At 41.9% G+C, this 144179-nt stretch overlaps 2 protein-coding genes across 6 annotated transcripts in view; one reads left to right on the top strand and one right to left on the bottom strand.

The window, feature by feature from the left end:
* The window catches only part of mtx2 (metaxin 2), a 22685-nt gene extending 8836 nt beyond the window's left edge, over window positions 1-13849 (top strand). The window contains exons 5-10 of one of the 4 annotated variants that reach the window (XM_014151203.2): window positions 1350-1426; window positions 2019-2111; window positions 2621-2659; window positions 6562-6687; window positions 7996-8072; window positions 13236-13849. In XM_014151203.2, coding sequence (XP_014006678.1) covers window positions 1350-1426; window positions 2019-2111; window positions 2621-2659; window positions 6562-6687; window positions 7996-8072; window positions 13236-13437 — 614 coding nt within the window. In that variant the 3' untranslated portion in view covers window positions 13438-13849. 4 annotated transcript variants of the gene reach the window in all.
* Window positions 13850-76137: 62288 nt separating this feature from the next.
* Window positions 76138-131615, bottom strand: LOC106575067 (nuclear factor erythroid 2-related factor 2). 2 transcript variants are annotated; one of them, XM_014151214.3, is made up of 5 exons: window positions 131335-131615; window positions 94878-95147; window positions 90006-90101; window positions 89675-89896; window positions 76138-79887 (listed from the first exon to the last, which is right to left on the bottom strand). In XM_014151214.3, the coding sequence occupies exons 1-5, from the start codon at window positions 131374-131376 to the stop codon at window positions 78682-78684; spliced, it is 1836 nt and encodes a 611-aa protein (XP_014006689.1). In that variant the 5' UTR covers window positions 131377-131615; the 3' UTR covers window positions 76138-78681. The 2 variants fall into 2 exon arrangements, with proteins under 2 accessions (XP_014006689.1, XP_014006690.1); XM_014151215.3 differs by having other exon boundaries at window positions 76138-79884.
* Window positions 131616-144179: the final 12564 nt, after the last annotated feature.

Below are 144179 nucleotides of genomic sequence, written 5' to 3'. Positions count from 1 at the left end.
GGGGACAGGTTGAAAAGCATTAAACATTCATGGCAATTTAGCTAGCTGGGATATAAGCATTGGGTTGTTATTTTACCTGAAATGCACTCCGACAATTAATCCACAGATAAAAGGGTTTGTTTCTAGTCATCTCGCCTCCTTCCGCCTACTTCTTCTTTGGACTTAAATGGCGGTTGGCAACCAACTTTAAGGTCCATTACCACCACCAACTGGACTGGAGTGTGGACCTCAGTTCATCTTTCAATTACCCACGTGGGCATATGCTCCTAAAAACCAATGAGGAGATGGGAGAGGTAGGATTTGCAGCGCATCAAGCGTTACAAATAGAACCAAGTTCTATTTTAGTGCCTGGCTACGCAGACGCTCATTGACGCAATGATTGAATAATATGTATGTGTAAGTTTATTTTGCAATACTCGTGCACGTAATGCGAGCGGTGTGGTCAGCATGTTGGGTATGTGTATATCTGTAGTGTAAATCTTTATCCCCTGGATGTGGACAGGCCTTTTGTCGGAGCATCACACATTACATTCAGACCGATAAAGGATGACTGTAAAACCATGACTAGGGTTGCTGCTCTCAGATAAATTTCAATCATGCTATAAATTATTCTCTCAATTACTGAATCTAGCATCTGAAAAATACCAGGAGAACTTCTAATGAATTTAGGAATCATACATTTTAGGCTGTTTTTAACTGAAGAACCTCAATGATTTTAATCACTGCATTTACATTGAATTATGCCAGTTGGAGATTATATTTATTTTATGGGAGTGTGAATCCTTAGTTTCCTTTTCCAGCCTCCTCTCATAACCGACCATCTTGCAGATAATGTTGCAAAAAAAATCTGTCAGATTCAATTAAAGGACAAAATTAATTTCCACACTGAATTATCATAGGAATTGTTGGCTCAAAATGAATGAACATAAATAACACCATAGCCTACCTGGGATTTGGAGGATCCAATACACTGTAATGTAGCCTGGTGTTTGACTTAGGATGTGATTTGCAAATGTAATTCAATATTACCACAATTTCTGTGTAATGTTTTCTTGTATGGGATTCAAGGTAAGCAAACAGGTTAGCTGAACTCTCAAAACCAACACATAAGAGACTCAAGCTTCATTATTGATTTTTGCCCAGTCAAACCCACTCAGACACTTTACTAAATGTTCTGGATTTGATTAGCTCTGTACTCAGTGCAGCCTACTGTGCAGTTTTGAGTAACGACATTGGAGACGATTCTTATTTACAGAGGAGAGGTTAAAATATGCATTCTATAATCTCTCTCTCTTCTTTCCCTTTGTCACTACATTTAACTTTTATATGGCTTATTCCTCTCCCTTCAGGTAAAGTCCCCTTTGTTCATGTGGGAAATCAGGTCGTGTCTGAGCTAGGGCCCATAGTCCAGTTTACCAAGGCAAAGGTAAGTGAGCCTTATGAATGAGAAGCAGGACCCTGTTCTCTTTAAGATCAGTCATCAATCACTCCCTACAACTCTCACATACATGCATTTTGTTGTGTTAGAGCCTGAATTTAAAATGGATCACGTTTACATTTTGTCGCTGGCCTAGACACAATAACCTATAAAAACAAATCCACTTTGGCATTAGACATTTTTTAAATGAATTTAATAAAAACCTGTAATCAAATGTCTTGAGTCAAGTATTCAACCCATTTGTGGTGATTCACACCCAGGGGTGTGAATACTTATGTAAATGAGATATCGACATATTTCATTTTTTGTAAATTTGCTGAAATTTCTAAACATGTTTTCACTGTCACTATGGGGTTATTGTGTGTAGATGGGTGAGAAATTATTTGATCCATTTTGAATTCAGGCTGTAACAACAAAATGTGGAGTAAGTCAAGGGGTGTGAATACTTTCTGAAAGCTTTACTGTTATGACTGCTTGCTTATCTAAGCATCCTGCTACGCTACACCCTCGTGTGCGCACACACATACACACACACTCGTATGTCACACACACTCATCACTGCTTATCTCTCTCTCTCCAGGGTCACTCCCTCAGTGATGGTCTGGATGACGTTCAGAGGGCTGAAATGAAAGCTTACATGGAGCTGGTCAACAACATGCTGCTCACCGCTGAGGTACAGTAGAGAAACCTCTCAACAGGAAGGAATAATCCATTACATACTGAATGTGTGGGTATTTATGCTGATAAAGCCCTCTATAATCCTGTCAGATAAAGGAAGTGCTTGGCAAGGGACTCGTGTGGTTACAACAAGAAGTTGTTTGAAATGTCATGAGCATATCCTTGACATGATTTTGTATATATTTGATTATCTACATGTGATTTTAGACTTTTTATAGTATTCATTGAAATCCTTTGCTCCTTAAGTATAATCAAGCAATGACACAATGTACTCTGTGAGAAATGTTCTTCCCCCTAGATCCTTTATCCTTCACTGCTCGCCACTACTTTTCCTCCCTTTGTTTATTTTCAAATTTTCCCCATCTCAAATCCCCCTGTATACCCCCCTTCTCTCAAATTTTCTTCTCTTTATACCTCTTGCCTTATATCCTTCCCTTTCCCTCCTTCCTTCCCCTCCATGTTCTCTCTGTGTTCATCCTTTATATCCCTCTTTCCTCTATGCAGTTGTATATCCAGTGGTGTGATGATACCACGGCGACCGAGGTGAGTGCTCTCCCTGAGCATTCATCTTCTTCATTAGGCTGCAGCCTCGGCCATGGCCCCCTCTCATAAATGAGCCATGCTTTACTGAGCTTCCGTTTAGTAGGCCCTCACACACACCGCTGGGTCCCCCTCATTGCCCTCTCCATAGCCCTTTTATTGCCGCCATCAGCTGTGACTTTTGTCTTAGTTTCTAAAATCGGTGTAAATTTTCTCCCCCGGTTGACATTCATTCATCTTCAATGTTAGGGATGGGCATTTGAAATGTTTTCATTACTCTAATATGTCATAAGTTTCTCTTTCATTCCTTGACTAATCAAACTGACAAATACAGAGGCAGACAGTGTTCAGTTGTTTTTAGGTTAGCCAAAACCTACCAGAGAATACTAACTGCAACAGTGAAAGAGAAGTTGGATGTTCGCCATGATAGAACTGATTCTGTTTTTTTTATTTTATGGTGAGTGTTTTTGCATTAATCTGTGAAAAGGTCTTGTGGAACCTCTGTTAGGTGCGCACCTATAATCGCTAATTGAAATGGGTAAAATAGCATAGGCTATTTTGTCAGGGCTGACTGGAGGGCTTAGTGCGCTTTGATAGTAAAATGCCTTTTCATGTAAAACGCAACATGAGAAAATGAACTTAAGACTTTCAATTGTCATGTAACAAGGATAAATTAATTTATACAAAGCTTTTTCATATTTGAATATGGGCCTGATTAATTTTTCTACAAAAATCTATACATGTTCAAATATTTCAGTTTTTGAATAAACGTGCCCATCGTTGTTTTGTGAACACTAAAATGCCATCATTTGTATTAGTGATGCGCGGGTTGACTCATAACCCACAGGCAGGTTCAGGGTCATTATTGTGTGAATGAAGGGTGGGTGGGTGGAGTGCAGGTTGAATAAGGAGAAAACAAAACCTTAAAAAAATGTATGTGTATCATTCTTTTGCAATTTATATCTATAGGCTACATTGAGGTTTTTCTTTCATAATTTTAGGCTATCTGGTGTGTAAGTGCGTAAGCTTTAGGGCCTAAATGTACGTACACCAGATAGCCTACACGCTAATCGGCAAATTAGGTTTACGATCAACGGAGGCAAAAAGGAATATCAGAGTTTAATTCAATAAGAGAAAAGCTGCGAAATGGAGAGTTGAAAAATAAAGAGGGAAGGGCCAGTAAAGTAAAGTTTAGGAAATATTTGGTGTAGTGGTAAGAGTATGATGGCAGTGCCAGCTATCTTATGTGTGATGATTGAGGCGCTATACAAATTAGACGGTCACAAGACGGGTACATCAAATAAGCCTATGGCACATCAGGGGAACTGTAGCCTACTGTTCACGTGTTAACTGGAAACTGAAATCAGGATCCAATCATCTCTTAAATAATTATGAATAGATCCACCATTGAGCACAAATACAACAGTTGTTACAGAATATTTTACATAGAAATAACATCTGTTAGACAAACCATGCCTGACAACATGATCCAATAAGACAGAAAAATAGAAGAACATTTAAAGGCTGTGAACATTGTGAACTGCAGTCAAGGGTGTGTGAAAGAATCGATGATTTGACGACAGGATCACGTAATCATTTCAAGGACAAAGTGATACATTTTTCATTTGGAAGAGTCAGCTTTTTAAACCAACATGGCTCAGTTTAAATTGTTTTTACATTTTAGTTAAACAATATCTCATTTGATATGCGTTTTGACAAAATTACTACATTCTGTAGCAATGAATGTTTTTTCCTATTAACCTCTCACATAGCCTTATATTAACTCCTGCAGAATTAAGCATTTCTTGCAGTAAAATGTTAAACCAAATGTAGTTAAAATTGACTCGAGAACAGGAGTGGAGAAATAGACACTTTTTTTCAGTATCTTATGCAAATGCCCCGTTAGGTACCGACTGTAGAGATGCTATCTTTATCAGCATCATAAAACCTGATAGTATTTCAACCACAAAATATGCATGCATCCAGCTGAAATCTTATCAGAAACATGTTGGGTTTTCACATCTTTTTATTTTTTATTTCTTTACAACTGGCCAAATTGATGCCATTTGGACATTTTGCACAGAAAATCTTTCCATTTTTGTTGTTGCATTTTCTCCCTGGTCCCTAAACGTCTTTGCTCCGCGGAAGAAGCCGAGATGACAGAACTTTATCGATGTAGATTAAAGTGGCTCAGTTCCCTGTGGCTCAGTTGGTAGAGCATGGTGTTTGCAACGCCAGCATGGTGTGTGCAATGCCAGGGTTGTGGGTTTGATTCCCACAGGGGGCCCAGTACAAAAAAAAAATGCATGAAATGAAAATGTATGAAATGTATGTATTCACTACTGTAAGTCGCTCTGGATAAGAGCGTCTGCTAAATGACTAAAATGTAAGCACTCTTTCTATAGACATTTACATTTTAGTCATTTAGCAGACGCTCTTATACAGAGCGACTTACAGTAGTGAATACATACATTTCATTTTCATTTCATGCATTTTTTAAATGTATTTATTTCTTTGTACTGGCCCCCCCGTGGGAATCGAACCCACAACCCTGGCATTGCACACACCGTGCTGGCGTTGCAAACACCATGCTCTACCAACTGAGCCACAGGGAAGGCGTAGATCTATAGATCTTACATTTTGGTGACCAAGGGTTTATTTAGCCTTCTAGGGAAACATATGACCGAAGAGAAGCTGCATGTATCTAATTAGTTGACTAACAAATAGCCTACCAAACTGTCGGAAATGTAATTTTAAGCAGGAACATATGTAAATCGGGCAAAAGAATGTCCTGCCTGTCAAAAAATCGTTCCGTGTCTTTGACTGTAGCCTACAGCGCATTTTCTATATTAAACAGGTTACGGTCGGGTGCAGGCCTCAGATTTTCACTATCACATAGTTGGGCAGTTGTGGATGGGTTATATTAGGAATTGCGGACGGGTGCGGGTGAACATAGCTGACCCATGGACCACTAATGTATACAGTGCATTTGGGAAGTATTCAGACCCCTTGACTTTTTACAAATTTTGTTGCGTTAGCCTTATTTGAAAATGGATGAAAAATAAATAAATATCCTCAATCTACACACAATACCCCATAATGACAAAGCGAACAGGTTTTTAGAAATGTTTGCAAATTTATAACAAATCTGATATTATTTGCATAAGTATGCAGACACTTTACTATGAGACTCAAAATTGAGCTTAGTTGCATCCTGTTTCCATTGATCATCCTTGATTTTTCAACAACTTGATTGGGGTCCACCTGTGGTAAATTAAATTGATTGGACATGATTTGGAAAGGCACACACCTGTCTAGATAAGGTCCCACGGTTGACCGTGCATGTCAGAGCAAAAACTAAGCCATGAGATCAAAGGAATTGTCTGTAGAGCTCAGAGAAAGGATTGTGTCGAGGCACAGATCTGGGGAAGGGTACCAAAAAATCTCTGCAGCATTGAAGGTCCCCAAGAACACCGTGGCTTCCATCTTTCTTAAATGGAAGAAGTTTGGAACCACCAAGACTCTTCCTAGAGCTGGCCACCAGGCCAAATTGAGCAATCGGGGGCGAAAGGCCTTGGTCAAGGATGTGACAAGAACCTGATGGTCAGTCTGACAGAGTTCCAGAGTTCTCCTCTGTGGAGATGGGAAAATCTTCCAGAAGGACAGCCATCTCTGCAGCACTCCACCAATCGGGAAATATAATAATATTTGAACCTGGGTCTGTCTATAAAGCTAATAAAATATTTATCTTTGGCAGTGGCGTAATTGCGTTTGAAGTATCTTTTAGTGTTTGTCTTTAATTACAAAAACAACCAAATTTTGTTTACAAGGACCACCAAACTTAAGCCAGACAAAGTTCAAAATGTGGAAACTTCTTTAATCTCACCTCAGCCTCATATCTGTAGATCTCCAGGCCGAGATACAGCAGCCCATACTCCTGGCCCCTCAACCAAATCCTGGCCTATCAGAAGCAGTGGGAGGTCCGTCGTAAGATGAATGCCATTGGCTGGGCAGGGAAGAGCCTGGAGCAGGTCAGTGCCCTGTCTCGGAAGCCCAGAACTAAAATCTTGTGTAATTTCGTCAGATACTCCATAAGGTTTTTGGGGGAGATGTATGAGAAAAGATACTAGAACAAGTAGTGGAAGTCTATGGGCCAAGTTTTCCCTCAACCATATTTATTTACAAAGCCATTTTTACATCAGCAGATGTCAAAGTGCTTATATGGAGTCCCAGCTTTAAACCCCAAAGAGAAAGCAATGCAGATGTAGAAGCATGGTGGCTAGGAAAAACTCCAGAGAAAGACGGGAACCTAGGAAGTAACCTAGAGAGGAACCAGGCTCTGCAGTCCTCTTCTGGCTGTGCCGGGTGGAGATTACCAGTACTTGGCCATTAAGGACAGATTGTTCTTCAAGATGTTCAAATGTTCATAAATGACCAGCAGGGTCAAATAATAATCACTTGTTTTAGAGGGTGCAACAGGTCAGCACCTCGGGAGTAAATGTGAGTGTGAGATATTACACCACATAGAACAGAGTGACCCCCCCCGACAGACTATTGCAGCATACTGGCGACTGAGACGGGGTGGGGGACTTACTACCTTAAGACAAGGCTGGGTATAGCCCATGATGATTTCCCCCACCTTACGAAGCCAAGGGGGCGCAAAACCAGACAGGAAGATCCCCGTCAGTGACTCAACCCACTGAACTCGAGTATAGCGAACTTCAAAATAAACGCTCACCCGCTAAATTCCGATTGGTTCAAATAATCAGTGACGAAACTGTTGCTTGTTAGTGTTGCATCCCACAGTCTTTTGACAGACATTAGGATACAATTTGTAACAGTCTGTCCACCAGAGATTAGCGCCCTGAGATGCCAACCTCAGCTGAAAAAGAACACCATAGTACCTGAACTACAATCAGTTCAGCTATTTTACAGATGTATTATTTGTTTCCTTGAAAGCAGTCTATAGACAAAGAATTACTGCAATCCACACTTGGGTTTTGTTTAGCTAGTCACTGCCAATTAATGCTAATGTCAGCATTTTCTGTTCAAAACCTCATGTAAATCAATGTCCCATGTTTAGCATGTTTTAAATGTCATGCCAAAATCTTCTCAATAGAATTGTAAACAAATGAATTGAGCAACACAATCCATTAGGCATGACATTTAAAACATGCTAAACATGGGAGATTGACTTGCAAGGGGTTTTGGTCTGAAAATGCTAATATTAGCATTTGCTGTCAGTGGCTAGTTTAACAAAAACAAAGTGTGGCTGGATTTCCCATCTCATGCAATGTTTCCACATAGTTGTAATAGTAACTGTTTCCACGCTTCTCCAGGTTTATGAAGATGTTAGCCAATGCTGTCAAGCTCTTTCCCAGAGGCTGGGCACACAGCCATACTTCTTCAATAAGCAGTAAGTTTATACAATTGTCTTTGCATACTTTTTTATTTATTCTGATAGACAAATAACAATATATCGGTTGATGCTGACATCTGTCCTATTTCACAAATGTAAATTAAATGAATTTTTTGCATATCTCACTCTTGAGACACCCTCGGAGAGTGGAGTAATGGCCAGGGATCTGCCATTATTGAGGGGGACCATGGAGCAATTTGGGTTAAGTGCCTTGCTCAAGGGCATATCAGATTTTTCACCTAATCGGCTCAGGGATTTGAACCAGCGACCTTTTGGTTACTGGCCCAACACTCCTAACCGCTATGCTACCTGCCGGCCCTTGAAAAGAAACCAAATGAGAGAAGTGATATTGGAATTGGAGACATACAAAGGAGCAGTGGGATTCATACTCACTGTAACACCATAATGAATGTGCTGCAGGTGGCGGCATTACCTGCTGGAGCCCACAAATGGTCAATATCAGGGGTGTCAAACAAGGATCCGGTCCACGACTAAAATGACTAAACCAAATGAAAACTGTGTAGAAATGATAATGGACCCATAAAGTTTTTTTGGGACTGTGTCTAGCTCGCTAAAAATCACCTAAATGAAAGCTACACAGTCAGGGAGCATTAACTTCTTATGGCTGAAATCCCGTTAACGGGATCGATTTGACAACATCCGGTGAAATGGCAGAGCGCCAAATACATTTTTTTTTTAAACTTTCATACAAGTGCAATACACCAAATTAAAGCTGAACTTCTTGTTATTCTAGCCACCGTGTCAGATTTCAACAAGGCTTTACGGCGAAAGCAAACCACGCTATAATCTGAGGACAGTACCCCATCAAACAAACACAGACAATCATATTTCATCCCGCCAGGCGCGACACAAAACTCGTAAATAACATATAATTCATGCCTTACCTTTGAAGAGCTTCTTCTGTTGGCACTCCAATATGTCCCATAAACATCACAAATGGTCCTTTTGTTCGATTAATTCCGTCGTTATATATCCAAAATGTCCATTTATTTGGCGCGTTTGATCCAGAAAATTAATCTGGTAATGACATCCTGGCCTTGTCAAATGCTAGAAGAGAGGACAATAACTTGCTGTAATAAAAATTAAGATTGCCAGTAAGGGTGAAATCTTAAACGCCATTACAAAGCTGCCAGAGTGTGATGTGGTATAATTGACTGACTGCCTGTGCTGACCTTGTCTAGAGCAGAGAAAGAGAGTAGTCAACATAATACATTGTTGTGCATAGAATAAATATGTAAGGTCTTTGTGAATCCATCAATGGTATGGCATGTTGCCTTTTAAATGGTAATGTCTCCCACACATGGACATGGTGACAAATGACAGCCTTATTTGCTGTATGATTTGGATCTAGAGCCATCAAAGTATTCATACCCCTTGACTTATTCCATATTTTGTTACAGGCTGAATTCAAAATTGATTACTTTTTTCCTAATCTATCTATCTACACACACTACCCCATAATGACAGTGAACATGATTTTGATTTAATATGAAATACAGAAATATATCTAATTTACCGTAAATTCCGGACTATAAGCCGCAACTTTTTTCCCACGCTTTGAACCTCGCGGCTTAAACAATGACGCAGCTAATATATGGATTTTTCCCGCTTTCACATTTTTTCTCTCCAAAAAAACACATTCTGTGACGTGCTTAGTTTTTTGGCGGCATGAAGCTTTCATTAGACCAATGAAATTGCCGAACGGGTTAAGGTCAAACAGTGACGAGAGCGACAATGAAAACGATCCAATATCGGATGAAGCAATTCAGAGGCTATTCAACTCCGACACCGAAGGAGATGACTTCAGTGGTTTCAGTGCACAGGAGGAGGAAGATAGTGACCAATGACTTTCTTGGTAGGCTACTGTTTACTGCTCATTTTTTATTTTTTGTTACAAGCCGTGTTTCGTTAAAGCCTATTTTATTTTTGTTACAAGCCGTGTTTCGTTAAAGCCTATTTATTTTTGTTACAAGCCGTGTTTCGTTAAAGCCTGTGTAAAGTTAATTTGTTTCAATGTACCGGTAGGCACCTGCGGCTTATAGACATGTGCGGCTTATTTATGTTCAAAATAATATATATTTTTTTAATTCAGTGGGTGCGGCTTATATTCAGGTGTGCTCAATAGTCCGGAAATTACGGTACATAAGTATTCACAACCTTGAGTGAATGCGTGTTAGAATCCCCTGTGGCAGCGATTACAGCTGTGAGTCTTTCTGGGTTAGTCTAAGAGCTTTGCACACTTGAATTGTACAATACCTGCCCATTTATTATTTTCAAAATTCTTCAAGCTCTGTCGAATTGGTTGTTGATCATTGCTAGACAACCATTTAAGTCAAAACTGTAACTACACCACTCAAGAACATTCACGGATAAGCAACTCCAGTGTATATTTGGACTTGTGTTTTACGTTATTATCGTGTTGAAAAGTTTATAAATCTCCCAGTGTCCCGTGTAAAGCAGACTGAACACCCTTTTCCTTTAGGATTTTGCCTGTGCTTAGCTCCATTTCTTTTTTATCCTGAAACTCCCCCATCCTTAATGATTACAAGCATGCCCATAACATGTTATGCTTGAAAATATGGAGTGGTACTCAGTAATGTGTTGTATTGGATTTGCCCCAAACATAACACTTTGTATTCAGGACAAAAAGTGAATTGCTTTGACACATTTTTTTGCAGTATTACTTTAGTGCCTTGTTGCAAACAGGATGTATGTTTGTGGAATATTTTTATATAGTTGATTTTATTAGGCTTGCCATAACAAAGGGGTTGAATCCTTGATGTGACATTTAACATTTTCCTTTCATTAATTGGTCAAAATTTAAAGAAACAGAATTCTACCACACTTTGGTTTTGTTTAACTAGGCAGTGCCAATTATTGTTAATGTCAGCATTTTCTGTAAAAAACCTCATGTAAATCAATGTCCCATGTTTAGCATGTTTTAAATGTCATGCCCAAATCTTCAAAAGAATTGTAAACAAATTAATTCAGCAACACAATCCATTTGGGCATGGCATTCAAAACATGCTAAACAGGGGAGATTGACTTACATGGGGTTTTGGTCCGAAATTATATTAGGATTTGTCAGACACTAGTTTAACAAAAACAAAGTGTGGCTGGATTTCTCTCATCTCTCAGGCCAGTGTTTCCACATAGTTGTAATAGTAACTGTTTCCACGCTTCTTCTCCAGGTTAACCTCTATGGGCTAGGTGGGACGCTAGCGTCCCCCCCGTGGTGCACTCCATCAACAGCAGGTGCATTTCAAGAGCGGCAAATTTGAATCCAAATAAATGTCAAAATTCAAATTTTTCAAACATACAACTATTTTACACCCTTTGAAAGATAAACATCTCCTTAATCTAACCACGTTTTACGATTTCAAAAAGGTTTTACGGCGAAAGCATAAATTTAGAGTATGTTAGGACAGTACATTTACAAGAGTTGTGTGTAATGTTTTGTCAATTCAAAGACAGGGTCACCAAAACCAGCTAAAATGATGCACTAACCTTTTACAATCTCCATCAGATGACACTCCTAGGACATTATGTTAGACAATGCATGCATTTTTAGTTCTATCAAGTTCATATTTATATCCAAAAACAGCGTTTTACTATGGCATTGATGTTGAGGAAATCGTTTCCCTCCAATAACCGGCAGTCAAGTCAACACCACAAATTAAATAATTAAAACTAGAAAACATTGGTAAAATATTATATTGTCATTTTAAAGAATTATAGATTTACATCTCTTGAACGCAATCAACTTGCCAGATTTAAAAATAACCTTACTGGGAAATCACACTTTGCAATAATCTGAGCACTGCGCCCAGAAAAATACGCGTTGCGATACAGACTAGACGTCATGTTGGGGAGATCTAAAATCGAAAATACTATGTAAATAATCCATTACCTTTGATTCTCTTCATCAGATGTCACTTCCAGGTATCACAGGTCCATAACGAATGTAGTTTTGTTCAAAAAAGCTCATCATTTATGTCCAAAAATCTCCGTCTTGTTAGCACATGATCTAAGCCAGCCGGACTTCTCGTCATGAACGAGGGGAAAAAATATATTTACGTTCGTTCAAACATGTCAAACGTTGTATAGCATAAATCATTAGGGCCTTTTTTAACCAGAACATGAATAATATTCAAGGTGGACGAATGCATACTCTTTTATAACGTATTGGAACGATGGTATCCAACATGAACTCGCGCGCCAGGTGTCTAATGGGCCATCATCGTTCCATGGCTCTTGTTCGGTCAGATCTCCCTCCAGAAGACTCAAAACACTTTGTAAAGGCTGGTGACATCTAGTGGAAGCAATAGGAAGTGCCAAAATATTCCTCAGCCCCTGTGTTTTTCAATGGGATAGGTTTAAAGGTAATACAACACATCAGGTATCCACTTCCTGTCAGAAAATGTCTCAGGGTTTTGCCTGCCAAATGAGTTCTGTTATACTCACAGACACCATTCAAACAGTTTTAGAAACTTTAGAGTGTTTTCTATCCATATATAATAAGTATATGCATATTCTAGTTACTGGGTAGGATTAGTAACCAGATTAAATCGGGTACATTTTTTTTATCCAGCCGTGCAAATACTGCCCCCTAGCCCTAACAGGTTAATGAAGATGTTAGCCAATGCTGTCAAGCTCTTTCCCAGAGGCTGGGCGTACAGCCATACTTCTTCAGTAATTGTGTGTAGGCCCATAACAGAAACTCAATCTATTTTAAATTTGAGCTGTAACACAAAATGTGGAAAAAATCTAGGGGTGTGAATACAGTACTTTCTGAAGGCACTGTAATAATATGCCATTTAGCAGACACTTTTATCATGCGCGCATACATTTTACATATGTGTGGTCCTAGAAAACTAACCTACAAGCCCACAAACTGAGCCATACAAGCCACAAATATTGGAACTAGGCCTTGACTACGGGACTTAAGCCCTGTCTCGGCCACTGTCTGTGCTTATATACCATCTACCCCCCTCTATGCTTTTCATATCTTGAAAATACAAATACGAAATTGGCTTGGTGAATCTGATCTCCTTTTTAAAAAAAAAGTATGTTTGTGTCAATCATGCTGAGCCCATGCTCAAACTTTTATGGGTTATAAAAGGTTCCCTTTGTCCTCAGACCCACTGAGCTGGATGCACTGGTGTTCGGCCACCTCTTCACCATCCTGACCACACGACTCACCAGCGACGAGCTGGGCGAGAAGATCAAGAGCTACAGCAACCTGCTGGCCTTCTGCCGCCGCATCGAGCAGAGCTACTTCGAGGACAGCCAAGCTGGCTCCTCGTCCAGAGGCTATTCGAAAGGCCCCTCCCTCTTTTGATGCCCAACAGTCCCATTCCATCTCCATCCCATCCTATCCTACCCCATTCCCAGTCCTCCTTTCTCCACTTGCTTGCCTGTGAATGCCATGAACTGGAAGTATGACTTTCTTGAAAATGTAGTGGTGATTCTTTGATGTAGAAACAAAATGAAAAGCAATTGTGATTTATTTTTTCCAGATTGTGCATTTTATTTTTATTTTTTTCCTGGTTTGATATTTGAATGGAAAGTGCCTACAAAAATACAATTCCATACACAACTCTTATTCTTCACAATTTATGGTTTCTATTTAGAAGTCTGAGCTTAGTATTTAAACAAGTTAAGTATGAAATTCACAGATGTACCATGTTATTATCATGCTTGTGGAAAACCTTGAAGCACGTTCAAGAATTACAAATAAAAAGTGAAATTAACATCTGTACCATTAATGTTGTTTGGGTAATATGCTGTAGGTTATACTAGTTTATTAACATTGACGGTCCGAGACCTGGGAGATAAGATGCATTAAACCAGTAATCCCAAAGTGGGTTAAGGTTTTCAGCTGGTGTATCCAGTTATAACACCCAACAAATCCCCTTGAAAGCAGTCACACATTCTGTAAATTGAGCTATTCAGTATATACAGTTGAAGTCTGAAGTTTACATACACTTAGGTTGGCGTCATTAAAACTTGTTTTTCAACCACCACAAATTTCTTGTTAACAAACTACAGTTTTGGCAAGTCGCTTAGGACGTCTACTCTGCATGACAAGTAATTTTCCCAATAATTGTTTACAGATTATTTCACTTATAATTCACTGTATTACAATTCCAGTGGGTCAGAAGTTTACATACATTAAGTTGACTGTGCCTTTAAACAGCTTGGAAAATTCCAGAAAATGATGTCATGGCCTTAGAAGCTTCTGATAGGCTAATTGACATCATTTGAGTCAATTGGAGGTGTACCTGTGGATGTATTTCAAGGCCTACCTTCAAACTCAGTGCCTCTTTGCTTGACATCATGGGAAAAATCAAAAGAAATCAGCCAAGACCTCAGGAAAAAAGATTGTCGACCTCCACAAGTCTGATTCATCCTTGGGAGCAATTTCCGAACGCCTGAAGGTACCACGTTCATCTGTACAAACAATAGTACGCAAGTATAAACACCATGGGACCACGCAGCCATCATACCGCTCAGGAAGGAGACGCGTTCTGTCTCCTAGAGATGAACGTACTTTGGTGCGAAAAGTGCAAATCAATCCCAGAACAACAGCAAAGGACCTTGTGAAGATGCTGGTGGAAACCGGTACAAAAGTATCTATATCTACAGTAAAACGGGTCCTATATCGACAACCTGAAAGGCTGCTCAGCAAGGAAGAAGCCACTGCTCCAAAACCGCCATTAGAAAGCCAGACTACAGTTCGCAACTGCACATGGGGACAAAGATCGTACTTTTTGCAGAAATGTCCTCCGGTCTGATGAAACAAAAATAAAACTATTTGGCCATAATGACCATTGTTATGTTTGGAGGAAAAAGAGGGATGCTTGCAAGCCGAAGAACACCATTCCAAAGTTGTGGCAAAATGGCTTAAGGACAACAAAGTCAATGAATTGGAGTGGCCATCACAAAGCCCTGAACTCAATCCTATAGAAAATTTGTGGGCAGAACTGAAAAAGAAATAAAAGCTGAAATAAATCATTCTAATATTATTCTGACATTTCACATTCTTAAAATAAAGTGGTGATCATAAGACAGGGAATTTTTACTAGGATTAAATGTCAGGAATTGTGTAAAACTGAGTTTAAATATATTTGGCTTAGGTGTATGTCAACTTCCGACTTCAACTGAATGTGTTGAATAATTAGCTACATAAACTTGTAGCGGTATTTATTAGAGAGGTAGATATAAAGAGTTTGTTCCGGTGCCAGGCAGGTATTAACCATGCCGAAAGGAAAAGAGTGAAATAGAGAGAATACGACTACCAGACCCACACACATCAGCAGAAGAGACTGCCTAGAGTGTAGCCTGTTTGCCAGATAGCCAGTGGAGAGAAAAGAGAAGACACACCATATAAACCCACGTCACAGCACAGGGGTAACCCCACCAATAATACCTCATACAATAATAATAATAGTAATAATAATGGCAGAGCAATTGAACAGCAACTTCATAGAAACAATTTACAAGAAAGAACCCAGTCATCAACAGAGGATTTGCGATAATCTGTATTACCTTCCAGTGGAGGAGTGCAGAGGGTATGAATGTGGGGGGTGTTCATAGACAAAACAAAGGCCTTAAAAATGTCCACAATCTTCTCAGCCACATGTCATTAGTACACCACACCTCAATACAGTTCAAATAACATACACAACTTGCAAGCAACCTCCCTTTTAACTAAAATGTCAACCCAAATACTTCTGGCAGGGCAATAATAGTCCAGCTCTAATGAACATCAATGGGAAGTGCATTTGAAAAATAGAAAGTCTGTTGCAGGGTAAAGCACTGGAACGATAGAGGGAAGAGAAAGAGAACAAGAGAGATCTTAGCTGTGGTCTTCAGGCTTGCCGGTGTACTGTCTGACCGTCTGATGGTTTGTGGGTTTGTATGTCAAAGCTTCGCAACAATGTTGCTACTAATCCATGCGATCCATAACCGGTGCGGTCCCAAACGATAACAACCACGACCTAGAGCGGTCACACCGATGATTGAGTTAAAAATACTTCATAAACTACACACGTTAAAAATAAACAAGGACATCTGCAGCATAGCACACACAATCAAGCTGTCGCGCCAACCAAGAGCTCCTCTCCCAGAGAGCTGAAAGAGCTATCTTTATTTCCTCCTTCCTTACTGCTGATGCGCTATTAAAGTGGAAGCGCAAGGTGAAGGCTCCATGCAGGATTTCACCACACTCCTCCCCCCATGAAAAAACAAAGCCTGAAGAAACAGAGAGGATGCAGGCTTTGACAGGTTCATGTTCCTGCTACACAAAACCAGGGAAGTCCTCATCAGAGTCCTCCACGAAGAGGTCCTGCCGGTGTTGCTTTTGCCTGCGATCCAGCTCTTCTGCCATAGGCTAGCAGGGCTTTAGGTCAACAATATGCACCGTCCTGACATCTTCCCCAGTGTCCTCCAAACAGACCAAATAGTTCACTGGTCCCAACTGCTGCACTACACGGTATGGACCTTTCCATCTCGAAGCTAGCTTGGCAGTGAACTTCTTAGATGCTTTTGACAGATGATGTGAACATACCCAGACATGAGACTTGGGTGGGAAACACACGTCTCGTCTATGTTTGTCATAGTTTCTGAGCTGTCGTTGTTTGGCTTTGATTTTGTTGGCCTCCACTCTGGCTAGCAAGGTGTGGTGGTGTTGGACGGCATCAAACGCTGGGCAGTCAGGTGAAACATGGGAACTTTGCAAGACTCTGTGCATCGGACCTTTTAGTGGTCTTCCCAGGTGGAGTTCGGCGGGAGTGACCCCAGAAGTCTCCTGCACCGCCGAGTTCAGTGCGAAGCGAAATTCAGGAAGATGCTGATCCCACCTTGTGTGCTGATCCCCCACGAATGAAGCAATCATCCCTTTAGGGTTCGGTTTACCCTCTCGATTAGGTTGGTCTGAGGATGGTAGGCTGTGGTCAGCTTGGCAACTACACCCCAGAGCTCTTTGTAGATTCCTGATATGAACTGCGGACCTCGGTCAGAGAGGATTTGGTCTGGAATCCCGAATCTGGTAAAGACCTCCCTTCGCAGAATTAGAGCAATGGCTGATGCAGTGGCTTTGTGGAGGGGAAACAAATCCACCCATGAGGTCAATTCCCAACATTTCATTTGGATGGTTCACCACGGTCTGCTGCATTTTCCCAGCAGGTCTGCCAATGTCTGGTTTGTATTTCTGGCAGACTTCACACTGCTGTACAAACTTCCGGGTATCAACCCACATGCCTGGCCAGTAAACCACCTCTTGTAGTCTTCGGTAAGTCTTACAAAGTCCAAGATGGCCACTCATGGGATTGGCATGATAAACTTGGATTATCTGGTCACTCAATGTAGAGGGAATGAAGACGCGGTAATGGGTGCTGTTTATTCCATCTCCTCTTGGAGTTTTTTGATACACTTTATCCTGAATTATGCTGAACTTATCATTGAAGCAACTCTTCGAGTCTTCTTCAGACAGACTCTTGTGGTCTGTGACAATGGTGAAGACCTTCGCCTCCAAGTAGTAGCTCCATTTCTCCAAAGCCCAGACCACAGCAAGGCACTCCCTTTCAGTCGTTGAATAATTCCTCCCGGATGAATTAAGGGTGCGACTTGCATAGGCAAGAATTTCTTCTGTTCCAAGTCCTGTTTGTTGAGCCAAGACTGCTCCAAGTCCTGTTTGACTTGCATCCATGTACACAATGAAATGAGCATTCAGGTTAGGATGTTCAAGCACTGGAGGAGTAATGAGACTGTTTTTGAGTGCTTCAAATGCACTTTGGCATGCAGGGGTCCATTGGAATTTCATTCCCTTCTTCTTAAGGTGGTTGAGGGGTTCGGCAACCTTTGAAAAGTCAGGCACAAACCTGTGGTACCATCCAGCCATATCCAGAAAACGCTGAACAGCCTTGAAGGATGTGGGAATTGGGAATTCCTGCACGGCTGCAACCTTGGCTGGATCTGCATGGATCCCTTCAGCATTAACCACATGACCAAGGAACTTGAGTTCTGGCAAACAGAAATGACACTTCATGTTCAAGGTCAAACCAGCAGCCTTTAGTCTGTCGAAGACGGACTGTATGTCTTGCAGATGATCCGCGACAGAGGAGGAGTAGATTATGATGTCATCCAGATACACAAGACAATTTCTACCCCTCAGATCTCCCAGGACAGTCTCCATCAACCTTTGGAAGGTTGCTGGAGCATTCTTCAAACCAAAAGGCATAACTTTGAAGGAGTACAAACCAGCAGGGGTGACAAAGGCAGTCTTGTCCTGACTAACAGGATCCATTGCCACCTGCCTATAGCCACTGTTCAGATCCAGATTACTAAAGATGGATGGTCCTGCCAGAGATTCCAGTATGTCATTTATGTTTGGTAGAGGGTAGGCATCGCTTTCTGTTATGGCATTCGGCTTCCTGTAGTCCACACAGAATCGATATCCACCATCTTTCTTTGGAATCAGGACCACCGGAGAAGCCCATCCGGAAAAAGAAGGTTCCACAATTCCATTCTCCAACATGCTTTTGAGCTGTTCATTGAGAATTGTCTGTTTCGCGGGGGACAGAGAGCTGAAAGAGCTGTCTTTATTTCCTCCTTCCTTACTGCTGATGCGCTATTAAAGTGGAAGCGCACGGTGAAGGCTCTGCGGGATTTCACCACAAACTTACATTTGTAAACGTTTGTTCTGGAGAATAAATAAATTAGTAATAGTGATTAAAGAAACAAGCAGGTAATGACTGTAAATGGAGTCTCCTGCACCGCATTTCCCTGCACCGCATGGTTTTACACACAGAAATACATGTACTAGAAGGGACAAAGTCCATCAGACCACAGCAATTTGACTTGACCACTTAGAGATGTTTTGGAACATTTTAGCCACAAGTTCTGAAATTAGCGTTGCGCTCACGAGCCAAAAGTGATCCCTGAAAATTGCGTTCTTCACATACACTACAAAAGTATGTGGACACGTGCTCGAACATCTCATTCCAAAGTCATAGGCGTTAATATGGAGTTGGTCCCCCTTTGCTATAACAGCCTTCATTCTTCTGGGAAGGCTTTCCACTAGATGTTGGGACTTGCTTCCATTCAGCCATGCATTCGGGCAGGTAGCGTTTTCCTGGCGTTCGTTGGACCGCCAGATGGTAAAGCGTGATTCATCACTCCAGAGAATGTGTTTCCAATGGCGGCGAGCTTTACATCACTCCACCCGACACTTGGCATTGCGCATGTGATCTTAGGCTTGTGTGCGACTGCTCGGCCATGGAAACCCATTTCATTAAGCTCCCAACGAACAGTTCTTGTGCTGACGTTGCTTCCAGAGGCAGTTTGAAACTCAATAGTGAGTGTTGCAAAGACTATTTTTACTCGCTATGCGCTTCAGCACTTGTTAGTCCCGTTCTGTAAGCTTGTGTGGTCTACCACTTTGCGTCTGAGCCGTTGTTGCTCCTAGACATTTCCACTTCACAATAACAACACTTACAGTTGACCGTGGCAGCTCTAGAAAGGCAGAAATTTGTTGGAAAGGTGGCATCCTATGACGGTTTCAACGCCACGTTGAAAGTCAATGAACTCTTCAGTAAGGACATTCAATTGCCAATGTTTGTGGCTGAAATAGCTGAATCCACTAATTTGAAGGCGTGTCCACATACTTCTGTACATATAGTGTATGTGATAATAGCACGTTTCTAAGTGTTTACAATGCATCAACCAATAAGCATGCAATGCCTACTCGTCATTGGAAACACTTATCTTCCTATCTTTTCCACAAAACCTAGAAACGTGCCATTTTCACATATGGATGTTAGGGTTTAGTTTATTAGGATCCCCATTAGCTACTGCACATGCAGAAGATACTCTTCCTGGGGTCCACATAAAACATACAAATACTGTACATGACAAAGTACAGAACAGTAATAGACAAGAACAAATTCAAAATAAAAATAAGAGTTATATATAGGAAAGACAGAAAACAAAAATACTATTTACACATTCATATTCATATATACAGTACAGTTGAAGTAGATCTTTAGAAAGAGGAGAGGCGCTGTGATGCAAGATGTTTTATCTTTTTTTTTTTAGCTAAACTTGCTTTTTGTCTGTGTAACCTATGGTGAGCGACAAAGTAAATCTGTTTTTGGTTTGGGTACCGTAAAAAAAACACATAGTGGCGTGTCTGCTGGTCTATGTATGTCTGTTTGAAGTGTATCATATAGATTATACATAGTTATGCATTTTCAACACACAAATGTTTCTTAAAGATGAGATGTAGTCAATTTCTCCACAACCATGAACGACTCAAGCATATTGTTACTTCAGTGTGTGCAGTTAAGGGCAAGGCGTGCTGCTTTGTTTTGAGCCAGCTGCAACTTTGCTAGGTCTTTCTTTGCTGCACCAGACCATATTACCGGTCAGTAATCAATATGGGACAAGAGCAAAGCCTGAACAACTAGTACAGTTTATCTTTGTGTCAAAAACATATATTTTATAACAGACCTACCTCTCCCCATCTTCACAACAACTTTGTCAATGTGACTTGACCATAACTGACTATCCAATGTTACTCCTAGGAGTTCAGTTTTTTAATTTCAACAACAAAGGTCACACCCTTTATGCACAACTGCAGTTTAGGTCTTGTTACGTTCCCCAGCAAGAAAACCAATAATGTTACTCAAACAGAAGGGGAAACTAACAAAGAGCCACTGACAACTAAAACAAAACAGGTTGGGTTTTAGAAGGGGTTTCGAAAGACACCATGGGGGTGTCCACTGAAAGTAGCATAACAACAACTGGGACCTAAAAGACACCCACCATGAGCACCCACTAAATTTACCCACTAAGAGGCAAACAAAATAAAAACCTACACCAAACTTAAAGACAAGAAGCAAACCAAAAAGTGTAGCAAAACAAAAACAGGGATGATCAGATAAAGGATTGTCTTTCTTGAAATCAAATAGGGAGAGCCAACTAAAGGAGTTTGTATTTTATTAGAGATACCCATTAGCGGCTGCCTTGACTCCTTTAGTTGGCCAAGGCAGCAGCTACTCTTCCTGGGGTCCAAACACATCAAGATGCTTACAGTATAACATTGCTACACCACTACATATCCACAATGTACATGTCTGTGTCCCTTCACAGTCCACACTGTTCCTTAAGGTGTTAACCCTCCACATCTCTCAAGACAACTGGAGCACTGGGCCAGCCACTCTTAAATATCACCTGGGCTAGCACAGGTGAAACAACTAGCGAGATGGACAAGCCAGCACAGATGCTGCACATACTGACTAACGAGGTGACCTCAGTCGGTGCACCCCACGTGCTAATGTCCAACCTCTAAATTATGAATGAAAAAAACAGCCTGTAACAGTCTAACAGAATGCTTTAAACCAAATACAATGCTTTTGGTTTTAGATGCATTTAACTTGTTATGGATAGGGGGCAGTATTTTCTCGGCCGGATAAAAAACGTACCCGATTTAATCTGGTTATTACTCCTGCCCAGAAACTAGAATATGCATATAATTAGTAGCTTTGGATAGAAAACACTCCAAAGTTTCTAAAACTGTTTGAATGGTGTCTGTGAGTATAACAGAACTCAAATGGCAGGCCAAAACCTGAGAAGATTCTGTACAGGAAGTACCCTGTCTGACCATTTCTTGGCCTTCTTTGTCATCTCTATCCATAACAGAGGATCTCTGCTGTAACGTGACACTTTCTAAGGCTCCCATAGGCTCTCAGAAGGCGCCAGAACGTTGAATTATGACTCTGCAGTTACTGGCTGAAAAACAGTAGCGCATTTGGTAAGTGGTCGATCTGAAAACAATGAGACGGGCGCGCGCGTGCACATGAAGAGTCCATTTTACTTTTTCAGTCTTTGAACGAAAACAACGACTTCCGGTCGGAATATTATCGCTATTTTACGAGAATTGATTTGAATGATTTTAAACAGCGTTTGACATGCTTCGAAGTACGGTAATGGAATATTTTGAAATTTTTTGTCACGATACGCGTCCGCGCGTCACCCTTCGTTACCCTTCGGATAGTGTCTTGAACGCACGAACAAAACGCCGCTATTTGGATATAACTATGGATTATTTGGAACCAAACCAACATTTGTTGTTGAAGTAGAAGTCCTGGGAGTGCATTCTGATGAAGAACAGCAAAGGTAATCCAATTTTTCTTATAGTAAATCTGAGTTTGGTGAGTGCTAAACTTGCTGGGTGTCACCGCGATTGCATAAAGGAGTTCTGTATCTATAATTCTTAAAATAATTGTTAGGTTTTTTTGTGAACGTTTATCGTGAGTAATTTAGTAAATTCACCAGAAGTGTTCGGTGGGAATGCTAGTTCTGAACGTCAGATGCTAATGTAAAAAGCTGGTTTTTGATATAAATATGTACTTGATTGAACAAAACATGCATGTATTGTATAACATAATGTCCTAACAGTGTCATCTGATGAAGATCATCAAAGGTTAGTGCTGCATGTAGCTGTGGTTTTGGTTTTTGTGACATTATATGCTAGCTTGAAAAATGGGTGTCTGATTATTTCTGGCTGGGTACTCTGCTGACATAATCTAATGTTTTGCTTTCGTTGTAAAGCCTTTTTGAAATCGGACAGTGTGGTTAGATAAAGGAGAGTCTTGTCTTTAAAATGGTGTAAAATAGTCATATGTTTGAAAAATTGAAGTTTTCGGATTTTCGAGGAGTTTGTATTTCGTGCCACGCCCTATCATTTATTGGAGTGGTGTTCCGCTAGCGGAACGTCTAGATGTAAGAGGTTTTAAGACCAGTTTATTGTTAATTAATTTCCCATTCTGTCACTGACTGTAATTCCGTGGTAAGTCTCAGTGAGCTCACTGACTGTAGTAGTCATTTTAGCTTCTTGTAAGACAAGTAACAAATCATTTCTAAAAATAGAGAAGAGTAACGGCCCATGTCAACTGCTCTCAGGGATACCTCACTGTGCATACTGTATCTCATGTTAAAGAAGCTCCATTGAAGAATACTCTGAGTTCTATTGGATACGTAACTCTCCAACCATGTGATGGCAGTTGATGTAAAGGCATAACAAGCCATTTTTTTTCAATAACAAATTATGATCAATAACATCAAAGGCTTAAATCTAACAATACAGCTCCAACTATCATCTTATTATCCTTTTATTTTAGCCAATCATCAGTCATCTGAGTCATTGCAGTACAAGTTGAGTGTCGTTCCCTATATGCATGCTGAAAGTCAGTAGTTAACTTGTCATTCAAAAATGTATATTTTCAATTCTCTCTGTCAGTTTACTACTGTAAGAACAGACAGCAAACTGATTGGGCGGTTAGAGCCAGCAAAGGGGGCTTTACTATTTTTAGGTAGTGGAATTACTTTAACTTCTCTAGGGCCAGTGGGACGATTTCGTCCCACCTACGTAACAGCCAGTGGAATCCCGTGGCGCGTTATTCAAATACCTTAGAAATGCTATTACTTCAATTTCTCAAACATATGACTATTTTACACCATTTTAAAGACAAGACTCTTGTTAATCTAACCACACTGTCCGATTTCAAAAAGGCTTTACAACGAAAGCAAAACATTAGATTATGTCAGCAGAGTACCCAGCCAGAAATAATCAGACACCCATTTTTCAAGCTAGCATATAATGTCACATAAACCCAAACCACAGCTAAATGCAGCACTAACCTTTGATGATCTTCATCAGATGACACTTCTAGGACATTATGTTATACAATACATGCATGTTTTGTTCAATCAAGTTCATATTTATATCAAAAACCAGCTTTTTACATTAGCATGTGACGTTCAGAACTAGCATACCCCCCGCAAACTTCCGGTGAATTTACTAAATTACTCACGATAAACGTTCACAAAAAGCATAACAATTATTTTCAGAATTATAGATACAGAACTCCTCTATGCACTCGCTATGTCCGATTTTAAAATAGCTTTTCGGTGAAAGCACATTTTGCAATATTCTAAGTAGATAGCCCGGCATCACAGGGCTAGCTATTTACACACCCACCAAGTTTAGCCCTCACCAAAGTCACATTTACTATAAGAAAAATGTTATTACCTTTGCTGTTCTCCGTCAGAATGCACAAAACAAGATTTTAAAAATAAACGTGGATTTTGGTAAAGCAGTGATGACCGTAACAACGGAACCTGGCCCCGGTTGAAACATGGAAAAAAGACCCAGTATAAAGCAACAATATACGATGCACCAAAAAAACGGTTTCTATGTGTGTGTAGAACCCAAGTACCGCCCGCAACTGCACTGAAAGATCAAGTGATGATGTCTAATGGACAGCACTGGGGGTATCAGTTTGATTACCCGGCCCGTAGAGTGAAACTCTATACCGTAGCCGAAGGTGGAGAATATACAGACCAGACTTTTGCAGTGGACTATGGGGCTGAAGACTGGTCGGTTTTTCGCAAGGTTTTGTGTCCCGAACTGAGAGTTATCACCAAGGGGTATAGCTTGTTCACGGGCTACGAGGCCCGTTGAGAAGGTACCCCAGACTCCTCAGGAAGAGTATTTCACAGGGTGAAAATACAGAGAAAGAGTGGACTTCCATGTGGATGCGTGGAGTTCTATATCAGCAACGAGGAAACCCGCAACCAAAACATTCGTGATGGTGGCCTGACTGGGGATTTCAGGTTGCACATGCTTATTCCTTTTAAAAGTTGGGATCTAATGGAATTGAGCATGTTAGAGTTGTTGGACGTTCTTTTTGTACAGAGCCAACAGTGGCAGAGCATTGTTCGGCTAAGGAAGTGCATAATATATACGAATCCTGAGGATTATGATTCAAAGGAACCCCAAGAAGGGTCATCCTCAGAAGGGTCAGCCCCCGAAGAAAACTAAGTACGCGGCTGCGTTAACCACGCCCTGAACCCCCAAAGGCCTGGTTCTACAATAAAAGGAGGTCCCTTAAAGCCTCCAGTTCTTCATTTCAGCATGTACCATGGATATTCCTACAACATACCTGGACTCTGATACGTCATGGGGGCCAGACCCTAAGGACTGTATGCCTCGCAGCCAACCATTCTACTCCCCCCAGCCAAGACCCCCGACACCCCCTATATGTACACAGCCTGAGGATGTGTTTGATGGGGTGGTCAGTACTATTTTTGTGGACACCATCAAGGCCTCTGTAGCCACACTTTTAAAGGTGGTGATTGGAGAGTATATACGTGAAAAATGCATCGGTTGTGAGATCAATCACCCCAGCCAGCGCCGGCATCCGTGTTTATACAAGCCCCCAAGATACTACTTCTTCAACCATTTTGAGGAGCTGGTGAAAAGACTGTGGTCCTGCAGGTTTATACCTGCGCTGGTCAGAGCCCTGGAGTCTATGGGTCTTGTGCCGTCTATTCCCAGAGTTTACGGGGTAACCGAGGTTTTCCTACATGAACCGAAGGAGGCGACCTACATCCACGAGAAACTCAAAGAAATCCGACACACCCTGGTGGACGACAACAAATACCGGGAAGCTGTGGTGGAGGATGTGATGACTTTCTGGCTCAACAAAACCCCAGAGACCGAGTGATAATACCTATTTGTTATTTAGATGTAAAGCAATGGGGAACTATATACATACGTTGTTAGAGAGAATAAATACGTTTTTTCTTTTGAGAGAACTTACAAATGCATCAAATTATTGAAAATAAAGTGAACAATGTATCGTTCTGCACAACCCATAATACATGGGCTAATGTAGAGCGTGTGCTAAAAATGGAGCAAATCATGAATCATGTACGACATACGGGCGAGAGTATGCAATGGACACAACTGGTCTCCCGTCTTGTGGATGATTCTGAAGAACTAGAAACAAACTTGTCTAAGATTTTACTTTATTTGTTTGAAACACAGTTTAATTGTAACATGTATCCTATTTGTTGTTTATATATTTATATAGCTGATGTGTGTGTTTTAAAAATTCAGCGACACAAGCCTGTAAATCTAAACCAAATATACAGGGTGTTGCATGCTGGGATTGTTGAGAAAACGGGGACAAGTATCCTGCAACGAATCGTAAATTGTCTGTATATGTAATACATGATGTTTGCAAAAATTTAAATACAAAAATTAAACTGAAATGTTGTCGCTATTTGAAAGTGGCTTATTAACGTTATTGTACCTCAGAGAGGCAGGAAGGATGGCGGAGCAGATGTTGAAAAACGTGTATTACACCCCCTCTAACCCTGGGTCTTATGGGGGTAAGGAGCGTTTACAGAGAGCTATAGCCGAAGGAACAGGTAGCCGGTTAGGCGTTGCTCAAGTGGATGATTGGTTAGCCGCGCAGGATGCTTATACTCTGCATAAACCTGTACGAAAACAATTTCCAAGAAATAGAGTTTTTCCTACTCATCCCTTGTCCCAGTTTCAGGCGGATCTATGTGACATGCAGGCCCATGCAGATAAAAATGATGGAAATCGATACATGCTAACGGTTATAGATATTTTCTCTAAAATGGCCTTTGTAAGGGTCTTAAGAAATAAGAGTGGGGCAGAGGTGACCAGGGCCTTTGGCACTATCTTGAAGGAAGGAGGAGTCCCCAAGAAAGTGCAGACTGATGGCAGAAAATAATTTTTTAATAATACTTTTCAGAAACTCATGAAGCACAATATAGTACATTTTGCCACAGGCTCGGATTTGAAAGCTTCAGTTGTTGAACGCTTTAAACAGCGGTTGACATGCTTCGAAGTACGGTAATGGAATATTTAGACATTTTTTGTCACGAATTGCGCCATGCGCACGACCCTTCTTTACCATTCGGATAGTGTCTGGGACGCACGAACAAAACGCCACTATTCGGATATAACGATGGATTATTTTGGACCAAACCAACATTTGTTATTGAAGTAGCAGTCCTGGGAGTGCATTCTGACGAAGACAACAAAAGGTAATCAAACTTTTATAATAGTAAATCTGATATTGGTGAGTGCTATACTTGCCGGGTGTCTAAATAGCTAGCCCGTGATGGCTGGGCTATGTACTTAGAATATTGCAAAATGTGCTTTCACCAAAAAGCTATTTTAAAAATCGGACATATCGAGTGCATAGAGGAGTTCTGTATCTATAATTCTTAAAATAATTGTTATGCTTTTTGTGAACGTTTATCGTGAGTAATTTAGTAAATTGTTAGCAAATTCCCCGGAAGTTTGCGGGGGGTATGCTAGTTCTGAACGTCACATGCTAATGTAAAAAGCTGTTTTTTGATATAAATATGAACTTGATTGAACAAAACATGTATGTATTGTATAACATAATGTCCTAGGTGTGTCATCTGATGAAGATCAAAGGATAGTGCTGCATTTAGCTCTCTTCTGGGTTTTTGTGACATTATATGCTAGCTTGAAAAATGGGTGTCTGATTATTTCTGGCTTGGTACTCTGCTGACATAATCTAATGTTTTGCTTTCGCTGTAAAGCCTTTTTGAAATCGGACAGTGTGGTTAGATAAAGGAGCGTCTTGTCTTTAAAATGCTGTGAAATAGTCATATGTTTGAAAAATTGAAGTTTTTGTATTTTTGAGGAATTTGTAATTCGCGCCACGCCTATCATTGGATATTTGAGCAGCTGTTCCGCTAGCGGAACGTCTAGATGTAAGAGGTTAACCTGTTAGGGCTAGGGGGCAGTATTTGCACGGCTGGATAAAAAAAATGTACCCGATTTAATCTGGTTACTAATCCTACCCAGTAACTAGAATATGCATATACTTATTATATATGGATAGAAAACACTCTAAAGTTTCTAAAACTGTTTGAATGGTGTCTGTGAGTATAACAGAACTCATTTGGCAGGCAAAACCCTGAGACATTTTCTGACAGGAAGTGGATACCTGATGTGTTGTATTACCTTTAAACCTATGCCATTGAAAAACACAGGGGCTGAGGAATATTTTGGCACTTCCTATTGCTTCCACTAGATGTCACCAGCCTTTACAAAGTGTTTTGAGTCTTCTGGAGGGAGATCTGACCGAACAAGAGCCATGGAACGATGATGGCCCATTAGACACCTGGCGCGCGAGTTCATGTTGGGTACCCTCGTTCCAATACGTTATAAAAGAGTATGCATTCGTCCACCTTGAATATTATTCATGTTCTGGTTAAAAAAGGCCCTAATGATTTATGCTATACAACGTTTGACATGTTTGAACGAACGTAAATATATTTTTTCCCCTCGTTCATGAAGTGAAGTCCGGCGGGCTTAGATCATGTGCTAACAAGACGGAGATTTTTGGACATAAATGATGAGCTTTTTTGAACAAAACTACATTCGTTATGGACCTGTGATACCTGGAAGTGACATCTGATGAAGAGAATCAAAGGTAATAGATTATTTACATAGTATTTTCGATTTTAGATCTCCCCAACATGACGACTAGTCTGTATCGCAACGCATATTTTTCTGGGCGCAGTGCTCAGATTATTGCAAAGTGTGATTTCCCAGTAAGGTTATTTTTAAATCTGGCAAGTTGATTGCGTTCAAGAGATGTAAATCTATAATTCTTTAAATGACAATATAATATTTTACCAATGTTTTCTAATTTTAATTATTTAATTTGTGATGCTGACTTGACTGCCGGTTATTGGAGGGAAACGATTTCCTCAACATCAATGCCATAGTAAAACGCTGTTTTTGGATATAAATATGAACTTGATAGAACTAAAAATGCATGCATTGTCTAACATAATGTCCTAGGAGTGTCATCTGATGGAGATTGTAAAAGGTTAGTGCATCATTTTAGCTGGTTTTATGGTTTTGGTGACCCTGTCTTTGAATTGACAAAACATTACACACAACTCTTGTAAATGTACTATCCTAACATACTCTAAATGTATGCTTTCGCCGTAAAACCTTTTTGAAATCGTAAAACGTGGTTAGATTAAGGAGATGTTTATCTTTCAAAGGGTGTAAAATAGTTGTATGTTTGAAAAATTTGAATTTTGACATTTATTTGGATTCAAATTTGCCGCTCTTGAAATGCACCTGCTGTTGATGGAGTGCACCACGGGGGGGACGCCTGCGTCCCACCTAGCCCATAGAGGTTAAAATCAGCGGCTAAAAATATAGTAAGTGAGGTTGTAGCCAATGCTATGACCAGAAGGGCTTCACCAGATGCCGAGCATCAAGAAGGCTCGGGGCTTATGATGTTTTCTCGAAGACCAAAAAAGTGACCTCCGGGTATAAGACGCAGGCCAGCCCCTAAAAAGCAGAGGTTAACCGTTAAAAGAAACTCAGTAAGTCAAAGACGTGGTAAAGTGAGGAGGTCTGGACCTAAAACGCCATAAAGAATACTTGGAAGTATTTTCTAAAAGAACCAAGAAACATGGCTCTTTTACACCGCATGTCCTCTGAAGCTATAAAGACAGAGCTCGATCTTTTCACGGCCCCCTTAACCCAACATTCAATAGACAGGTCCTGTTATGTGGAGATAGCCCCACTCTCTGCCATTACCGACAACGGTCCTATAGAATTTTTCATACCAGGCCACGGTGACAACTATCTGGACCTCAACAACACCTTGGTGCATTTATGTCTAAAAGTGACCAAAAGAGATGGTACTAATATTGCAAACGATGCCAAAGTGAGTCTCATTAATTACCCCTTGGCCACCATCTTCTCCCAAGTGGATGTGACTTTGGGTGAACGCCTAATCAGTCAAAGCAGTGCCACATACCCCTATAGGGCCATCATGGAGTGTTTACTCAACTACTCCGAAGACACTCTCAAGACACAATTCAGCGCCGGGCTGTTTAGCAAGGATACTGCAGGAGTCTCTATGGAATCGATAGATCCTTCCACCGGTGGAAACGAAGGACTGGAGGCACGCGCTCGCTACTGTGCCGAATCTCGAGAGTTTCATCAAATAGGGCCTATACACTCTGACATTTTCTTTCAAGAACGTTTACTCTTAAATTCGGTTGATTTAAGACTCAAATTAACCAGGGCCAAGGATGAGTTTTGTCTGATGTCTGCCCAAGATGACTTTAGTTTAAAAGTGTTGGGGGCAACGCTTTTTATTAAAAAAGTGTCTGTATCTCCGGCAGTTCATCTGGGTCACACACAGGCTTTGATGAAAGGAAATGCCCTTTACCCTCTCCAAAGAATTACCATGAAAACCTTTAGCATACCTGTGGGCAGTAGAATCTGCAGTCAAGAAAACCTTTTTCTAGGCCCTTTACCCCGCTTCGTGGTTATAGGTTTGGTTGATCACGCCTCTAATACGGGCAGCTAACATAATTTTCAACACTTCAATGCAGAGTATGTAGCTCTCTGTCAGGACGGACGTCAGGTCCCTGCTAAGGCTTTCCACCCGCAATTTAATAACAACATATCTGTGCGAGAATTTTGCAATCTATTCCTGGCTACCGGGAGGCATCTAAAAGATCTCTCTTTACCTATTGACAGAAATGATTTTGCAGAGGGTTACACATTGTATGCTTTCAATTTATCCCCTGATGATAACACCGCAGGAAATCTGTCTGTGGTGTCCCAAGGTAACCTCAGGCTGGAAATGCGTTTCCGTACACCTTTAGCCTGTACAGTTAGCATGATTGTTTATGCGAGCTCTGATTCAATCTTGGAAGTGAATGCCCGAAGACAGGTCTTAGTGGATTATTATTAACCTCTATGGGCTAGGTGGGACGCAAGCGTCCCACCCGTGGTGCACTCCATCAACAGCAGGTGCATTTCAAGAGCGGCAAATTTGAATCCAAATAAATGTCAAAATTCAAATTTTTCAAACATACAACTATTTTACACCCTTTGAAAGATAAACATCTCCTTAATCTAACCACGTTTTACGATTTCAAAAAGGTTTTACGGCGAAAGCATAAATTTAGAGTATGTTAGGACAGTACATTTACAAGAGTTGTGTGTAATGTTGTGCCAATTCAAAGACAGGCGTCACCAAACCATAAAATCAGCTAAAATTATGCACTAACCTTTTACAATCTCCAACAGATGACACTCCTAGGACATTGTGTTAGACAATGCATGCATTTTTAGTTCTATCAAGTTCATATTTATATCCAAAAACAGCGTTTTACTGTGGCGTTGATGTTCAGGAAATCGTTTCCCTCCAATAACCGGCATTCAAGTCAGCACCACAAATTAAATAATTAAAATTAGAAAACATTGGTAAAATATTATATTGTCATTTAAAGAATTATAGATTTACATCTCTTGAACGCAATCAACTTGCCAGATTTAAAAATAACCTTACTGGGAAATCACACTTTGCAATAATCTGAGCACTGCGCCCAGAAAAATACGCGTTGCGATACAGACTAGCCGCCATGTTGGGGAGATCTAAAATCGAAAATACTATGTAAATAATCCATTACCTTTGATTCTCTTCATCAGATGTCACTTCCAGGTATCACAGGTCCATAACGAATGTAGTTTTGTTCAAAAAAGCTCATAATTTATGTCCAAAAATCTCCGTGTTGTTAGCACATGATCTAAGCCCGCCGGACTTCACTTCATGAACGAGGGGAAAAAATATATTTACGTTCGTTCAAACATGTCAAACGTTGTATAGCATAAATCATTAGGGCCTTTTTTAACCAGAACATGAATAATATTCAAGGTGGACGAATGCATTCTCTTTTATAACGTATTGGAACGAGGGTACCCAACATGAACTCGCGCGCCAGGTGTCTAATGGGCCATCATCGTTCCATGGCTCTTGTTCGGTCAGATCTCCCTCCAGAAGACTCAAAACACTTTGTAAAGGCTGGTGACATTTAGTGGAAGCAATAGGAAGTGCCAAAATATTCCTCAGCCCCTGTGTTTTTCAATGGCATAGGTTTAAAGGTAATACAACACATCAGGTATCCACTTCCTGTCAGAAAATGTCTCAGGGTTTTGCCTGCCAAATGAGTTCTGTTATACTCACAGACACCATTCAAACAGTTTTAGAAACTTTAGGGTGTTTTCTATCCATATATAATAAGTATATGCATATTCTAGTTACTGGGTAGGATTAGTAACCAGATTAAATCGGGTACATTTTTTTATCCAGCCGTGCAAATACTGCCCCCTAGCCCTAACAGGTTAAGGATCATTGAGCAAAGACATGAATACCCAAGAGTTGGAGGGGCTCATGACCCGCTTGATTGGAAAACAATTTTATGGAGTGTTGGCTTGTGATGAATTACCTATTGAGAAATGGCCTGAGCGGCCGGCCATGTTTATTGTCAATACCCATCCTAAACACATGCCGAGTGAACACTGGCTAGCTGTGACACTAGAAGATGAAGGAGGAAGAAAAATCTCAATTTTTTTTTTCTACGGCTTTCCCCCCGGTTTTTCACATTTTCCCAAATCTATTAAAGATTTTTTGACCAAAAACGGATCAAAGATCTACTACAGCATCAAACAAGTGCAAGATAACCTTTCCACTACATGTGGTCAACACTGTGTATTCTACCTGTGTCAAAGAGCCTGTGGAGTTTCTTTTCAAGATGTTATGGTTCTTTATAATGATGATTTAAGAAGTAATGATGCCGTTGTAGATTTTTTTGTTAGAAAATATCAAAAGTGTTCAAATATGTGTCCTTTAAGACCGTGTAATCAAGGCGTATGCTCACGTCAAATGTTTCAAGAATGCCACAAATGTTAAATTGCTTAATTTTTTGAATAAACTTTATTGAATTTAATCATAGTCGTTCAAAAGTCATTCAAAAGTCTAACCACCCTGAGAGATCGGGATTAGGAAAAGGTCCGGAGGGCTAAATTAGGCTAAATGAGTCATCATCATCCCCTTCATAGGGGGGAGGGTTTGTTGGGGCATCTTTAGGGGTGCTGTAGCTCGGTGAAGGGTTTTGTTTTAAAGCTTGAATCTGTTGACGAAGCTTATGGTTAGGTACCCCCCGAGAGGGGAATGTTGAGGATTGCCAGGGCCTTAAGAAACTGACGCCACCCTGGTGGTCTTCTGTCATCAGCAACCTTGTGGGCTGCCGTGGTACTTTTAAGCAAGTCAAGCATATGGGAACCCTTGACAACAGCGCCCTGAAGGATAAACTCTCCTTTGTCATTCCAAGTAGCGGTCCCCTTTGAGTCTTTTAGCTTGTTCTTAATGTATCTAGCATTCTTCCTGTTACGTGCCGGAACATGTGTCAACATGTCATGCATAACATTATCTTCAACAGGCATTTGATCTTCAGCCGGTAAGATCGCATGTACAGGCATTACAGGGGCATGGCTCTCTCTAGGCGCGTCATCTTTTAAAGGTTCAGGTAGGGAAAGTGTTAACCTCTCTGGGCTAGGCGGGACGAATTCGTCCCACCTACGTAACAGCCACTTGAAGCCTGTGGCGCGATTTTCAAAACCTTAAAAATCCTATTACTTAAATTTCTCAAACATATGACTATTTTACAGCTATTTAAAGACAAGACTCTCGTTAATCTAACCACACTGTCCGATTTCAAAAAGGCAGAGTACCAAGCCAGAAATAATCAGACACCCATTTTTCAAGCTAGCATATAATGTCACAAAAACCCAGAAGACAGCTAAATGCAGCACTCACCTTTGATGATCTTCATCAGATGACAACCCTAGGACATTATGTTATACAATACATGCATGTATTGTTCAATCAAGTTCATATTTATATCAAAAACCAGCTTTTTACATTAGCATGTGACGTTCAGAACTAGCATACCCCCCGCAAACTTCCGGGGAATTCGCTAACATTTTACTAAATTACTCACGATAAACGTTCACAAAAAGCATAACAATTATTTTAAGAATTATAGATACAGACCTCCTCTATGCACTCGATATGTCCGATTTTAAAATAGCTTTTTGGTGAAAGCACATTTTGCAATATTCTAAGTACATAGACCAGGCATCACGGGCTAGCTATTTAGACACCCGGCAAGTTTAGCACTCACCATAATCATATTTACTATTATAAAAGTTTGATTACCTTTTGTTGTCTTCGTCAGAATGCACTCCCAGGACTGCTACTTCAATAACAAATGTTGGTTTGGTCCAAAATAATCCATCGTTATATCCGAATAGCGGCGTTTTGTTCGTGCGTTCCAGACACTATCCGAAATGGTAAAGAAGGGTCGCGCGCATGGCGCAATTCGTGACAAAAAAATTCTAAATATTCCATTACCGTACTTCGAAGCATGTCAACCGCTGTTTAAAATCAATTTTTATGCAATTTTTCTCGTAGAAAAGCGATAATATTCCGACCGGGAATCTCCTTTTCGGCAAACAGAGGAAAAAATCACAAAGGCGGGGGCGGTCAGGTCACGCGCCTAAGCCCAGAGTCCCTTGATCGGCCACTTGAGAAAGGCGATAATGTGTTTCAGCCTGGGGCTGGGATGACGACATTCAGGTTTTTCCCGGGCTCTGAGCGCCTATGGACGACGTAGGAAGTGTCACGTTAGAGCAGAGATCCTTAGTAAAAGATAGAGATGGAAAAGAAGTTCAAGAAATGGTCAGACAGGCCACTTCCTGTAAAGGAATCTCTCAGGTTTTGACCTGCCATTTGAGTTCTGTTATACTCACAGACACCATTCAAACAGTTTTAGAAACTTTAGGGTGTTTTCTATCCATATGTAATAAGTATATGCATATTCTAGTTACTGGGTAGGAGTGGTAACCAGATTAAATCGGGTATGTTTTTTATCCAGCCGTGTCAATACTGCCCCCTAGCCCTAACAGGTTAAATGGTTGGTATCTCTCTCACCTTGTTTTACCAAGGCCAAATACATTTGCAAGAGGTTTGTGTATTTTTTAACCTTATCATAGGGGTTCAATCCTTTTCGGTTCAAAATATCCTTCATGGCCGTATCCAAATAATTTTCCGCTGTTTGTCTGATATTTTCAGGACCCTGCATTTGTTTTTTAAGTCTATCCAACTCTTGTTGAAGTATATTTTATTTGCCATCACACTCTGTGTTCAACCCCCATGCCTGGCAGCAATAAGGCTGTTGATGAAGGGCACCGCTATAGTTAGCAACGGCAGAAGAAAACCCCCAGACTGTTGTAGGCTATGTCTTTTCTTTCGAAGACTGGCTCTTTTATTGGCAAAGAGTTTGATCGCGGTCTTTTGTCTCTTTAATTTTTTTAATTGGGTCAGGGTGAGTGGAATGCGCCCTTTGAGAAGATTCAAAGCAATCTCACATAGGGATAATATGAGATCTGAAGAACCGTGATCCAAGATGGCCTTCCGTTCTTTAGCTGTAGCCCCAACTAGGCTTCTCAAGAGGGGCAGGTTTCTTTTTAAACGCAGAGACATAGCGGTTACTTTTTAGGAATATACGCAGCCGGCCACTCCCACGGAAACAGGCCTGTTCGGAGCCTCAGGTGTTCTGGAGTATTTGCTTTTAACCTTTCAGGGACGCCTCACCAATATCCAATGGTAGAGCATGGCGTGAAATACAAATACCTTAAAAATGCTATAACTTCAATTTCTCAAACATATGACTATTTTACACCATTTTAAAGACAAGACTCTCGTTAATCTAACCACATTGTCTGATTTCAAAAAGGCTTTACAGCGAAAGCAAAACATTAGATTATGTCAGGAGAGTACCCTGCCAAAAATAATCACACAGCCATTTTCAAAGCAAGCATATATGTCACAAAAACCAAAACCACAGCTAAATGCAGCACTAACCTTTGATGATCTTCATCAGATGACACTCCTAGGACATTATGTTATACAATACATGCATGTTTTGTTCAATCAAGTTCATATTTATATCAAAACCAGCTTTTTACATTAGCATGTGATGTTCAGAACTAGCATACCCACCGCAAACTTCCGGTGAATTTACTACATTACTCACGATAAACGTTCACAAAATACATAACAATTATTTTAAGAATTATAGATACAGAACTCCTTTATGCAATCACGGTGTCAGATTTTAAAATAACTTTTCGGCAAAAACACATTTTGCAATATTCTGAGTAGATAGCTCGGCCATCACAGGCTAGCTAATTTGACACCCACCAAGTTTGCGACAACCTAAACTCAGAATTTATATTAGAAAAATTGGATTACCTTTGCTGTTCTTCGTCAGAATGCACTCCCAGGACTTCTACTTCAACAACAAATGCTGTTTTGGTTCCAAATAATCCATAGTTATATTGAAATAGCTCTGTTTTGTTCGTGTGTTCAGGTCACAATCGGAAGGGTGATGCGCGAGCGCATTTCGTGACAAAAAATGTCAAAATATTCCATTACCGTACTTCGAAGCATGTCAAACACTGTTTAAAATCAATTTTTATGCTATTTTCCTCGTAAAATATCGATAATATTCCAACCGGGCGACGTTGTATTCATTCAAAGGCTGAAAGAAAAAAATTTAGAAATCTCATGAATGCGCATCTCCATGTTCCCAGGCTGACCAGTAACAAAATCTCCTGCTGTTCTTTGCCCAGAGACAGCAGACACCTCATTCCACATTCTGGCGCCTTCTGAGAGCCAATGGAAGCCTTAGAAAATGTCACGTTACAGCACAGATGCTGTATTTTCGATAGAGATGCAACAGTAGGAAAACAAATTGTCAGACAGGGCACTTCCTGTATGGAATCTTCTCAGGTTTTGGCCTGCCATATGAGTTCTGTTATACTCACAGACACCATTCAAACAGTTTTAGAAACTTTAGAGTATTTTCTATCCAAATCTACTAAGTATATGCATATTCTAGTTTCTGGGCAGGAGTAGTAACCAGATTAAATCGGGTACGTTTTTTATCCGGCCGTGAAAATACTGCCCCCTATCCCAAACAGGTTAAATCCATGATTAAATAAGAAAATGGTGCTTTGGTAGCATCCTCATAGCTCTCCATAAAGTAGGATTTCCTTCCCGGGTACATCTGCTGAGCTAGAGTGTTAACCTGTTAGGGCTAGGGGGCAGCATTGACACGGCTGGATAAAAAACATACCCGATTTAATCTGGTTACCACTCCTACTCAGTAACTAGAATATGCATATACTTATTACATATGGATAGAAAACACCCTAAATTTTCTAAAACTGTTTGAATGGTGTCTGTGAGTATAACAGAACTCAAATGGCAGGTCAAAACCTGAGAGATTCCTTTACAGGAAGTGGCCTGTCTGACCATTTCTGGAACTTCTTTGCCATCTCTATCATTTACTAAGGATCTCTGCTCTAACGTGACACTTCCCACGTCGTCCATAGGCTCTCATAGCCCGGGAAAAAAGAGAATGTCGTCATTCCAGCCCCAGGCTGAAACACATTATCGCCTTTCTCAAGTGGCCCATCAAGAGACACTAGCTTATGCGCGTGACCCCGACCGCCCCCGCCTTTGGGATTTTTTCCTCTGTTTGCCGAAAAGGAGATTCCCTGTCGGAATTTTACCGCTTTTCTACGAGAAAAATGACGTAAAAATTGATTTTAAACAGCGGTTGACATGCTTCGACGTACGGCAATTGAATACTTTGAACTTTATTGTCAGGAATTGCGCCAAGCGCGCGACACTTCTTTACTATTTCGGATAGTGTCTGGAACGCACGAACAAAACGCCGCTATTCGGATATAACGATGGATTATTTTGGACCAAACCAACATTTGTTATTGAAGTAGACGTCCTGGGTGTGCATTCTGACGAAGACAACAAAAGGTAATGACATTTTTATAATAGTAAATATGATTATGGTGAGTGCTAAACTTGCCGGGTGTCTAAATAGCGAGCCCGTGATGCCTGGGCTATATACTTAGAATATTGCAAAATGTGCTTTCACCAAAAAGCTATTTTAAAATCGGACATATCGAGTGCATAGAGGAGGTCTGTATCTATAATTCTTAAAATAATTGTTATGCTTTTTGTGAACGTTTATCGTGAGTAATTTAGTAAAATGTTAGCGAATTCCCCGTAAGTTTGCGGGGGGTATGCTAGTTCTGAACGTCACATGCTAATGTAAAAAGCTGGTTTTTGATATAAATATGAACTTGATTGAACAAAACATGCATGTATTGTATAACATAATGTCCTAGGTTTGTCATCTGATGAAGATCATCAAAGGTGAGTGCTGCATTTAGCTGTCTTCTGGGTTTTGGTGACATTATATGCTGGCTTGAAAAATGGGTGTCTGATTATTTCTGGCTTGGTACTCTGCTGACATAATCTAATGTTTTGCTTTCGTTGTAAAGCCTTTTTGAAATCGGACAGTGTGGTTAGATTAACGAGAGTCTTATCTTTAAATGGCTGTAAAATAGTCATATGTTTGAGAAATTGAAGTAATAGGATTTTGAAGATTTTGAAAATCGCGCCACAGGCTGGCAGTGGATGTTACGTAGGTGGGACGAATTCGTCCCGCCGGTCACATAGAGGTTAATTTGTAGTTTGTCTCTAGGGTTTTTGAACAAAACCATGTAATTGGCGTTCAAACTAATTGTACGGCTGTTTTTACCCTGGTGAAACACATTCTGCACCAAGTAAAGCACAGACAGGTTTCTATGATGAGTATATTGAGTAAAAGCTCGTGCAATTTCAGGATGTTCGCTACCTGCAAATAGCATATCGTCCAACACCAGCAGATTGTTTTTAGGAGGAGGTAAAAGTTCATCATCAGACAGGGATTCAGGTATTCCTTCAACAAACATGATTTTTATTTTCTTCAACAATTCATCATACATTGGTTGATAACACGAATAACACCACACAATATTGTCAGGCTTCTGAGATAACACATGTTCAGAATTCTCTAAAATACTTTTTACAAAACAAGTTTTACCACTGTTGGAGGGGCCTGCGATTAAGGCCGAAAATGGTAGTTGCAACCGGGGGTCAAAACCTTCTACAGCAGCCATTATATATTAAGCTTTAACCTCATGTTAGGAGAGTACACAGCCAAAAATAATCACACAGTCATTTTCAAAGCAAGAATATATGTCACAAAAACCAAAACCATAGCTAAATGCAGCACTAACCTTTGATGATCTTCATCAGATGACACTCCTAGGACATTATGTTATATACTGCTCAAAAAAATAAAGGGAACACTTAAACAACACATCCTAGATCTGAATGAAATAAATAATTTTATTAAATACTTTTTTCTTTACGTAGTTGAATGTGCTGACAACAAAATCACACAAAAATAATCAATGGAAATATAATTTATCAACCCATGGAGGTCTGAATTTGGAGTCACACTCAAAATTAAAGTGGAAAACCACACTACAGGCTGATCCAACTTTGATGTAATGTCCTTAAAACAAGTCAAAATGAGGCTCAGTAGTGTGTGTGGCCTCCACGTGCCTGTATGACCTCCCTACAACGCCTGGGCATGCTCCTGATGAGGAGGCGGATGGTCTCCTGAGGGATCTCCTCCCAGACCTGGACGAAAGCATCCGCCAACTCCTGGACAGTCTGTGGTGCAATGTGGCATTGGTGGATGGAGCGAGACATGATGTCCCAGATGTGCTCAATTGGATTCAGGTCTGGGCAACAGGCGGGCCAGTCCATAGCATCAATGCCTTCCTCTTGCAGGAAATGCTGACACACTCCAGCCACATGAGGTCTAGCATTGTCTTGCATTAGGAGGAACCCAGGGCCAACCGCACCAGCATATGGTCTCACAAGAGGTCTGAGGATCTCATCTCGGTACCTAATGGCAGTCAGGCTACCTCTGGCGAGCACATGGAGGGCTGTGCGGCCCCCCAAAGAAATGCCACCCCACACCATGACTGACCCACCGCCAAACCGGTCATGCTGGAGGATATTGCAGGCAGCAGAACTTTCTCCACGGCATCTCCAGACTCTGTCACGTCTGTCACATGTGCTCAGTGTGAACCTGCTTTCATCTGTGAAGAGCACAGGGCGCCAGTGGCGAATTTGCCAATCTTGGTGTTCTCTGGCAAATGCCAAACGTCCTGCACGGTGTTGGGCTGTAAGCACAACCCCCACCTGTGGACGTCGGGCCCTCATACCACCCTCATGGAGTCTGTTTCTGACCGTTTGAGCAGACACATGCACATTTGTGGCTTGCTGGAGGTCATTTTGCAGGGCTCTGACAGTGCTTCTCCTGCTCCTCCTTGCACAAAGGCAGAGGTAGCGGTCCTGCTGCTGGGTTGCTGCCCTCCTACGGCCTCCTCCACGTCTCCTGATTGGCCTGTCTCCTGGTAGCGCCTCCATGCTCTGGACACTGCGCTGACAGACACAGCAAACCTTCTTGCCACAGCTCGCATTGATGTGCCATCCTGGATGAGCTGCACTAGCTGAGCCACTTGTGTGGGTTGTAGACTCCGTCTCATGCTACCACTAGAGTGAAAGCACCGCCATCATTCAAAAGTGACCAAAACATCAGCCAGGAAGCATTGGAACTGAGAAGTGGTCTGTGGTTCCCACCTGAAGAACCACTCCTTTATTGGGGGTGTCTTGCTTATTGCCTATAATTTCCACCTGTTGTCTATTCCATTTGCACAACAGCATGTGAAATGTATTGTCAATCAGTGTTGCTTCCTAAGTGGACAGTTTGATTTCACAGAAGTGTGATTGACTTGGAGTTACATTGTGTTGTTTAAGTGTTCCCTTTATTTTTTTGAGCAGTGTATAGTTATATGTATTTTTGTTTAAGTTTAGTTACAAAATATCTCAATTGACAGTGACCCAGTCACTGCCAGCTGAGCAGCCTGAATTTGTCATATTTTTTGCATAATTTCTTTGAACCATACAATTTTTCCATTCATCATCTATCCAGGGGGCTTGTCAAAATAATGTCCCCCTCTACGTCACAATGGGATTCGATTAGTTCTAACTTCTGTTGCTAGGGCTGTTGCTATAATTTACAACATTCTGACTGGATTTTTTAATGAACCGAAGCATCTGTTACACATCATTACATATATTGAGGCAAGAATTACGTACAAATAGCTAAATAAAATTAAATTGAATTTACATTAAATTGATTTCAATATCATTCAAATAAATAGCTATATGTAGCCTATACTGTATTTATCTTTTAATACAGTCATCTCGGTGTTCATTTGGAGCGTCTTTATATCCTTTGCTTGTTATGCAAAGAAATGGGCACCTTTGTATTAGTCACTGTCACATTCATTCTGAAGTTATCAGCTGTCACAGAAAGCCAGATAAACATCTTGATTTTGTGTTTAGTGGAGATCGTCTGTGCATAAATTGAAGCGGAAGGGAGAAAAAAAATCTAACGACGTACTTAGCTGTTCTAGGAGTGGTCTGAGACAGTCGTTAAATAACAAGCGTTTTGAAGAACAACTTTAGTAACGATGGTTTTGGGAAACACCTCAGAGATTAACGACGCTCCTATTAAGATCCTATTTGTATTTGTATTCATCATGGATCCCCATAATAAATACAAAAAGTTCTAACGACGCACTTAGCGAACGTCCTCTCTACGTGGTGTTTTGGGAAATGCATGTTACATCTTGTATGAAAGATGCATTGTTAAAATAGTAGCCTAAATTCTATTACTATCGGGATACCGGGCCCTGGTCGTCATATGAACTGGGCCTCGTTTCCCTATTGGCTCCATGTCATCTATAAGTCTATCCTAGGTAATGCCCTGCCTTATCTCAGCTCACTGGTCATCATAGCAACACCCACCCGTAGCACACACTCCAGCAGGTATATTTCACTGGTCATCCCCAAAGCCAACACTTCCTTTGGCCGCCTTTCCTTCCAATTCTCTGCTGCCAATGACTGGAACGAATTGCAAAAATCACTGAAGCTGGAGTCTTATATCTCCCTCTCTAACTTTAAGCATCAGCTGTCAGAGCAGCTTACCGGTCACTGTACCTGTACATAGCCAATCTGTAAATAGCACACCCAACTACCTCACCCCCATATTATTACTTACCCTCTTGTTCCCCAGTATCTCTACTTGCACATCATCACCTGCACATCCATCACTCTAGTGTTAATGCCAAATTGTAAATATTTCGCCTCTATGGCCTATTTATTGCCTACCTCCCTACTCTTCTACATTTACACACACTGTACATGGATTTTTTCTATTGTGTTATTGACTGTACGTTTGTTTATGTGTAACTCTGTGTTGTTTGATTTTGTCGCACTGCTTTGCTTTATCTTGGCCAGGTCGCAGTTGTAAATGAGAACTTGTTCTCAACTGGCCTACCTGGTTAAATAAAGGTGAAATAAATAAATAAAATAAAATTGCAATGTAACTTAAGCATTATGGGGCCTCCCGAGTGGTCTAAGGCACTGCATCGCAGTGCTAGCCGTGTCACACCCTGATCTGTTTCACCTGTTCCTGTAATTGTCTCCACCCCCTCCAGGTGTCACTTATTTTCCCCAATGTATTTATCCCTGTTTTCTGTCTCTCTGTGCCAGTTCGTCTTGTATGTTAGTCAAGTCAACCAGCGTGTTTTTCCCGTACTCCTTTTGCTATTCTCTTTTTGATAGTCTTCCCAGTTTTTACCCCTGCCTGACTCTGGACTACTTTCCCAACTGCCTGATCATCCTGCCTGCCCTGGCCTTGATTCTGCCTGCCCTTTGGTACCTTTTGGTCTCTGAACTGGTTTTGACCCTTTTGCCTGTCCACGACCATTCTCTTGTCTTACCCTATTGGATTAATAAATATTGTAAGACTCCAACCATCTGCCTCTTGTGTCTGCATCTGGGTCTCGCCTTGTGTCATGATAAGCTGTGCCGCTAGAGATTCTGAGTTTGCAACCGGGAGACCCATGGGGCGGCGCACAATTGGCCCTGCATCGTCCGGGTTAGGGGAGGGTTTGGCCGGAAGGGATGTCCTTGTCCCATCGCGCATTAGCGACTCCTGTGGCGGGCCAGGCGCAGTGCACGCTGACACGGTTGCCAGGTGCAAAGTGTTTCCTCCGGCACATTGGTGCGGCTGACTTCCGGGTTAAGTGGGCATTGTGTCAAGAAGCAGTGCAGCTTGGTTGGGTTGTGTTTCGGAGGACGCACGGCTCTCGACCTTCACCTCTCCCGAGTCCATACGGGAGTTGTAGCGATGAGACAAGACTAACTACGAATTGGATACCACGAAAAAGGGGTAAAAGTAAAAATGAAATTACAAAAAATAACATTAAGCACTTAATACTAAAATGATTGGAAGAAAACAAGCGCTACACTCAAAGTAGATTTCTCCATTCAAATCGTACACTTAACATAATAATTATTCAACAATACTGACGATGGATCAGCTACTAAAGAGATATTACAACAAATGGATTCAAATAGGCTATTGAGGCACTTTATTATGCTTACCCAATAATAATGCACTAAATCACAGATTGGGCACATCATTGCGCACAAAAATTATAAACAGTAGCCTAGTTGCGAAATAGAACTCAATTGATTGAACATTAAATTGATTTCAATATGACTGAAATAGCTTATAGGATCTTTTAATGCAGTAATCTGTGTTTTAATTTGAACCCACTGGGCACACACTGGTTAAATCAATGTTCTTTCCAAGTAATTTCAATGAAATTATGTTTAACCAAAGTGGAATAGATGTTAAATTGACGTCTGTGCCCAGTTGGAAGCATAATTTTATCCTTCACTTGTTTGTCACAATTGCTAATACTTTTGCAACTTTGTATTTGTAGTCACCTTCGTTCTGAAATGATCGACAGTCACAGTCAGACAGATAAACTCAGTAAAAAAAGAAACGTCCCTTTTTCAGGACCCTGTCTTTCAAAGATCATTTGTAAAAATCCAAATAACTTCACAGATCTTCTTTGTAAAGATTTCAAACACTGTTTCCCAAGCTTGTTCAATGAACCATAAACAATTAATGAACATGCACCTGTGGAACGGTCGTTAAGACACTAACAGCTTCCAGACGGTAGGCAATTAAGGTCACAGTTATGAAAACTTAGGACACTATAAAGAGACCTTTCTACTGACTCTGAAAAACACCAAAAGAAAGATACCCAGGGTCCCTGCTCATCTGCGTGAATGTGCCTTAGGCATGCTGCAAGGAGGCATGAGGACTGCAGATGTGGCCAGGGCAATACATTTCAATGTCCGTACTGTGAGACGCCTAAGACTGCGTTACAGGGAGACAGGACGGACAGCTGATCGTCCTCGCATTGACAGGTTTGGTACATCCAAACATCACACCTGTGGGACAGGTTCAGGATGGCAACAACAACTGCCCGAGTTACACCAGGAACGCACAATCCCTCCATCAGTGCTCAGACTGTCCGCAATAGCCTGAGAGAGGCTAGACTGAGGGCTTGTAGGCCTGTTGTAAGGCAGGTCCTCACCAGACATCACCGGAAACAATGTCGCCCATGAGCACACCGTCGCTGGACCAGACAGGACTGGCAAAAAATGCTCAGGGGTGATGGTCGGATTTGCCTTTATCATCAAAGGAATGAGCATTACACCAAGGCCTGTACTCTGGAGTGGGATCGATTTGGAGGTGGAGGGTCCGTCATGGTCTGGGGCGGTGTGTCACAACATCATCGGACTGAGCTTGCTGTCATTGCAGGCAATCTCAACACTGTGCGTTTCAGAAAATACATCTTCCTCCCTCATGTGGTACCCTTCCTGCAAGCTCATCCTGACCCTCCAGCATGACAATGCCACCAGCCATACTGCTCGTTCTCTGCGTGATTTCCTGCAAGACAGGAATGTCAGTGTTCTGCCATGGCCAGCGAAGAGTCCGGATCTCAATCCCATTGAGCACATCTGGGACCTTTTGGATCGGAGGGTGAGGGCTATGGCCATTCCCCACAGAAATGTCTGGGATCTTGCAGGTGCCTTGGTGGAAGAGTGGGGTAACATCTCACAGCAGGAACTGGCAAATCTGGTGCAGTCCATGAGGAGGAGATGCACTGCAGTACTTAATGCAGCTGGTGGCCACACCAGATACTGACTGTTACTTTTGATTTTGACCCCCCCCCTTTGTTCAGGGACACATTATTCCATTTATGTTAGTCACATGTCTGTGGAACATCTTCAGTTTATGTCTCAGTTGTTGACACGTTATTAATAAAGTCTCATACAAATATTTACACATGTTAAGTTAGCTGAAACTAAACGCAGTTGACAGTGAGAGGACATTTATTTTTTTGCTGAGTTTAGAATCAAGATGTTTAGGCTGTGTTTAGCAGGGATCTTCTGTAAAAAAAATCTAATGATGCACTTTGGCTGCTCTACAGAGTGGTCTGGATCACTTATAGATGTGAGATGGTTTTTAAGAGCAACGTTATTAATAAAGTCTCTTGGAAACATCTTGGCTACTAAAGATGCATGTAAGAAGGTTCTATTGATTTAACGCTAAGAAGGCTCTGGGAAACAAAGCCCTGGCTAGTCAGTTAGCTACTAATGAACCAAATCACAGTCTACTGTAGAAAGTTGCTTTTAGTTGCCTCGCTTGCTAGATTGACATATTCTTGTACATTTTAAAACAGATGGGTTTATTAGTGTTCTTTTATTTATTTATTTCACCTTTACTTAATCAGGTAGGCCAGTTGAAAACAAGTTCTCATTTACAACTGCGAGTTACACAGTTCAACAGAAAACAACAACACAGAGTTACACATGGGATAAACAAAAGTACAGTCAATAACACAATAGACAAATCTATATACAGTGTGTGCAATTGGAGTAAGGAGGTAAGGCAATAAATAGACCAATAGTAGCGAAGTAATTACAATTCAGCAAATTAACACTGGAGTGATAGATGGGCAGATGAAAAGTAGAAATACTGGTGGCAAGTAGAAATACTGGTGTGCAAAAGAGTAAAAAAAGTAAATAAAAACAATATGGGGATGAGGTAGGTCGTTGGATGGGCTAGCTACAGATGGGCTGTGTACAGCTGCAGCGATCGTTAAGCTGCTCTGATAGCTTTTTTGTGTTTATACTTTTTCATAACAACAAGGACAACAAGTACAGTATAAAAAATATGGTATTCACTGATATGTATAAAATGGGTATGTCTGCAAGTAAGTAACTCATGTAAACGTTGTTGTTATAGTGTGGACACTATAAAAATAATTACATTGAATATGTTATTGTACTTGATTTAGATTTTATTTGGATCTCTTTTAGTCCCCATTTGGACTAATCTTCCAAGAGTCCTTAAATATTAAAATACAATTTATATACGAACACATTTTCACATATAACACACTATTACAAACATACATAATATACTAAAATAATAAACCAAAAAATAATCAATCTAAAAAATATGGATTCTTCATCTACTGTAATCCCACAACATTTCTGTGTATTATATTTAAATTGTTTTAAAATAATGTTTAAATTTATATATTGAAAGGTTTCTGGTTTGCTCAGTTAATTTATTCCATTTCTTTATTGCTCTAAATCGAAATGTTCTTTTGCCTATTTCTCTTTTCTGTCTGGATAATGCATAGATGGTGGACAATCTATTCCTAGTATTTACGGAATGTCTGTCTCTTACCAACTGATTACCGTTGTGAATTGTACTTGGCCGTTTTAAATTATGTATATTATGAAATAAAATAAGCATGTTTTTTTCAATTATCTTGTCAATTGATGACCAACCAAGAACATTGCGTATGACTGCAACAGAAAAACCATATCTCCACCGTAAAACAATCCTTGCTGCTTTGTTCTGTGCAATCTGCAGCCTCCTAACTTCACTTGATGATGCATTTCCCCAGACCACAGAACAGTAGTTCACTTGACTCTCAATTAAAGCTTGTATTATTTGCTTAAGAATTTTTCCTGGTAAATATTTAGCTATCCTTCTGATTATACATGCTGTTTTAATATTTTTTTTACATAGATTAGTTATTTGAGATGACCATGATAAGCAGTTGTCTAGCTGCACTCCTAATAGTTTGGTTTCTGCCACATCTTCAATTTGTACTCCTCCCATACTTAATTGAATCCCATGCTGTTTTGGCTTTTTCCTAGTGGAACAGACCAACATAACTTTGGTTTTCTTGGTGTTTAAAACAAGTTTATTCTGGCAAACCCACTCCCTAATATTCTCCAAATCTCCTTGTAAAGCTTGCTGTACCTGTTGAACCGATTGTCCTGCTGCATAAATTGTAGTATCATCTGCAAATATAGTAGCTTGAGTTTCAGCTAGGGCATAGGAAAGGTCGTTGGTATATATTAAATAAAGAAGTGGCCCAAGGCAGCTGCCCTGCGGTATTCCACAGTTTAAAGCATGGGGGGAAGAAAATTAACCATTGATATAGGTGGACTGTTTCCTGTCAGTTAGATATGACTGTACCCAATTCAATGCTACCTCCTTAAAACCATAATGCATTACTTTGTCAAAATTATTTCATGATCCACTAAATCAAATGCTGCACTAAAATCTAAAAATAGTACCCCCACAAACTTGCCATTATCCATAGCATTGAGCCACTGGTCAGTCATGTCAACCAATGCAGTGGTAGTGGAATGATTTTTGCGATAAGCATACTGATTGGCTGTAATCAGATCATTATTTTCCATGTACTCCCATATTTGTCTACTCACAATACCCTCCAATATCTTACTGAGTGTAGGGAGTAGACTAATTGGTCGACTATTGGCAGGAGTAGCGGGTACTTTGCAGTCTTTCGGAATAGGACACAGTTTAGCATGCTTCCATACATTTGCAAACATCCCCTTTTCCAGTGACCAATTAAATATGTATCTCAGTGGAACTGCAATCTGGGGAGCAGCACAGCGAAGCAAAAAATTGTCCATAAGATCATAACCTGTAGATTTCCCATTAGGTAATGACTTTAAAACCTCTTCAGCGTCTCATCCTGTCACCGGGATCAAAATCCAGCGAAAAATCATATCGCCAATTAGCATTAAAAAAAACTCATAATTAAAAAAAAAAAAAAATAATATATATATATTTTTTTTATAGATACACCTCTCCTGAATCGACCCACGTCGTCCGATTTCAAAAAGGTTTTACAGGAAAAGCAAATCATTAGATTATATTAGATGAGTCCATCGTAAAAAGCAGCTTCATAGCCATTTTCCGACCAACCACTTGCATCACATATAATCAAAAAACAGCTAAATGCAGCACTAACCTTTTACAAACTTCATCAGATGGCACCCCTAGGACATCATGTTATACAATGCATGCATTCTTTTGTTCAATAAAGGTCATATTTATATATAAAAGCAGCATTTTACATCTCTGTCTGAGGTTGACTACATAATTTCCCCTCAAAAGCGTCCCGGTAAACAATGCTACATTTCCCTAAATTACTATCCTATAACGATTTTTTAAATGTATATTGTCAATCTAACATTTATAGATGAATATCTCTTGAGAACACCCGTCATACCAGATTTTAAATTAACTTTACTGGGTAATCACACTTTGCGATAAAAGGAGATGCGATACTCAGAAAATTTGCTAATATACAGAGCTCGGCGCCATCTTCGAAACAATCGCATGTCACATCTCATCTTGTATAATATTGTCAATAATCGCCTACCTTTAGTTGTCTTCATCAGAAAGCATCCCAGGTCCACAACAGATGTATTTTCGGTCAAAAAGTCCATACTTCACGTTCCATTAGCCTGATGTTGGTAGCGCGTCCTATGGCTCTCTCCAAGCGCAGGGCTGAAGTTCCGAATAAAATGCAATGCTCCCGCATGTAGGTTCGTTCAAACATGTCAAACGTTGTAAACATAAATCTTCAGGGCCTGTAACACCAAGAGAGCCAATAAGATTCGAGGGGGATGATGTCATGGCCTTTAAAACCGTATCCAAAGGTGGGGGCAGACATGGCCGCCGGCGTCATAATGGTGATGGCCCATCCCCTGTGACCAATTTCAAACTCGTGTCATTCACTGAGTTTTGACTCTATAAGGCTCAAACCACTGTGAAAGGACTGGCGACATCTAGTGGAAGCAATAGGAAGTGCTCACTGAACCATGGTTAACGGTGTGATTAATAAGGAAAGATGAGAAGTCGAGTCCACAATTCAGAATTCCACTTCCTGTTTCAATCGGTCTCGGGGTTTTGACTGCCATTTGAGTTCTGTTATACTCACAGACACCATTCAAACAGTTTTAGAAACTTTAGAGTGTTTTCTATCCATATATAATAAGTATATGCATGCCCTAGCTTCTGAGTTTGATTAGTAGGCCGTTGAAAATGGGAACGATTTTTTTTCAAAATGCGCTGTGGCGCCCCCTATCCTACGGTATCCTCAAGAGGTTAAAAGGTTTAACACCTCCTCCACTGACACAGTTTGCAGACTAAAAGAGCAGATCTTGTTGCTCATAATATGATCATCAATCCATTGGACAATAGCTTGTTTGGAAGAATGTATGTTTACATTGTTGCTCAGTAAATTAATTTTCTTTGTGAAAAATTCTGCTAAATGATTGGGAATATCAACTGGTTTTGTTATTATTCTCCCGTCAACCTCCACACTAGATGGGCATGATGGGATAGATGTACCAAGTAAACCCTTAACTGTATTCCATACCTTTTTAGAATCATTTTTACAATCAATAAAAGCATTGTTGAAAAATAACTTTTTTTCCCTTCGATTCAATTTAACTGCATAATTACGCAATGTTCTATAATTCTGTTAATCAATTTCTGATTTTGATTTGGCTGCTAAGACTTTTAACATATTTCTTTTAGAAAAAGCCTCACCCAGTTCATCATCAATCCATGGAGATGGACGAGCACCAACTGTACTCTTTCTTACTGGGGCATGATGGTCCATTACCTCAGTGAGCAAATCAATAAAACATTCTGTAGCGTTATTTAAATCATCCTGTAGATAAATCATCTCCCAGGGTACAGCAGCCAAGTCATTTAGAAATAGCTCATAATTAAATGTTTTAAAATTTCTCTTGACCACAATCCTAGGGGGTTTCTTTGGAACCTTGATGTTCATGGTCATGGTCACAATATTATGGTCTGTCCAGCCCACTGGCATTGATCCAGCTTTTATTAAGCATTGCGATGGTATATTACAGAAAATCAGATCAATGCATGTGTCTGAACGATGACCCAACTTAATTGATGATATAGTAGTATCATTAACCATTTGTTTCAAACCACAGTTCTCAGCATATCTCATCAATTTTGTTCTATTCGAATTATTGTGATCCTTCCAATTTATATTAAAATCACCCAAGATAAATACATCTCTGTTGCTATCTGTGGCCTTGTCAAACCCAGTGCATAAGTCATCCAAATAGGACACCTTAGAGCTAGGAGGTCTATACATACATCCCACCAATATAGCTGCCTGGTGAGGCAGATGTACCTGAGCCCATAGTGCCTCTACTTGACATACATTAAGGTCATCCCTCCTCTTAAAAGGTATATGATTCTGAATGTACAGTGCTACACCCCCACCATTCCTATTCCTGTCCCTTCTAAGTAGACTATATCCATGAATATTAATTTGCCCATCATTTACAGATGCATCTAAATGCGTTTCGGTCAAGGCCAAAATATGAATATTATTTATCTTGACCAAGTTAAAAACCTCATGTATTTTGTTAAGAAGGCTACATACATTAACCTGAGCTATATGCAAGCCTTTCCTTGTCAAGTGAAGATCAATAGAGCATGTATTCGTTATAGTTGAAGTTGTCATGATACACTACAGCATACAAACTCAAATTTGAACATTAAATTAAAATAGCCAGGGAGTTACTCTAGAGTCCCGATACAATTGCCCGTTGATATAAAGTTTATCCATCACCATGGAGACTCGTTGATTCAGGCAACGTTTTTCCTTCATGATGGGATATAGTTTTTTTCTCCTTTCATTGATCTCGGTGGGGAAGTGATCATTCATTCCAAAATCAGTGTTTCTGAGTTCTCTGCCCATGTTCTTCGTCATTTCCTTTTGCTTAATTTTGTCAAAACATGCAATAATAGCCCGTGGCCTATTTCCAGAGGCCTTACCTATTCTATGGACTCTGGAGAAAGTGACATTACGCACAACGTCAGTGGGCAGTTTTAGTTGAGTTGACATAAAATCTCGGACTGTGTCTTCACAGCCTCTGCTGTTGTCATTCTCCGGTATCCCTGAAAATATTAGATTGTCCGCATTGATCGACACTGTACATCCAGCAAGGTTTCTTTAAGTTGTTTGTTCTCCCTTTGTACCACCTCCACCTTGCTATGAATAGAGTCTACAGTACCTTTCAGCTCCATGTTCTCTTTCCTTAGATCATCAATCTGACGTTGGCTAAATTCTAGACTAGCACATAATGCATTGATGTCCTCTCGTAATATATCCAAGATATCAAGTTTGGCAAGCCTTTCATTGATGGATTTTAACAAGTCAACATCCATATCTGTAAACCTCTCCCCACTCGCCACACGCACCCTCTTACTAGGGGATGGTTTGGTTCCATCGTTGATACCAATTGTCCAACCTGATTTTGGTTTGTTTTGTTGATTGGGTTGGTTGTCCTTAACAATGCTTGAGTCCTCCGAAGCTAGCGAGATGTTTCTAAGAGTTCGTAAGTATCTCTCGTCAATGAATCGTTCAAGCTCTTCAAAGGATTCTGAATCATCCAGCGTGTTTACAGACAGAGTTTAACAAACAAACAAATTGTTAGTTCAGCAGATGCTCCCTTACTACTTACCTACAGTATAGTATAATTCATGGTTATTATTGCCATTGACCTTGACCTTTCCCCTTTGATGATGTCATCACCCAGAGTTGTACCTGCTCAATGCGAACAGGGACTACAAACTCACCATCAACAGGGCCTCTAAGCTGGATGCTTACCCGCTGCTGAGGGTGGAGGACCTGTTCGTGACACTTGCTGGAGGCAAGACGTTCTCAAAGCTTGACATGAGTCACACCTACCAACAGCTCCTTCTGGATGAGGACTCAAAAGAGTATGCTACAGTCAACACGCACAAGGGCGTAGTGCCACTCTGAAAAACACTTGTTGTCCAGTCCAGCCATTTTCCAGAGGACAATGAACAATCTGCTGCAGGGGATCCCTCATGTAGCAGTGTACCTGGACGACATCCTGGTTACGGGGGAGATGGAGGAGGAGCACCTCCACCATCTGGATCAGGCGTTAGAGAGATTCTCCAAGGCAGGGCTGCGCCTGAAGCGTAGCAAGTGCATATTCTCAGCACAGTGTAACATACCTAGGTCACAAGATTACAGCGCAGGCAGGGTCTGTGTCCTGTGGAGGAAAAGTCAGGGCAATCAAGGATGCTCCAAATCCCAAGAACGTGTCCAAGGTCGTTCCTGGGCACGGTCAAGTACTATGAGCTGTCAACCGTGTTGGCTCCACTTTATCAGCTGCTCCACAAAGACTGTAAATGGAAGTGTGGGCCAGCTCTAGAGAAAGCTTTCAAGGAAGTGAATGCACTACTACCATTACCACAACTGCTGGTTCATTTCGCCTCGCTCTATGGCGTCGGGGCAGTATTCTCTCATCAGAAGGAGGACGGGTCAGAGAAACCCATTGGATTTGCATCACGCACGCTGATGAGCCTTTTCAGTGAATCAAGATGCATCCCTCCCATAGCTTCAGCAAAGATACAGAGCTGGGCCCTTAGTGTCAGCTTACCAGTACACTATAGTGTACAGAGCGGGGAAGGACAATGCAAACGAAGATGCGCTCAGCCGTCTCTCACAACTCGAGATGCCCGCCATAGCTGTGGTGCCTCCCGAGACAATTTTCCTAATGGAGAGATTGTCAAACTCACCTGTGAATGCCAAACAGATCAAACTGTGGAAAGACCGGGATCCTATCCTGGCCCATGTGAAAAGATTCCTTATGCAGGGTTGGCCTCCCGTCATAGAGGATGAGGGACTTGAGACCATATGCAAAGCGCAAAACTGAGCTGAGTGTGCAGGATGGCTGTATACTCTGGGGGTCCAGAGTGGTTTTTCCATCCCCTGGCTGTGCACAAGTCATGGATGAGGTCCATGAGGCTCACCCTGGTGGCCTAACATGGATCAGTACATAGAAAACAAAGTGAAATCATGTGCCAGATCAACCTGAAGATGGCACCGCCTGTGCCACTACATCTGTGGGAGTTGTCTGACCGCCCATGGTCCAGGCTGCACATAGACTTTGCAGGCCCTTTCGTGGGTCACATGTTCCTTGTCATGGGGGACAAGGACTCCAAGTGGCTGGAGGCTCACAATATGAGCAACATCACAGCGACCACAACCATTGAAAAGTTTTGGCAGGTATTTGCAACCCATGGTCTGCCTGACTCTCTTGTGTCCGACAACATAACAACCTTTACCTGTGATTTGTTCCAAGAATTCATGCTGAGAAACGGGATTCGACATGTCCGCAGCGCTCCGTTTCACCCGGCCTCGAATGGCTTAGCGGAGTGGGCTGTGCAGACACTGAAAGATCAAAAAGATGACTGGGGTAACCATCACAACTAAGCTCTCTCGGTTCTTGTTCCAGTACCGGATCACGCCACAAACAACAACAGGATAGGCTCCAACTGAGATGTTGATGGGCAGAAAGCCAAAAGCTCACCTGGATCTACTGCGTCTGGACATCAAAGCACGAGTGGAACGGAAGCAGGAGAAACAAAAAGAGAGACATGACCACCACGCGAGGGAGAGACAGTTAAAACCAAGTGACACTGTCTACATCCGCAACTTCACAAGCAGCCAATGTTGGTTGCCAGGTAGCATTCTGAGTCAGAGTGGTCAAGTCTCCTTTGTGGTCAAACTGACTGATGGTCGAGTCATGCGCAGACACCAGAACCATATCCGCCTGCGCTATGGCAAAGAAAAGACGGGCGGGTGGTAGTATACAAGTTGAAACCCCACAGGAAGCAGTATCTGAGGAACAGGGGCATTCAGTGGTTCCTGCAGAGGGTGATGGACTTTCTCTCACAAACACCAACCTGCTTCGGTGCCCTCAGACCCAGCTCCACTGGGAGACGCCTTACCTGTGTCTTGTGGCACACCAGGAGTACTGCGCAGATCATAGCATAGTCACAAGCCTCCTGAAAGACTAACTCTGTAGTTGAGACCGAGAGATGTGGTGCTATTGTTTGTTTGGAACAGCAGACTTAGTTGAAAAGAAATAAGGACTGTCATTTTTTTTTTTTTTACATGTACAGTAACACTAGCAGAAGTTCTAAAGTGTTGAAAAGAAAAGAAAACACTGATGTGGTTTACTTGTTAATCTTATGTCATTTCCTCACCTGCGGGATTGAAATTAAGGGGGAGAAGTGTTATAGTGTGGATACTATATAAATAATTACACTGAATATGTTATTGTACAGTCGTGGCCAAAAGTTTTGAGAATGACACAAATATAAATTTTCACAAAGTCTGCTGCCTCACTTTGTATGATGGAAATTTGTATATACTCCAGAATGTTATGAAGAGTGATCAGATGAATTGCAATTAATTGCAAAGTCCCTCTTTGCCATGCAAAGGAACTGAATCCCCAAAAAACATTTCCACTGCATTTCAGCCCTGCCACAAAAGGACCAGCTGACATCATGTCAGTGATTCTCTCGTTAACACAGGTGTGAGTAATTGACGAGGACAAGGCTGGAGATCACTCTGTCATGCTGATTGAGTTCAAATAACAGACTGGAAGCTTCAAAAGGAGGGTGGTGCTTGGAATCATTGTTCTTCCTCTGTCATCCATGGTTACCTGCAAGGAAACACTTGCCGTCATCATTGCTTTGCACAAAAAGGACTTCACAAGCAAGGATATTTCTGCCAGTAAGATTGCACATAAATCAACCATTTATCGGATCATCAAGAACTTCAAGGAGAGCGGTTCAATTGTTGTAAAGAAAGCTTCAAAATCAAATCAAATCAAATTTATTTGTCACATACACATGGTTAGCAGGTGTTAATGCAAGTGTAGCGAAATGCTTGTGCTTCTAGTTCTGACCATGCAGTAATATCTAACAAGTAATCTACCAATTCCACAACAACTACCTTGTACACACAAGTGTAAAGGAATGAATACGAATATGTACATAAAAATATATAAATGAGTGATGGCCAAACGGCATAGGCAATATGTAATATATATAATCCCCCCCCCTCCTCCCTCTCTGCGGATGACTTCGTCAACCATTTTGAAAAGAAGGTTGACGATATCCGATCCTCGTTTGCTAAGTCAAACGACACCGCTGGTCCTGCTCACACTGCCCTACCCTGTGCTTTGACCTCTTTCTCCCCTCTCTCTCCAGATGAAATCTCGCGTCTTGTGACGGCCGGCCGCCCAACAACCTGCCCACTTGACCCTATCCCCTCCTCTCTTCTCCAGACCATTTCCGGGAGACCTTCTCCCCTTCCTCAACTCGCTCATCAACTCATCCTTGACCGCTGGCTACGTCCCTTCCGTCTTCAAGAGAGCGAGAGTTGCACCCCTTCTGAAAAAACCTACACTCGATCCCTCCGATGTCAACAACTACAGACCAGTATCCCTTCTTTCTTTTCTCTCCAAAACTCTTGAACGTGCCGTCCTTGGCCAGCTCTCCTGCTATCTCTCTCAGAATGACCTTCTTGATCCTAATCAGTCAGGTTTCAAGACTGGGCATTCAACTGAGACTGCTCTTCTCTGTATCACGGAGGCTCTCCGCACTACTAAAGCTAACTCTCTCTCCTCTGCTCTCATCTTCTAGACCTATCTGCTGCCTTTGATACTGTGAACCATCAGATCCTCCTCTCCACCCTCTCCGAGTTGGGCATCTCCGGCGCGGCCCACGCTTGGATTGCGTCCTACCTGACAGGTCGCACCTACCAGGTGGCGTGGCGAGAATCTGTCTCCGCACCATGCGCTCTCACCACTGGTGTCCCCCAGGGCTCTGTTCTAGGCCCTCTCCTATTCTCGCTATACACCAAGTCACTTGGCTCTGTCATATCCTCACATGGTCTCTCCTATCATTGCTATGCAGACGACACACAATTGATCTTCTCCTTTCCCCCTTCTGATAACCAGGCGGCGAATCGCATCTCTGCATGTCTGTCAGACATATCAGTGTGGATGACGGATCACCAGCTCAAGCTGAACCTCGGCAAGACGGAGCTGCTCTTCCTCCCGGGGAAGGACTGCCCGTTCCATGATCTCGCCATCACGGTTGACAACTCCCTTGTGTCCTCCTCCCAGAGTGCTAAGAACCTTGGCGTGATCCTGGACAACACCCTGTCGTTCTCCACTAACATCAAGGCGGTGACCCGATCCTGTAGGTTCATGCTCTACAACATTCGCAGAGTACGACCCTGCCTCACACAGGAAGCGGCGCAGGTCCTAATCCAGGCACTTGTCATCTCCCGTCTGGATTACTGCAACTCGCTGTTGGCTGGGCTCCCTGCCTGTGCCATTAAACCCCTACAACTCATCCAGAACGCCGCAGCCCGTCTGGTGTTCAACCTTCCCAAGTTCTCTCATGTCACCCCGCTCCTCCGCTCTCTCCACTGGCTTCCAGTTGAAGCTCGCATCCGCTACAAGACCATGGTGATTGCCTACGGAGCTGTGTTTGGAACGGCACCTCCATACCTTCAGGCTCTGATCAGGCCCTACACCCAAACAAGGGCACTGCGTTCATCCACCTCTGGCCTGCTGGCCCCCCTACCTCTGAGGAAGCACAGTTCCCGCTCAGCCCAGTCAAAACTGTTCGCTGCTCTGGCACCCCAATGGTGGAACAAGCTCCCTCACGACGCCAGGACAGCGGAGTCAATCACCACCTTCCGGAGACACCTGAAACCCCACCTCTTTAAGGAATACCTAGGATAGGATAAAGTAATCCTTCTAACCCCCCCCCCCCCCCCCCCCTTAAAAGATTTAGATGCACTATTGTAAAGTGGTTGTTCCACTGGATATCATAAGGTGAATGCACCAATTTGTAAGTCGCTCTGGATAAGAGCGTCTGCTAAATGACTTAAATGTAAATGTAATAGATGGTATGCAGTACAGTATATACATATGAGATGAGTATTGTAGGGTATGAAAACTTTTAAAGCAGCATTGTTTAAGGTGGCTAGTGATACATTACATCAGGATGGCAAGATGCAGTAGATGGTATAGAGTACAGTATATACAAATGAGATGAGTAATGCAGGTTACGAAAACATTATATAAAGGGCGCCCAAGAAAGTCCAGCAAGCGCCAGGACCGTCTCCTAAAGTTGATTCAGCTGCGGGATCAGGGCACCACCAGTACAGAGCTTGCTTAGGAATGGCAGCAGGCAGGTGTGAGTGCATCTGCACGCACAGTGAGGCGAAGACTTTTGGAGGATGGCCTGGTGTCAAGAAGGGCAGCAAAGAAGCCACTTCTCTCCAGGAAAAACATCAGGGACAGCCTGATATTCTGCAATAGGTACAGGGATTGGACTGCTGAGGACTGGGTTAAAGTCATTTTCTCTGAAGAATCCGCTTTCCGATTGTTTGGGGCATCTGGAAAAAAGCTTGTCCGGAGAAGACAAGGTGAGCGCTACCATCAGTCCTGTGTCATGCCAACAGTAAAGCATCCTGAGACCATTCATGTGTGGGGTTGCTTCTCAGCCATGGGAGTGGGCTCACTCACAATTTTGCCTGAGAACACAGCCATGAATAAAGAATGGTACCAACACATCCTCCGAGAGGAACTTCTCCCAACCATCCAGGAACAGTTTGGTGACGAACAATGCCTTTTCCAGCATGATGGAGTACCTTGCCATTACGGCAAAAGTGATAACAAAGTGGCTCAGGGAACAAAACATTGATATTTTGGGTCCATGGCCAGGAAACTCCCCAGACCTTAATCCCATTGAGAACTTGTGGTCAATCCTCAAGAGGCTGGTGGACAAACAAAAACCCACAAATTCTGACAAACTCCAAGCATTGATTATGCAAGAATGGGCTGCCATCAGTTAGGATGTGGCCCAGAAGTTAATTGATAGCATGCCAGTTTGGATTGCAGAGGTCTTGGAAAAAAAAGGGCCAACACTGCAAATATTGACTCTTTGCATCAACTTCATGTAATTGTCAATAAATGCCTTTGACACATATGAAATGCTTATAATTATACTTCAGTATTCCATAGTAACATCTGACAAAAATATCTGAAGACACTGAGGCAGCAGACTTTGTGAAAATTAATATTTGTGTCATTCTCAAAACTTTTGGCCACGACTGTACTTACCTGCACTATAGTATGATTACTATTCATGTGTTCATGGTTATTATTGGCATTAGCCTTGACCGTGACCTTTTCCCTTTGATGATGTCATCACCCAGAGTCGTACCTGTTCAATGCGACTCTATCACAGGTTGAGTGGGCTGTATCGCTTTGCTGTATTTATACCATTTGTACATGGCTGGTACACCTTTTATTTATTAGGTTGAAAGTAAAGGAAATAAATATTGAATTGCTTGTGGGTATTCCTTGTCAAGTTACTACAATTGCCTTATAAATTTTTTACAGGTGGGCTCAGACACACCAATAGCAGTTGCTGGCCGAGAGTATTTGCACCTCTGAAAATAATTTCGGAACCGAGTGCGCACCAATTTTACATGCAGAATCGCAGAAGTCTACTGCAGGTGGTCCCTAAAACAGCGCGCTAAATAATTGGCAGACCAACGCTAAAGCCACATTCGGTGCAATGTGTGCAAGCCTTAACATAGGTGGTCTTCTGTATAGGTAAGAAAGAAATATGGGTGTAATATGTACGTAACCCTAACCCTATCAGGAGCTGGTAAAAAAAAGCCTTAAGGGGAAGGATGGGCTGCACTGTTTGCGGGTTTTCTCTTTTGAAGCCAGATTTAGTAGAATCCTTGGAATGCTATGATTGTCATAGTGGCTTTGGACTGCATGGACAACCAGGACATTAGTACAGGAAAGTTAAAGTGTAGGAAAGTTAAAGCCACACTCCGGCCAGGACTCAATGCAGGTGCGTTATAGCACAGATCACTGTATAGCCGACAATGCCGCTGGTAACCATTCTTGATACACACAAGAAACTGTTGATCATGAAAACCCAGCAGCTTTGCAGTTCTTGACATGCTCAAACTTGTGCACTTGGCACCTACTACCATACCCCATTCAAAGGCAGTGAAATATTTTGTGGGCGGCAGGTAGCCAGCCTAGTGGATAGAGTGTTGGACTAGTAACCGAAAGGTTGCTAGATCGAATCCCCGAGCTGACAAGGTAAAAATATGTTGTTCTGCTCCTGAACAAGGCAGTTAACCCACTGTTCCTAGGCTGTCATTGTAAATAGAATTTGTTCTTAACTGACTTGCCTAGTTAAATGAAGGTAAAAAAATATTTTGTCTTGCCTATCCAGTCAGTCTAAATCATGGAGAGAGCCGGTGTTCCTAATGTTTTGTACATTCAGAATGTGTTGCTCAAGGAATCACATTCCATGAGATAAACATTACTCTTTTTAAATATCATTTGATCCCATATATAATACGTTTACATGGTCTCCTATGTTAATAGTTTTGTGGTTATGATGAAACATTTGTACGGTCATACTTCAAAATCAAGTATTTCATTATTTGAAGTATTGGAATAGAAACCTTGCAGAGTGGGGCTTCAAATGACTACTTGTCTAGAAGATATTCAAAATTCAAGAATATCCAAAATTCTAAGAAATGTTCCTATGGGCAAACCAGATCAGGATGGGGTTCCTCTCCAACGTCTGGTTGTTCTCAAGGGCCTTTTCTGATTTGGATTTGCTCAACTCCTGTACCTTTCTCCTCCATCCTCTCTCACCTCCTTTTGAAAAAGGTCAAAGGTAATTGAGGACAGGCGGCAAAGAGAGGAAACGTGGACAAAAATGTGCTTGTATTAAATGAGACTCTCCTCCACTCGCGCGTCATGAGGCATATTACGTTTACAGAGGTGGATCCCAAAATAAATGTGTAAAGTGGTGAAAAATAAATGAAGTTAGTTGTGCAGGACATTTTATAATAGATAAAACAATAAATTGCATATTGTTTTAAAATATGTGAATTATTTTCTCCTACGACAAAACAAAAGCTGATTCAAAGGGGGTGTGGCAGATTTCAAAACTCTTCCACGAAGGACGCAGGTAGGATAAACATGACTATCCTCGATGACAGGTGGCTATCGAGGAGGGGAGGATACTCTTCCGTTCCATACTGAAGTATTTACATATCCTTGACTACTTCAGTTTCCTAGTCAAGGAGGAGAGGATGGACTTTTGACCAAATTTTACAAAGGCCATGGTGTCTTCCCTGTATTGAGTTATTTATTGTCTCTGTTGTATTGTATTGTATTCATTATGGATCCCCATTCCTGGGGTCCAGCAAAATTACGGCAGTTTATACAATTTTAAAACATTACAATACATTCACAGACTTCACAACACACTGTGTGCCCTCAGGCCCCTACTCCACCACTACCACATATCTACAGTATTAAATCCATGTGTATGTATAGTGCGTATGTTATCGTGTGTGTGTGTGTGTGTGTGTGTGTGTGTGTGTGTGTGTGTGTGTGTGTGTGTGTGTGTGTGTGTGTGTGTGTGTGTGCGTGTGTGTGTACGTGATTTTTGAATGACTTTTGCCATAGTCTTGCACATTTGGGGGTCTCTGTCTGGATGTTAGGTGTTCTATGACAAATTACCGACACTGAAAAATCAAAAAGATGACTGGGGTAACCATCACAACTAAGCTCTCTTGGTATTCAACCCCTTTGTTATGGCAAGCCTAAATAAGTTCAGGAGTAAAAAATTCCTTAACCTGTTGGGGCTAGGGGGCAGTATTTGCACGGCCGGATAAAAAACTAAACGGAGGTATTTGAATATAACTATGGATTATTTGGAACCAAAACAACATTTGTTGTTGAAGTAGAAGTCCTGGGAGTGCATTCTGACGAAGAACAGCAAAGGTAATCCAATTTTTCTACTAGTAATTCTGAGTTTACTGAGCCTCGATGTTGGCGAGTGTCTGTTTAGCTAGCCTTGGTGTCCGAGCTATCTACTCAGAATATTGCAAAATGTGCTTTTGCCGAAAAGCTATTTTAAAATCTGACACCGCGATTGCATAAAGGAGTTCTGTATCTATAATTCTTTAAATAATTGTTATGTATTTTGTAAACGTTTATCAAGAGTAATTTAGTAAATTCACCGGAAGTTTTCGGTGGGTATGCTAGTTCTGAACGTCACATGCTAATGTAAAATCTGTTTTTTTATATAAATATGAACTTGATTGAACAAAACATGCATGTATTGTATAACATAATGTCCTAGGAGTGTCATCTGATGAAGATCATCAAAGGTTAGTGCTGCATTTAGCTGTGGTTTTGGTTCCTTTGGTTCCCAAGTTTATCAAGACATTTTGCAGGAGAATGTAAAGCTATCTGTCCAATAATTGAAGCGCAACAGAAGTTGGGTGATGCATCAGGACAACGACCCAAAACAGAAGTAAATCAACAACAGAATGTCTTCAACAGAAGAAAATACGTCTTCTGGAGTCCTGACCTCAACCTGAGATGCCGTGGCAAGACCTCAAGAGAGCGGTTCACAGTTTTGTAAAGAGGAATGGTCCAAAACTCCTCCTGACCGTTGTGCAGGTCTGATCCGCAGCTACAGAAAACGTTTGGTTGAGGTTATTGCTGCCAAAGGAGGGTCAACAAGTTATTACATCCAAGGGTTCACACACTTTTCCCACCCTGTGCTGTGAATGTTTACACGGTGTGTTCAACAAAGACATGAAAACGTATTACATTTACATTTTACATTTTAGTCATTTAGCAGACGCTCTTATCCAGAGCGACTTACAGTAGTGAATGCATACATTTCATGCATTTCTTTTTTTCTTTTTTTCTTTTTTAATTTTTTATAATTGTTTGTGTGTTATTAGTTTAAGCAGACTGTGTTTGTATATTGTTGTGACCTAGATGACGATCAGATCAACATTTTATGACCAATTTATGCAGAAATCCAGGTACTTCCAAAGGGTTCACATACTTTTTCTTGCCACTGTAGTGCTTAGTGCAACCACCTCTGGCAAGGATAACAGCATGGAGTCTTTTCCTGTAATGTTTTACAAGGTTAAGGAACACATTTGGTGGAATTTTGGACCATTCTTCTATGCAGATCCTTTCAAGATCCTTCACATTCTTGGGTTTGCGCTTATCAACTGCCCTCTTCAACTCAGCCCACAGGTTTTCGATTGGATTGATGTCCGGCGACTGAGATGGCCATGGCAGAATATTGATTTTGTTGTCACAGAACCATTTCTGTGTGGATCTTGAGGTATGTTTTGGGTCATTGTCTTGTTGGAAAGTCCACATCCGGCAAGTGCCAGGCTTACGGCAGAGGCAACCAGATTGTCAGCCAAAATTGCTGATACTTGGTGAAATTCATTATGCCATCAATCTTAACCCTGGACCTCTGGAATTAAAACAGCCCCAAAACATCACTGACCCACCACCATATTTCACCGTGGGTATTAGGTGCCTCTCCTTGTAATCATCTCTGTTTCGACGCCAAAAATGCCGATCCTGTATCTGACCAAAACGTTCAATTTTGGTCTCGTCTGACCAGAGCACCTTTTTCCAGTCATAATCTAAATTACATTTGGCAAACTCCAAGCGCTTGTGTCTGTGTCTTGAGGTCAGAAAGGGCATTCTTCTGGCAACCCTTCCAAAGAGCATGTGGTTGTGGAGGTGGCATCTGGTGCTTTTTGAAACCTGGTGACCCCAAGACGCCACCAAGGCCTGCAATTCTTTCACAGTGATTCTTGGGGATTTTGTTGCTTCTCACCATCCTCCTCCCTATCCTGGGGGGCAAAATGCATTTGCGTCCTCTACCCATGAGGTTTTCAACTGTTCCATATCTTTGTAATTGTTTTATAATTGCCCTGACAGTGTTCTGTGGTATATTCAAATGTTTGTGGATCTTCTTGTAGCCATTACCAGATTTATGAAGGTCTATGATCATCGGTCTCTTTTGAACTGCCAATTCTTTTGTTTTCTTCATGGTGTTGGATGACAAAGGGATATTGCATGCATGTTACCTCATTTTTATACCCTAGTAAAACAGGAAGTGATGAAATGGCTCAATATAGTTCCTTAAGACTTAGATAAACTTAAATAAGTGGAATTTAATTCCTGGTTTAATTTTGGTAGATGTTATTTACAATAATCTTTGAGGGTGCCATTAATTGTGTAACCTTGATTTGGAGGACATTGATTTTTAATTAAATGAATAAATGATTTTGGTGGGTTCCATTGAAACATGAATAAAGTACAGTATTTCTCACAAGTTGGTATTTTGAGTTTCTCTATAATTATATTGGTTATATATTTTTTTAAAGTATTGTTTGTGCATTGCAAGTCAGGGGTGCCAGTGATTTTGGAGCCCACTGTACAGTACCAGTCAAAAGTTGGACACAACTACTCATTCAAGAGTTTTTCTATATTTTTACTATTTTTTACATTTCAGAATAATAGCGAAGACATCAAAACTATAAAATAACACTTATGGAATCATGCAGTAACCAAAAAAGTGATAAACAAATCAAAATAGATTATTCAAAGTAGCCACCCTTTGCCTTGATGACAGCTTTGCAACGTTCACAAAAAGCATAACAATTATTTTAAGAATTATAGATACAGAACTCCTCTATGCACTCGATATATCCGATTTTAAAATAGCTTTTTGGTGAAAGCACATTTTGCAATATTCTAAGTACATAGCCCAGCCATCACGGGCTAGCTATTTAGACACCCGGCAAGTTTAGCACTCACCAATATCAGATTTACTATTATAAAGTTTGATTACCTTTTGTTGTCTTCGTCAGAATGCACTCCCAGGACTGCTACTTCAATAACAAATGTTGGTTTGGTCCAAAATAATCCATCGTTATATCCGAATAGCGGCGTTTTGTTCGTGCGTCCCAGACACTATCCGAAATGGTAAATCAGGGTCGTGCGCATGGCGCAATTCGTGACCAAAAAAATCTAAATATTCCATTACCGTACTTCGAAGCATGTCAACCGCTGTTTAAAATCCATTTTTATGCCATTTTTCTCGTAAAAAAGCGATAATATTCCGACCGGGAATGTCCATTTAGCTAAACAGAGGAAAGAAAATAAAGCTTTCGGTTGACGCGGGCACGAGCCTGAGTCTCACAGTACTGTAACCAGCCACTACCCAAACGCGCTACTTTGTTTCAGCCAGAGCCTGCAAAGCCACGATTCAGCGTTTTGCCGCCTTCTGAGAGCCTATGGCAGCCGTAGGAAGTGTCACGGGACAGCTAAGATCCTCACTCTTCAATAAACAGAGACAAGAAGAACGACACCTTGTCAGACAGGCCACTTCCTGCATGAAATCTTCTCAGGTTTTTGCCTGCCATATGAGTTCTGTTATACTCACAGACACCATTCAAACAGTTTTAGAAACTTTAGGGTGTTTTCTATCCAAAGCCAATAATTATATGCATATTCTAGTTACTGGGCAGGAGTAGTAACCAGATTAAATCGGGTACGTTTTTTATCCAGCCGTGAAAATACTGCCCCCTAGCCATAACAGGTTAAGGAGAAGTGTATCTATAATTCTTTGAATAACTGTTGAATATTTTATCAACGTTTATGATGAGTATTTCTGTAAATTGATGTGCTCATTCACCGGAAGTTTTGGGAGGCAAAACATTTCTGAACATTACACGTCAATGTAAAATGGGGTTTTTAGATATCAATATGAACTTTATCGAGCAAAACATACATGTATTGTGTAACATGAAGTCCTATGACTGCCATCTGATGAAGATCGTCAAAGGTTAGTGATTAATTTTTCCAAATCACTCCAAATCACTCCAATCCAAAATGAAATCTACAATCGACTTCCTATTTCGCAACAAAGCATCCTTCACTTATGCTGCCAAACATACCCTCGTAAAACTGACTATCCTACCGATCCTCGACTTCGGCGATGTCATTTACAAAATAGCCTCCAACACTCTACTCAACAAATTGGATGCAGTCTATCACAGTGCCATTCGTTTTGTCACCAAAGCCCCACATACTTCCCACCACTGCGAGCTATACGCTCTCGTTGGCTGGCCCTTGCTTCATACTCGTCGCCAAACCCACTGGCTCCAGGTCATCTACAAGTCTCTGCTAGGTAAAGCCCCACCTTATCTCAGCTCACTGGTCACCATAGCAGCACCCACCCGTAGCACACGCTCCAGCAGGTATATCTCACTGGTCACCCCCAAAGCCAATTCTTCCTTTGGCTGTCTCTCCTTCCAGTTCTCTGCTGCCAATGGCTGGAACGAACTGCAAAAATCACTAAAGCTGGAGACTTTTACCTCCCTCACTAGCTTTAAGCACCAGCTGTCAGAGCAGCTCACAGATCACTGCATCTGTACATAGCTCATCTCTAAATAGCCCATCCAATCTACCTCATCCCCATACTGTATTTATTTATTTATCTTGCTCCTTTGCACCCCAGTATCTCTACTTGCACATTCATCCTCTGGCCATTCCACCATTCCAGTGTTTAATTGCCATATCGTAATTACTTCGCCACGACGGCCTATTTATTGCCTTACTTCTCTTATCCTACCTCATTTGCACATTCTGTATATACATTTTTGTACTGTATTATTGCTTGTATTTTTGTTTATTCCATGTGGAACTCTGTGTTGTTGTACGTGTCGAACGGCTTTGCTTTATCTTGGCCAGGTCACAGTTGAAAATGAGAACTTGTTCTCAACTAGCCTACCTGATTAAATAAAGGTGAAATAAGTATAAATAAATCAAAACCAGGTCTTGCCAGGTACATGTTGAAAGATTTGTTGTGTATTTTGAAAACTGATTGTTAAAAGGAATTTGTAATTCTTTGAATACTTTGTGCTCACAACAGAGTCAAATGTGAGAGGGCAGCCCAGATGACCAAGTGGCTGAACATCATCTGGCCGGAAAACCAGGTTGCGGAATACATGAAGGAGACCACGAATCAGAGGGCTCAGTGGACCAAACAGAATGGGGCCAAGACAATCGAGATAGTCCTAAAGTATCCGCGTCTGCTGGATACTCCAAGCACTATGGGTAAAAACATTTTTTTTACAAAAACATTACGCTTGAATATGATTCTGTTTGCTGTGATTAACTACTTATTCACTAAACATTCTTCTCTCCAGATACACAAGGTGACATCGCTTTAAGACTTCTGACAGTGGTCCTCCCGACACCAGTCTACAAGATAGTCTGGAAGACATTCCAACCCAGTTTCAATGAGACCAGAAAGTCCTTCATTGACTTGCAGCCTGTAAGTTTAAATAGTGGATAGGCATAGGGAGATCGATGGGGAAATTAGATGATGGAATTTTGTAAACATTGAATGAAAGGAACAGCATTCCAAAACATGTTACGCATAACTGCATACTCTAAGACATTAGGTAGGTTTCCATAATAATGGCGCTGGAGGGAATGGCTACCGTTTTATGGGCTCCTAACCAACTGTGCTATTTTGTTAGTTTTTTTTCCATTGTTTCTATATAATGTTGCTGCTGCCGTCTCTTGTGACCCGAGAAGAGCTTCTGGACATCAGAACAGTGATTACTCACCTCGAACTGGACGAAGATGTTTTATTTAATGAGTCTGACGTGAAGGATATACTGCTTTGTCAAGACAAGGCCCAAATTCCCGTCATCAGCATGAAGAAAAGACGGAGGAAAAGGAGGTTTGAATTCACAGACGAGTAGGTAAACCACCACAACCCTCTGTATTATTGGCCAACATGCAATCATTGCAAAACAAACTGGACGTTCTAGGATTAAGACTATCCTACCAACGGGACATTAAAATCTGTAATACATTATGTTTCACTGAGACGTGGCTGAATAACTACACAGATAATATAGTGCTGGCTGGCTTCTCCGTGCATTGGCAGGACAGAGCAGCTACGTCTGGTAAGATGAGGGGTGGGAGTGTGTGTCTATTTGGTATTGCTCATCTGAGGTAGAATACTACTAGAATATAAGCTGTAGACCACACTATCTACCAAGAGAGTTCTCATCTATATTATTCGTAGGCGTCTATTTACCACCAGAAACTGATGCTGGCACTAAGACCGCACTCAATGAGCTTGATAAGGCCATAAGCAAACAAAAAAATATTCATCCAGAAGTGGTGCTCCTAGTGGCCAGGTACTTTAATGCAGGCAAAGTTATATCCTATTTACCTCATTTCTACCAGCATGTGCAACCAGAGGAAAAAAAACTCTAGACCACCTTTTCTCCACACAAAGAGTTCTCCCTCACCCTCCATTTGGCAAATCTGACCATAATTCTATCCTCCTGATTCCTGCTTACAAGCAAAAACTAGGTACCAGTGGGTACCAGTGACTCGCTCAATACGGAAGTGTTCAGATGACACGGATGCTAGGCTACAGGACTGTTTTGCTAGCACAGACTGGAATATGTTCCGGTATTCATCCAATGGTATTGAGGAGTGTACCACCTCAGTCACCGGCTTCATCAATAAGTGCATCGACGACGTCGTCCCCACACTGGCTGTACGTACATTTCCCAACCAGAAGTCATGGATTACAGGCAACAACCTCACCAAGATAAAGGTTAGAGTTGCCGCTTTCAAGGAGTGGGACACTAATCTAGACGCATATAAGAAATCCCGCTATGCCCTCAGACAAAGTGTCAATTCAGGACTAAGGTTGAATCCTACTACACCGGCTCTGATTCTCATCGGATAAGGCAGGGCATGAAAAATATTACGGGCTACAAAGGGAAACCCAGCCACGAGCTGCCCGGTAACGCGAGACTACCAGACGAGCTAAATGCCTTTTATGCTCGCTTCGAGTCAAGTAACACTGAAGCATGCATGAGAGCACCAGATGTTCCGGACGACTGTGTGATCACACTCTCCGTAGCCAATGTGAGCAAGACCTTAAAACAGGTCAACATTCACAAAGCCGCGGGGCCAGGACGTGTACTCAAAGCATGCGCGGACCAACTGGCAAGTGTCTTCACTGACATTTTCAACCTCTCCCTGACCGAGTCTGTAATACCTACATGTTTCAAACAGACCACCATATCCATGTGCCCAAGAAAGCGATTACCGCCCCGTAGCACTCACTTCGGTAGCCATGAAGTGCTTTTGAAAGGCTGGCCATGGCTCACATCAACACACATCAACACCATCATGCTGGTGTTGACCCACTCCAATTCGCATACCACCCCAACAGATCCATAGATGAAGCAATATCAATCGCACTCCACACTGCCCTTTCCCACCTGAACAAAAGGAACACCTATGTGAGAATGCTGTTCATTGACTACAGCTCAGTGTTCAACACCATAGTGCCCACCTAGCTAAGGACCCTGGGACTAAACATCTCCCTCTGCAACTGAATCCTGGACTTCCTGACGGGCGGTGGTAAGAGTAGGCAACAACAAATTAGCCACGCTGATCCTCAAAACTGGGCCACCCCCTTAGTCCTTTCCTGTACTCCCTGTTCACCCACAACTGTGTGGCCAAGCACGACTCCAACACAATCATTCAGTTTTCTGATGACAAAACAGTGGTTGGCTTGATCACCGACAACGATGAGACAGCCAATAGGGAGGAGGTCAGAGACCTGGCAGTGTGGTGCCAGGACATTAACCTCTCCCTCAACATGGGCAAGACAAAGGAACTGATCATGGACAATGGGAAAAGGAGAGCCGAACAGGCCCTCATTCACATCGACAGGCTGAAGTGAAGCAGGTCGAGAGTTTCAAGTTCCTTCGTGTCCACACCACCAATGAACTATCATGGTCCAAACACACCAAGACAATTGTGAAAAGGACACAACATCACCCCTCTGGAGACTTGGCATGGTTCCCCAGATCCTCAAAAGTTATACAAATGCACAATCGAGAGCTTCCTGACCGGTTGCCTCACCGCCTGGTATGGCAACTGCTCGGCATCTGACCGTAATTCGCTACAGAGGGTAGTGCGTACGGCCCAGTACATCACTGGGGCAAAGCTTCCTGACATCCAGGACCTATATACTAGGCGGTGTCAGAGGAAGGCCCAAAGAATTGTCAAAGACTCCAGTCACCCAAGTCATAGACTGTTCTCTCTGCTACCGCATTGCAAGCGGTACCGGAGCACCAAATCTAGAACCAAAAGGATCCTTAACAGCTTCTTACCCCAAGCCATAAGACTGCTGAATTAATCAAATGGCCACCCAGACTATTTACATTGACCCCCCCCCCTTCTGTTTTTACACTGCTGCTACTTGTTTATTGTCTATGCATAGTCACTTTACAAATTACCCCCTCACATTGACTCGGTACTGGTAACGTATATATTGTCTCATTGTTATGTCATTTTCTTGTTACTTTTTTATTTGATTTTTCATTTTAGTTCATTTAGCAAATATTTTCTTAACTCTATTTCTTGAACTGCATTGTTGGTTAAGGGCTTGTAAGTAAGCATGTCAGGTCTACATCTGTTGTATTCGGCGCATGTGACGTTTTCTTTTTGATTTGATTTGGATCAAATTTGACATATTTTCATGCAGATACAAAAAAATCTGCATAAAACAATATGTGCATTTTCCCACCGGAGATGTTTTCAGCAAACATACTTTTTGTGGGTAAATGGCTGTGCGGGATGACGTAGTGCACATGAAAATAACTTTTGCCATTAAATTCCCATGTACTGAATAAAAAAAGAGTTAAATGGGTTTCCATCACATTTTCAACTCTACTGATGGTTTTGTCACAAACTGTTGCTTTATATAGCAAATATGCCCACTCTGGTCTTGGCACATGCACTCTAGCCAACAGCTCGCACAGACAGTGGGGGTAGGCTATCTACATTATAAGATTTTATTTGTATTTGTCAAACGGCAGCAAAGCTCAAACATCATGTCACCAGAATAAGACCCTCAATATTTACTTGAAAGGAGCTTCAAGCTTGCATTCCCCATCCTGTGAAGTTCATCATAATTTGTTTAATATGTAGCTTATTAAACTGCATGCTTTCCCGAGTTGTATTGGGAGGACCACACAACATACCAACACGTGACTCAAAGTTTACTTTGACATGGTGGTTATTATACCAATATTTCCACCGCTATTTCTCGCATAATTCATTTTAACAACAGAACAAGATCCCACCCTGTCAAACGAACAAATTGTCTGTAGGCATTTATACAATTGTACTGGGATTTCATGTTTTCATCAGCCTAGTCGTGACTTTTTTTCAGGTATTTCATCCGCATTAAATGGTTGGCTGGAAATGTGGTAAGTGTTGTGTAAATGAACATATTATCCCCCGCCCCAAATTAATGGAAGATGAAGGCATCAAACATGGATTGGGTGTTGGTTGATGTAAATGGAATATGAAATATACAAAATACATTTTGTGAGATGGTATTTGTATTTATTAAGGATCCCCATTAGTTGATGCCAAGGCAGCAACTACTCTTCCTGGGGTCCAGCAACATTAAGGCAGTTACATACAATTATATGACATTACATTTCATAACATTTTTCACAACACATTAAGTGTGTTCCCACAGGCCACTACTCTACTATCACATATCTACAATATAAAATCCATGTGTACGTGTATGTAGAGCATTGGAGGCTCCTAATTTTTTTGTTATACATTTAAAAAGTGAGCCTTTAGATAAAACTATACTAAATAGAATCACTTGTCACAAAATAATTGATTGAAACACATTATTTTGGAAAAAAAGGTCTACAGTAGCCTCCGCAGTACTCTGCATGGTAGCACCATGGTGTAGCCGGAGAACAGCTAACTCCCGTCCTCCTCTGGGTACATTGTCTTCAATACAAAACCTAGGAGGCTCATGGTTCTCACCCCCTTCCATAGACTTACACAGTAATTATGACAACTTCCGGAGGTCGTCCTCCAACCTATCAGAGCTCTTGCAGCATGAACGACATGTTATCCAACCAATCAAAGGATCAGAGAATGAATCTAGTACTCAAAGCATAAGCTATAGCTAGCTAGCACTGCATAAAATGTGGTGAGTAGTAGACACAAAGAGAGAGAAAGACAATCGTTGAACAGTTTTGAACAAATTAATTTCTTCCTAAATGAAGGAGAAGCCAGAGAGAAATATATAGAGAGAGAGACATTTCGTCCTTTTATACACTTTCAGTTTCACATACTTAACTAGCAAAAGCATCTAGCTAGTTCAGCCTAATGAAACACCCTGCTCAAACAGAGGGATGCTATGTTAGCTAGCTGGCGATGACTATCCAACACAACACTGGTATAGTACCTCACAAGGCTGCTTCTGACTGTTATACAACAGATGCAAGGAGCTGATGCTGTCTTAGTCCTTGTGGGGTCAAACGACATCAGGAGGGATAGCTCGGAACATCTGAAAATTGATTTTAAAGAACTGATTTTAGCATTAAAAGACTCAAAAAAATTGGCAATAATTTCAGGTCCAGTACCATTGTTGGTACTGGTGGAAAAGCGGGGTAACATCTCACAGCAAGAACGGGAAAATCTGGTGCAGTCCATGAAGAGGAGATGCACTGCAGTACTTAATGCAGCTGGTGGCCACATCAGATTTTGACCCCCCCCCCCCCCCCCCCCCCCTTTGGTCAGGGACTCATTATTTCATTTCTGTCAGTCACAGTCACATGTCTGTGGAACACATGTCTCAGTTGTTGAATGTTCATACAAATATTTACACATGTTAGGTTTGCTGAAAATAAACACAGTTGTCAGTGAGAGGACGTTTCTTTTTTTGCTGAGTTTTGTAGCCATATCTAGGTAAACCATAGTTCCAAAGGCTGGGCCTAATATAGCATATAAGTCATTCAATAAGTTTTGTAGTGATTCATTTTTTGATGATGTAAAGAATATTTGTTGGTCTATGGTGTGTAATGAGGAGCAACCAGACGCTGCACTTGACACATTTATGACATTTCTTATTCCAGCATGCACCCTGATAAATACAAATACGTGACTCATTTCAGGAAACTAAGCGTATGTCGCACGTCATTACTTCACAGGAGCGTAAACTTTTTTTTTTATAAAAATGCCTTTTTTGGCAGAAATGCCTTCTGGAATATGTGAACTTTGATGTGCCTTAATAACAAACTTGTATGCCATCTGTAAATTCAAATAAAAATGTTAAATTATGAGCCTAGTGTGTTTAGCCACGGAAAAAGACAGCAACAGCCATGATTGGCTGAGATAATGAGTGGGCTGGACATGCCGAGTAATGACTTCGAATTGGTCTGCCATGTAGCACGCTTCTGTCAAAAACATGAGATGGTCAGTATGTGTAGGTAATCCTTTCTAATGCGGCTTTTTTGAATGATATCACATTGTATAACTGCATAAGTGTTGTTCTTCACTTTCTGGAGGATAACATTTTGAAATCAGTGGTATTAGAGATTATTTTTAGTATGATTGCTAAGAAGATGGAGACATTTCTGGCGTTTGATTGCAAATATGCAGACGGAGTCAAAAAGAGAACACACAGAAGGCTATTGTATAAAACACCTATCTCCGGATTACATCGTCAAATTAAGGGCAACCATGGCATCTGTGACAGAGAGCGTCCATCCATGTATATGGGTAAGAGAGTCTAGCTAGCTACATTTTCAGATATTACACGTTTCTAATTTTGTCAGAAAGTCGGTTTCATTTTAAGTTAAAGTGTACTGTTAGCTAGCTAGCTAACATTAGCTGGCTGGCTAGCTAACGTTACATGTATAATCTGTGTAATATTATTCGTATCTCATAACCATTTGCATTGCTAGTTATAGCCTAATGTTAGCTAGCTAACATTGAACCTGGTTGGTTAGCTACCTGTAGATTCATGCCGGGTAGTAACATTATGAGTTGGGATTATAGTTCACTGTTTAGCTAGCTACATGCCTAAACAAAATACTCCACTACGCAAGTAACTATTTCAAAATAATTTTTGATGTCATTGCGACAACTGTCGATTTCAGAGCACTCTCATCTGAGTGTGCCAGAGTGCAGAATAACTGACGAATTTACAAACGCTCAACACCCGTTGAATATTGCCGGTGTCAGGAAACATTGGCCAAAAAAAACGTGATTAAATTGTTGCCAGCAGCACAGTTGCAGTCACCAACACTCTGGATAACATAAAAACAGCCTAAACAGCTCTGCTAGGGTGAATAAAATGGTCAGAGTGAGCTTTTCTCTCATTTGTGTCTGGAAATACCTAGCAAGCTAGCCAACATTAGCCAGTTAGCTTGGGTGCTTGACTGCTGTTGTTAGGTTAGAACGCTCGGATCAACCCTACTCCTCAGAGAATCTAGTGTGCGCTCTGAACGCTCCGAGACCGAAACGCTCTGAATTCAGGAACAGACAATCTGACAACACTCTGAATTTACGAACACCCAGAGCACACTCTGGCACTCCAGATTAAATTTACAAACACACCTGTAGTATAAGCCAGCCTTTAGTCTTAAAATCTTTGGTTGATCAGTACATAGCCTCACAGGTGAATCCTTAAAGAGATGGGTGGGGCTAAAACTTAAGAAGGTGTGAACGATGCTGAATGGCTATAGACAAAGATGAGCTCTCCAGTGGGTACTGCACCAATACTTTAAAGTACTACTTAAGTTTTTTTGGGGGGGTATCTGTACTTTACTATTTATATTTTTGACAACTTTTACTCCACTACATTCCTAAAGAAAATAATGTACTTGTAATGATGTACGCTGAGAGTCAGGAAGCAAGTTCAGGGAGTGAATACATTTAATAAATAAATGAACATGAGGAAAACAAGAAACACGAACAGCGCACTGACATGAAACAGACACAGAAACAATAATGCCTGGGGAAGGAACCAAAGGGAGTGACATAAATAGGGTAGGTAATCAAGGAGATGATGGAGTCCAGGTGAGTGTCAATAAGAGCTGGTGCGAGTGACGATGGTAACAGGTGCGTGTAATAATCAGCAGTCTGGTGACCTAGAGGCCAGAGAGGGGGTATACATGTCAGTACCCCCTCCCTGATGCGCGGCCCCAGCCGCAGGACGCCGACAACAGGGACGATCCCGGGGAACAGGAGCGAACCGGCCACCTCTGCCGAAGCGCGGGAAGCTGTCGCACCGGTTGGGGCGCTGGAGCCGGTGACCTAGAGTGCCAAAGAAGGAGCAGAGAAACAGCACCCACTCTCCGATGTACGGCTCCAACCGCAGTACACCGACCAGAGCCTAGCAAGCCAGCTGTGGCATGGAGCCTGCCGAGCCTACCGAGTCTGGCCAGAAAATGGTCCAATTCACACACTTATCAAGAGAATATCCCTGGTCATCTCTAATGCCTCTGATCTGGCACTCACTAAACACAAATGTTGGAGTGCCCCTTACTATCCATACATTTAAAAAACAAGAAAATTCTGCCGTCTGCTTTGCTGAATATAAGACATTTTTACTTTTTATAGTAAAGTATATTTCAGCAATTACATTTACTTTTGATACTTAAATATATTTAAAACCAAATACTTTTCGAGTTTTACTGGAGTAGTATTTTACTGGGTGACTTTCACTTGAGTCATTTTCTATTAAGGTATCTTTACTTCTACTCAAGTATGACAACTGGGTACTTTTTCCATCACTGACTTTTATCCAATGTAAAAAACATAATTTCAAACGTTGCTACATAAGACCAAATCGTGTTGGTCGGTCACATATCTACAAGTGATATCAATGCTGTGACAGTACATATTGATATGGCCTATAGTGGTGACAGACTGTTTATATTATTATTTTTTTTAAATTTATTTAACCTTTATTTAACTAGGCAAGTCAGTTAAGATTCTTATTTACAATGACAGCCTACCCCGGCCAAACCCGGATGACACTGGGCCAATTATGTGCCACCCTATGGGACTCCCAATCACGGCCGGTTGTGATACAGCGTGGAATCAAACCAGGGTCTGTAGTGACACCTCTTGCACTGAGATGCAGTGCCTTAGACCGCTACGCTACTCGGGAGCCGACACTGCAGCTCAACTCAAGCTGTAAACACACCAGCTATGCGCCGGGAATATTATATTAAGGGGCGTGTACTTACAGGTATGAACAAAAATAAGAAATACACATTTGATACATGTTGTCTTTATCTGTTTTCTGTTACTCGATGCCCAATTTAGAAACCATAAACGAGAAAAAGATTTGATATCCAATTTTCGTAATGTAGAAAAAATATAAAACTTTTCATTTCATTTTGTTTGGCCTTGCCGAGATTAATGAAATAGGAATTACCCATAAACACATGGACATTGCCATATTAGGCATAACTCAATTTCTACCTTATAAGAGGCCAAAATGTTAATTGTTTTCAGTAAACATTTTCAGTATCTTAATTTTGTTACGTATTCTGATTGTTTTAGTGCACGCATTTAATAAGCTTTGGACGAAGGACTTCCACAGGGCCACCATCTAAAAAGTTCACTCAAAAAGGCAATATTTCGGAACTGGGTCTGATTTCGTTTTTGTTGTTTTAATTATAAATGTTTGTTAATATATTTTAAACTTCCATTGGTTAATCTATTGCTCAGTTATCATTTGGCTCATGTAAATCATTTTGTAGTTGTCCCTTTAGGTCAACATCCTCATAGTGTTTCAATTTTGTCATGTAAATGTTGTAGCTACATAAAAAGATTAAACTATTTATTTTTGAAATATCCAATCTTTGCTATTTTCTTCATTACCATGCTGATGATTTCAAGTTGTATTGGATACATTTTTTATCTGTTAAAGACATTGAATACATGTTGTTTAGTATATTTACTATATTTAGATGTTTCATTTATTTCTCTGTGTAGTAAGTTCATTTAAAGTTATGTGATTTGGTTTATGTACAAACATTTCAATGTTTAACACACAGTAACCAAAAAACCTGGTCTAATGTGCATATTCATACTGAGTTTGCAGCAAACAGAAAGTTCTGCAAATTCACCGCAACAGTTTGCAACAAAACTAATTTGCATGTGAAAATATGAGCTTGTCACAAATTGATGGTAAATTGGCCAAAGGTTTGCCACAACTGTTTGCCAGAAGCCTGTTTTTCTGTAAGGGTAATGAACCTCCACTTAGACATGAAAGGAGGAGAACAATAGAAATGGGGTGGAGATGATCTTTCAACCTTTATTTGCACAAATTTCAACAAACACCCCTGTAATTTTTATCTGTTGTATACTTCAAGAACATGGGGCATCCTCCCCTAGTTAGCATGGTTGGGGTTGATTCAGAATTTAGTTACGAATTGCTCTTGAATTTCAAATAAACTCTTGAATTTGAATTTAATTTGAATTGGACATGTCTTACAGGAAGCAGAATTTGAATTTCATTAAAATGTGTAATATATGTGTGTAACACATAAATGTGTAACACTTCACTATACAAATGTTAATTTTTATATTGCGTATAGATGGTTACCAATACTATGTACACTACCATTCAAAAGTTTGGGGTCACTTAGAAATGTCCTTGTTTTTGAAAGAAAAGCTAATTTTTTGTCCATTAAAATAACATCAAATTGATCAGAAATACAGTGTAGACATTGTTAATGTTGTAAATGACTATTGTAGCTTGATACGGCAGATTTATGGAATATCTACAAAGGCGTATAGAGGCCCATTATCAGCAACCATAACTCCTGTGTTCCATTGGCACGTTGTGTTAGCTAATCCAAGTTTATAATTTTAAAAGGCTAACTGATCATTAGAAAACCCTTTTGCAATTATGAAAACTGTTGTGCTGATTAAAGAAGCAATAAAACTGGCCTTCTTTAGACTAGTTGAGTATCTGGAGCATCAGCATTTGTGGGTTCGATTACAGGCTCAAAATTTGCCAGGAACAAAGACTTTTTCTGAAACTCGTCAGTCTATTCTTGTTCTAAGAAATGAAGACTATTCCATGCGAGAAATTGCCAAGAAACTGAAGATCTCGTACAACGCTGTGTACCACTCCCCTTCACAGAACAGCGCAAACTGACTCTAACAGAATAGAAAGAGTAGTGAGAGGCCCCAGTGCACAACTGAGCAAGAGGACAAGTACATTAGAGTCTCTAGTTTGAGAAACAGATGCCTTACATGTCCTCAACTGGCAGATTCATTAAATAGTATGCTGGTGTAACTGGGTCAGGTTTTGGAGGCCTCCTTGCTCGCACATGCTTTTTCAGTTCTGCCCACACATTTTCCATGGGATTGTGGTCAGGGCTTTGTGATGGCCACTCCAATACCTTGACTTTGTTGTCCTTAAGCCATTTTGCCACAACTTTGGAAGTATGCTTGGGGTCATTGTTTATTTGGAAGACCATTTGCGACCAAGCTTTAACTTCCTGACTGATGTCTTGAGATGTTGCTTCAATATATCCACATAATTTTCCATCCTCACGGTGCCATCTGTTTTGTGAAGTGCACCAGTCCCTCCTGCAGCAAAGCACCCCCACAACATGATGCTGCCACCCCCATGCTTCACCGTTGGGATGGTGTTCTTCGGCTTGCAAGCATCACCCTTTTTCCTCATAACATAACGATGGTCATTATGGCCAAACAGTTCTATTTTTGTTTCATCAGACCAGAGGACATTTCTCCAAAAAGTACAATCTTTGTCCCCATGTGCAGTTGCAAACCGTAGTCTGGCTTTTTAATGGCGGTATTGGAGCAGTGGCTTCTTCCTTGCTGAGCGGCCTTTCAGGTTATGTCGATATAGGACAAATTTTACTGTGTATATTGATACTTTAGCACCTGTTTCCTCAAGCATCTTCAAAAGGGATTGATTTGCACTTTTCACACCAAAATACGTTCATCTCCAGGAGACAATATGCGTCTCCTTCCTGAGCGGTATGATGGCTGCGTGGTCCCATGGTGTTTATACTTGCGTACTATTGTTTGTGCAGATGAACGTGGTACCTTCAGGTGTTTGGAAATTGCTCCCAAGGATGAACCAGACTTGTGGAGGTCTAGCATTTTTTTCTGAGGTCTTGGCTGATTTATTTTGATTTTCCCATGATGTCAAGCAAAGAGGCACTGAGTTTGAAGGTAGGCCTTGAAATTCATCCACAGGTACACCTCCAATTGACTCAAATGATGAAGCTTCTAAAGCCATGACATCATTTTCTGGAATTTTCCAAGCTGTTTAAAGGCACAGTCAACTTAGAGTATGTAAACTTCTGACCCACTGGAATTGTGATACAGTGAATTATAAGTTAAATAATCTGTCTGTAAACAATTGTTGGAAAAATGACTTGTGTCATGCACAAAGTAGATGTCCTAACTGACTTGCCAAAACTTTAGTTTGTTTACAAGAAATTTGTGGAGTGGTTGAAAAACAAGTTTTAATGACTCCAACCTAAGTGTATGTAAACTTCTCACTTCAACTGTACATACACACATGTCATCATGTCTCAATTACAAATAGGGTAGAAATCTATTTGCATAGCTATGATTACATGAACAAAAAAAGTATTGCTGTACAAAATAAGAAGAGATTTCAACATTGTCAATATTATTGCATTAACCAAGTGGAATTAAGTTAAATAACACTCCTGTTTCACTACTCCTTAAGCAACATATATAAAATTGATAGTCTAGCATAGAACTTTGAGCATGGTAGTCTTGTAGAGTATGTATGAACAAAAGTAATGAAAACAGTGCAATGGAAGAGACTATTTGTCTTCACCCTTGAGTGTCTTTTTAACACGAGGCACAAGGAACATGCTGCCGTCGGAGGTCTGCTGGAAGGAGTAGTCACTGGGAGAGTAGGGCTTCCCCTCCTCATCTCTCAGCCGACTGAACACCTCCAGGTACAGACTCCCCAGCTGCTCCTTTAGCTCCTTCAGACTGCCGTTCCTCTGGGCACTCTCCCTGAGCAAGTGCGCCTTCTTCTTGCACAGGGCTTCAAGCTCCCCCTCCAGGCCTGAGATGCTCTCCATCTTGCGCTTGCGGCAGTTCTGGGCTGCCGCCTTGTTCTTGCCCCGTCGGCGGATGTCTCGGATCAGGAATAGCTGGACCTCGTTAAGCTGGTGCTTGGACATGAGCTCATTGAAGTCGTCCACAGGCAGGTTGATAATGAGCTCCACAGCAAAGGGGATCCCCAGGGCCTTGGCCCGCTGTTCGTCTCTGGACAGACGGGACTGGCAGCCTGCAGAGCGCCTTCTCGGCTTGTCTTTGGTGAATGGGCGCTGGTTATGGCCGTTGCCCTCTACGAGCTCACTTTTTGGGTAGGGTAGGCTGTCTGCCGGAAGATGGGATACTGTACCAGTGTTGTAAGGGGAGGACTGTTGTTCCTCTCCATGGAGAGACAGTAAGAACATCTCTCTGTACTCGGACCGGTTGCTGTCCATCTCCTCCAGGTCTGAGTCGCTGTATCCCATAGAACTATCATCCTGATGAGATTTCTTAGGCGAGCTGACATTGTCCATTGACAGACCTGAGTCAGAGTCAGGGAACTCTGTAGCAGTCTTGTGTCCATCTGTCAGGGAAAATTGGGGGAGATTTATTTCTGACGGTTCCAGTGGTTTGTGTCTCACCTCCTCCTGTGGGTACCCCTCATTGGAATTATAGGATAACATGGGGGAGCTTGGTTTTGTGTTTGAGGGGTCAGTGTAGAACAGCTTACAGAGACTGTCTGTGGTGTAGGTTGTGTTGAGCTCCGGGGCTTTCAGAGTCATTTGGTTGAGGTTGTCAGGGGGAACCATCCCTTTGAAGTTGTTGATGAGTGGGACGGGTGGTGTAATTTCTATGTTTGTGACCAAGTCTGGGAGCTCAGGCAAGTAGAAGCTGTAGTTAGGGTCCTGCACCTCTAGGGGCATGCTTGTGCTGGTATAGCCATTCTGATCCAGGATATCTGACACTTGCATTTTTAAGTACTGCTGTTGAAAATAGAGGAAATCAAAGAATTAGAAAACAGTCAGTGACCTATATACATTGTAAAATATTTTATTGAAAGGTGAGACTGTTATTTTCATGTCTTTATTATCATAGTGAAAAACAAGAGACTTGTATCTCCAGTGGGCAACCCTTATAAACATTGGGTAAAATGACTATCTAAAATTAGATAGCATTGCCATTGTAGTTCAAGACTATGTACAGTCATTGCAGAAAATTGCTTTCTACAGTGAGGGAAAAAAGTATTTGATCCCCTGCTGATTTTGTACGTTTGCCCACTGACAAAGAAATGATCAGTCTATCATTTTAATGGTAGGTTTATTTGAACAGTGAGAGAGAATTACAACCAAAAAATCCTGAAAAACGCATGTCAAAAATGTTATAAAATGATTTGCATTTTAATGAGGGAAATAAGTATTTGACCCCTCTGAAAAACATTACTTAGTACTTGGTGGCAAAACCTTTGTTGGCAATCACAGAGGTCAGATGTATATTGTAGTTGGCCACCAGGTTTGCACACATCTCAGGAGGCATTTTGTCCCACTCCTCTTTGCAGATCTTCTCCAAGTCATTAAGGTTTCGAGGCTGACGTTTGGCAACTCGAACCTTCAGCTCCCTCCACAGATTTTCTATGGGATTAAGGTCTGGAGACTGGCTAGGTCACTCCAGGACCTTAATGTGCTTCTTCTTGAGCCACTCCTTTGTTGCCACGACCCATTTTCAATGCCCTGGCTGAGGGAAGGAGGTTCTCACCCAAGATTTGACAGTACATGGCCCCGTCCATCGTCCCTTTGATGCGGTGAAGTTGTCCTGTCCCCTTAGCAGAAAAACACCCCCAAAGCATAATGTTTCCACCTCCATGTTTGACGGTCGGGATGGTGTTCTTGGGGTCATAGGCAACATTCCTCTTCCTCCAAACACGGCAAGTTGAGTTGATGCCAAAGAGCTCCATTTTGGTCTCATCTGACCACAACACTTTCACCCAGTTGTCCTCTGAATCATTCAGATGTTTATTGGAAAACTTCAGACGGGCATGTATATGTGCTTTCTTCAGCATGGGGACCTTGCAGGCACTGCAGGATTTCAGTCCTTCACGGCGTAGTGTGTTACCAATTGTTTTCTTGGTGACTATGGTCCCAGCTGCCTTGAGATCATTGACAAGATCCTCCCGTGTAGTTCTGGGCTGATTCCTCACCGTTCTCATGATCATTGCAACTCCACGAGGTGAGATCTTGCATGGAGCCCCAGGCCGAGGGAGATTGACAGTTCTTTTGTGTTTCTTCCATTTGCGAATAATCGCACCAACTGTTGTCACCTTCTCACCAAGCTGCTTGGCGATGGTCTTGTAGCCCATTCCAGCCTTGTGTAGGTCTACAATCTTGTCCCTGACATCCTTGGAGAGCTCTTTGGTCTTGGCCATGGTGGAGAGTTTGGAATCTGATTGATTGATTGCTTCTGTGGACAGGGATCTTTTATACAGGTAACAAACTGAGATTAGGAGCACTCCCTTTAAGAGTGTGCTCCTAATCTCAGTTTGTTACCTGTATAAAAGACACCTGGGAGCCAGAAATCTTTCTGACTGAGAGGGGGTGAAATACTTATTTCCCTGATTAAAATGCAAATCAATTTATAACATTTTTGACATGCGTTTTTCTGGATTTTTGTTGTTGTTATTCTGTCTCTCACTGTTCAAATAAACGTACCATTAAAATTATAGACTGATCATTTCAGCACGGGATCAGCACGGGATCAAATACTTTTTTCTCTCACTGTATTTGTATCAGTGCTATCCTGTGGTGGAACTATATACAGCTCCATAGCAGGTATGAAAACCCTATTCAGTGAAACTTGATCACAGAGTGAATTAATACAATTAATGAATGAATGACACTTTATGTGTCAAATCGCCAGTTGACATTCAGCCAACTTGACACAACATGAGCCAGCATCCCTGTGGAATGCTTTCAATACCTTGAAGAGTCCATGCCCCGATGCATTGAGGCTGTTCTGAGGGCAAAAGGGGGGGTGCAACTCACAATTAGGAAGGTGTTATTAATGTTTGTATACTGGCTATTGTACACTCTGAGTAGATATGATCGATACAGTCTCTGGATTTACGAAAACTATTTTGTTTTTCCACCAGAATGTTTTGATCCTCCAAAAAGGTCATTACCCTACTGTTGAGGATGGATGAATATAATTTATATATCGTACCTAGTAAACTTATGCCTCTCCAGTTCAGTGGCACTGAACATCAATTTACACATTGAGCAGGCAAGATCTTGCAAGTTAATTGCTGACACTCAGATCCACTTCTCTCTCTAAACTAGAGGCCATTCATTTCACATTTTAGTCAGTTGGCAGATGCTCTTATCAAATACATTTGTATTTGTCACATGCTTTGTAAACAACAGGCGTGGACTAACAGTGAAACGCCTACTTTTATGGGTCCTTCCCAACAATGCATAGAGAAAAAATTGAAAAGTAAAACACGTAATAATAGATGCATTAACCTACTGTTGAGGGTGGATGAATATCCTTTATAGACCGTACCTAGTAAACGTATGCCTCTCCAGTTCAGTGGCACTCCCGGGTAATTTTTGAAAGATTTGGTAATGGGACTGACTATGGACTTATTCGAAGTGGATGGCAGTACACTGTACGCTAAACAAATTCAAAGCAAACCATGTAGAACTTCAATTAATTCAGAGGATTTTAAGACTTCATTAAGAAGTTCATCAATGCCAAATGCTTTCCCATTTTTTGCTGTAACAATCACCTTCTTAACTTCTGCCACGGACAACTCCTCATTTAGGTACAGGTTACAGTTGAAGTCGGAAGTTTACATACACTTAGGGTGGAGTCATTAAAACTCATTTTCCAACCACTCCACAAATTTCTTGTTAACCTCTCTAGGGCCGGCGGGACGAAATCGTCCCACCTACGTAACAGCCAGTGGAATCCTGTGGCGCGTTATTCAAATACCTTAGAAATGCTATTACTTCAATTTCTCAAACATATGACTATTTTACAGCATTTTAAAGACAAGACTCTCGTTAATCTAACCACACTGTCCGATTTCAAAAAGGCTTTACAACGAAAGCAAAACATTAGATTATGTCAGCAGAGTACCCAGCCAGAAATAATCAGACACCCATTTTTCAAGCTCGCATATAATGTCACAAAAACCCAGAAGACAGCTAAATGCGGCACTAACCTTTGATGATCTTCATCAGATGACACACCTAGGACATTATGTTATTCAATACATGCATGTTTTGTTCAATCAAGTTCATATTTATATCAAAAACCAGCTTTTTACATTAGCATGTGACGTTCAGAACTAGCATACCCCCCGCAAACTTCCGGGGAATTTACTAAATTACTCACGATAAACGTTCACAAAAAGCATAACAATTATTTTAAGAATTATAGATACAGAACTCCTCTATGCACTCGATATGTCCGATTTTAAAATAGCTTTTCGGTGAAAGCACATTTTGCAATATTCTCAGTAGATAGCCCGGCATCACAGGGCTACTATAAGATAAATGTTATTACCTTTGCTGTTCTTCGTCAGAATGCACTCCCAGGACTTCTACTTCAATAACAAATGTTGGTTTGGTTCAAAATAATCCATAGTTATATCCAAATAGCGGCGTTTTGTTCGTGCGTTCAAGACACTATCCGAAAGGGTAAATAAGGGTTACGAGCATGGCGCATTTCATGACAATTTTTTTTGAAATATTCCATTACCGTACTTCGAAGCATGTCAACCGCTGTTTAAAATCCATTTTTATGCAATTTTTTTCGTAAAAAAGCGATAATATTCTAACCGGGAATCTGCATTTAGGTAAACAGACGAAAGAAAATAAAGCAAGGGGTCGACTCGTGCACGCGCCTAAGCACATAGTACTCAGATCGGCCACTTGCCAAAAGCGATAATGTGTTTCAGCCAGAGGCTGCCTCGATATCGTTCAGCTTTTTCCCGGGCTCTGAGAGCCTATGGGAGCCGTAGGAAGTGTCACGTTAGAGCAAAGATCCTCAGTCTTCAATAAAAAGAGCCCAGATGAACAACAACTTGTCAGACAGGCCACTTCCCATATAGAATTCTCTCAGGTTTTTGCCTGCCATATGAGTTCTGTTATACTCACAGACACCATTCAAACAGTTTTAGAAACTTTAGGGTGTTTTCTATCCAAAGCCAATAATTATATGCATATTCTAGTTACTGTGCAGGAGTAGTAACCAGATTAAATTGGGTACGTTTTTTATCCGGCCGTGTCAATACTGCCACCTAGCCCTAACAGGTTAACAAACTATCGTTTTGGCAAGTCGGTTAGAACATCTACTTCGTGCATGACACAAGAAACTTTTCCAACAATTGTTTACAAACAGATTATTTCACTTATAATTCACTGTATCACAATTCCAGGGGGTCAGAAGTTTACGTACGAAGTTGACTGTGCTTGGAAAATTCCAGAAAATCTGGTCATGGCTTCAGATGCTTCTGATAGGCTAATTGACATAATTTGAGTCATTTAGAGGTGTACCTGTGGATGTATTTCAAGGCCTACCTTCAAACTCAGTGCCTCTTTGCTTGACATCATGGGAAAATCAAAAGAAATCCGCCAAGACCTCAGAAAAAAATGGTAGACGTCCACAAGTCTGGTTCATCCTTGGGAGCAATTTCCAAACACCTGAAGGTACCACGTTCATCTTTACAAACAATAGTACGAAAGTATAAACAACCACGCAGCCGTCATACCGCTCAGGAAGGAGACTCATTCTGTCTCCGAGAGATGAACGTACTTTGGTGCGAAATGTGCAAATCAATCCCAGAAACACAGAAAAGGACCCTGTGAAGATGCTGGAGGAAACAGGTACAAATGTATCTATATACACAGTAAAACAAGTCCTATATCGACATAACCTGAAAGGTCACTCAACAAGGAAGAAACCACTGCTCCAAAACCACTATAAAAAAGCTAGACTACAGTTTGCAACTGCACATGGGGACAAAGATTGTACTTTTTGGAGAAATGTCCTCTGGTCTGATGAAACAAAAATAGAACTGTTTGGCCATAATGACCATCGTCATGTTTGGAGGAAAAAGGGTGAGGCTAGCAAGCCGAAGAACACTATCCCAACCGTGAAGCATGGGGGTGGCAGCATCATGTTGTGGGGGTGCTTTGCTGCAGGAGGGACTGGTGAACTTCACAAAATACACTGCTCAAAAAAATAAAGGGAAAACTGAAATAACACATCCTAGATCTGAATGAATGAAATAATCTTATTAAATACTTTTTTCTTTACATAGTTGAATGTGCTGACAACAAAATCACACAAAAATAATCAATGGAAATCCAATTTATCAACCCATGGACGTCTGGATTTGGAGTCACACTCAAAATTAAAGTGGAAAACCACACTACAGGCTGATCCAACTTTGATGTAATGTCCTTAAAACAAGTCAAAATGAGGCTCAGTAGTGTGTGTAGCCTCCACGTGCCTGTATGACCTCCCTACAACGCCTAGGCATGCTCCTGATGAGGTAGCGGATGGTCTCCTGAGGGATCTCCTCCCAGACCTGGACTAAAGCATCCGCCAACTCCTGGACAGTCTGTGGTGCAACATGGCGTTGGTGGATGGAGCGAGACATGATGTCGCAGATGTGCTCAATTGGATTCAGGTCTGGGGAATGGGCGGGCCAGTCCATAGCATCAATGCCTTCCTCTTGCAGGAACTGCTGACACACTCCAGCCACATGAGATCTAGCATTGTCTTGCATTAGGAGGAACCCAGGGCCAACCGCACCAGCATATGGTCTCACAAGGGGTCTGAGGATCTCATCTCGGTACCTAATGGCAGTCAGGCTACCTCTGGCGAGCACATGGAGGGCTGTGCGTCCCCCCAAAGAAATGCCAACCCACACCATGACTGACCCACCGCCAAACCGGTCATTCTGGAGGATGTTACAGGCAGCAGAACGTTTTCCACGGCGTCTCCAGACTCTGTCACGTCTGTCACATGTGCTCAGTGTGAACCTGCTTTCATCTGTGAAGAGCACAGGGCGCCAGTGGCGAATTTGCCAATCTTGGTGTTCTCTGGCAAATGCCAAATGTCCTGCACGGTGTTGGGCTGTAAGCACAACCCCCACCTGTGGACATCGAGCCCCCACACCACCCTCATGGAGTCTGTTTCTGACCATTTGAGCAGACACATGCACATTTGTGGCCTGCTGGATGTCATTTTGCAGGGCTCTGGCAGTGCTCCTCCTGCTCCTCCTTGCACAAAGGCGGAGGTAGCGGTCCTGCTGCTGGGTTGTTGCCCTCCTACGGCCTCCTCCACGTCTCCTGATGTACTGGCCTGCCTCCTGGTAGCGCCTCCATGCTCTGAACATTATGCTGACAGACACAGCAAACCTTCTTGCCACAGCTCACATTGATGTGCCATCCTGGATGAGCTGCACTACCTGAGCCACTTGTGTGGGTTGTAGACTCCGTCTCATGCTACCACTAGAGTGAAAGCACCGCCAGCATTCAAAAGTGACCAAAACATCAGCCAGGAAGCATAGGAACTGAGAAATGGTCTGTGGTCACCACCTGCAGAACCACTCCTTTATTGGGGGTGTCTTGCTAATTGCCTATAATTTCCACCTGTTGTTATTCCATTTGCACAACAGCATGTGAAATGTATTGTCAATCAGTGTTGCTTCCTAAGTGGACAGTTTGATTTCACAGAAGTGTGATTGACTTGGAGTTACATTGTGTTGTTTAAGTGTTCCCTTTATTTTTTTGAGCAGTGTAGATGGCATCATGAGGACAGAAAATTATGTGGATATATTGAAGCAACATCTCAAGACATCAGTCAGAAGTTAAAGCTTGGTCGCAAATGGGTCTTCCAAATGAACAATGATTCCAAGCATACTTCCAAAGTTGTGGCAAAATGGCTTAAGGACAACAAAGTCAAAGTATTGGAGTGGCCATCACAAAGCCCTGACCTCAATCCTATAGAAAATGTGTGGGCAGAACTGAAAAAGCATGTGCGAGCAAGGAGGCCTAGAAACCTGACTCAGTTACACTAGTTCTGTCAGGAGGAATTGGCCAAAAATTCACCCAACTTATTGTGGGAAGCTTGTGGAAGGCTACCCAAAATGTTTGACCCAAGTGAAACTATTTAAAGGCAACGCTACCAAATACTAATTGAGTGTATGTAAACTTCTGACCCACTGGGAATGTGATGAAAGAAATGAAAGCTGAAATTAATTATTCTATCTACTATCATTCTGACATTTCAATACAGTATATAAGAGGGTTCTGAGTTTGACGTTGTGTTTTTTTGTTGTTGTTACCTATATTTAACTAGGCAAGTCAATTAAGAACAAATTCTTATTTTCAATGACGGCCTACGTACAGTGGGTTAACCTCTTGGCGTTCCCCTAGGATAGGGGGTGCTAAAGCGATTTTTGAAAATAATTCGTGCCCATTTTAAACGGCCTCCTACTCAAACTCAGAAGCTAGGATATGCATATAATTAATACTTGTGGATAGAAAACACCCTAAAGTTTCTAAAACTGTTTGAATGGTGTCTGTGAGTATAACAGAACTCATATGGCAGTCAAAACCCCGAGACAGATGGAAACAGGAAGTGGAATTCTGAATTGCGAACTCAACTTCATCACGTTGCCTATTAATCACACCGTGAGCTATGGTTCATTGAGCACTTCCTATTGCTTCCACTAGATGTCCCCAGTCTTCACAAATTTGTTTGAGCCTTCTACTGTAAAAATTGAATGAATGAGACGCTGTGGAACGTGGTCACACGGAGAGGGCCATCACCATTATGATGTCGGCGCCCCTGGTTACCCTCCCCTTTCGAAACGTTTTGAAACACAATGCAATCGTCCCCCTCGAATCTTATTGGCTCTCTTGTTGAAAAACGCCCTGAAGATTTATGTTATGCAACGTTTGACATGTTTGAACGAACCTAAATGGGAAAAAAATGCATTTTCTCGAAATGGCTGTCCCGTGGCCGACGAAGCATTTGGATCAGCCTTCAGACGCGCTAACAAGAACAAGCTCTTGGAACATAAAGGAGTCATTTTTTCGAACGAAAATACATTTGTTGTGGACCTGGGATGCCTGGAAGTGCTTTCTGATGAAGACAGCCAAAGGTAAGGGATTATTGACAATAGTATACAAGACTAGATGTGATATGCGATTGTTCCAAGATGGCTAGCCTATTGCTATTGCTAGCCTATTGTTCTGAGTATCGCATCCCCTTTTATCGCAAAGTGTGATTACCCAGTAAAGTTATTTTTAAATCTGGCATTACAGGTGCTTTCAAGAGATATTCATCTATAAATCTTAGAATGACAATATTACATTTAAAAAATGTTTTCGAATAGTAATTTAGTAAATTGTAGCTCTGTTTCATCGGATGCATTTGAGGGAAAATAGTTAGTCAACATTACGCACCGATGTAAAATGCTGTTTTTATATATAAATATGAACTTTATCGAACAAAAGAATGCATGTATTGTGTAACATGATGTCCTAGGTGTGTCATCTGATGAAGATTGTCAAAGGTTAGTGCTGCATTTAGCTGTTTTTTGGTTATTTGTGATGCATGTGGTTGGTCGGAAAATGGCTATGTGGCTACTTTTACGATATACTCCTCTAACATAATCTAATGTTTTGCTTTTGCTGTAAAGCCTTTTTGAAATCTGACAACGTGGTTCGATTCAGGAGAGGTGTATCTATAAAACGATATAATTTGAAAAAAAATTTGAAAAAAAAAAAGTATTAAATATTGTTATGCTAATGGCGATATGATTTTTCGCTGGATGTCCGTCCCGTATGCGGCCGCACAGGGGTTAACTGCCTTGTTCAGGGGCAGAACAACAGATTTTTACCTTGTCAGCTCGGGGATTTGATATTGCAACCTTTTGGTTACTAGTCCAACGCTCTAACCACTAGGCTACCTGCTGCCGCTACCTGCCATTTCCTAGTTCAGTTTTCAGGGAACATGTGTCTTTATAAAATTCTTCCTCAAAATATGCCACATTTTCATTACCCGAGAACAAACTTGCAAACCCCTTCTCCCACTCATTAAGTACCCGTGTAATATCGAACTTCAGCCCCCCCTGCTCTTCACTGACTTCCATTGGAATTTTCTTATGTCGTTTTGGTCCTACCTTATTTGGTTCCAGAACTGTTGAGAATTTATTTTCTGTATCTCCTCAAGGCTCCTCATTGGCTCAGTCTTTAATCAAACACATGCTGTTTTTTCTTAAAATCCTTGCTAAAATGTTATCTTGTATTCCTATCTTTACACTGTAGAAATAAGTGTTCAGCCTTGCAGTGTACAGATCATAGGTACATTAACTCATCAATCCAATAAGGCTTGTTCGGCTTGTAAACTTTCCTGGACTTGAGTTCGATGAGTTCTAATGTGCGTGCTATTTCAGAACATAGAAACTCATTTGGCAAATGTATTTTCTTGCATTTAGGCCTATGCGGGGTACGTATATTTTGTGTGATGCACAATAATACCTGTTTGAGAAAGTTCATGCCAACAGAAAAGGACATAAATAAAAGAGAATTATCAGGAAGTCTACTTTTCAAATTTGTTCTAACAAAGGCGTGCTTGTGCTGTGTCCTCGTCCGCCCTTCTGCAGCAGCCACTCGTGCATTCTTTAGGTGTCCATTACCTAGCTGAACAGGGCTTGTTGTGGCCTTATGAATTGTACCATTGTGTCATACATACCTGGAGCTCATGCAGGGAGAGCAGCTCCATCCAGCCCTGCTCCACATCCGCAGGGGCTGGATCCAGAGACGCAGGCACAGCAGTGGGAGCCTTGTGGGGGGCCAGCAGAGCAGAGAGCATGGGGTTCTGGGCCACAGGTGACTGCTGGGAGGTCAGCATATCTGGCCTACTGTTGCCAATGGAAGGGGAGGGCATGATATGAGCAGGAGGAGGATGGGGGAGCTAGAATACACAGAAAAATACTGGAAATTAGAGGGGATGCATTGATAAGAGGAGAAACAGATTGGAATTATGTTACTGGTTTGTAGGTATTGGTAGTGTATTCTCTTACCTCAATGGTTTCTACTAAAGGGAATGTCTCTGCGAGAAGCTGCATGCACTCATCAAATGAAAGTGCATCCCCATCCACTCTGGAAAAAATGGTGTTCTACAAAAACAGACACACAGATATAAATTACTGGCTGTATGAGCGATAAAGTTATTTGAATTTCTTTTAAACATAATGTACAGTTGAAATCGTAAGTTTGCATATACCTTAGCCAAATATATTGAAACTCGGTTTTTCACAATTCCTGACAATTAATCCCTTTAGCATTCCCTGTCTTAGATCAGTTAGGATCACCACTTTATTTTAAGAATGTGAAATGTCAGAATAATAGTAGAGAGAATGATTTATTTCAGCTTTTATTTCTTTCATTACATTCCCAGTAGGTCAGAAGTTTACATACACTCAATTAGTATTTGGTAGCATTGCCTTTAAATTGTTTAACTTGGGTCAAACATTTTGGGTAGCCTTCCACAAGCTTCCCACAATAAGTTGGGTGAATGTTGGCCCATTCCTCCTGACAGAACTGGTGAAACTGAGTCAGATTTCTAGGCCTCCTTGCTCACACACACTTTTTCAGTTCTGCCCACAAATGTTCTATAGGATTGAGGTCAGGGCTTTGTGATGGCCACTCCAATACTTTGACTTTGTTGTCCTTAAGCCATTTTGCCACAACTTTGGAAGTATGCTTGGAATCGTTGTTCATTTGGAAGACCCATTTGCGACCAAGCTTTAACTTCCTGTCACGTCCTGACCAGCAGAGGGAGCAATTGTATTAGTTTTGGTCAGGACGTGGCAGGGTTTTTGTGTGTTAAGTGTTGTGTTGGTGATTGGACTCCCAATTGATGGCAGGTGTGTTGAGTTGCCTTTGATTGGGAGTCCTATATAGTAGTGTGTGTTTTTCTTTGGGGTTGTGGGTAATTGTTTCTTGTTTAGTGTGGTTGCACCTGACAGGACTGTTGGCTGTCAGTTTCCTTGTTTTTGTTTTTGTATAGTGTTCGTTCTAATTAAATTGAAGGATGAATACAAACTCTGCTGCATTTTGGTCCATTTCTGAAGGCAGCTGTGACAGAATTACCCACCACAACAGGACCAAGCAGCGGAGGAATGCTGGCGAGGACTGGGGAACACAGCGGGTAAGGGAACCCGAGAGGCAGCCCCAATAATTTTTTGGGGGGGGCACAAGGGCTGTTTGACGGGGCGAGGATGGAGTCCCAGGCCAGCTCCCCGTACCCTGTTTAGGCTGAAACAGACTGGACAGGTCCCGTGCTTTGGGGTTGGGGCTGTGGTGAGGCCTGGGATTTTCAGGCCGGTAGGCACAATACCAGCGCCCCGCTTGTGCCAGGGCGAAGTGGGCGTCGAGCCTGAAGGGGTGATGCCAACCCTGTGCTCAAGACCGCCAGTGCGCCTTTACGGTCCGGTGTTTCCCGCTATACGCACTAGCATGGAGGTGCGTGTCTCCAGGCTGGCACATCCAGTACCAGCCCCACGCATCAGGCGTCTAGTGCGTCAGCCCAGCCTCGCCAGTCCGGAGCTGCCAGAGCTGCCCGCCCGTCATGAGTCGCCAGAGCTGCCCGCCAGTCATGAGTCGCCAGAGCTGCCCGCCAGTCATGAGTCGCCAGAGCTGCCCGCCAGTCATCAGTCGCCAGAGCTGCCCGCCAGTCATGAGTCGCCAGAGCTGCCCGCCAGTCATGAGTCGCCAGAGCTGCCCGCCAGTCATGAGTCGCCAGAGCCGCCCGCCAGTCATGAGTCGCCAGAGCCGCCCGCCAATCATGAGTCGCCAGAGCCGCCCGCCAGTCAGGGGTCGCCAGAGCCGCCCGCCAGTCAGGAGTCGCCAGAGCCGCCCACCAGTCAGGAGTCGCCAGAGCCGCCCGACTGCCCGGAGCCGCCAGAGCGGCCCGATCCCGGAGCCGCCAGAGAGGCCCGACTGCCCGGAGCCGCCAGAGTGGCCCGGCTGCCCGGAGCCGCCCGAGTGGCCCGACTGCCCGGAGCCGCCCGAGTGGCCCGACTTCCCGGAGCCGCCCGAGTGGCCCGACTTCCCGGAGCCGCCCGAGTGGCCCGCCTGTCCTCCGGACCAGCCCGAGTGGCCCGCCTGTCCTCCGGCCCAGCCCGAGTGGTCCGTCTGCCAGGGTCGCCCGAGTGGCCCGTCTGCCCGGCGCAGCTATCGGCACCACCAAAATGGGCGACGCCAAAGGTGGAGAGGGGTCCACGTCTCGCACATGAGCCACCTCCAGGATAGGTGGGTTGGGGAGGGAGGGTGTAGCACAGTGCCGTCGTTGACGGCAGCCACCCTCCCTTCCCTCCCTTATTGTTTAGGGGTTATTGGTTATTGGTTTTGTTGGGGTATTGGGGATTTTTTGTTGTGTTTTCTTTTTTAACCTCTATGGGCTAGGTGGGACGAAATCGTCCCACCTACGTAACAGCCACTTGCAGCCTGTGGCGCGATTTTCAAAACCTTAAAAATCCTATTACTTCAATTTCTCAAACATATGACTATTTTACAGCTATTTAAAGACAAGACTCTCGTTAATCTAACCACACTGTCCGATTTCAAAAAGGCTTTACAACGAAAGCAAAACATTAGATTATGTCAGCAGAGTACCAAGCCAGAAATAATCAGACACCCATTTTTCAAGCCAGCATATAATGTCACCAAAACCCAGAAGACAGCTAAATGCAGCACTCACCTTTGATGATCTTCATCAGATGACAACCCTAGGACATTATGTTATACAATACATGCATGTTTTGTTCAATCAAGTTCATATTTATATCAAAAACCAGCTTTTTTACATTAGCATGTGACGTTCAGAACTAGCATACCCCCCGCAAACTTCCGGGGAATTTGCTAACATTTTACTAAATTACTCACGATAAACGTTCACAAAAAGCATAACAATTATTTTAAGAATTATAGATACAGACCTCCTCTATGCACTCGATATGTCCGATTTTAAAATAGCTTTTTGGTGAAAGCACATTTTGCAATATTCTAAGTACATAGCCCAGGCATCACGGGCTCGCTATTTAGACACCCGGCAAGTTTAGCACTCACCATAACCATATTTACTATTATAAAAGTTTGATTACCTTTTGTTGTCTTCGTCAGAATGCACTCCCAGGACTGCTACTTCAATAACAAATGTTGGTTTGGTCCAAAATAATCCATCGTTATATCCGAATAGCGGCGTTTTGTTCGTGCGTTCCAGACACTATCCGAAATGGTAAAGAAGTGTCGCGCGCATGGCGCAATTCGTGACAATAAAATTCTAAATATTCCATTACCGTACTTCGAAGCATGTCAACCGCTGTTTAAAATCAATTTTTACGCCATTTTTCTCGTAGAAAAGCGATAATATTCCGACAGGGAATCTCCTTTTCGGCAAACAGAGGAAAAAATCACAAAGGCGGGGGTGGTCGGGTCACGCGCATAAGCCCAGAGTCCCTTGATCGGCCACTTGAGAAAGGCGATAATGTGTTTCAGCCTGGGGCTGGAATGACGACATTCTGTTTTTTCCCGGGCTCTGAGCGCCTATGGACGACGTAGGAAGTGTCACGTTAGAGCAGAGATCCTTAGTAAAAGATAGAGATGGAAAAGAAGTTCAAGAAATGGTCAGACAGGCCACTTCCTGTAAAGGAATCTCTCAGGTTTTGACCTGCCATTTGAGTTCTGTTATACTCACAGACACCATTCAAACAGTTTTAGAAACTTTAGGGTGTTTTCTATCCATATGTAATAAGTATATGCATATTCTAGTTACTGGGTAGGAGTGGTAACCAGATTAAATTGGGTATGTTTATTATCCAGCCGTGTCAATACTGCCCCCTAGCCCTAACAGGTTAAGGTGCATTATGGGGTCTGCACCTTGAGGGGGGGGGGGGGTACTGTCACGTCCTGACCAGCAGAGGGAGCAATTGTATTAGTTTTGGTCAGGACGTGGCAGGGTTTTTGTGTGTTAAGTGTTGTGTTGGTGATTGGACTCCCAATTGAAGGCAGGTGTGTTGAGTTGCCTTTGATTGGGAGTCCTGTATAGTAGTGTGTGTTTTTCTTTGGGGTTGTGGGTAATTGTTTCTTGTTTAGTGTGGTGTGACCTGACAGGACTGTTGGCTGTCAGTTTCCTTGTTTTTGTATAGTGTTCGTTCTAATTAAATTGAAGGATGAATACTAACTCTGCTGCATTTTGGTCCATTTCTGAAGGCAGCTGTGACACTTCCTGACTGATGTCTTGAGATGTTGCTTCAATATATTCACCTAATTTCCGTCCTCATGATGCTATCTATTTTGTGAAGTTCACCAGTCCCTCCTGCAGCAAAGCAACCCCACAACATGATGCTGCCACCCCCATGCTTCACTGTTGGGATGGTGTTTTTCGGCTTGCAAGCCTCCCCTTTTTTCCTCATAACATAACGATGGTCATTACGGCCAAACAGTTATATTTTTGTTTCATCAGATCAGAGGACATTTCTCCCAAAAGTACGATCTTTGTCCCCATGTGCAGTTGCAAACCGTAGTCTGGCTTTTTTGGGAAGTTTTGGAGCAGTGGCTTCTTCCTTGCTGAGCGGCCTTTCAGGTTTTGTCGATATAGGACTCGTTTTACTGTGGATGTAGATACTTTTGTATACCACCCTCAAAATTAATATTTAAAAAACAAGACACAGAACACATACACATGCATTTCCCTAGCATAAATGCTAATCTCGTTTCTCTTTTCTATTCCAGAGGGAGACCACTCTCTGGTGTGACAGACAGACAGACAGACAGACAGACAGACAGACAGACAGACAGACAGACAGACAGACAGACAGACAGACAGACAGACAGACAGACAGACAGACAGACAGACAGACAGACAGACAGACAGACAGACAGACAGATACCTGGTATCCCTCTGGGGCTGTATCTGTGTTGGGCAGCTCTGGTTCACTGGGTAGCAGGCAGGGCATGAACTCCCCAGTCTCCTTGTCCAGCTCCAGCTGTTCCAGCAAGGCCTTATCCTGCTCCCTCAGCAGGTGCAGCCTCTTCCCCTCCTCCAGTTCCCTCTGCCTGCGCAGCTCATCCTCCTTCTGCCGCAGGCTCAGGTCAAACACCTCCCGCTCGGCACCCAGATCAATGTCCTGCCTCCACAGGATGTCAATCAAGTTCATATCCTGGCAGGAGAACAACGACCATAGTGAGTAAGATAGGAGGATAGCAGGACAACAATACAGCCAACACCACTGCTACTGCAACTATTCTTAGCTGCTCTTTAATTATTTGTTATTCTTATTTCTTACTTTTTTGTTGTTGGTATTTTCTTAAAACTGCACTGTTGGTTAAGGGCTTGTAAGTAAGCATTTCACTGTAACATCTACACCTGTTGGATTCGGCGCATGTGACAAATGGAATTTGATTTGATTTGATTTGAAGGCAGGGTTCTTTAACCTGTTATGGCTAGGGGGCAGTATTTTCACAGCCGGATAAAAAACATACCCGATTTAATCTGATTATTACTCCTGCCCAGAAACTAGAATATGCATATAATTATTAGCTTTGGATAGAAAACACTCCAAAGTTTCTAAAACTGTTTGAATGGTGTCTGTGATTATAACAGAACTCATTTGGCAGGCCAAAACCTGAGAAGATTCCATGCAGGAAGTGGCCTGTCTGACAATTTCTTGCCCTTCTTGATTATCTCTATCCATTACAGAGGATCTCTGCTGTTACGTGACACTTCCTACGGCTCCCATGGGCTCTCAGAAGGCGGCAAAAAGCTGAATCGTGGCTTTGCAGGCTCTGGTTGCAAAAAGTAGCGCGTTTGGGTAGTGGCTGGTTATAGTACTGTGAGACTCAGGCGCGTGCCCACGTCGACCCCATGCTATGTTTTCTTTCGTCTGTTTACCTAAACGCAGATTCCCGGTCAGAATATTATCGCTTTTTTACGAGACAAATGGCATAAAAGTTGATTTTAAACAGCGGTTGACATGCTTCGAAGTACAGTAATGGAATATTTAGAAATCTTTTGTCACAAATTGCGCCATGCTCGTGACCCTTATTTACACTTCGGATAGTTTCTTGAACGCACAAACAAAACGCCGCTATTTGGATATAACGATGGATTATTTTGGACCAAACCAACATTTGTTATTGAAGTAGCAGTCCTGGGAGTGCATTCTGACAAAGACAACAAAGGTAATCAAACTTTTATAATAGTAAATCGGAGTTTGGTCAGGGCTAAACTTGGTGGGTGTCTAAATAGCTAGCCGTGATGGCTGGGCTATCTACTGAGAATATTGCAAAATGTGCTTTCACCGAAAAGCTATTTTAAAATCGGACATATCGAGTGCATAGAGGAGTTCTGTATCTATAATTCTTAAAATAATTGTTATATTTTTTGTGAACGTTTATCGTGAGTAATTTAGTAAATTCACCGGAGGTTTGCGGGGGGTATGCTAGTTCTGAACGTCACATGCTAATGTAAAAAGCTGTTTTTTGATATAAATATGAACTTGATTGAACAAAACATGCATGCATTGTATAACATAATGTCCTAGGGTTGTCATCTGATGAAGATCATCAAAGGTTAGTGCTGCATTTAGCTGTGGTTTTGTTTTTTGTGACATTATATGCTAGCTTGAAAAATGGGTGTCTGATTATTTCTGGCAGGGTACTCTGCTGACATAATCTAATGTTTTGCTTTCGCTGTAAAGCCTTTTTGAAATCGGACAGTGTGGTTAGATTAACGAGAGTCTTGTTTGAAAAATTGAAGTTTTCGGATTTTAGAGGAGTTTGTATTTCGCGCCACGCCCATCATTGGATATTGGAGCAGGTGTTCCGCTAGCGGAACGTCTAGATGTAAGAGGTTAAAGAACCCCTTTTAATGCAGGGATCCTGAAGTATTTGACAAAATGTTAGGATAAGATGGATATTGTATGCTCACCCATCACGAACAAACAGAAGGCAGACAAGTGGGATCAAAAAGGGTGTGTCGACAATACCCAGAATGCTTCTGTGCCACGTATTGTATCCCCTGTTCCCCTCCCTGTGGACAGCTGTCCCTTACCCCCACCTTTAGCCATAACACAACTCAATCAGATGAGATGTGTGACGAGGATGTATGAATAATACATGCTGTTCTCCTCATTCTTAAAGCAGTATGGCTCCACACCCACGTGTACATTTCAGCAACCTCCAACACCAGCATCTAGCTAAACCACCAAATACCATCAGGAATGACTGAGCAAGATCCACTAAAGAGCGCAGAGTAAAATACAAGTACTACATGCATATTGCACAGCTTACAAAAACAGAATTTTTTTTATGTCCTTGATCAGCCTTTGTTTCTATATGCAAGAGCAGCACACAGTGAGGGTGAAAGACGCTGCTCAACTCAATAATAAGCCATTGGCCGAGATACTCTCTGATTGGTAATTATTATTCATCAGGCTTGGATTTTAGTCCAATCGCAAACATGCTGGCACTGGACCAAATCTAATCTGACCAATAGGTAACAAGACAAATGAGTTATGTTTGATAAAGCTGAACCCATATAAGAACCTCTCACAGTTATTATATCATTGGTTGTTTCATAAGATTTCTATTATATTCTATTGTCTACAGTTTTTACACTGAATATTAAACTTTGATGATTATGACAAAGAACGTAACACCTAATATTTGGCTGGTAGACTGCCAAACATGTGTTTGGACAGTTTCATTCATAGGACTGCCACTGGAATGTTGCAGTAACTGCTCTAGGCTGTTCACCTCTACAATCATCATGCAAAATGCATTTGATGAATACACCTGCTAGCAAGGCACAAATTTTAGAAGATTTGTCCCAACTCATTTATTTTCAAGATGACAATAGGAGCCACAGACATTGTGGGGCTGTTTCCTGGACCCAGATTAAGCATAGGCTTAAAAAGCTTAATCTCGGTTCTGGGTCCAAGTGGGTATCTCTGGGTATCAAAGGTTCTTTTCACAAACACATGCAGCTCATTATGTGGCCATGAAGCTTCAAGAGTGTGTGGTGTTGACTCAGTAACAAGCTAAACATCCATTACAAAAGAGTTTCAAAGGAAAGCAAGGCGAGGATCAAAAGGACAGACAGTGACCTTGACTCAACCAACATCAACCCTTTGGCTCAGTAGATAACTTAACAAGAAAACTATTCTGGTAAAGTACACATTTTCCTCCCGTATCAGTTGTTTTACCCCCCCCCCCCCCCCCCCCCCCCCATTAAACAATACAATCGGCCATTAACTTCATATTTATGGCTAGACGGCTGTTGTGATAGCGTTATTGCCACTGTATTGGGGCAGGTTTTGAATGATTATTCCCTGCTTTATGACTAGGCGGTCACACTATAGTCTTTCCACTAATGTGTAAAATCAGGGCAGCTTTAGAGGTTTTTCCCCATACAGCATCACAGGGACTACTCTTCTAAATAAAATTACCGACAATTCCGAATAAAATGCATGCAATAACTTGAATTGACCATAAGTAAATGACTGAGTATGTGTCTGTCCATTCTCAGGAATCACATCTCCTTTAATGGACCAATTAGCAGTTGAAACAATAACAAAGCGTTCTTCATGCCACTGTTTCGGTAAAAAGCTGACGGATGGGGATGGAGAAATGTAATCACTCTCAAATTCAGACAGAGCTTTGGATGCAAGGACTTACCATCTATATATGATATAATCATTATAGTTGTAACTATGTTTTGAGGCAATACAGTGTTTGTTTAAAATCATTGGCGTAAAACAAGCTTGTATTTTGGTTCTGGTGGGGTACGATAATTCAACTAAGTTCAAGAGGCATTTATAAAAAAGTTATATTTTTCAAAAATCTATGGGTACATAATATACATTTTTAAGTCCTAAAATGGATGTAGCAACTACTGTTTTCCCCTTTAAAGTTAGATGAGTGAATGGGGTACAGAAATAAATGTAATATCAGACAATATCAGGCATTGCAACTTCACACATACATACACACTATACATGCACATGGGTTTAGTACTGTAGATATGTGGTAGTGGTGGAGTAGGGGCCTGAGGGCACACAGTGTGTTTTGAAATCTGTGAATGTATTGCAACGTTTTAAAATTGTAGAAAATGCCTTAATTTTGCTGGACTCCAGGAAGAGTAGCTGCTGCCAAAATGGGGATCCATAATAAATACAAATACAAATACACGTCTTTCAGGTGTCACATTTCGATTCCTCACTATTTTTCAATATACATACATGCATAATTAAAATATGATATAATGACAACTACATGTGTATGACAACGTGAAGGAAGACATTAGCAATGATTGACACTGGGAGTTATCATACATTTTATTATAGCTATTTGACAAAAATAACCAGAAGACATCAACGCTGTATTTAAATTATATATATATAGTACCAGTCAAAACTTTGGACACACCTACTCATTCCAGTGTTTTTCTTTAGTTTTACTATTTTCTACATTGTAGTGAAAACATCAAAACTAGGAAATAGTCATGTAGTAACCAAAAAAGTATTAAACAAATCAAAATATATTTTATATTTGAGATTCTTCAAAGTAGCCACCCTTTGCCTTGATGACAGCTTTGCACACTGTTGGCATTCTCTCAACAAGCTTCATGAGGTAGTCACCTGGAATGCATTTCAATTAACAGATGTGCCTTGTTAAAAATTAATTTGTGGAATATTCTTTCCTTCTTAATGTGTTTGAGCCAATCAGTTGTGTTGTGACAAGGTAGGAGTGGTATACAGAAGATGACCTTATTTTCTAAAAAACCAAGTCCATATTATGGCAAGAACAGCTCAAATATGCAAAGAGCAACGACAGTATATCATTACTTTAAGACATGGTCAGTCAATGTGGAAAATTTCAAGAACTTTGAAAGTTTCTTAAAGTGCAGTTTCAAAAACCATCAAGTGCTATGATGAAACTGGCTCAAAGGAAAGGAAGACCTAGAGTTACGTCTGCTGCAGAGGATATGTTCATGTGGGCTGCACCTCAGATTGCAGCCTACATAAACGCTTCACAAAATTCAAGTAACAGACACATCTGAACATTAACTGTTCAGAAGAGACTGCGTAAATCAGGCCTTAATGGTCGAATTGCTACAAAGAAACCACTTCTAAAGGACACCAATAATAAGAATAGACTTGCTTGGGCAAAGAAACACTAGCAATGGACATTATACGGGTGGAAATCTGTCCTGTGGTCTGATGAGGCAAAATTTGAGATTTTTGGTTACAATCACTGTGTCTTTGTGACATGCACAGTAGGTGAACGGATGATCTCCTTATGTGTGGTTCCCACCGTGAAGCATGGAGGAGAAAGTGAGATGGTTGGGGGTGATTTTGCTGGTAAATCAGTGATTTATTTGGAATTCAAGGCACACTTAACCAGCATGGCTACCACAGCATTCTGCAGCGATACGCCATCCCATCTGGTTTGCACTTAGTGGGACTATCATTTGTTTTCAACAGGACAATGACCCAACACACCTCAAGGCTGTGTAAGTGCCATTTGACCAAGAAGGAGAGTGATGGAGTGCTACATCGGATGACCTGGCCTGCACAACCACCCGACCTCAACCCAAGTGAGATGGTTTGAGATGAGTTGAACCGCAGAGTGAAGGAAAAGTAGCCAACAAGTGCTCGGCATTTGTGGGAACTCCTTCAAGACTTTTGGAAAAGCATTACTCATTAAGCTGTTTGAGAGAATGCCAATGAGTGTGTAAAGCTGTCACATTGCTTAAAATACACAGTGCCTTCAGAAAGTATTCACAGCTCCTTACATTTTACACAATTTGTTATGTTACAAAGTTGGATTAAAATAAATTTAACTGGTTATTTTTTGTAAATGATCCACACACACAATGCTCTGTAATGTCAAAGTGGGAAAAAAATTATATGATTTTCTTTTAATTAATGAAAAATAAAACACCATTATATAGCTTGCTAGACAGATTTTTACAAGTCTTGCCATAGATCTTCAAGCCGATTTAAGTCAAAACTAACTCTGTCAATCAGGAACATTCAATGTCGTCTTGGTAATCAACTCCAGTGTATATTTGCCCTTGTGTTTTAGGTTATTTTGTTGCTAAAAAGGTGAATTTGTCTCCCAGTGACTGTTTGAAAGCAGACTGAACCAGTTTTTCCTCTAGGATTTTGCCTGCGCTTAGCTCTATTAAATTGATATTTATCATAAATAACTCCCGCGTCCTTGCCGATGACAAGTATACCCATAACATGATGGAGCCAACACCATGCTTGAAAATATGGAGAGTGGTACTCAGTGATGTGTTGTGTTAGATTTCCCCCAAACATAACGCTTTGTATTCCGGACAAAATTTAATTTCTTGGCCACATTATTTTCCGTATTACTTTAGTGCCTTATTACAAACAGGTTGCACGTTTTGGAATATTTTTATTCTGTACAAGCTTCCTTCTTTTTAATCTATTTAAGTTAGTATTGTGGCGTAACTACAATGTTGTTAATTCATCCTCAGTTTTCTCCTATCACAGCCATTTAACTCGAACTGTTTTAAAATCACCATTGGCTTCATGGTAAAATCCCTGAGCGGTTTCCTTTCTCTCCGGCAAATGAGTTAGGAAGGATGCCTGCATCTTTGTAGTGACTGAGTGTATTGATACACCATCCAAAGCGTAATTGATAACTTCAGCATGCTCAAAGGGAAACGCTTTCTTTTATTTTTACCCATCTACCAATAGGTGCCTTTCTTTGCAAGGCATGGGAAAACCTCCCTGGTCTTTGTGGTTGAATCTCTGCTTGAAATTCACTTCTCGACTGAGGGACATAACACAATTGTATGTATGTGGTGCAGAGATCGGGTAGTCATTCAAAAAGCATGTTAACACCTATTATTGCACACCGACTGAGTCTATGCAACTTATTATGACACTTATTAAGCACTTTTTTTTTTTACTCCTGAACGTATTTAGCTTTGCCATAACAAAAGGGTTTAAAATACTTAACTCAAGACATTACATCTTTTCATATTTGTATTCATTTGCAAAAAAATCAATGTAATCAATTTTATATTCAGGGTGTAACACAACCAAATGTGGAAAAAGTCAATGGGTGTGAATACTTTCTGAAGGCACTGTAGTATTGTGCCAAAATGTAATTGAATCTATGTCTCCAGTATAATATGTATTCTGTTGCAGTGACGGTCTGGCACTCTGAAACCTACTTAGAGGCACGCCACCTTTCACCACCTGGGAAAAGATTACAGCAGAGAGGGTGATGTAACTGCATGTGCACTTTCCTGTTTAGCGTGCGGATTGTGCAGATAACATGGCAGCATGACCATCCCACAACACAATGGAATGCATTTTCATGTGTCTAAATGCCTTGAAATACAATGTCTTGTGGTGTCAGTTGACTAGGTCAATAGTATGAAAGGAAAACTAATGTGAGAGTTGGGTGAGACTCACCTGGCCCTGTGAGCATGACAAAAGTAAGGTAAAGGCTCATTTGTCAATCTTATCTCAAATGACTACACAATACAGCTTTCACTTCAGGCCCACGCAAACCTGTTTATCAACTAACAAAAGAAAGGGAGAGGTGAACACAGCAACAGGCATAGTTATATTAGCAGAGCTATCAATCAGCCAGTATTGGAACCTGATAATGCAGCCTGACTAGAGGCTAACCTCAGGCTGATCTTTATTTGAATGTTTAAAATGTTCGCTTTATTTTACCAGGTTAGTCTCATTGAGATTAAAAATCTCTGACCTGGCCAAAATAGCAACACACAAAATGTCATGCAAAAACACATTTACAACATAAAACACAAAGTACTACAGTTTAAAAACATAAATGTACACATTGAGCAGGCAAAATCTTCCAAGTTAATTGCAATCACTCAGATCCACATCTCTCTCTAAACTAGAGGCCATTCATTTCACATTTTAGTCAATTGGCAGACGCTCTGATAAAAACAATTTGTATTTGTCACATGCTTCGTAAACAACAGGTGTGGACTAACAGTGAAACGCCTACTTATGGGTCCTTCCTAACAATGCAGAGAATTTTTTTTTAGAAAAAATTGAAAAGTAAAACGCGTAATAATAGATGCATTAACCTACTGTTGAGGATGGATGAATATAATTTATAGACTGTACCTAGTAAACTTATGCCAATCCAGTTCAGTGGCACTCTCGGGTAATTTTTTTATGATTTGGTAATGGGATTTACTATGGATTTATACCAAGTGGATGTCAGTATACTGTACTCTAAACAAATTCAGAGCGAACCATTGTCACGACTTCCGCTGAAGTCGGTCCCTCTCCTTGTCCGGGCAGAGTTCGGCGGTCGACGTCACCGGCCTTCTAGCCATCGCCGATCCACTTTTCATTTTCCATTTGTTTTGTCTTACACACCTGGTTTCAATCCCCCAATTACCTGTTCATTATTTAACCCTCTGTTCCCCCATGTTTGTTTGTGAGTGATTGTTTCTATGTAGGAAGGTCCGTTATTGTGGGTTCTGTTTTTGTATTGCATTTTTATTATGTTGAGTAAAATACGTTTATTTACTCATATCTGCTGTCCAGCACCTGACTCCTATACACCAGCTACACATAGACGTCCTGACAGAATCACTCATCCCATAGAATGGAGTCAGCAGGACCAGACGCCCTCCCTTCAGAGATAGAGGAGCGCGTCCAGCAGCACGCGACCATATTGCAACATCTGGGCACCGCCATGGATCACGTGCGGCAGAAGATGGATCGTTGGGAGAGAGGAGGAGGTCGTCCAGCGCCTCCACCAGCCCCACTACAGCAGGTCCCACTCTCCACCCCTCCTTCACCTGGTTCTAGCGGGATCCGGCTTGCGCTCCCGAGGGAGTATGATGGGACGGCTGCCGGATGCCAGGGGTTCCTACTCCAGCTTGAGCTCTACCTGGCGACCGTCCACCTGGCTCCTTCGGGACGTGACAGCGTGTCCGCCCTCGTCTCCTGCCTCTCAGACAAAGCCCTGGAGTGGGCCAACGCCGTATGGAGTGAGGGAGACGCGGCGTTGGACCATTACGCAGAGTTCACCGCTTTCGGGCAGTGTTCGACCACCTGCCTGAGGGTGGTCGTTGACCCTCAGACAGGTCAACGACTGTTCCACCTAAGGCAGGGGATGAGGAGCGCACAGGATTTTTCATTGGACTTCCGGACCCTGGCTGCCAGCGTGGGATGTAACGACAGAGCCCTGATCGATCACTACCGGTGCTGTCTACACAAGGACGTCCGTTGGGAGTTGGCCTGCCGAGACACCACCCTCACATTGGACCAGCTGGTGGACATGTCCATCTGGCTGGACAACCTGCTGACTGCTCGCGGACGTCCGGATCGGGGCCTGTCAGTTCCATCCCCCAGCACCTCCGCTCCAACGCCCATGAAGCTGGGAGGTGCTGCACTTAGGGCGACCGGAGGAGGGGCCATTCCCTGCACCATCTGTGGCCGCAGAGGGCACACTGCTGGTCGGTGCTGGGGGGGTTCCTCAGGGAGTCGAGGCAGCAGGCAGGGCACTATTGTGTCATCCCAGGTGAGTCGGCACCAGGCTCACCCAGAGCCCCCTGTTGCTCACATGTGTGTGTTTATTTCATTTCCTGAGTTTTCTCCGCATTCCCAACATAAGGCGCTCCTAGATTCAGGCGCAGCTGGGAGTTTTATTGACCGTTATTTTGCCCTTAGCTTAGGGTTCCCCCTTGTTCCTGTGGATATGCCCTTCCCTGTGCATGCCCTAGATAGTCGACCATTAGGGTCAGGGCTGATTAGGGAGGCCACCGCTCCACTAGACATGGTTACGCAGGAGGGTCATAAGGAGAGAATCAGTCTCTTCCTTATTGATTCTCCTGTGTTTCCCGTGGTGCTGGGCCTACCCTGGTTGGCCTGTCATGACCCCACTATTTCGTGGCAACAGAGGGCTCTCAAGGGGTGGTCACGAGAGTGCTCAGGGAGGTGTGTGGGGGTTTCCATCGGTGCGACGACGGTGGAAAGTCCAGACCAGGTCTCCACCGTGCGCATCCCCTCAGAATATGCCGATTTGGCTCTCACCTTCTGTAAGAAGAGGCTGACTAAATTACCACCTCATCGACGAGGGGATTGTGCGATAAATCTCCTGGTAGACGCAGCACTTCCCAGGAGTCACATGTATCCTCTGTCACAGGAGGAGATGGTGGCTATGGAAACATTTGTCTCCGAATCCCTGGGGCAGGGATACATTTGGCCCTCCACTTCACCTGCCTCCTCAAGTTTATTTTTTGTGAAGAAGAAGGATGGGGGTCTGCGCCTGTGTATTGACTATCGAGGTATCAATCAGATCACCGTGAGGTACAGCTACCCGCTGCCTCTCATCGCCAGTGCGATTGAGTCAATGCATGGGGCGCGCTTCTTCACAAAATTGGATCTCAGGAGCGCTTACAACCTGGTGCGTATCCGGGAGGGGGACGAGTGGAAGACAGCATTTAGTACCACCTCTGGGCACTATGAGTACCTCATCATGCCGTACGGGTTGATGAATGCTCCATCAGTCTTCCAGGCCTTTGTTGACGAGATTTTCCGGAACCTGCACGGGCAGGGTGTAGTGGTGTATATCGACGACATTCTGATATACTCCGCTACACGCGCCGAGCATGTGTCCCTGGTGCGCAGGGTGCTTGGTCGACTATTGGAGCATGACCTGTACATCAAGGCTGAGAAATGTCTGTGCTTCCAACAGTCCGTCTCCTTCCTAGGGTACCGCATTTCCACTTCAGGGGTGGAGATGGAGAGTGACCGCATTTCAGCCGTGCGTAATTGGCCAACTCCCACCACGGTAAAGGAAGTGCAGTGGTTTTTAGGGTTTGCCAACTACTACCGGAAAACCTCCGGGGTTTTGGTCAGGTAGCAGTTCCCATTACCTCACTGCTGAAGGGGGGGACCGGTGTGGCTGCAGTGGTCTGCTGAGGCGGACAGGGCTTTTGGTCACCTGAAGGCTCTGTTTACCTCGGCTCCCATGCTGGCTCATCCGGATCCCTCTTTGGCGTTCATAGTGGAGGTGGACGCGTCCGAGGCTGGGATAGGAGCCGTGCTATCTCAGCGCTCAGGCACGCCACCAAAGCTCCGCCCCTGTGCTTTCTTTTCGAAGAAGCTCAGCCTGGCGGAGCGAAACTATGTGGGGGACCGGGAGCTGTTGGCTGTTGTCAAGGCTCTGAAGGCGTGGAGACATTGGATTGAGGGGGCTAAACACCCTGTCTCATCTGGACTGACCTCCGCAATCTGGAGTACATCTATTTACTCATATCTGCTGTCCTGCGCCTGCCTCCTATACACCAGCTACACATAGACCTCCTGACAACCATGTAGAACTTCAGTTAATTTAGAGGATTTTATTGCTGGTAAATCAGGGATTCATTTACAATTCAAGACACACTTAACCAGCATGGCTACCACAGCATACTGCAGCAATACGCCATTCCATCTGGTTTGCGCTTAGTGGGACTATCATTTGTTTCAACAGGACAATGACCCAACACACCTCAAGGCTGTCTATTTGACCAAGGAGAGTGATGGAGTGCTGCATCAGATGACCTGGCCTGCACAACCACCTAACCTCAACCCAAGTGAGATGGTTTGGGATGAGTTGGACCGCAGAGCGAAGGAAAAGTAGCCAACAAGTGCTCGGCATATGTGGGAACTCCTTCAAGACTTTTGGAAAAGCATTCCTCATGAAGCTGTTTGAGAGAATGCCAATGAGTGTGTAAAGCTGTCACATTGCTTTTTTTGAAATACACAGTGCCTTAAGAAAGTATTCACAGCTTCTTACTTTTTACACATTTTTGTTAGGTTACAAAGTTGGATTAAAATGAATTTAATTGGTTATTTTTTGTGAATGATCCACACACACACAATGCTCTGTAATGTCAAAGTGGGGAAAAAACTATATGATTTTCTTTTAATTAATGAAAAATAAAACACCATTATATCTTGATTAGATAAGCATTCAATCCCCTAAGTCAAAGCTCTGTCAATTGCTTGCTAGACAGATTTTTACAAGTCTTGCCATAGATCTTCAAGCCGATTAAAGTCAAAACTGTAACTCTGTCACTCAGGAACATTCAATGTTGTCTTGGTAAGCAACTCCAGTGTATATTTGCCCTTGTGTTTTAGGTAATTTTTTTGCTAAAAAGGTGAATTTGTCTCCCAGTGACTGTTTGAAAGCAGACTGAACCAGTTTTACCTCTAGGATTTTGCCTGCACTTAGCTCTATTAAGTTTATATTTATCTTAAATAACTCCCACGTCCTTGCCGATGACAAGTATACCCATAACATGATGCAGCCAACACCATGCTTGAAAATATGGAAAGTGGTATTCAGTGATGTGTTGTGTTAGATTTTCCCCAAACATAACGCTTTGTATTACGGATAAAAAGTTAATTTCCTGGCCACAGTATTTTCCGTATTACTTTAGTGCCTTATTGCAAACAGGTTGCACGTTTTGGAATAATTTTATTCTGTACAAGCTTCCTTCTTTTTAATCAATTTGGGTTAGTATTGTGGAGTAACTACAATGTTGTTAATTCATCCTCAGTTTTCTCCTATCACAGCCATTTAACTCGAACTGTTTAAAAATCACCATTGGCCTCATGGTAAAATCCCTGAGCGGTTTCCTTCCTCTCCGGCAAACGCCTGCATCTTTGTAGTGACTGAGTTTATTGATACACAATCCAAAGCATAATTGATAACTTCAGCATGCTCAAAAGGAAATGCTTTCTTTTATTTTTTACCCATCTACCAATATGTGCACGTCTTTGCAAGGCATGGGGAAACCTACCTGGTCTTTGTGGTTGAATCTCTGCTTGAAATTCACTTCTCGACTGAGAGACAAAACAGACAATTGTATGTGTGTGGTGCAGAGATCGGGTAGTCATTCAAAAAGCATGTTAACCCCTATTATTGCACACAGAGTCCATGCAACTTATTATGACACTTATTAAGTACTTTTGTTTTACTCCTGAACGTATCTAAAACATATTTTTATTCATTTCCAAAAAAATCTAAAGACAAAAATTCCACTTTGATATTATGGGGTATTGTGTGTAGATCAGTGACACAAAATGGAAATGTAATCAAGTTTATATTCAGGGTGTAACACAACAAAGTGTGGAAAAAGTCAATGGGTGTGAATACTTTCTGAAGGCACTGTAGTATTGTGCCAAAATGTAATTGAAACTCTGTTTCCAGTATAATATGTATTCTGTTGCAGTGACGGTCTGGCCCTCTGAAACCTACTTAGAGGCACGCCACCTTTCACCACCTGGGAAAAGATTACAGCAGAGAGGGTGATGTAACTGCATGTGCACTTTCCTGTTTAGCGTGCGGATTGTGCAGATAACATGGCAGCATGACCATCCCACAACACAATGGAATGCATTTTCATGTGTCTAAATGCCTTGAAATACAATGTCTTGTGGTGTCAGTTGACTAGGTCAATAGTATGAAAGGAAAACTAATGTGAGAGTTGGGTGAGACTCACCTGGCCCTGTGAGCATGACAAAAGTAAGGTAAAGGCTCATTTGTCAATCTTATCTCAAATGACTACACAATATAGCTTTCACTTTAGGCCCACGCAAACCCATTTATCAACTAACAAAAGAAAGTGAGAGGTGAACACAGCTACATGCATAGTTATATTAGCAGGCCCATCAATCAGCCAGTATTGGAACCTGTTAAAGCAGCCTGACTAGAGGCTAACCTCAGGCTGATCTTTATTTTAATGTTTAAAATGTTCACTTTATTGAGATTAAAAATCTCTGACCTGGCCAAAATAGCAGCACACTACATTTTATGCAAAAACACATTTACAACATAAAAAACAAAGTACTACAGTTTAATAACATAAATGTACACATTGAGCAGGCAAAATCTTGTAAAAAAATCAGACACTCCACATCTCTTTTTAACCTCTTACATCTAGACGTTCCGCTAGCGGAACACCTGCTCCAATATCCAATGATAGGCGTGGCGCGAATTACAAATTCCTCAAAAATACAAAAACTTTCATTTTTCAAACATATCACTATTTTACAGCATTTTAAAGACAAGACTCTCCTTTATCTAACCACACTGTCCGATTTCAAAAAGGCTTTACAGCGAAAGCAAAACATTAGATTATGTCAGCAGAGTACCCAGCCAGAAATAATCAGACACCCATTTTTCAAGCTAGCATATAATGTCACAAAAACAAAACCACAGCTAAATGCAGTACTAACCTTTGATGATCTTCATCAGATGACACTCCTAGGACATTATGTTATACAATACATGCATGTTTTGTTCAATCAAGTTCATATTTATATCAAAAACCAGATTTTTACATTAGCATGTGACGTTCAGAACTAGCATACCCCCCGCAAACCTCCGGTGAATTTATTAAATTACTTACGATAAACGTTCACAAAAAACATAACAATTATTTTAAGAATTATAGATACAGAACTCCTTTGTGCAATCGAGGTGTCCGATTTTAAAATAGCTTTTCGGTGAAAGCACATTTTGCAATATTCTGAGTAGATAGCCCAGCCATCACGGCTAGCTATTTAGACACCCACCAAGTTTAGCCCTGACCAAACTCCGATTTACTATTAGAAAAGTTTGATTACCTTTGGTGTTCTTCGTCAGAATGCACTCCCAGGACTGCTACTTCAATAACAAATGTTGGTTTGGTTCAAAATAATCCATTGTTATATCCAAATAGCGGCGTTTTGTTCGTGCGTTCAAGACACTATCCGAAGTGTAAATAAGGGTCACGAGCATGACGCATTTCGTGACAAAAAAATTCTAAATATTCCATTACCGTACTTCGAAGCATGTCAACCGCTGTTTAAAATACATTTTTCTGCCATTTTTCTCGTAAAAAAGCAATAATATATCCCGACCGGGAAAGCGTGTATACGTACAAAGAGAGAGAAAATAAAATCATGGGATCCCCTCGTGCACGAGCCTGAGTTTCATAGTACTGTGACCGGCCACTATCCAAACGCGCTACTTTTTTTCAGCCAGAGCCTGCAAAGCCACGATTCAGCTTTTTGCCGCCTTCTGAGAGCCCATGGGAGCCGTAGGAAGTGTCACGTAACAGCAGAGATCCCCTGTATTGGATAGAGATAATCAAGAAGGGCAAGAAATGGTCAGACAGGGCACTTCCTGTAAGGAATCTTCTCAGGTTTTGGCCTGCCAAATGAGTTCTCTTATACTTACAGACACCATTCAAACAGTTTTAGAACCTTTGGAGTGTTTTCTATCCAAAGCTAATAATTATATGCATATTCTAGTTTCTGGGCAGGAGTAATAATCAGATTAAATCGGGTACGTTTTTTATCCGGCCGTGAAAATACTGCCCCCTAGCCATAACAGGTTAAACTAGAGGCCATTCTTTTCACATTTTAGTCAGTTGGCAGATGCTCGTTTAAAATCAATTTGTATTTTACACATGCTTCTTAAACAACAGGTGTGGACTAACAGTGAAACGCTTACTTATGGGTCCTTTCCAACAATGCAGAGAAACATTTTTTGAGAATAAATGGAAAAGTAAAACACGTAATAATAGATGCAAAATGAGTAATAATAACTTGGCTAAATTAAAATCGGTATAGGTACCGAGTCACTGTGCAAGGGTATGGGTTAATTTAGGTAGATACAGTTGAAGTCGAAAGTTTACATGCACTTATGTTGGAGTCATTAAAACTCGTTTTCAACCACTCCACAAATTTCTTGTTAATAATTTCTTGTTAACATTTTGGCAAGTCGGTTAGGACATCTACTTTGTGCACGACACAAGTCGTTTTCCAAGAATTGCTAAAAGACAGACTATTTCACTTGTAATTCACTGTATCACAATTCCAGTGGGTCAGAAGTTTACATACACTAAGTTGACTGTGCATTTAAACAGCTTGGAAAATTACAGAAAATTATATCATGGCTTTAGAAGCTTCTGATAGGCTAATTGAAATAATTTATGTCAATTAGAGGTGTACCTGTGGACGTATTTCAAGGCCTACCTTCAAACTCAGTGCCTCTTTGCTTGACATCATGGGAAAATCAAAAGAAATCAGCCAAATACCTCCATTTTTTTGTAGACCTCAAGTCTGGTTCATCCTTGGAAGGAATTTCCAAATGCCTGAAGGTACCACGTTCATCTGTACAAACAATAGTACGCAAGTATAAACACCATGGAACCACGCAGCCGTCATACCTCTCAGGGAGGAGACGCGTTCTGTCTCCGAGAGATGAATGTACTTTGGTGCGAAAAGTGCAAATCAATCCCAGAACAACAGCAAAGGACCTTGTGAAGATGCTGGAGGAAACAGGTACAAATGTATCTATATCCACAGTAAAACGAGTCCTATATCGACATAACCTGAAATGCTGTTCAGCAAGGAAGAAGCCACTGCTCCAAAACCACCATAATAAAGCCAGACTACGGTTTGCAACATCACATGGTGTCACGACTTCCGCCGAAGTCGGCCCCTCTCCTTGTTCAGGCAGCGTTCAGCGGTCGACGTCACTGGCTTTCTAGCCATCGCCGCTCCATTTTTCATGTATCCATTTGTTTTGTCTTGTTCCCTGCACACTTGGTTTTCATTCACCAATCAATTCATATGTATTTTTTTCATATGTATTTTGTGGATATTGTTACGCGCATTACTTTTTGTCTATGTTCTGTGTTTTGGGCACATTTTATGTTATTTTGTGCTGTCATTTTGACTGGAATAAAAAGTGTGCCTGTTCACTACACTCTGCTCTCCTGCACCTGACTTCGCCTCCGATACACACTCTTAACACATGGGGACAAAGATCATTCTTTTTGGAGAAATGTCTGATGAAACAAAAATAGAACTGTTTGGCCATAATGACCATCGTTATGTTTGGAGGAAATAGGGAGAGGCTTGCATGCCGAAGAATACCATCCCAACCGTGAAGCACGGGGGTGGCAGCATCATGTTGTGGCGGTGCTTTGCTGCAGGAGGGACTGGTGCTCACCAAATAGATGGCATCATGAGGACAGAAAATTATGTGGATATATTGAAGCAACATCTCAAGACATCAGTCAGGAAGTTAAAGCTTGGTCGCAAATGGGTCTTCCAAATGGACAATGACCCCAAGCATTGGAGTGGCCATCACAAAGCCCTGACCTCAATCCCATAGAAAATTTGTGGGTAGAACTGAAAAAGCATGTGCGAGCAAGGAGGCCTAGGAACCTGACTCAGTTACACCAGCTCTGTCAAGAGGAATGGGCCAACATTCACCCAATTTATTGTGGGAAGCTTGTGGAAGGCTGCCCGAAACGTTTGACCCAAGTTAAACAATTTAAAGGCAATGTTACCAAATACTAATTGATGTATGTAAACTTCTGACCCACTGGGAATGTGATGAAAGAAATAAAAGCTGAAATAAATAATTTCACATTCTTAAAATAAAGTTCTGATCCTAACTGACGAAAGATAGGGAATTTTTACAAGGATTAAACGTCAGGAATTGTGAAAAACTGAGTTTAACTGTATTTGGCTAAGGTGTATGTAAACTTCCGACTTCAACTGTACATATACAGTAACTACAAATAAAGTGACAGATAGTAAACAGTATCAGCAGCGTATGTGATGAGTCAAAGAAGTTTGTGCAAGAAGGATCAATGACCCGGCCTGGTAAAGTGGTCCTGGATGGCAGGGAGCTCAGCCCCAGTGATGTACTGGGCCATGCACACTACTCTCTGTAGCGCCTTGTGGTCAGATGCCAAGCAGTTGCTATTCCAAGCAGTGATGTATCCAGTAAAGATGCTCACAATGGTGCAGCTGTATAACTTTTTGAACTTTTTGTATCCTGAGCGACATACAGCTAAAGAAACTTACATTCCACCATTAATAAAGGTATAGGTCACTCAAATGACAAATATTCATGATTTTTTCCATTTCCAAGTTGGGCCAGTAACTGAAAGGTTGCTGGTTCGAATCTCTGAGCTGGCTAAGTGAAAAATCTGTCAATGTGTCCTTGAGCAAGGCACTTAACCCTAATTCCTCCTGTAAGTCACTCTGGATAACAGCATCTGCTACTGGCCAAAATAATGTGGGTGCCTGATTCACGTTTTCCTTTCCAGCACGTTTCCAGCAAACCTGATGAATGCATAATCAGGAAAGCCCAGTACAGCTTGGCTTGGCTCAGCTCAGTTTGGCTCAGTAGTGCAAAAAGGGTATAGTATATGCCAAAACTATAATCCAAATGTCAGTTGGATACGCTTCACAGACACGGATCTCTGTTCTTGAAATAGACTTGAAGCTTAAGAACATTCACTTGGGCTCCCGAGTGGCGCAGCGGTCTAAGGCACTGCATCTCAGTGCTAGAGGTGTCACTACAGACCTGGTTCAATTCCAGGCTGTATCACAATTGGCTGTGATTAGTAGTCCCATAGGGTGATGCACAATTGGCCCAGCGCCATCTGGGTTAGGGCTTGGCTAGGGTAGGCTGTCATTGTAAATAAGAATTTGTTCTTAACTGACTTGCCTGGTTAAAAAAATTATACACATTAAAATTCACTGATGTGCTGCTTCTGTGGCCAGTGTAGCATGTCTCATTGATTACAATGGGTTCATTTCAGCTGCAGATAATATAAATTAGAAAAACAGAGTTTCAGGCTTAGTTTCAAATAATTTCGGAACCCAGAACCAAATCCTGCTATTCATTCTGTGAGCAGAAGTAGCTAGATACAGTATGAACATTTGCAGAAATTAACTTGTCTAAAGCCTTCGACACTGTGGCTCACTCATTACTTATTCAGAGGCTTTCATCAATTGGCCTGGACCAGGCTGTGTGTTTTTTCAACAGGGAACACAGAGACCTAGGTTTCTTTTTCAAAGCACCTTTTATGATACAATATAAATACAGTCCCAGTCAAAAGTTTGGACACACCTACTCATTCAAGGGTTTTTCTTTATTTTTACTATTCTTCTACAATAATAGTGAAGACATCAACATAATGAAAAACACATATGGAATCATGCAGTAACCAAAAAAGTGTTAAACAAATCAAAATACACTGCTCAAAAAAATAAAGGGAACACTAAAATAACACATCCTAGATCTGAATGAATTAAATAATCTTATTAAATACTTTTTTCTTTACATAGTTGAATGTGCTGACAACAAAATCACACAAAAATAATCAATGGAAATCCAATTTATCAACCCATGGAGGTCTGGATTTGGAGTCACACTCAAAATTAAAGTGGAAAACCACACTATAGGCTGATCCAACTTTGATGTAATGTCCTTAATTGTGTTTGATCAGATACAATGCTATTTTACAGTAAACAAATTGCCAACAGAATTTCAGCATGCTTATGGGGAAGGACACTCAACAAGCACAACACTTACACAAATGACTGATGATTGGCTGAGAGAAACTGATGATAAAATGATTGTGGGAGCTGTCTTGTTAGACTTCAGTGCAGCTATTGAGCTTTTGACAATATTGAGCATAATCTACTGCTGGAAAAGCATATGTGTTACGGCTTTACACCTCCTGCTATAATCTGGATAAAGAGTTACTTGTCTAACAGAACACAGAGGGTGTTCTTTAAAACCTGTTGGGGCTAGGGGGCAGTATTTGCACGGCCGGATAAAAAACGTACCCGATTTAAACTGGTTACTACTCTTGCCCAGAAACTAGAATACGCATATAATTAGTAGATCTGGATAGGAAACACTCTAAAGTTTCTAAAACTGTTTGAATGGTGTCTGTGAGTATAACAGAACTCATATGGCAGGCCAAAACCTGAGAAGATTCCATACAGGAAGTGCCCTGTCTGACAATTTGTTGTCCTTCTGTTGCATCTCTATCGAAAATACAGCATCTGTGCTGTAACGTGACATTTTCTAAGGCTTCCATTAGCTCTCTAAAGCCACCAGAAAGTGGAATGGGGTGTCTGCTGTCTCTGGGCAAAGAACAGCAGCAGAGTTTGTGAGTGGTCAGCCTGGGGACAGTGAGACTGAGATGCGCGTTCACGAGACTACTCAATTTTTTTCTTTCAGCCTCTGAATGAATAGAACGTTGCCGAGTTGGAATATTATCGCTATTTTACGAGAAAAATAGCATAAAAATTGATTTTAACCTCTCTGGGCTAGGTGGCACCAAATCGTCCCACCTACGTAACAGCCAGTTGAATCCTGTGGCGAGATTTTCAAAATACCTTAGAAATGCTATTACTTCAATTTCTCAAACATATGACTATTTTACAGCTATTTAAAGACAAGACTCTCGTTAAACAGCGTTTGACATGCTTCTAAGTACAGTAATGGAATATTTTGAATTTTTTGTCACGAAATGCGCTCGTGCGTCACCCTTCGGATAGTGACCTGAACGCACAAACAAAACGGAGATATTTGAATATAACTATGAATTATTTGGAACCAAAACAACATTTGTTGTTGAAGTAGAAGTCCTGGGAGTGCATTCTGACGAAGAACAGCGAAGGTAATCCAATTTTTCTAATAGTAATTCTGAGATTAGTGAGCCCCAAACTTGGTGGGTGTCAAAATAGCTAGCCGTGATGGCCGAGCTATGTACTCAGAATATTGCAAAATGTGCTTTCACCGAAAAGCTATTTTAAAATCTGACACCGCAATTGCATGAAGGAGTTCTGTATCTATAATTCTTAAAATAATTGTTATGTATTTTGTGAACGTTTATCATGAGTAATTTAGTAAATTCACCGGAAGTTTTCAGTGGGTATGCTAGTTCTGAACATAACATGCTAATGTAAAAACCTGGTTTTTGATATAAATATGAACTTGATTGAACAAAACATGCATGTATTGTATAACATAATGTCCTTGGAGTGTAATCTGATGAAGATCATCAAAGGTTAGTGCTGCATTTAGCTGTGGTTTTGGTTTTTGTGACATATATGCTTGCTTTGAAAATGGCTGTGTGATTATTTTTGGCAAGGTACTCTCCTGACATAATCTAATGTTTTTGAAATCGGACAATGTGGTTAGATTAACCTCTTGGGGCTAGGGGGCAGTATTGAGAATTTTGAAAAAAATATGTGCCCATTTTTAACTGCCTATTACACCAACTCAGAAGCTAGAATATGCATATTATTGTTCAGGTTTGGATAGAAAACACTCTGAATTTTCTAAAACGGTATGAATGTTGTCTGTAAGTATAACAGAACTCATATGGCAGTCAAAACCCTGAGACAAATTCTGACAGGAAGTGGATACCTGATGTGTTGAATTACCTTTAAGCCTATGCCATTGAAACACACAGGGGCTTATTAATTTTTGAGCACTTCCTATGGCTTCCACTAGATGTCACCAGTCTTTAGAAAGTGTTTTGAGTCTTATACTGTGAGAACTGAACGAACAAGAGCCTTGGAACGGTGGTGGCCAATTAGACTCTGGCGCGCGAGTTCATGTTTGGTACTCTCGTTCCAAAACGTTTTAAAAGAGAATGCAAACGTCCGCCTTGAATATTATTCATGTTCTGGTTAAAAAAGGCACTAATGATTTATGCTATACAACGTTTGACATGTTTGAACGAACGTAAATATTTTTTTTCCCCTCGTTCATGATGAGAAGTCCGGCTGGCATAGATCATGTGCTAACAACACGGAGCTTTTTGGACATAAATTATGAGCTTTTTCGAACAAAACTACATTTGTTATGGACCTGGGATTCCTGGAAGTGACATCTGATGAAGAGAATCAAAGGTAATGGATTATTTACATAGTATTTTCGATTTTAGATCTCTCCAACATGGCGGTTAGTCTGTATCGCAAAGCGTATTTTTCTGGGCGCAGTGCTCAGATTATTGCAAAGTGTGATTTCCCAGTAAGGTTATTTTTAAATCTGGCAATCCGGTTGCGTTCAAGAGATGTAAATCTATAATTCTTTGAATGACAATATAATATTTTACCAATGTTTTCGAATAGTAATTATTTAATTTCTTGTGCTGATTGACTGGCGGTTGTTGGAGGGAAACGATTTCCTCAACATCAACGCCATAGTAAAACGCTGTTTTTGGATATAAATATGAACTTGATAGAACAAAAAATGCATGCATTGTCTAACATAATGTCCTAGGAGTGTCATCTGATGGAGATTGTCAAAGGTTAGTGCATCATTTTAGCTGGTTTTCTGCTTTTGGTGACGCCTTTCTTTGAATTGACAAAACATTACACACAGCTATTGTCAATGTACTCTCCTAACATAATCTAACTTTATGCTTTTGCCGTAAAGCCTTTTTGAAATCGGACAACATGGTTAGATTAAGGAGATGTTTATCTTTCAAAGGGTGTAAGATAGTTGTATGTTTGAGAAATCTGAATTATGACATTTAATTGTTTTCAAATTTGGCGGTCTTGATATTTCACCTGTTGTTGATTGGGTGCACCAGGGGTGGGACGCTTACGTCCCACCTTGCCCATAGAAGTTAATGGAAGCCTATCAAATATAATCCAGTTAGAATCAGGAATTCCCCAGGGTAGCTAATTAGGCCCCTTGCTTTTTTCAATTTTAATTAACGACATGCCACTGACTTTGAGTAAAGCCAGAGTTGCTATGTATGTGGATGACTCAACACTATACATGTCTAAACTACTGGCACACAGCTCGGACACCCATGCACAGCCCACAAGACATGCCACAAGAGGTCTCTTCACAGTCCCCAAGTCCAGAACAGACTATGGGAGGCGCACAGTACTACATAGAGCCATGACTACACCACACTCCACATCAAGTAACTGACACAAGCAGTAAAATTATGGAACAGCGGGGTCTGTGAAGCAACACAAACATTGGCACAGACACATGCACACACACACACACACGCATGCACGCACGCACGCACGCACGCACACACACACACACACACACACACACACACACACACACTATACATACACATGGATTTAGTACTGTAGATATGTGGTAGTGGTGGAGTAGGGGCCTGAGGGCACACAGTGTGTTGTGAAATCTGTGAATGTATTGCAAAGTTTTAAAATTGCATGAACTGCCTCAATTTTGCTGGACCCCAGGAAGAGTAGCTGCTGCTTTGGCAGCAGCTAATGGGGATCCATAATAAATACAAATACAAATGTGGTAACGTACCCTTTGCAACTCCCTGCTGATTACCGCATTAAACCGACTTTTCATGTGTCTCTCCTCAGGCCAGTGGTGCCTGGTCCCCTCGCTGAGACTGGACCCAGTGACGCCCCGCCTCCTCCTCTGGATATCGAGGGAGGTCCGGCGTACTCGGTCCGTGAAGTCCTGGATTCGAGATGTAGAGCGGGGCGTCTCTATTACCTCATCAACTGGGAGGGCAACGGCCCAGAGGAGCAGTGCTGGGTTCCTGGACACTTCCTACATCCTGGACGCTTCGCTGACCAGGGATTTTCACCTTCGGCGCCCTGATCGACCCACCTCGCGTCCCTCTGGTCGTCAACGAGGCCGGTGTTGTCCCACTGCTATTGCAGCGGGGGGTACTGTCACGGATCCCCCCAGTACTGCTGCTCATTCCGTTCACCAGCCCAGGTCTACGTCATCGGCCTTCTAGACATCACTGAACTAGATTCATTACCACCAACCCCAGACTGTCTTGTCTCATTACGCACACCTGGTTGCCATTCCCTCTGATTAGTATGTTATATATGTGCCCTCTGTTCCCCATTGTCCTTGTTGGTTATTTTTACCATTTCCGTTGGTCCTGTGAGTACCTATGCTCTTGTATCGTCTGCCATGCTGCATGTATTTGTGCACTTGTTTTACGGGTCTCGTCCTTTGTATTATTTAGAGGTTTACACCTTTACTCTCTGTTTGGATAAAACCCGCTATTACGTATTCCTGTGCCTGTCTCCAATCATCAGATAACGTGACAGTTTCTATTCCAAGAAACATTCAAATGCATTTTACAGTAGCCTATGTAGGCCTCAGGGTTTCCGGTAGGAAAATATGACGCTGTACAATGTGACCAGTTGGGAGTAGGCCTAGGCTACTAAGCGACTGCGAGTGAAGAGCAGAATAATTCTAACATTTCCACACCCGAATTGTAGGCTAACCACTACCCAAACGAAGATTCAGTGAAAATAAAAATATGATTGATTTATCAAGACAATTCCCCATGCTTGTCTGAAAGCAGCACGAAACGGTGCTGAAATTGTTGACCACACGCAGGTAGATCCTATGATAACACATTGGATGACTTTGGGTGTTTCAGTAAGCAACAATTTGTTGCCTTCAATTGCATTAGACTACTTTTTTTAAAATTATTTTTTAAATCTTTATTTTAACTTTTCTAGGGCCAGTGGGACGAAATCGTCCCACCTACGTAACAGCCAGTGGAATCCCGTGGCGCGTTATTCAAATACCTTAGAAATGCTATTACTTCAATTTCTCAAACATATGACTATTTTACACCATTTTAAAGACAAGACTCTCATTAATCTAACCACACTGTCTGATTTCAAAGGCTTTACAGCGAAAGAAAAACATTAGATTATGTCTGTCAGCAGAGTACCCAGCCAGAAATAATCAGACACCCATTTTTCATGCTAGCAAAGAATGTCACATAAACCCAAATCACAGCTAAATGCAGCACTAACCTTTGATGATCTTCATCAGATGACACCCCTAGGACATTATGTTATACAATACATGCATGTTTTGTTCAATCAAGTTCATATTTATATCAAAAAACAGCTTTTTACATTAGCATGTGACGTTCAGTACTAGCATACCCCCCGCAAACTTCCGGTGAATTTACTAAATTACTCACGATAAACGTTCACAAAAAACATAACAATTATTTTAAGAATTATAGATACAGAACTCCTCTATGCACTCGATATGTCCGATTTTAAAATAGCTTTTCGGTGAAAGCACATTTTGCAATATTCTAAGTAGATAGCCGGCATCACAGGGCTAGCTATTTAGACACCCAGCAAGTTTAGCCCTCACCAAAGTCAGATTTACTATAAGAAAAATGTTATTACCTTTGCTGTTCTTCGTCAGAATGCACTCCCAGGACTGCTACTTCAATAACAAATGTTGGTTTGGTTCAAAATAATCCATAGTTATATCCAAATAGCGGCGTTTTGTTCGTGCGTTCAAGACACTATCCGAAAGGGTAAAGAAGGGTGACGCGCCCGACGCGTTTCGTGACAAAAAAATTCGAAATATTCCATTACCGTACTTCGAAGCATGTCAACCGCTGTTTAAAATCAATTTTTATGCCATTCTTCTAGTAAAAAAGCGCTAATATTCTGACCGGGAAATCATGTTTTAGTACAAAGAGAGAGAAAATAAAAACATGGTGTCACCCCGTGCACGCGCCTCAGTCTGATGGTCCTCTGATAGACCACTTACCAAAGGCGCTAATGTGTTTCAGCCAGCAGCTGGAATTACATCATTCAGCTTTTTCCCGGGTTCTGAGAGCCTATGGGAGCCGTAGGAAGTGTCACGTTACAGCAAAGATCCTAAGTTTTCAATAAACAGAGCCAAGAAGCCCAAGGAATGCTCAGAGAGGGCACTTCCTGTACAGAATCTTCTCAGGTTTTTGCCTGCCATATGAGTTCTGTTATACTCACAGACACCATTCAAACAGTTTTAGAAACTTTAGGGTGTTTTCTATCCAAAGCCAATAATTATATGCATATTCTAGTTTCTGGGCAGTAGTAATAACTAGATTAAATCGGGTACGTTTTTTATCCGGCCGTTTAAATACTGCCCCCTAGCCCTAACAGGTTAACAGGGAAAACAGACTGAGACCTGGATCTCTTTTACGGCTGTGCCCTGTGTAAACATGTTGACATGTACAGTTTTAGGCATACAGACAAGAACATTTCAAACATACAAAACAAAGACACAATTCAACAGAAACAATCACAGACAACATCATATTGATCCTCCATAACATTTCTGAAATGGGCAAGGGACACCAGAGTGTCTAACTTAAGTTGGATCTGCAGTTTGTTCCATAAATAAGGTGCAAAGGAACTAAAGGCAGTCCTACCCAACTCTGTGGAGACCGCAGGAGTCTCTAATGTAATCCACATCTGTGATCTGGTTTTAAAATTAGTATATCTAGTGGAAATTAATGATGATATATATGGAGGTAATTTTAAAAGAAGTGCTTTATAAATAAACAAGAGAGCATGTTGCTCTCGCCTCACAGATAGAGAGGCCCAACCCACATGTTGATATAGGATACAGTGATGAGTTTCATAACTATCACCCGTGATAAACCTGAGTGCACAATGGTAAATAGCATCCAGTGGTTTTAATGTGTTTGCCGGTGCATGCATATAGATAATATCACCATAATCTAAAACGGACATAAAAGTAGCCTGCACAATTTGTTTTCTATTTACAGAGGACAGACAAGCCCTGTTTCTGTAAAGGAACCCTATCTAGAATTTGAGCTTTTTTCCCAATCCAGTAACATGTTTTTTAAAAGAAAGCCTATCATCTACTTTATTCCAATATTTCTGTAACTCATTGATATTTATTCCCATAGTAATTCATTATGGATCCATCCAGATATGGTTTGAAAACAGTGCATGTGGTGGGCTACAGTGTCTTGCAAGAGTATTCATCCCCCTTGGAGATTTTCCTATTTTGTTGCATTACAACCTGTAATTTAAATAGATTTTTGGATTTCATGTAATGGACATACACAACACAATCCAAATTGGTGAAGTGAAATGGAAAATATAACTTGTTTCAAAAAATTCAAAAAAAAATAATGGAAAAGTAGTGCAGTCATATGTATTCACCCCCTTTGCTAAGAAGCCTCTAAATAAGATCTGGTGCAACCAATTACCTTCAGAAGTCACATAATTCGTTAAATAAAGTCCACTGGTCAGATGAGACTAAAATTAAGCTTTTTGGCCATCAAAGAAAATGCTATATCTGGCGCAAACCCAACACCTCTCATCACCCAGAGAACACCATCCCCACAGTGAAGCATGGTGGTGGCAGAATAATGCTGTGGGGATGTTTTTCATTGGCAGGGACTGGGAAACTGGTCAGAATTGAAGGAATGATGGATGGTGCTAAATACAGGGCAATTCTTGAGGGCAACCTGTTTCAGTCTTCCAGAGATTTGAGACTGGGACGGAGGTTCACCTTCCAGCAGGACAATGACCCTAAGCAAACTTCACCAATTTGGACTATGTTGTGTATGTCCATTACATGAAATCCAAATAAAATGCAACAAAATAGGAAAAACGGCAAGGGGGATTAATACTTTTGCAAAGCATTGTATCTACATAACTAAATCCGTGTGTGTGTGTGTGTGTGTGTGTGTGTGTGTGTGTGTGTGTGTGTGTGTGTGTGTGTGTGTGTGTGTGTGTGTGTGTGTGTGTGTGTATGCATGTGTCTGTACCAATGTTGGTGTTGTTAAAATACAATTGTACTGCTTGTGTCAGTTACTTGATGTGGAATAGAGTTCCATTTAGCATTTCCTCTATGTAGTACTGTGCGCCCTGAACCGCTCTCCTTGAAGTTCTTGATGATCCGATAAATGGTCTATTTAGGTGCAATCTTACTGGCAGCAATATCCTTGCCTGTGAAGCCCTTTTTGTGCAAAGCAATGATGACGGAACGTGTTTCCTTGCAGGTAACCATGGTTGACAGAGGAAGAACAATGATTCCAAGCACCACCCTCCTTTTGAAGCTTCCAGTCTGTTATTCGAACTCAATCAGTATGACAGAGTGATCTCCAGCCTTATCCTCGTCAACACTCACACCTGTGTTAACCTCTTACATCTAGACGTTCCGCTAGCGGAACACCTGCTCCAATATCCAATGATAGGCGTGGCGCGAATTACAAATTCCTCAAAAATACAAAAACTTCAATTTTTCAAACATATGACTATTTCACAGCATTTTAAAGATAAGACTCTCCTTTATCTAACCACACTGTCCGATTTCAAAAAGGCTTTACAGCGAAAGCAAAACATTAGATTATGTCAGCAGAGTACCAAGCCAGAAATAATCAGACACCCATTTTTCAAGCTAGCATATAATGTCACAAAAACCCAGAAGACAGCTAAATGCAGCACTAACCTTTGATGATCTTCATCAGATGACACACCTAGGACATTATGTTATACAATACATGCATGTTTTGTTCAATCAAGTTCATATTTATATCAAAAAACAGCTTTTTACATTAGCATGTGACGTTCAGAACTAGCATACCCCCCGCAAACTTCCGGGGAATTTGCTAACAATTTACTAAATTACTCACGATAAACGTTCACAAAAAGCATAACAATTATTTTAAGAATTATAGATACATAACTCCTCTATTCACTCGATATGTCCGATTTTAAAATAGCTTTTTGGTGAAAGCACATTTTGCAATATTCTAAGTACATAGCCCAGGCATCACGGGCTAGCTATTTAGACACCCGGCAAGTTTAGCACTCACCAATATCAGATTTACTATTATAAAAGTTTGATTACCTTTTGTTGTCTTCGTCAGAATGCACTCCCAGGACTGCTACTTCAATAACAAATGTTGGTTTGGTCCAAAATAATCCATCGTTATATCCGAATAGCGGCGTTTTGTTCGTGCGTCCCAGACACTATCCGAATGGTAAAGAAGGGTCGTGCGCATGGCGCAATTCGTGACAAAAAAATCTAAATATTCCATTACCGTACTTCGAAGCATGTCAACCGCTGTTTAAAATCCATTTTTATGCCATTTTTCTCGTAAAAAAAGCGATAATATTCCGACCGGGAATGTCCATTTAGCTAAACAGAGGAATGAAAACAAACCTTTCGGTCGACGCGGGCACGAGCCTGAGTCTCACAGTACTGTAACCAGCCACTACCCAAACGCGCTACTTTGTTTCAGCCAGAGCCTGCAAAGCCACGATCCAGCTTTTTGCCGCCTTCTGAGAACCTATGGCAGCCGTAGGAAGTGTCACGGGACAGCTAAGATCCTCACTCTTCAATAAACAGAGACAAGAAGAACGACACCTTGTCAGACAGGCCACTTCCTGCATGAAATCTTCTCAGGTTTTTGCCTGCCATATGAGTTCTGTTATACTCACAGACACCATTCAAACAGTTTTAGAAACTTTAGGGTGTTTTCTATCCAAAGCCAATAATTATATGCATATTCTAGTTACTGGGCAGGAGTAGTAACCAGATTAAATCGGGTACGTTTTTTTATCCAGCCGTGAAAATACTGCCCCCTAGCCATAACAGGTTAACGAGAGAATCAGTGACATGATGTCAGCTGCTCCTTTTGTGGCAGGGCTGAAATGAAGTGGAAATGTTTTTGGGGGATTCCGTTCATTTGCATGTCAAAAAGGGACTTGCAATTAATTGCAATTCATCTGATCACTCTTCATAACATTCTGGAGTATATGCAAATTGCCATCATACAAACTGAGGCAGCAGACTTGTGAAAATTAATATTTCTGTCATTCTCAAAACTTTTGGCCACGACTGTAGACACTCTAATGTACTCATACTCTTGCTCAATTGAGCACTGGGGCCTCCCACTCCTTTTTCTCTTTCTAGTTTTACTCCAATATTTGTAACCTTGGGGTCCCACAAGGTTCTATACTTGGTCCATTACTGTTCACTCTCTTTTCAAACAATATCGGTGATGAGATAAGTGTCAAATTCATTTATATGCTGATGACACTGTCATGTACTCTATCGCTTCAACGGCTGACCAAGCATTATCATTATTGGAGACAGATTTTAAGATATTACAAGGGACTTTTATACAGCTGAAACTTGTTTTAAATGCAAAGAAAACAGATTTTAGGATTTTTAATAGGTTCAAAAAGTTGGTTGAAAATACACTTGCACTTATGAGCTTAGATGGTTCTCGAATTAATCAGGTCTCTGCATATAAATATTTAGGGATATGGTTGGATGATAAACTGTCTTTTAAAATGCATATTGACGAACATTGTAAACGGCTAAAAATCAAGCTAGGCTTCCTCTATAGAAACAGGACATGTTTGTCCTCTACAAATAGAAGACAAATTGTGCAAGCTACTTTCATGTCTGTTATAGATTATGGGGATATTATTTACATGCATGCTACGGCATCAACACTTAAATCGCTGGATGCTACTTATCAATGCGCACTTAGATTTATTATGGGTGCTAGCTACTGAACTCACATTTACATTTACATTTAAGTCATTTAGCAGACGCTCTTATCCAGAGCGACTTACAAATTGGTGGATTCACCTTATGATATCCAGTGGAACAACCACTTTACAATAGTGTATCTAAATCTTTTAGGGGGGGGGGTTAGAAGGATTACTGTGTTTTATATCAAAATGTGGGTTGGACTTCGCTGTCCGTGAGACAAGAACAACATGCTCTCGTGTTTGTCTATAATTGGTGGATTCACCTTATGATATCCAGTGGAACAACCACTTTACAATAGTGCATCTAAATCTTTTAAGGGGGGGGGGGGGGTTAGAAGGATCACTGTGTTTTATATCAAAATGTGGGTTGGACTTCGCTGTCCGTGAGACAAGAACAACATGCTCTCGTGTTTGTCTATAAAGCACTTCTGAATAAGCTACCTTCTTATTTATCATCACTCATCAATATTAGAATTATAATTCCTAAAACCAGGTCTCAAGCATGGATTACACTTGAGGTCCATGCGATTTCCACAGAGTTGGGTATGGCTGCCTTTTCCTGTTATGCTCCTTGCCTATGGAATAGCCTGCAGACTAAACTTAAACTTGAGACTCTTATCCCTCTTGTCCCTCTTGCCCAATATTTATTGGAGGATATTTATTTTTGTTTTGCTTGTAACTGTTTCGGGTTATGCAAGTTCTTGTGCTGTTAGGGGAATAACCTATGTGTAAATGTAATCTGTTGCTGTATTTTTTTGTGTTATCTGTGATCGTTTTGTTTGTCTTGTGTAGTTTCTTAATCATTGTACCTAAACTGTATGTGTAAACGTATACGCAGGGCCCAGCTGTAAAAGAGACCTTGGTCTCAGTCTGTGTTCCTTGTTGAAATGAAGGTATAATAGTCATTTACAACATTAACAATGTCTACACTGTATTTCTGATCAATTTGATGTTATTTTAATGGACCAAAAAATTTGCATTTCTTTCAAAAACAAGGACATTGTCACGGCTGTTGTAGGAAGGAGATGCAGACCAAAGTGCAGCGTGTGTGTCGTTCCACATTTTATTTACACTGTGTGTCACGTCCTGGCCAGTATATAAAGTTAATTGTTTTGTAGTTTGGTCAGGGCGTGGCAGAGGGTATTTGTTTTATGTGGTTCGGGGTGGTGTGTTTGTTAAAATTGTGTTTGGTTTAGTATTTCCGGGTTTTGGTTTATGTCTAGGTAGTTCTATGTGGAGTCTAGTGAGTGTATGTCTATGTTTGGTTAATTGGGGTTGGGACTCTCAGTTGAAGGCAGGTGTTGTCTATCTGCCTTTGATTGAGAGTCCCATATATTAGGGTGTGTTTGTGTTTGTGATTGGTGGGTGATTGTTCTGTGTTGAGCCTATGCTAGCCAGACTGTTTGTAGTTGTTCGTTCGTTCTTTTTTTGTTTTGTGATTTTGTACGTTCATTTTTTGAAGTTAATAAATTCTCAAGATGAGCATACACGTACCTGCTGCGTATTGGTCCTCCTTCACCGACAACAACCGTGACAGAATCACCCACCACCAAAGGACCAAGCAGCAGAGGAAGGAGCAGACGGAGTTCGAGTTGGACTGGCGGGAGAAGTGGACTTGGGAGGAAGTTCTGGACGGGGCCGGACCCTGGCATCAGGCTGGGGATTATCGCCGCCCGCAGTGGGAAATTGAGGCAGCCAAGGCAGAGAGGCGGTGGTACGAGGCCAGAGTGGACGCGCTGAAGGAGATGCACGAGAGGCACCCCCAAGAAAATGTTGGGGGGGGGCACACGGGTAGTTTGGCTAGGCGTAAGAAGAGCCGGAAGCCAGCTACCCGTGGTTATATGGAGGAGCGTATGGGGTGGAGAGCGCTATGTTTCGCTGAGAAGCGCACTATCTCACCCATACGCACGCACAGTCCGGTGCGAGTTATTCCAGCCCCTCGCAGGTGCCGTGCTAGGGCGGGCATCCAGCCTGGTAGGAGGATGCCTGTGCAGCGCATCTGGTCGCCGGTACGCCTCCGAGGACCAGGCTACCCAACTCCCGCTCTACGCACGGCTACCATCAGGCCCCTGCACAGCCCAGTCTGCCCTGTACGAGCACCCCGCTCGTACAGGGCTACTAGTTCCATCCAGCCAAGGCGGGTTGTGCAGGAGGTAAGATCTAGACCGGCTGTGCGCCTCCATAGCCCTGGGTTTCCAGCTCCTGTCTCTCGTGCGGACCCGGAAGTGCGTCCACCCAGTCCGACTCGTCCTGTTCCCGCTCCCCGCACTAAACTGCAAGTGCGTAAACCCAGCCTCGCCAGTCAACAGTCATCATCAGAGCTGCCCGCCAGTCAACAGTCATCATCAGAGCTGCCCGCCAGTCAACAGTCGTCGGAGCTGCCCGCCAGTCAACAGTCGTCGGAGCTGCCCGCCAGTCAACAGTCGTCGGAGCTGCCCGCCAGTCAACAGTCGTCGGAGCTGCCCGCCAGTCAACAGTCGTCGAAGCTGCCCGTCAGTCAACAGTCGTCGGAGCTGCCCGTCAGTCAACAGTCGTCGGAGCTGCTCGTCAGTCAACAGTCGTCGGAGCTGCCCGTCAGTCAACAGTCGTCGGAGCTGCCCGTCAGTCAACAGTCGCCGGAGTGGCCAGACTGCGCTGAACTGCCGGAGTGGCCAGACTGCGCTGAACTGCCGGAGTGGCCAGACTGCGCTGAACTGCCGGAGTGGCCAGACTGCCCTGAACTGCCGGAGTGGCCAGACTGCCCTGAACTGCCGGATTGGCCAGACTGCCCTGAACTGCCGGAGTGGCCAGACTGCCCTGAACTGCCGGAGTGGCCAGACTGCCCTGAACTGCCGGAGTGGCCAGACTGCCCAGACGGTCCCGAGTTGCCAGACTGTCCCGAGTTGCCAGACTGCCCAGACTGTCCCGAGTTGCCAGACTGCCCAGACTGTCCCGAGCTGCCAGACTGCCCAGACTGTCCCGAGCTGCCAGACTGCCCAGACTGTCCCGAGTTGCCAGACTGCCCAGACTGTCCCGAGTTGCCAGACTGCCCAGACTGTCCCGAGTTGCCAGACTGCCCAGACTGTCCCGAGCTGCCAGACTGCCCAGACTGTCCCGAGCTGCCAGACTGCCCAGACTGTCCCGAGCTGCCAGACTGCCCAGACAGCCTGGAACGGCCTGAGCCGGAGCCACCTCCAAAAAAATAGGTGGGTTGGGGAGGGGGGGTGTAGCACAGTGCCGTTGTTGACGGCAGCCACCCTCCCTTCCCTCCCTTTAGTAAGGGGGAATTTTTCTTTTGGGTATTGTTTGGGGTTATTTTTTTTTGTTAAGGTGCTTCCGGGGTAGCACCTTTAAGGGGGGGGTACTGTCACGTCCTGGCCAGTATATAAAGTTAATTGTTTTGTAGTTTGGTCAGGGCGTGGCAGAGGGTATTTGTTTTATGTGGTTCGGGGTGGTGTGTTTGTTAAAAGGGTGTTTGGTTTAGTATTTCCGGGTTTTGGTTTATGTCTAGGTAGTTCTATGTGGAGTCTAGTGAGTGTATGTCTATGTTTGGTTAATTGGGGTTGGGACTCTCAGTTGAAGGCAGGTGCCTTTGATTGAGAGTCCCATATATTAGGGTGTGTTTGTGTTTGTGATTGGTGGGTGATTGTTCTGTGTTGAGCATATGCTAGCCAGACTGTTTGTAGTTGTTCGTTCGTTCTTTTTTTGTTTTGTGATTTTGTACGTTCATTTTTTGAAGTTAATAAATTCTCAAGATGAGCATACATGTACCTGCTGCGTATTGGTCCTCCTTCACCGACAACAACCGTGACACTGTGAAACTATGCAATACATAAACATAAACTAAAGAACAAAACAACAAACCTTGACGAAGAGGTGAACCATACACTACTCAAAAACAATCTCCCACAAACCCAGGTGGAATAAAACCCTACTTAAGTATGATCTCCAATTAGAGACAACGAGGACCAGCTGCCTCTAATTGGAGATCATCCCAAACAAAACCCCAACATAGAAATACAAAACTAGAACCTGACAACCTAGAAATAGAAAACATAGAGGAGAAAAAAACTGTCACGCCCTGACCCACTCTACCATAGAAAATAACATCTTTCTATGGTCAGGACGTGACAGACATTTGTAAGTGAGTCCAAACTTTAGAACGTTAGTGTACGTATTCCCAGTCATGTGAAATCCATAGATTAGGGCCTAATTAATTAATTTCAATTGACCTTATTGCCCAAACCATCTATATACTCAGGACATTAAAAAGGCTACATCAACTTTTTGTACCCAATGATTATTGAAGAATATAACTTAGAAATGCCTCATGACATGAGCTTAGTTCAACTGTCGTACCGAATTAGAATCCAAAATATAAGCTTATTTTACTCCAATGTTTGTAAATGAAGTAAATGTAAACAAACACCGTATAGCCTCACAACATGGTTAAAATTATAATGGATGGTCAGTCCTTGCATCTATAGCTCTGTCTATACATTTGAGAGTGGTTAGATGTCTCCAGCTCCATCCTTCACCTTTTTACCTAAACAGTGGTTGGGAGGACGCTGCGGATACCCCTTTAATTAGCCCCCACCCCATGGCATGAGGAGGGATCAAAGACTTAGAATAGAATAAAGTAGAATAGAAAATAATAAAATATGCTTTGTATTCACACCATCAGTATCCTAGGTTATATCACCCTTTAAATGAAGAGGGTAATATTTACTACTGTGCTCTTCATTGATGTGTTTACAACAACACATTCCATCATAACAAGGGAGCTGTTCATCCACCTACAAGGTCCAACTACATCATACAACTCAGCTTGATAAAGTGCAGTAGGCCTATAATCAGAGATGGGCAGTATTTATGTTGGATGTATTTCAATTACTTTTGAGTAGTTTGTCATTTCTATTTCGCTGGCCTGAACTACAAACCAATGTATTTTGTAACAAGACACGTTCAGAGCTGTAATTTGTATTCTCAAAATACAAAATACTTTTCCATACCATTTTTTTATAGCGGTTCACAATTTTATAGCGGTTCACCTCAAATTTGCTGCTTTGGTATAAGAAATCTGATAGCACTATGCTGTATTAAGATTGTCTGCTAAATGACCAAAATGTAAACGTTAAAATGAACCCTTGCAAAGCACACTGGCCACTAGTCTTATGAGCTCCACCCCTTATTATAACAATACCCACTGTGCTTTGCAGGTTCTTTTTCACATTTAATTTTGGTCATTTTAGCAGACACTTACGTAGAGTGACTTAAAGTCAGTGCATTCAAACATATATCACAGTTATAGCAAGTAACATGTCTGTTACCTTCACTGATAATGTTTATCTGAATACAATGCTTTGCTAAAATATTTTTGTTTGATACATCTTTGGAGTATATTGTAGTTGTATCAAGATACATTTATCTTTGCCCATCTCTTCCTATAATATATTTAATTCATAGAACTTCAAAACATAAGCTTTTACAAACAAACATTCCTCTATGAGACTGCCTACAATTGTGGACCTAGTGGACTGAGCGAAGGTGGCCTCTGATGATATGCCATCGATACAGAGATCACACGCTACAGGGTACCACCACAGTCCTGGAGGGGGCTCTCGACAAACAATAAACTGGATGGCATTATTTTTGGGGAAGAATCAGATGTATAAAATGTTTCTTTTCCGGACCAATTCAAAGACATCCTGGTTTCGAAATTCAACCTTAAACGTGGATTTGAATCTTTATGAAACAGGTTGAAACTGTGTTATAGGCTGCAGCTGTGGTAAAGAACTCAAGTATGAGGCTGTCCAATGACTTTGCAGATTTTTCTACAGATGTATGAGAAACGGTTCACAACAAGTAAATGTTGGAAAAGGTGAGATTCTATGCCTATTGAAATCATTTCAATCCACATTTATTTATTAGGCTTTATTTATGCTACATTTCATTTGTTCCATATAACACAAAATAGCCTAATCCAGTTTGCCTAGTCTACTTTATGATGCAGTTTCTTAGCCTCCTCCTCAAACTACTATACTGTTGCCTATACTGCAACATTTTAAGTAGGCTACCACAGGATAACAACAATGGCTTATGACACAATTTCTATAGTCTAAGCGTTTCTCTTGAGTCAGAAACAAATTTGTTAGGCCGCCTATGAAGCATGTTATTCAGCCTCTTCTCTTACCTGTTGACTTCGATGTGCACTTGACAATTCTACCTCCATCATTGCGCAGTTGATATTCCCTTGTGAATTTGCTCTTAAACGCCCAGAGCCGCAATTATCTTTAAAGTCCCTTACACTAACACAAATCAAATGAAATCTTACCGAACAGCGTCCTGAATATGAACATAGTTCACTTGTATAGAAATAAAAAATGAGGTCTAGAAATAATGAAAGCGTAAAGAAACCCCAGCCGCTAAACGGCCCTGCCCACTAGCAGCGGCAGCCTGACTGACAAGGTGGTAACGGCCCCTGGCGCTGTCTGGACACTGAGAGCTCACCATAAAAATACACCCAGAATGTTTCCTTTTCATTCAGTGACATCTAGTGGGTATAGTCTATTAGTTGTATCCCATAAGCTTGTAGGCAATACAACGAAATAGGCCTAGTTTAAGACACTTTTATAAATACACAATTTTGTAAATCAGGCCAACACCACTTCATGAACTGTACAAACAACACCTCACAAAAAAGCTTTCCAAGTATCCAACAACAACTCATCCCCCCCCCCCCTCACGCATCCTTCCAAATGCTTCCATCTGGTGAGAGACTAAAGGTGCCACTCCCTCGGGAAGAATGGCCTAAAAAGTATTTTATCCCAAATAAGACTGATGATCTGACACGGAAATGCTCAATGTGTGTAATGTGTATGTTTTATGTCTGTTTTTATCCCTTTAATGTAAGCCAGAGCGCCAAATGCAATTTTCCATTTGGTGTAATTTTAAAAAAGTTTTCTAATCTATCTAAACCTACAGAATGCACAATTATTAGCATATGCACCTGTATGTAAGTAGCCTAAATTGGCGGTTGCCAGGTGCACGGTGTTTCCTCCGACACATTGGTGCGGCTGGCTTCCGTGTTAAGTGGCCATTGTGTCAAGAAGCAGTGTGGCTTGTTTTGGTTGTGTTTCGGAGGACGCACGGCTCTCGACCTTCACCTCTCCCGAGTCCATACAGGAGTTGCAGTGATGAGACAAGACTGTAACTACTAATTGGATACCACGAAATTGGGGTGAAAAACGGGGTGTAAAAAATAAATAGAGGGCCAACTGGTGGTCTGCGGGCTTATTTTATTTGTGAGTAAATGCGTTCTATGTGCCGTAGGACATTAAAGATCCGTTCTTCATCTTTGGCACACCTTTCTAGGGTTTTCCAGAAGGCCTACTGTGTTGGAATATTTTTATTCTGTACTGGCTTCCTTCTTTTCACTCTGTCAATGAGGTTAGTATTGTGGAGTAACTATTGTACAATGTTGTTGATCCATTCTCAATTTTCTCTTATCACAGCCATTAAACTCTGTAACTGTTTTAAAGTCACCATTGGCCTCATGGTAAAATCCCTGAGCAGTTTCCTTCCTCTCTGGCAACTGAGTTTACCCATCTACCAATAGGTGCCCTTCTTTGCGAGGTTTTGGAAAACCTCCCTGATCTTTGTGGTTGAATCTGTGTTTGAAATTCACTGCTCAACTGAGGGATCTTATAGATACAATAATTGTATGTGTTGGGTAAGGAGATGAGGTAGTCATTCAAAAAGAATGTTAAACACTATTATTGCATACAGAGTGAGTCCACTGTAGTGTTTTTGCTGACTTTACTGTAGTATTCACTGTTACGGACTATAGTCTGCAAAACACTACAGTGAATACCTACATGTTTCAAGCAATCCACCATAGTCCCTGTGCCCAAGAAAGTGAAGGTAATCTGCTTAAATGACTATGGCCTCGTAGCACTCACGTCGGTAGCATGAAGTGCTTTAAAAGGCTGGTCATGGCTCACATCAACATCGTTCCCGGAAACCCTAGACCTACTTCAATTCGCATACTGCCCCAACAGATCACGCAATCTCAATCGCACTCCACACTGCCCTGGACAAAAAAATATATATGTGAGAATGCTGTTAATTGACTACAGCTCAGTGTTCAACACCATAGTGCCCACAAAGCTCATCACTAAGCTAAGGACCCTAGAACTAAACACCCCCCTCTGCAACTGGATCCTGGACTTCCTGACGGGCCGCACCCAGGTGGTAAGGGTAGGCAACAACACATCTGCCACGCTGATCCTCAACACCGGGACCCCTCAGGGGTGAGTGCTTAGTTCCCTCCTGTAAACCCTATTTTCCCACGACTGAATGGCCAAGCATGACTCCAACACCATCATAAAGTTTGCTGATGACACAACAGTGGTAGGCCTGATCATCAACAACGATGAGACAGCCTATTGGGAGGAGGTCAGAGACCTGGGCAGTGTGGTGCCAGGACAACAACCTCTCCCTCAACGTGAGCAAGACAAAGGAGCTGATCATGGACTACAGGAAAAGGAGGGCCGAACAAGCCCCCATTCACATTGATGGGGCTGTAATGGAGTGAGTCGAGAGTTTCAAGTTCCTTGGTCTCCACATCACCAACAAACTATCATGGTCCCAACACACCAAGAAAGTTGTGAAGAGGGCATGTAACTTTTAGATGAGCAACCACTGTATATATGTCCTGGATGGCAGGAAGCTTGACCGTAAGGCACTACAGAGGGTAGTTCATACGGTCAAGCTTCCTGCCATTCAGGACTTATATACAGTGGTTGCTCATCTAAAAGTTTTGGGATTATGCTGAGGGACTTTTGTGGTTTAGTACGGTATCCTGCATCACTGCTTCATTGCTCCAGGCCAGCGCAAGAGGGAGTTAGAGCACGGATTATGCTTTTGGGTCCCAAGGTGCTAATGTGTCTCTAACTGACAATGAATGGGTGACAAATCAAATAGAAACTGATAATTGTGCACGACTTCAAAATTGAATTTCAATGAACTGAATGACGAGGATGAAGAAGGTGATTGAATTTAGAACAATAGTGTAAGAATTGCTATTCCTCTGTCCTGCACACGCACACCCAGAAAAGGACACATTATTTTGTTACTAATCGTCAGTATTACTTAATAAGGTTTTTATTCTAAGAGAAACTTAGACTACAATTAGGGTGTGGAAATTATTTTGCTCTAACTGTAGTACTGTAGCCTACTGTCACGTCCTGACCAGTATAGTGGTTATTTGTGATTGTAGTTTGGTCAGGACGTGGCAGAGGGTATTTGTTTTATGTGGTTCGGGGTGGGTAGTTGTCTTTAGCACTGCTGTTATGTGTATAGCCTGCTAAACTGTTTCCTGTCATCGTTTCATTGTTTATTGTTTTTCCGTGTTCACAGTCTTTATTTAAAATAAATATAATGATGAGCACTCAACCCGCTGCGCCTTGGTCCTCTCTTCACGAAGACAGCCGTTACACCTACTCCTGACCGGTCATGTTGTCCCACGCCATTATGGGCTATTAGCAGAACAATAGATACTTTGTGCAAGGAAATTGATCAGCATTAAAAACCTTTTGGATGGGGCCTCCCGAGTGGTGCAGCGGTCTAAGACACAGCATCGCAGTGCAAACTGTGTTGCTACAGATGCTGGTTCGATACAAGTGCCGGCCACGACCGGGAGACCCATGAAGCGATGGTGGGCTTTTGGTTTCTCTAAAAACAGAAATAAATCATTCTAAATAACAAACTGGCTTTATTTACAAATTAGTAAGAATGTCTCACCCCATGTTCAAGAATGGCCTTTTTCTCACTCACTTTAGGCTATTTGAAAACTAAATAATCTCCAAGATATCATTATTTTTCTTATAGTAAATCTGACTTTGATGATTGCTAAACCTGCTGGGTGTCTAAATAGCTAGCCCTGTGATGCCGGGCTATCTACTGAGAATATTGCAAAATGTGCTTTCACCGAAAAGCTATTTTAAAATTGGACATATCGAGTGCATAGAGGAGTTCTGTATCTATAATTCAACAAAACGCCGCTTTTTGGATATAACTATGGATTATTTGGAACCAAACCAACATTTGTTATTGAAGTAGAAGGCCTGGGAGTGCATTCTGATGAAGAACAGCAAAGGTAATCCAATTTTTCTTATAGTAAATCTGAGTTTGGTGAGTACCAAACTTGGTGGGTGTCAAAATAGCTAGCCATGATGGCCGGGCTATCTACTCAGAATATTGCAAAATGTGCTTTCACCGAAAAGCTATTTTAAAATTGGACACCGCGATTGCATAAAGGAGTTCTGTATCTATAATTATTAAAATAATTGTTATGTTTTTTGTGAACGTTTATCGTAAGTAATTTAGTAAATTCACCGGAATTTTCGGTGGGTATGCTAGTTCTGAACGTCACATGCTAGTGTAAAAAGCTGGTTTTTGATATAAATATGAACTTGATTGAATAAAACATGCATGTATTGTATAACATAATGTCCTAGGTGTGTCATCTGATGAAGATCATCAAAGGTTAGTGCTGCATTTAGCTGTCTTCTGGGTTTTTGTGACATTATATGCTAGCTTGAAAAATGGGTGTCTGATTATTTCTGGCTGGGTACTCTGCTGACATAATCTAATGTTTTGTTTTCGTTGTAAAGCCTTTTTGAAATCGGACAGTGTGGTTAGATTAACGAGAGTCTTGTCTTTAAAATGGTGTAAAATAGTCATATGTTTGAGAAATTGAAGTAATAGCATTTCAAAGGTATTTGAAAATCGCGCCACGGGATTACACTGGCTGTTGATTTCGTCCCACCTAGCCCAGAGAGGTTAAGGGGATATGATGTTGTGCTTGAAATTGTACAAAGTAGGATTAGCTTGCACGAGATGCTAAGCTAACAAAGGGAAAGCAGCCATTTTGTTTTTCCTGTGTCACATTGAAATTACTCCGCCCTTTGTACTTCCGTTTGATTTCAGCTTTCTGCAATCAGTGACCCCTGGGGGTGAAGAATCGCCAGTACATTTGTTTTAAAATAATTATTTAGGTTACACCCAAACGTGTTTCACGTTTAACAAGTGGTTACTTATGATATCCAGCCAATCTCAACTCATTGGATATTGATGTTTCATTCAATTCATCTAAGAAGTTAAAATTGCCGGTTTCTACAAATGAGATAATTTAAACTTTTCCACATTAACCTACATCAACAATGTTGACTGGTTAATTGAAGTATAATTCCTAAATAGCCTATACAGGTTTGATTTATCATTAACATTGATTACTTAATTAAATGTGTTTTTGCAAGCATTAAGCCAACTCCTACATTACTGACCAGTATTTATGGAAGTCCCTCCTTCGCGGGAATCCCATGTGGTTTAAGCCCTCAGAGATAAGTGTCCCCTGGTGGTACAGAATCATTATTTAAAATAAATATTTCATTGAGGTCCCCCATTGTCCCACGTTTAAAAAGTGGTTACTTATGATATCCAGCCAGTCTCAACGGATTGTATATCGATGTCTCATTCAATTTAACTAATTTCATAAAATTGTAGTTATCTTAGCTAGCTGAATTGTTTACCAGTTGCTAAGCAGTTGCTAGGGACTCTTTTGGAAGAAGCTAGCTAGCTAACGAAGAACAACAAAGAATATCTAGTTAACAGAAGAAAAGAAAGAGAAAATCAGGACAGAAGAAAAAGGATATCAAAGTGAAACAGTTATCTAATAACACAGGAGACAATAATACAAGAAACAACACTTCTGTAGCTTGTCAACTATGTGTCTGTCTATCCCTGTTCTCTCCTCTCTGCACAGGCCATACAAACGCTTCACACCGCGTGGCCGCTGCCACTCCAACCTGGTGGTCCCAGCGCGCACGACCCACGTGGAGTTCCAGGTCTCCGGCAGCCTCTGGAACTGCCGGTCTGCAGCCAACAAGGCTGAGTTCATCTCAGCCTATGCTACCCTCCAGTCCCTAGACTTCCTGGCGCTGACGGAAACATGGATTACCACAGAAAACACTGCTACTCCTACTTCTCTCTCTTCGTCTGCCCACGTGTTCTCGCATACCCCTAGAGCATCGAGCCAGCGGGGTGGTGGCACTGGAATCCTCATCTCTCCCAAGTGGACATTCTCTCTTTCTCCCCTGACCCATCTGTCTATCTCCTCATTTGAATTCCATGCTGTCACAGTTACCAGCCCTTTCAAGCTTAACATCCTTATCATTTATCGCCCTCCAGGTTCCCTTGGAGAGTTCATCAATGAGCTTGACGCCTTGATAAGTTCCTTTCCTGAGGATGGCTCACCTCTCACAGTTCTGGGTGACTTTAACCTCCCCACGTCTACCTTTGACTCATTCCTCTCTGCCTCCTTCTTTCCACTCCTCTCCTCTTTTGACCTCACCCTCTCACCTTCCCCCCCTACTCACAAGGCAGGCAATATGCTTGACCTCATCTTTACTAGATGCTGTTCTTCCACTAATCTCATTGCAACTCCCCTCCAAATCTCCGACCACTACCTTGTATCCTTTAACCTCTTGCTCTCATCCAACACTTCTCACTCTGCCCCTACTCGGATGGTATTGCGCCGTCCCAACCTTCGCTCTCTCTCTCCCGCTACTCTCTCCTCTTCCATCCTATCATCTCTTCCCTCTGCTCAAACCTTCTCCAACCTATCTCCTGATTCTGCCTCCTCAACCCTCCTCTCCTCCCTTTCTGCATCCTTTGATTTTCTCTGTCCCCTATCCTCCAGGCCGGCTCGGTCCTCCCCTCCTGCTCCGTGGCTCGACGACTCACTACGAGCTCACAGAACAGGGCTCCGGGCAGCCGAGCGGAAATGGAGGAAAACTCGCCTCCCTGCGGACCTGGCATCCTTTCACTCACTCCTCTCTACATTCTCCTCTTCTGTCTCTGCTGCTAAAGCCACTTTCTACCACTCTAAATTCCAAGCATCTGCCTCTAACCCTAGGGCGCTCTTTGCTACCTTCTCCTCCCTCCTGAATCCTCCTCCCCCTCCCCCCCCCCTCCTCCCTCTCTGCGGATGACTTCGTCAACCATTTTGAAAAGAAGGTTGACGATATCCGATCCTCGTTTGCTAAGTCAAACGACACCGCTGGTCCTGCTCACACTGCCCTACCCTGTGCTTTGACCTCTTTCTCCCCTCTCTCTCCAGATGAAATCTCGCGTCTTGTGACGGCCGGCCGCCCAACAACCTGCCCACTTGACCCTATCCCCTCCTCTCTTCTCCAGACCATTTCCGGAGACCTTCTCCCCTTCCTCACCTCGCTCATCAACTCATCCTTGACCGCTGGCTACGTCCCTTCCGTCTTCAAGAGAGCGAGAGTTGCACCCCTTCTGAAAAAACCTACACTCGATCCCTCCGATGTCAACAACTACAGACCAGTATCCCTTCTTTCTTTTCTCTCCAAAACTCTTGAACGTGCCGTCCTTGGCCAGCTCTCCTGCTATCTCTCTCAGAATGACCTTCTTGATCCTAATCAGTCAGGTTTCAAGACTGGGCATTCAACTGAGACTGCTCTTCTCTGTGTCACGGAGGCTCTCCGCACTGCTAAAGCTAACTCTCTCTCCTCTGCTCTCATACTTCTAGACCTATCTGCTGCCTTTGATACTGTGAACCATCAGATCCTCCTCTCCACCCTCTCCGAGTTGGGCATCTCCGGCGCGGCCCACACATGGATTGCGTCCTACCTGACAGGTCGCTCCTACCAGGTGGCGTGGCGAGAATCTGTCTCCGCACCATGCGCTCTCACCACTGGTGTCCCCCAGGGCTCTGTTCTAGGCCCTCTCCTATTCTCGCTATACACCAAGTCACTTGGCTCTGTCATATCCTCACATGGTCTCGCCTATCATTGCTATGCAGACGACACACAATTAATCTTCTCCTTTCCCCCTTCTGATAACCAGGCGGCGAATCGCATCTCTGCATGTCTGTCAGACATATCAGTGTGGATGACGGATCACCAGCTCGAAGCTGAACCTCGGCAAGACGGAGCTGCTCTTCCTCCCGGGGAAGGACTGCCCGTTCCATGATCTCGTCATCAAGGTTGACAACTCCCTTGTGTCCTCCTCCCAGAGTGCTAAGAACCTTGGCGTGATCCTGGACAACACCCTGTCGTTCTCCACTAACATCAAGGCGGTGACCCGATCCTGTAGGTTCATGCTCTACAACATTCGCAGAGTACGACCCTGCCTCACACAGGAAGCGGCGCAGGTCCTAATCCAGGCACTTGTCATCTCCCGTCTGGATTACTGCAACTCGCTGTTGGCGGGGCTCCCTGCCTGCACTATTGTAAAGTGGTTGTTCCACTGGATATCATAAGGTGAATGCACCATTTTGTAAGTCGCTCTGGATAAGAGCGTCTGCTAAATGACTTAAATGTAAATGTAAACTAAGAGGTAAAATTGACAGATTTACCTTTTTCCAATGGACATTTTAAATAATATCCAAATGAATGGATTTCTACAAATGAGACAACTTAAACTTTTCCACATTAACCTTGATACAGCAACGCTCTCAGGTTAATTAAAGTTTAATTCCCAAACAGCCTATACATGTTTGATTTATCATTAACATTGATTACCGTAATTTCCGGACTATTGAGCGCACCTGAATATAAGCCACACCCACTGAATTTAAATGTTTTTTTTATTTTGAACATAAATAAGCCGCACATGTCTATAAGCCACAGGTGCCTACCGGTACATTGAAACAAATGAACTTTACACAGGCTTTAACGAAACACGGCTTGTAACAAAAAATAAAACATTTGCATTAAACAGTAGCCTACCAAGAAAGTCATTGGTCACTATCTTCCTCCTCCTGTGCACTGAAACCACTGAAGTCATCTCCTTTCAAAAAAAATTGAAAGCGGGAAAAATCCATATATTAGCCGTGTCATTGTTTAAGCCGCGAGGTTCAAAGCGTGGGAAAAAAGTTGCGGCTTATAGTCCGGAAATTACGGTAATCAGTAAAATTAGCTTTTGCAAAGCTCATTCAGGACTACCCAGCAGTGAAGGAAGTTCCGCCTTCGCGGAAATCCTATGTGGCTTCGGCCTTAGGGATAAGTGAACCTAGTGGTGAATGTACCATAACATGTGCTCTACTGGTTACACTAATGATAATCCAGACAATCTCAATTGATTGGATATCATCGTCTCATTCAATTTAATAAGTTAAATTGTCGAACATAGCTTTTCAGGTTCTTCCAATTAAATGAGACTTTTTAAACTTTCCCATATTAACCTAGAGCAGTCCTTCTCAAATAGTGGGGCACACCCCCCTGGGGGGGCTCAGAGCGATGCCAGGGGGGCGCGTGTGACCCCGGGGAACATGCTTTTTTTTGCCGCAGGGGAGTAGTTTTTTTTGCACCGAACAAGAGCACACAGCACAGAGCAGGAGATATGAAGTGCAGATAACAAACCCTTAAGAGACACCATGGAAAAATATTTAACAGGAATGAAAAGAAAGGCGGAGAGAGACGGAGATAATGAGACAAACGTAAGTCTCCCGAAAGCTAAGATGAGGAAATATGACGAAGCGTATGTAGCGCTTGGCTTAACTGTGACTACGGTGGGAGCCGAGGAAAGACCGGTATGTTTACTGTGTCTAAAAATGTTGGCAGCGGACAGCATGAAGCCAAATAAATTAAGGAGTCACTTAAAGACTTTAAAACCCCAATCACGCTGATAAGCCGCTTGAGTTCTTTCAGCGAAAACGTGCAGAATATTGCCAACAATCGTCCTGCTTTGTGAATGCTACTTCAGTAAACCAGCGAGCACTGTTAGCATCATATAAGGTGGCGTACCAAATTGCTCAGTGCAAAAAATCCCACTCCACAGCAGAGGAGCTGATACTGCCTGCAGCATTAGACATGGTCTCTGTCATGCTGGATGACGCAAGTGCTGCAAAAATAAAAACTATCCCTCTGTCCAATGACACTGTCGTCAGATGTATAAATGACATTGCTAACGATCGTAAAGAACAGATGGTAGATAAACTCAAAGACAAACGTTTTGCCTTACAGTTCGATGAAGCAACTGACAGCAACAAAGACTGTTTGTTTATCGCTTATGTACGTTTTGACATGACAAACTCCCTGTGTGAGGATCTACTTTTTTGTAAATATCTTAGAGACAGTGCTACAGCTGAAGAGCTATTCAAAATGCTGGACTGCTTCCTGCATATTTCATCACTGATGGGATTCTTTAAAAAGAACTTCCCTGAAAACAGTTCCCAATATGACTGGGTGAGAGATCCTTTCAATGCACCAGCTCCAACTGGTTTCAGCTCTGCAGAGGAGGACCAGTTCATTGATATGACGTCTGACTCCACATTGAGACTGAGGTTCACATCACAGACACTGAGTGAATTCTGGCTGAGTGTAGAGAGGCAGTATCCACTCTTAGGGCAGAGGGCCATGGGCATTCTCCTTCCTTTTGCAACATCTTATCTTTGTGAGACTGGCTTCTCTGCTGTTGCTGCACTGAAGACCAAGTACAGGTCCCAGCTAAACATTGAGCAGGAGCTGAGAGTTGCGGTATCATGCTTCAAACCCCGCTTCGAAAAGCTGTGCTCTGCAAAACGTGCTCATTGTAGCCATTAACCCTGACTTCCTCATTTTGATAAAAAAAAATCTGCACAAATTGTTTTATTAATTTTTGTTTTATAGGTCAAAGTGTTTCATATATTGTGCTCCTGAGTTAATGTTGCTGATCAATTTGAATTTATAATTATTTATTGATTATATTTAATTTTATTTTTCAGTATCAAATGGTCAAAAATGTTTGCAGTTTAAATAAGGCTTGAATTCTTTTTTTAATTTCAGGCAAATTGATGCACTTTAAGTCTTTTCTGTTACAGACTAAAAACCAAATGTTAATAAAGTTATTCTTTGTAAGTTGATCTATATTTCTTTTGTTTTTCTTTTTTTGTTTTCTTTAATGTTAATAAGGATACAATGTTATGCAGAGGTGTACTTATAACAATTTTATAGACAAATTATACTATTTACAGTCGCGGCGGAGAGTTGGGGGGCGCGAAATGTTTACTTCTTCCTAGGGGGGGCGTAACAGAAAATAATTGAGAAGCACTGACCTAGAGGAACCAACTTCTCAGGTTAATTACAGTTTAATTCCCAGTTGCCTATACAGGTATGATTAATCATTATCATTGATTAATCAAGTCAATTTGCTTTTGCAAATTCATTCACGTCCAACTCCCACATTACTGATATAGTACTCATGGCTCATTAACGTCTAGAAATTGATAAAAAATCGTCTTTGCAGCTTCCAACGTATTCACAAACCAAACTTTGGAAAAATAGGGAAACAAATGTTTCTCCTCTCAAATGTTCTAATAATGTGCAAGCTATCAGAGAGAGTGTTCCCCACTCCCCCGCTAATTAGTGAAACCTCACCCATAAAAGGATTGATCTCTGACCTCAGCAGTGATATCAACCCTAACTACGCCATTAGCGGAAAAACTGTAGAAATCATGACAAACGCTCTCCAAAATCAACCATCGGGCGCAGGCCTTGTAAAGATTCTCTCCAGTTTAGCCCTGATGTCTTGCTATCCAAGATTGGTAATGGTCCAATACCGCAGTACACAGCTGAAGCACGAGCAGGAAATGGTAGACATAAAGGGACAGGTGGAGAGAACTGGGAAAATAATGACAAAAGAAGAACAATTCTGCTAACTATGGAACTGCGTTTGAAAACGAAACAATTAAATGTAATTGCAAAAACTTATGACCATGAACGAGCACAAACTCTCCAACAAAATTGTCTTCCACATAAACAAAATCGTCTTCTACAGGAACAACTCAATTTAGCCAAAACTAAATATGACGATGTCCACGCCAAACTAGATAAATCTGACAAGTTATCTACAAACAGGAGTGCGCAACTTGATAACATGCATGCAGTTTTGTTCAACGTTACTCAAGGTAACAATGTCATATTCAAAATGCTGCAGACCAAAGACTATCAGTTAATGAACACAATGACTAAGTTGGATGACAGGTCCTCAGAACTCATTGAAGTCACTGACCAAATGAATGATGAGAGAACTCAGGTGATGAAGATGGAAATATTAATTTCTAAACAAGCAGAGGAAATCTCATCACTGAATCTCTCACTCCGTACTCAAGGCCTCTATCTGCAAACAATGGCATAAGTTTGAGAACGAAAGGAGCAAGTGCGACACGTGTCCAAAATCAGTACTCTAAGGGCTCAAAGTGGACTCTGCAATGCAGCAGAATACCACCCTTAGGTACAATCTGGTGGAATTCCAGAACGGTCACGCGCTACAGCGTGACTACCCAACCAAGCAACCGGAGCCCGATACTCAAAGGAGTCAGTCTTTTCCTCTTGGCTATTCGACACTGAGTAATATGGGGCCTCTTCGCCAACAAAGCCAAAGCTAGGCTTCTCCTCTTGGCCTTTCAGACCCAATTTCCCCATAGGATGAAGTCAACCCTCTCCGCCCGCATGGCGCAGAACACCTTAACAAACTCGTCAAGAATTTCCCCACCTTTGACCCCATTCCAGGTCAACCAAATGATGCTGACATAGAGGACGCCTTGGATGGCTACCCAAACGCTACGGGGTCTGACTGGGTTTACCTGTTGAAGCGAACGTCGAATAGACACGTGACGAGGTACATTCGTCAGTAACAGCAACACATGTTTAACAACTACGCTAAACTTGCCACAGCTTTGAAATTAGAATTCAGTGGTTCTGTGACTCACAAACACGATAGATCACTGGCTAACACTGTCAAACAAGCTCGGAATGAACACCCACAAGCTTACTATCATAGGCTTCATTCAGCTTACTTTGGTCTACTCACTGAAACAGGAATGGAAGAGCTGTTACCATTCAAACAAATGTTTCTGTCGAACATGTATCCCACCTTCATTACCTACTTGGGCCCTACAGCCCATGTTGGCTTGCCTATCTTACAACTCAGAGAGCTTGCAAGCACAGCTTTTGAGACATCAAAAGC

This window comes from Salmo salar, chromosome 17, assembly GCF_965601325.2.
Source record: "Salmo salar chromosome 17, fSalSal1, whole genome shotgun sequence".
Classification (NCBI taxonomy): domain Eukaryota; kingdom Metazoa; phylum Chordata; class Actinopteri; order Salmoniformes; family Salmonidae; genus Salmo; species Salmo salar.
This window is presented reverse-complemented; position numbering and strand designations above follow the sequence as displayed.

Coding starts and splice junctions, on each gene's coding strand:
- LOC106575067 (XM_014151214.3), bottom strand. CDS start 131,376: ATGATGGAGGTAGAATTGTCAAGTGCACATCGAAGTCAACAG. Junction 90,102..94,877: donor CAGCCCCAGAGGGATACCAG/GTATCTGTCTGT, acceptor CTGTTTTTGTAG/AACACCATTTTTTCCAGAGT. Junction 89,897..90,005: donor CTTTAGTAGAAACCATTGAG/GTAAGAGAATAC, acceptor TGTGTATTCTAG/CTCCCCCATCCTCCTCCTGC.